Genomic DNA, 121,896 nt, shown 5'->3' with positions numbered 1-121,896 from the left:
TGCCTTTCATCCCTCCCCGGCAAGGGATGCAAGGGGGTTGCGGCAGCAGGAGAACAGGGGGCTGGGGGACCCACCGGCTCCCGCCGGCTATGCTCCATGACCAACCTGGTGCAACAGGGACACTTCATGTAAATGCATCCTGAAAAAAACTCTGCCTGCTCCCTTTCCATAGCCAGACCCCTCATGGCACCTGGCTGCCAGCGCAGCCCTGGCACCCATCAGCACACAGCCCAGGGAACCCGCAAATCCCACATGGAAGGCGAGACAGGCATGATTAAGCAAAATCCTTTACTTGCCCCGCCAAATGCTGGGGAAGATTTTGCCAGCTGAGCAGTCAGAATAGCAACAAACACCCATTTTTTTTACCTCAGATTTGTATTTATAGCATAAAGGTGGCTCCTGCAAGACAAGAGCAAGGGCAGGCACGGTCCTGCCGTACTGGCTCACCCCTCACATCCCGCTCCCTCCTGGTGCTCCGGTCGTGCTTCACTGAGCCATTCAGTCCTTCCAGAGGTTTCGCAGCTCCGCACCCTCCAGAGCGGCCGTGGGCTGCTGCGAGGCAAAGGAGGCATTTCGCCAAACAACCAGGCTGCGTTAATAAGGTCAGATGGGAGAAGGAGAGCATTAGCAGGGGCCGAGAGCCTGCTTTGACAACTACCCCGGCAAATTCCTGACTTGCTTGTCTTTGAGGCAGTCAGCCACGCTAGAAAGCCAACACTCAAAACATTTCTTAGCTGTACTTAATGCTAAATCAAAGCTTGTGTCACCAAGAGAGCACGGCTCCCTCCCAGCCCCGGCTGCCCACCCGGCTGCCTCTGCCCTGGCTCCCTGCAGCCCCTCAGACCCCAGAGCGGCTGGGGGTTGCTCTCCCCAGCTGCTGGCAGCTGCCCAAGGCACAGGCATCTACTGGGGTCCTGCAGGACCAAAGAGAGGTGAGCCCTCTGCCTCTCACTTTAAAAGGGTGAAACAAATGAGAGCCAAGGGGCAAGGAAATGTTCAAACTCGGGGTAACTCCTTATTTCCAGGCTTGCAAGGCACTCGCGCTCCCTTTATTTATGTTCAGTGTCTAGATGGACCTGTACAAGGAGTATTTCTTGGTGGCTAATGGGCTCTCCAGCCCTGCAGAAGGAAGCAAACCAGAAGGGTTGGTTGCAGACCCTAAGATCCATGCTGGGAAATAAGGCACGCCGTTAACAGTGAGGGTACCTGACTGCTGCAGCCCCTTGGCTCAGCGGGGCACAGCTGCCTTGTCGCTGGGGGATGCTGCTGCAAGACTGGTGGAGTTGTTCGTGTACACAAAGCCCATCAGACCCAGAAGCCAGGGCTGGGACCCGGGCCAGGAGCTTGCACTACACGAGGCTGGATGCTCGCACAGTCCCCATGGGCTATACACCTCCGTTTTCCTCCTCACCCATCTCAGAGCATCCCGTAGGGCTAGCGATCTGGCCATGGCGCAGCAGCTGGCACACAGGGCAGGCACAGTGGGGCTGGGAGGATGAGAAGCGCCCAGCCTAGAGGCCACAGGACACCAGGGCTGGGCTGTCAGTCGAGAAGCAGCGGTACTGGCAGACTGCTCCCAAGGAGCAGCTACCGGCAGACTGCTCCCCGCAAGCCATCGGCTCCAGGAGGCAAAGGGTGAGGGTGAAAGATGCGAAACTCTTGCTGCAAGAGGCCGAGGGTCAGAGGAGAGGGAACTCAATCATCAGGCATGTGTTAACTCCCACCGAGTGTGCACCACGCTGCTATACACACATGCTCACACCAACTGCTACCAGCTCATCCTCCTGCAGGAGGTGGCAGAGGAATCCCACAGGGAACCCAACACTCTCCAGGCTGGAAATCACTACTCCCAGCAGCTCTTATTTTTAAACATAGGTTGCAGCCCTTATTTACCAGCAGGCGCAATGTTGTCAGGAGCAGTGACTGCAGATGCCTTGCTTGCCTTTTGTGAAGTAAACCTCCTGTTTTGACTGCAAGCTGATTGATGCTCAGTTATTTGGGGAGGGATATTTCTGGTTACACGGCACAAAAGCCAGACTTACCAGCCAATTAAGTATTTATGGCCAATTCCATTTCCCTAGCAAAGTGTTCGGAAAGCAAGTATGGGTTACATCAGAGAAACGGGCTAAACTGTGCTCTTCTGCATCACCTCCATGCTGGCCTGCCAGGAGCTACACCCATATAAGTCCTGTAAAAGCTTCTCTTAAGGCTACACTTGAAAGCAATCCATCACCAGAGAGCGTGGCTTAAACACTGCAGCTGTAACTCAGCCTGTCTTCAGCAAAGCATTACCAGAGCATGAAGCAAAAGGCCACACACTCCCAGCACCGTGAGGAGGATTAGCTGCTGGGGGGGCTTCCTGCGGACAGGCTTTGCTGTCAGCTGTCCCCAGGTGAACCTCTGGGACAGCTCTTTACTGCCTGACCCTGCCCAGGTGTACCCCACGACCGTGTGCAGTACCTCTGGCAGGTATTGATATAACCCTGGCTTCCTGCTTTTCCAGCACAGGCTGTTGCCTCCAGCATGCTCCTCTCCTCCAGAGATCATTTAGAAAGCCTGGATCCAAACCCAGCCTAAACTCCCTCCCTTTGGGATGCACCACAGGGAGAACTTCTGCTGTAGCCTCTTCAAAAAACAAACCAAACCCTGCTGCTTCTTCTAGGTGTTAGGACAGCATCACCACCAGCCTTCCCCCACCGCTAGAGTTTAGCAACCAGTTGCACACAGCGCGTGACTCACTCTCCACCAGCTTCTCCAGCCGATACCCACTCTTCTCTGTTCAACTCCAGCAACTGTAGGGCAGGTCCCTGCTTTCACAAGGAAAAGGACAACCAGCGTGGCGATACTGCAAAGGACAAACCCTGTAACAGCTTGTACCTTTGCTTTTCAGCCTGTAGTGGGTTGTTTACAACACTCTCCAATTTCTGTGAAGTAATACTTAACATTTATTGAGCATGCTTCAGCCCATGGATGAAACATACCGCTTGAGTCATCTTCCGCCTGGCGCAGCATCTGCCAGAGACCAGCCAGTCATTAGGTTGCTGGTTGCCACACATCTCCCGGGACAGCCATTCCCCCTTCTACAGCATCTTCAACTGCTGACATGGGGCCAAGCCCCAATGACAGACAAGGTCACTGCAGCCTTCAAAACCAGTGGGCTACGACGGTGGGTGAGAGAAGTCAGCCTAAACAAGGAAATGAAAGCACTTCAAATGCCACAGTTACGGTATGAGGTGACAAACATCTATTTGTTCCTAGGTTATATCCTGTGAAGTGTGACTGTGATCACCCAGTTCACTTTCCTGCCCTCACTGCAGCTGGTGTTAATCCAAGAATGATTCTCTTAGGCTTTTAAGTGGTGTTTATCCTACAGCACCTCCCAGCAGCACTGGAGAGACAGCTGACAGCTCGCCAAGCTCACAAGGACTGGAAAGCATCTGTATTTCAGACACATCAATATGTCTCAGAAGCAATCACAAATTGTGACCAGTCACCAAGGCTTGACCACAGCTTGGTCCCTTTGTGCCCAACTCCTGTGGAGGCGCTGCGATTTTTAAAATGCAGCCTTCACAGGAAAACCACCCTCCAAAATTTGGTCATGACAGCCAAGCCCTTAAAGCATCTTCTGTTTTGTACTGAGAAGGGCAAAGGAAAGAGGGGGCTGCAGGTATTGGTTTTAAAACCGCTGCCAGCTCAAAACGCCCCACTGACCTTCAGTGGGGACCGTGGAATATCTGCTCTGGTTTAAACTGCTAATTGGTACCTGAAACAAAAGGCAGTAGGAAATCAGTGCCAGAAAATAAAAACTGTACTTGCCTATGCTCTTCGCAGGAGGTGTGTGAAGTGCTCGACGCCAGCGCAGCACCACGGGGGGCAAGGCCATCTTTTCAGCTGCTTTCAGCTCCTCTCAACCTGCATGCCGGGACAAGCGGCTCCGGCTCCAACTCGCCAGTTCTCCTGACGGCTTCCCACACGGCCACCTCGGTACAGTGATTCATGCCACATGGCAAAGAGTTCACTGTAGGCACTTTTATACATCACACACGCATATATACAGACATACTGAGCACCATCATTTTTTTACATTCCACCAGAGAGAAAAATAATTCTTCAGGGTCAAGCAGGGGAAAGGCGCTGCCAGTTGTGGTCTCCGCCGAAGCGAAGATCCTTGGATGAGTACTGAAGCATGCCGCACTAAGTGCTGTGCAGTGACAAATATTTGATACTAGGAAGTAAGTAATCCCACGAGTGACTACTGTCAGTTTAAGTGGACAGCAGCATAATGCATCGTGGCATTCACCATTAAGCCAACCCTGAGAAGCCACAGCAAGGCATGAGCTAGACCTGCACTCGAATCTGAGTGCTCTCACCATGATCAAGAATATTTGCCTGCTCTCCTCTGCTGAAAATTCCAGAAGAACAAAGGATTTTTTGAGGGCAATGTTTTAAACCTAAATGTGATGCAGTACGAAAATCCCTTTGTGTAAAAGCTGAAGGAGGATATAAAATGCTCCAAGAGAGAGACTGGTGCTGCCACTCTTGTTAGTTCTAGGATATACTGTTTCTTTCCCAATCATGAATAATTTTCTGCAAAACCTGTGTCAGAGTAAGTCCTCTTGCACATCGAATGCCAGCAGCCCTGGAGCCAACACCCCCCCCACCCCCCCAAAACTGTAGCAGCTTGAAACAGTTCAGCACTTGGTACCCTGCACCTACAGAGCATTTTGAAAATCAGAGCAGTGTGGATTGGCTTTTTAAGGCCAGGGTTATTCTTCCAGGAACAGCAGCCTGAGGCCACCTTCCCCAGAGATGGATCTCACCAGCCCACTAGGCTTGTGTGTCCCAGGACGATGTTTGTCACCCTGGGTGCCAGCTGACAGCAGGCACGCTGGTTATGCCTGACAGCCTCCGGTCAGTGAGTGCACACAAACAGCCCACTCCCAGGGGCTGTCCCGTCTGCGTAGGGCTGACTGGAGTTGAGGTCTCTACCTGGGAATCGCACTTCGCACCAGCCTTGCTCAAGCCTGTTCCTTGCACCAGCCACCAGGTCCACGCAGAGGAAAGGCTGCCTGAAATGTGGCCCATATTAAACTGAGCTTGTATACTCCCGGCTGCTAGCAGTGCTGCATTCAGCTGGGTGAAACCAGGGCAAACTAGCCCTCCCTGCATGGCTCTGCACTGGCGCTTGCACTGCCCGTCCCTTCTACAAAACCTGTATGAGAACCAATATAAGCGGTACAGATGAGCAGCATCTGGAAGCAGCCAAATTGTACTTGGTGCAGCAGAAACCAGGAGACCTGAGCCGTGTCCACCCACTCCTACCCGCAGTCTCCCTGCAGAGCAGCAGTCGTACTGATGCCTGGAAAGAGCTCCTTAAAGGTTCCTCACATTTGGCTGCTGAGCAAGCCAAGAACGGCTGGTAATTAGCAACACCACTGAGCTGGGGTAGTAGACAGAAATCCAGATGGAGGAAAGCCCACTGCTCATAGCAATTCACAAATGAAAAGAAAGCTGGTTTTTTAGAATTTATTTATTCCTGAAAGTGTACAACCAGAATATAAAAAAATTCCTTGGTGAAAGCAAAACAGAAAAGGGTAGGAAATGGAGTGTAAAGTGTAAAACATTCACATGTTCCAGGGGAAGAAGCCTCCAGAGACAGAAGTTGGAGACTCCTCAAGCTTGTAAGTTAAGGTCATATTTCTATTTTACAGAAACTTCCTATAGTGGATCCATAAGTTATCTCATTGTGACTCATAACTCGAAGGAATGGGTTTCTAGATTGTTCTCTTCAAGAACCCAATTACTTCAAGTGCATCACACCAGTAAATGAAATCAGTGTGCTGCTTTTTTTATTATTAGGCATTTGTTTTTCCTTATGGTGACTGCATTATAGCTGCCACAAATATGCAAACCAGCTGAATTAAACCAGCACACTTTCTCGAACACTTCCAATCTCTCTAAGCCTTGGTACTTTGCATGTTCTCCAATACCTGGATTTTTCTGACTAACGAACTCTTCCATTTGCTGGAAAATACTGAATGCAATTAGTACTTCAGTGCTGTGCCTAGCAGCTGAGCACTGTAAAACTGCCTGGTGCCTGGCAGAAGAACTAGAAAACTGAAAGATAAAAGGGAGATTTACACACACTCCCACCAAGGCCTGCTGCAGAATTTAATTGGCAAGGTTAGCAATAAAGGGGCTGCAGAAAGAACCACCAAGGTTATGGCCCCAGTGCAAGTCACAAAGCCGTAACAAGTTATGATTCCCAGGCTTAAAAATTGGAAATTATATTTGGTTCCTCACCTCGTACTCCCCCATGCCAAGCTGCACAATGTGCTCTGATCAAGTCAGTCTATTCCTTTGCTCTTCTCAGTCCAGCTTTTATCTCTTCAAGGGGAGATACAAATCACTCCATCCAACCCTTCTGCAATTTCATCCAGCCTCTGTCTGCACTCTTCCTGCAGGTGTTTCAGCTCTCTCTCCAGGCTGGCCTCTCTCATCTGCAGGTCTCTGATCACCTCTGTAGCACTGACAGCTGAAACAGGCTCCTTAGATACAGACCTACTGAAGCCCGTTTTGCTGGCAGGATGTTTGCTTCTGAACACCAGTCTGCACAAACCATGCATCTTATTTTTTGTTGGAGCACAAAGGCATGTAAGATCTAGCAGTTTTAGTTCAGCACTCTCCTGTATCTTTTTAGCAGCAGTAGAGAACCCCTCCTTCTGTAGTTCTTCTCTTGTTTTCACCTGCAGAGAGAAGAGAGAAAAAAAAAGGGAGGGAGGGAAGAGTATGGTAGATTTCTGCGAAAAAATCCTCCTGCCAGGAAACAAAACAAAATGTCATGTTTGGGCTAGCATGTACCAAAGAGAAGAGAGCCAACTGCTAGTATAAACCTAAGTGCGTGGCAGTGAAAACTGAATTAAGCTAACATGTGCTTTCTATCAGGTACCAGCCTTAGCGACCAAAAAGCTGCCTGTAGCCATTTGTTTGCAGATTCACAGTCTACCAGCCCCTCTCCACTGATGACTAATACAGGGCTCTGCACACTTCCCTTACCGAGGAGTGGGTGGTTTGACTTCAAAGCAACACACATGGAACAAAAAGGGAGATCCAGCAGAGTGACCTTCATCACCGTTGTGCTTTAAGCCACCATGCTGTCATAACAGATTAATTGCCTCATGATTAACAGTATTACTTCAGTTTGCAAATGCTTTCGGTACTTGGCAATGCTAAAAAGTAGGGATGACAACTGTATGCTAGAAATTCCTTAATTCTCAGTTCTCATTATGGGGTTACAAAATAGAGAAAGGAAAATAATGGAGCAGAGACAAAGAACTAGAGGCTAAGACCAAAATGAGTACCAGGCAGCACACTTTCACTGAAGATAGGGCCCAATAAAACAAAGCTTCTCTTGTGACAGAATCACAGTCTGAGTGATAAAAGCCATTGTGTACACTGGGATTTCTCCAAAGCATTTGATTTCATATTCTCTAACAATTTGATTTGAAGAACTTGCAAGATGGTAATTGCCTTGCCAATTTTACTAGTGGATTAAATATGAATTAAGTGACTCATCTAAAACTATAGTTGTCGGTGAGGAAACATCCATAAGGAGAGTTGCCCTGCTAAGTCCTTCAGGGAAACTGTTCTTGGTTCAATGGCATTTTCCATTTCTGCTACGGCAACAAGCTGCCAAACCAGCTCAGCCAAAAAGCAGCAGTTTCAAAAAAGCGATGCCGCCTCTGCAACCTGCACAAATCCCAGAGCTCTCCTGGAACTTGTGCACAGTTCTGGAGTTTGTGCTTCAAAAAAACACAGGGAAACAGAGAACAGGATTCAAAGGCAGGTCACCCAATGACTCACAGCCCAGAAAACAAGCCTTATAGTATGAAACATCAAGAGCTCAAACTAATCCATTCATGGAGACACATATATAATTTGTTTTAGATCCTAAAAGAAAGTGGTGAGAGACCAAACTCTGCCCACAAAGCCGTAAGAAGATCAAATGGATGAAAATCTGAGTGAGATACTCAGCTTCAGAATAAGACATTGTTTCCTACTGTGAGGATAATGAACCGTGAAATGCTTCATTGCAGCTCCAGGGATGAATCCTTTGGCCAAAGCTCAGCTCAGGTCAAGCTCAGTGCTAATGACACCCCCCTTCCAGCCTTGAAACTGCTCTGCAACCCTCCCCTCCCTGGCTGTGGGTGAAGCTGAACAACTCCTTGGGGCTTAAATCTGCATTGAGATATTGGTGTCTCACATATTAGGGCTTTGACAAGTTTGCTGTAAAGTCAGGGATACGTTAGCATCTCTCTGAAGCACCAGAGATCAATCAGAGCTCAAAGCAGCACCAGCTGCAAGGACAAGAGTCCTAAGGTAGCAAAGCCCCCCCGCCTTCGCCACTGTAGAGCAACAACTGCTCAGGGTCAAACCAGCTGCCGTATCTGGAGAAAAAAGGATTTCCCCCCCCCCAGATCAGTAGGGAGGGTTTCACTACTGAAACAAATTCAGATGCTTATGACATACAGGGGACCAAACTTATGTTCTCTTACGGTGCGAAACACGCAGGCATGGGGGCTGCAGTCACAGTTAAATTTCCCCACTGACACCAACTCCACCAGGGCTTCACTCATCCCACATCTTTTTGCAGAGTATCTTCGTGAGTTTTGCAGCCAAGCAATTAATCCTCTCAACAGTCTTCTGACGCGTTATTCTTCCCCCCACCCCCACTCAAAAAAGATTAAGAAAATCAATCAAATCAGAAAAGGAGTAAATTTCTCTGAATTTTCCCTAACACATTAAAGGCTTTATCGATGCAGAACCATCTGTTAAAGGAGACCTCTGTTGATTAAGGCATGTGAATAGAGAGTTGAAGCCAACAGAAGTCTATCTTTGTCCTTGTCCAAGAACCAAGGGTCCCTCTTTATCATAATCCCCAAGGAACCCCAGGACATCCCTCTCTGGCTGCTGGCTACAAGAATATCTGAGGCCAAATTCTCCAACACCACTTTTGAAGAAACAAAGCTGAAAAAATAAATAGATTCAATGTTATCTGGTCTCCCCACTCCCAGTGAACAAATGGAAAATTATGTTTGCACAAAGTGGATTTAACAGTGGAATCCAGGAGGGGGGAAAAAAAAAAAAAAAAAAAAAAAAAAAATCACTCAGCAAACAGAGCCCACAATGGTTTTTATTTTTTGCATTACACTCAGGCAGAATACTAGTAGGGCTGTATAAAGGTATTCCTAATGAAACATAGGTTTTCATACTCTCCAACAGCCAAAATTGGAGAATTTTATTATCCATTGTGCAGGACACATAATGGAAGAGCATGCTCCTCTCAGGACTAAGTGCACTGAGTTCTAACTCATAGCAATAGCAGGAACAGGAATTACTACGCTGAAGCAGGAGCAGCTGTAAGAACAAGCACAACAGCTTTGCAGTTCAGCACTCGGGGAAGCAGAAATATAACAAATTCTGACATCCGAGTATCAGAAGGGCACTGCACACGCTATCTTCTGTAAAGAGAACTAATATTTCCTGGGACAACATTAGACAAATTTAACGGGAAATTTTCAGAGTAATGAATATGAAATAAGAGAACAAGTTTACCAAAGCGCTCTTTATTTCGTATCAGCACAATCTGGAGCTGGAAAGCTAGCTCCAGGTTCCTTTTTCCAGTGTTCCTCCTGGTAAGCTCTGCAACCTATGTCTGTCCACAGATACTCTGGTTGTGGTTTGTAGATTTCAATAGCTAAAAATCTCTGAGGGATACCCTCAAGTAATATTCTTTATTCTTCACATCCTGAACACTTGTGAAAATACTCAATAACCTCTTCCTGTACGGTTAATTGATGCTCTTTAACAGCTTGCTGTCTCCCATTAGTCAGCACACAATGATTATTCTACACTGCAAAACAATCTCAGCAGACCACTTTGTATCAAACAAACATATTGTAATTAGGAACCTCAGCATTTTGTGCCTGCCTAATCTCCATCCCACAGCTCTACCTTTCAGTCTCAATCTAGCAGCTGGAAGGTGAATTCCCAATTAGGTGCATAGTGCCGTCTGACAGCCACTGCACATCCTCTCTGAATCAGTACAACATCATCATTTCCACTTCCACAGAACCAACCTCATCCCAAAAGGATCCCATGCATTTTGCGAAAAACCACACCAAACGTTGACAGAATAAACTGATGAGGAATCAACATCTTCAAACTGAAACATACCCTGCTCTGCAGCGAGTGCTGATCTGGTTAGCTGTTCACAACAGCGCAACGGAGCAGTCACTCACAGGCACTGTAACTGAGTTCATGGAAGCACGCTGTCCCTCTACACGCTCCAGGGTCAGTGTACCCTACCAGGTTTCACACTCTCAAGACTTTGATAAGCTAGCAAGAACCTCCCATGGCACACAAGTGTCCTCATCAGCCTTATGAGGGCTGCAGATGGACAGATGCCATGAGTGTACACTGAGGCAAACACTCCTACTGGGTTCCTTGTAGCTCTTCACCTCACCATGTCACCAACCACTGTCTGGGACAGGACAGTGGCCAAACTGCCCCAAGTGCTCCTAGATGGTTTCCATCAAAATAACTCAAGTCTACCAAAAGACCACTCTAGGTTTTCAAAAGGTAATTAAAACTAAAAGCTAAAGGGCAAACTAGAATAATTTTCATGTGCTAAGCAGAAGCCAATGAGCTAGTGTAGTTGCAAACTGGAGTACAGCATCTTAAATCACAGACTGAAAAGGGACCGAAGTGACAGATAGCCTGTGCTGCCCTTCCCAAACGTGGCACAGTGCGAAGGGCTGCAGTGTGCACAGACGCTGCTGGCAGATTCACACGCAGGAATATGCCAACTACTAAGCGCTAGAATAAAACAGATCTCTTCAACGTCGGCTGGAGGGTGGGCAGAGGAGACAGGTGTCCTCCAGTTCCTGACATGGCAGAATTAAGCCAGGCAAGACATCCCTGAAGTGTGGAAAGGATTTCCCACCTCCCCAGAGACAGTGCCAACACCGATGCTGCATTTCCAAAAATGTTCAGGCTGAAAACGGCCCAGCCAAAACAGAAAAGAGTTGGAAAGGGGCAATGAGGTGAGGCATATCCGAAAAACAGGCTGAGCAGGTACCTTGGCTCCGTCCCCTCCATGGAGGATTAACTTATGCACTGATGCACAAGAGAGACTTCAAACCAGCAAATGCCTACATACATGATTAACTTCTCCAGCACTTCCTCATCCCCACCTTCTCTGAAATGTCTTCTAACTGAAGATACCACTGGCTGTTCTTTTCATCCAGACAGCCATCTCAGCTGTTTTCAGTCACGGGAACCTTCTGGTGCTAAACAAATTTTATACCAATGAGTTCAATGGGCAAATCATGGAAAAGGTAATGTGTCACACATTTTAAACAAGCTGCCTTCCAGTTTCTTTGCATGTTTCACAGTTTGGAGGCCAGAACAGTATTACGCAAATTCACCTCCTCTAGGCATGTGCTAATTCTGTCGCATCGACAGTCCCAGTCTTTCAGTTGCCCATCATGGGGAGGTCTACTTCTATCAACTGCTTATATGACCTACACATGTAGCTCATTTGATCTCTCCTCAAAGAGGAGACCTTCATAATTACCACTGTGGTTTCCTCAGCTCCCTCACATTTGCCTGCACCTTGCTGGCAACAAGCTTCCCAGAGCCTTATGTCTCATTCTGTATGGCTCAAACATCCCCAAGAGGCTAATCTGACTCAGAATTTTAACAGCTCACTAATGAAAAGTGCAGTAAAAATATTCACAAAACTGTTCTTTTTCTGCTAAGAAGCAAGCTGGATGCAAACATATTTGGAAAGAATTTTACCAACATGCAAGACATGCCAAGGAGGTGCTACGAGGTCTAGATAACCACATCACGTTATTTAAATCATTCCCAGCAATGACCTAACAAAAGTGACAATCTTCCAAATACTGGAAGTCAACATTCAGCTTGTTAAAACTTCACACGTCAACCTGAAAGCCTCGGAAAACAAATGAATGCTCTGCCTCTCAGTTACATACTTGAAGGAAGCCACTAGCTAAAGAGGAAGTTTAAAATACAGCAGGAGCATTTCCATTTTATGATCGCGTTGTTGCCAGCTTTGAGTAAGGAGCAGCAAACCAAATTGTTGGAGTTCCTTTTGAAGTGGATGATAAAGACCAGAATCATGTCATTATATTTAAATCACAGTCTCTTCAACTTCTTCTAGGAGTTTTGTAGAAATGGCTGTAATGACAGTATTGTTCAGAAAAACAAACTACACAAGCCTAGAAATGGCACATTTTCTGCCTCCAGTCCTATCTGTCCACTCATTCTCTCTTGTATTTCTCTTACGAATAGGGACAGGCCCCCATATGCATACAGCATGAAATACAAATTATTCTTGCCATTCTGTACAGATGCTACAAACTGCGATGCCTGCCTTTGCTGGAAAACACAGTGCAGCCTGCTCCTTTGTTCTCTGAGTCACAAGGAACAAACAGAAAAATCTCAGATCTTGTCTTTTTGGATTCGGGAATGAAAGGAAATTAGGTAATATAAATGGATGCAATATGCAAGCCACCAAGTCATACTGCCTTTGCTATCATGGCATAATCACCCAACACCTTTCATAAACTCATCTGGTTCCTCTGAAAATGCCAAACAGCATTTGACTTGCAGAATTCTTTTATTCCTAAGCTCATTTCCAAGCTTTATTTTAAAGCTACCACATCTAAGATGGCCCTCTGTACCTAGAGAGTTGAAAAGGGTGCAGTGAAATATTACATGCTTGGAAATGTATGATGAATGAGGGGCCAGACTGCAGAAATAGAAAAGACCTGCCAGGTCAGCTGGTGCACTCACCTGCCTGGCTCCAAATGGCTCTCCAGCACATCGCAATATCCCAAGCACGAGCCCTGAGAGATGTTCTCCAGGCTAGAGGAGCTGCCCAGAGCTCTCAGTCTCCATGTATAATGAGCAGACTCCCAATCAACAGACAAGCACGAATTATAGATAAAGATCTATAAGTAAAAAATGAAAGCAGGATAAGCACGGAGATACTGGCATCGCTCGGAGACTGCCAGCATGGATGCTACGCAGAAATCCTGACAGCTGAGTGCTGGAAACCAGGCGTGGCAAATTAAGGCTAGTTTAGGAATTTTAAGTTTCCAGACTGGATTCCAGATCAGTCCAGGGGCTGAACCTTGCAAACGCTTGTCTTTAATCAGTACAAGCCTGAATAACACTTCATAAATGATTGTTATTTATACCTTTTTCTGTCTTAGTTTATATCTAGGGTTTATCCCACCACCGCCACCTCCCACCCCCTGAGAAAAACCTTACAGAACTGCAATTCCAGCTGACAGTCTATCTGGGATACAGAAAACAGGACAGAGAAGGATTTGCAGTCTACTTTTAAGAAAGCTCTCCTTGTCAGCACCAAGTACACAAGGGAAGAGAGCAAAATAAAATAATAAGCAAAATGTATCAATAACACAGAAGGGGGAAAAGCAGAGTCCACTATAAGCATAGCATAGCATAAAGATCTGCAAGCATTAAATAGAAGTGGAATAAAATAAAAATAGCCACAGGGATAGGGATCCCACAATTCCCACCCACAACCTCTTTGTGCTCCTATACAACAATTTCCTGGCTATACAATATGCATTCTGTACCTTGCTGCACACAGAGCAGCACTGAAAAACACGCACCATGGCCTGTTTGTGAAAGAAGATCCCCAAGCAGAGTTTGTTTCAAACATCATTAGAGGTAGCAAGAACTGAACAAGCCAACACTGTTGCTGTCCATGTTTGTCACCGTTTTCTGTATAGAACTGAACAGTTATGAATAACCCAAGTGTTTTGTGTGCTTGTGTGTCCCCAAAGGCATAAAAATAAACCCTTTTTCACACATAAGTATGGCAAGGGCTTTACACTTCTGTAACAATAAACAAGTAATAGTTTGGCTAGGGGGCCAGTTTCTTTTAACAAAAGTGTTTGCCTTTTTTTTTTTTTTTGAACAATCATGGTTACGTGTATGACAGATGTTTTCCTTCCATAGCTATAGACAGTGACCCATTCAACCTCAGAGAAGCAGAGAAAGGCACCATTTCAAGGGATGCTGTGAATGCCTAAGTGATGGAAAACTCGGATCCTGCAGCTCCTACTTCTGGGAATAATTAGTGAGCAGGGGGGAACAGGACCCTGCAGAGCCTACGAAGAACAGCGACTTCCAAGAAAAGCAGACCCCCAACCTTCAGAAAAACACCTAAAGGCATTTACTGCTTATAAAAAAAAAACCAAACCACAAATTAAAGCAAAAGCAATATCTGCAATCAGCTGTTCTGCAAACAATACAACACTGAGTAAGCAGGTGTTTTACTATAAAAAAAACCCCGACTAATTTCAAATTCATGTCTTATACTAACTTGCCCAAATGCAATTTCAAACCTCCAAGAAAGTTATAGAGTTAGTACTGCAGCTCTATAAAACTTGTCTCATTGAATCAAGCTTCTTTGCTGTAAGCTTTCAAGGTTTTTAATTTTCTGCAGCAATTTCTACACACTGAAGAGTAACCAGTTAAAAACGCTGGAAACCATCATTTTCTATTTTAATAGCTGAACACTTCCCACACTGTCCTGCCTAAATGAGGTCTCTTTCTTCTTGTGAGATCCTTGATTGTACACAAAGAGACTTGATGTTCTTCTGAAATAGCCCATTTAATAGCAATGCTCATGCATTTATGGATTTAAAGTCATAAACTGTTTGATTAGCCTAACCTAACCACAAAGCACAGGCTACAGTATCTCACCTAGTAATTTCTGCGGTGTTCTACTACATTTTAGCAAGTTACAGGGTCTCTTTTAGAAACATACAATTTTGGTATTTTAAACACAGGATCTAGCAGTTTAAGATATTACGCTTACCACTGTGTTATCTCAGCAGTGAAATGTATTTATGGTTAAAAATATGCCCCTTTTCAGTGAGTCCCACCTCAGCCACTGGGTCTTCTTATACTATCTTTCACCTAAAGTCTTACACCCTCAGAACTCCTCTTCTGTCTCAGAACTTGCGGAACGTGATCCAGTTATAACATTCCCTTGGTTAAATTATGCTTTTCTGACCTCTCAAGAAGCCAGATCAAGTAATTCCTTTATTACCCCTCCTTTAATCCTTTCCAACCTCTCAACCATTTTCCAGTTGCAATGGTGGTGTAAGTGGGGCCAACACATTTAATTAAGCTCTGAACTGTGATCTGTATCTTATCTGTATTTTTATGACCAGTAGCAGACAGCAACACCTAGCTGCCAATAACCTAACAACTTTTCCATGACCCATTACCATTACCTTCTATTTCATAAGAACATGAAATGGAAAGGTTTGCACATACCCAAAATCTGATGCTGTAGGCAGATCAAACCGGTTTGAGGTACATGCATGGGGGTTTCTTATTAAACCCAAACCCCAGCAATAGTAAGAAACTTAAATAATTTCTTTTGGCTTAACAATTATAGCAGCTAGAGAAAAATGTCACCTTAAATAATAATTTCTAAACATTCATTATTATAGTTCAACAAGAGGAAAAATCTTAGGCCTTTGCCATTGGTGGTGAATAAATGAAAGGGGTGATCCCAAAGTAATATTAATAAAGGGCATTATTTGTACCATAAACTATGAAGACATTTTAGAAGGGTTGTAAAGCTGAGCTACAGCAACTGACAGAAGATGTAATTATACAAGCAGCTGCATTCCAAACTTCGCTGGGATTCGCAATTTCCTGCAATTAGAGAGGAATGTATGCATCTCCATCTTATGCATTTTAAAGACTTTCACTATTCAAAATGCTAGCTCCTGGGCCCACCTATTGTCATTCCAAAACAAACTGACAGGGAAGCCACAGAGAGGCAACTACCTATTTTATCTAGGAATAGAAAGTCATCTTTTAACTGGGGGAGGAGTCCTCTGAGGAAAAACTCTAGTTTTAATACCAGGAACGCACATAGGTGCATCCAACGAGAATGGCTACCACGGTCTGGCAGGGCACTGCTGCTCTGTGCTTCCTTTTATCATGCATTGAATACTGCGCTTTGTAAGCCTCCAGAACAACATCCACACTGTCCTCCAATGGAAAGCTTTTAGATGGTGAGGAAGCATAGTAATTGAAAGTTAGAAGTTAATTAAAGCATTAGAATGAGATAATTTCATAAAAAAGACTGACCTGATCTTGACTGAATGGATAACATATCTGTTGGCTTTGTTTGGTTTGGGGGTTGTGTTGGGGGGTTTTTTTGTTTGTTTTTGGGTTGTTTTTTTTAAAAGATAATTGAATGGATCTGTATTTAGACTCCTGTATCTAAATACCACATTGATAGGAGTCAGAAAAATCAGTTTAGCTTAAGATAAAGGAAAAAGGATATAGGTTTAAGAAACAGGAAAAGAACAACATAAAAGATTTTTCAGGGTCTTTACCAGGAAAACACAAAATATACCTCCAAATATTACACAAAGCACAAAAGCACATGACTGATAAAACCACTGCCTGTTTGCTGAGCCTACAAATATATCTATCACACAGGCAAAGCAAAAGAGAAATTAATCCTCTTAGGCCTAAAAGCAACTGAACTCTGTGACTGCTGTGCTATGAGCCCGTGTGAGCAGACCTGCTTACAGCGAGGGCTTCACCCGGCTCTCCTCGTGTGACAGAACTACGCTGGATCCTGACATTGAAGAGATGCACAGAGAGGCAGCTGCTTCAAGGACAGCCTTTGGGTTGGATTGCTGAAGGACATATCCGAGGCAAACAGCCCAGAACGAAGGCAGCTAGGCTGAAAGCACCAGGAGATACATCCCTTTTCCACAAAGCTACAAAAAAAGTTTCTTGTCATATGGATATTTTCTGAACTCTCTGTTCCTGAGGTTTTGGCATGAGTAATTTGCTTTTCCAGTGGTTAAAGCTCAAATTAAAAAAAAACAAACCCAAAACAGGTGGGAGTCAGAAATATAATGTGATTATTGTATTGCAGCAACTCTGTGGGAAGAACCAGCCAGGGACAAGTCTTAAAATAATAAATGGTCTTCAAAGAAATCAGTAATTTCTGCATTACTTCTATTCAGGTAAAAAGGATGTCAGTGATGCCAGTACAAAAAGAGCAGACGTGAAGCAACAGCAACAGCATACAACAAGATGGCCAGAATCACCGTGCTCTGGAGCCAGGAGCTTATCTAAACCTCTTCAGCCACTTCCCAAGAAGATATGCAATCTGGCCACCCAGTATGGTCCTGCTGCTCTCAGGAGGGTGGGATAACTCCAGGCAGGAGCATCACACTTGCAGATACTTTACCATTGACTATAAGGAGACACAGTTCAGACTTGTGAAGGTCCAAATGCTACACAATTCCCAATGCACACCACAGGGAATAAGAGATAATACCTATCTCCTCCTCCAAATTATAAGTCTTCAGCATTCTACAGTAATAAAAAAAATACCATTCCAACAGCCCAGCCTTTTATAATGAATTTCTTTTTAACTGCAGTTTTATCTCTATAGACTTTTCAAAATCTTTGAATTAGAAGATCACACAAATTAATGCACTAATAGGCACATACTGAAAATACACGATATGAAAACCAGGGTATGTCAGTGTAAGTAATTTAGACACTTGCAAAAAGGCTGCAGTGCTACTTTGAAAAAGACCCTGACAACTACAAATTACAAAGGAAGGCAACAGACATGTATTGCTTCATATAATAAATTGCTCACTTATTTTTCAATTTGTTCTTCCAAACTTTTATCTTGGGCAGCAGAGACAAACACTGATAATGTATCATCTCAGATCTAAGTGACTTGCAGAGGCTTGGAGGGTCCCACTTTGTGTTCAGCAGAGCTTTATCACTGTGCAACATGAAAGCAGCCACTTTCACTAGGAACAGAGTGCTGCTTGTGACTTGCACTTCTCTGTATTGCCCTGCTCTAGGAGAACAGGATTGAAACAAATTCAAACAAGGTAGTTCCTGTATACACAGCCAAACAATGGAACGTTTATACAAACACTCCTAGAACACACAGATGAGAGAAAGGTATTACTACCTAGTCATACAAATTTTCAGGAAAAGGTCTTCCTTAAGCAAAAATTACTAGGAAAATGAAAACAAAAATGAAAAACTCATAACCACAACTTTTAGGGAATTTCTTCACCCCAAAACTGGTTTAGTTTTCAGTTAGAAAACACTCCCTTGTCCCCTCCAGGGGCTTTGCATGACTCCTGCAGAACCTCCACCAGCACCCAGCCCTGCAGCTCTTCTCCCTGCTTTTGGGGGAGGCAGGAATGGTGCACCCAGAGCAGCAAAGGTCTCTCCAGCAACCCAGCCTATCCACAACTATGGCATGAGGAGGCAAAGGAAGTTTTAACTTTCAGCTGGAGAACAGTCTACATAAAACATTTTCAGAGTTTCAGTGAAAAAGCAGACCTTAGCAAAGGAAGTTTTAACTTTCAGCTGGAGAACAGTCTACATAAAACATTTTCAGAGTTTCAGTGAAAAAGCAGACCTTATCTAATGCCACTACTCTTAAAATACATTCAGCAGTTTATTAGCTCACAGTTTTGACAGTGAGTAGCAGCTGTAGGTGGATGTGGAACTGCCTGAATGGTCACTGTGACTCTTGCAGCAAAGGCTGGGTCCTATGGCTAGCCTGCAAAGCCGGGGGGGGGGGGGGGGGGGCGGGGGGGCGGGGGGCGGGGCCGGGAACAAACAGCTCTCAGGGCTTTGAGAGAGCTGACGAAATGAAGAATTAGAAGTCGAAATTCTGAGCTCAGTAGTGTACTAAAGCTTCATTTAGATGCATTTCTGGCTGGGAAGAAGATATGCGACAATACTAAATTACAGATACACTTTTATGTCAGCTCTTCTACAAGTACAAGGGACAAAGACACAGAAATGAGTTGGATGCTTTTTTTCTCTTACGATCAAGTACACTCAATTTCAGGGCAGACAACTGAGAGAACAAGGCCAAGGTTCTAAGGAAAAAAAAAAGCCGTTTCAGGTTAAGCTTTGAATGCATGAATGCAAACAGTCCTTCTAAAAGCACCTCTATCAACTTACCTAAAAATCAGGTAGTACTGCAAAGTATGCAATGCTTCTAATTCCTGCTGTCAGAGGAGGAACCTGTCCCAACAGTCTGCCTGGAGCTGTAAAGCAAGTCAGATACCTCCTGGAAGTTAAGTGTCCCCAAAACCCTCTCTGAAAGGTTCTGTAAAACACAGTAACAGTGTTTCAGGTAGAGCTGCTCTGAAAAACAGCCACTGGCTATGGTGTTTAATATGGCTTCTGTCAGCCAGAATTAGCTATGTTCCCAAAATACTGCCCTTGTGGAGGACAACATTTGTTGCAGTGGCTCACCCCTTGCAAGAGTCTCCTAATCCAGCAACCTTGTGGTCACCTCAAATCCCACCCATCAGCCTCCAAGCTTTTCCCATTCAAAAAGACAGAGGCGATGCTGGGACCTGCAATCTTATATACCTTGTACATCTGAGCCCCACAGGCATTCCTCATCTTCATCCCTGTTTTACTGTGCATTTTAACTGTGAGAACCTAAGTACTATACTTATTTCTTTAAAATGCACTAAAACATTTACAGTGGCTACAAAACACGTTCTCTCATTGGAATAGGGTTTTTTACAGTTTATTGTTAGATAAAGCTCATCTAAAATTTTACTATAATTCTTCAGCTGCATTTACTACATGTTTCATTGCCTTGGTCAGTATCCAACATCTTGGCAAATAATGTGAGTAAAATATTAAAACGAGTTATTGATTATACTTGAACTGATCCTGTCACCTGAGCAAACATTCTGTATCTCGACAAAGGAAGGGAAAACCGCATCTTTTGGAAAGCAAGAAAAACTTTCACCCACGCTTACTTCAAATCCCAGAGTTCTGCATACAAAACAGGAGACGGCACGCAAGTTTTTAATGTTTCTCTCTTCCCTAAGGAGCCTGGAGTCTTTTAGAATACATAAGCCCCACAAAAAATGTCAGGCTAGGTAATTTATTTTCAGTTACAGTTTTTGTGTGTTTGAAATCAGTTTGCTGATGTAGCAACTGGTACACAGAGTCTCTCCATCTCTCACACAGTTCAGCACTCATTCAGCAATCTCACAGCAAGTTGCATCTGCAAATGCAGAATAAATACTTATCTTTTTCATCTCCCTGTACGCTGCAAGCTTAACTGACTATTCAAGTCTGACCAACCTGCACAGAGTTCTCAGAAGCAAGATTCTCTCAAAAGTCTCCCGGCTCTGCTTACCTGCAGTAACTTTCCACATGCATGCCAGTTTTAAACCAGAGTAACTAGGGGCTTCAGGTCTAACACAAATGCAAGATCCTGCTGTTCAGAGAACCAATGCATGAAGGTGGTTTCTTTCCTCCTTCCAGCACAAGAGAGAGCACACTGCCCTCCAGGAACAATCACTTGCATCTCCACAAGCACTTACCAAAAGTAAGCAGCCTCAGATCTCCTGCTAGGGATATTGACGAGTGACAAAAACCAATGTAAGAAAATACAGGGGCAAAAAGCGAAAAGAAGCATTAGGATCTTACTTCCTACTGTTTACAGCAGATGCATGCTTTCCAATAACCTAAATCTGCTAATACCATGGCAATTCCATCAGCAACAAATTTAATCCTACATTTAACTAAATAAGAACTACACATAAAAGGCACTAGCCTTGTCTGTCCTTGCCATCCTTGTGCCCATGTCCTCCACTGCTCCTTTTGATGGATGTTTCTGTTGATCTCTCTGGGTCTGCGCCCCTTACCCCAGGCATCCGGGTCCAGCCAACCCAGCCAACCATGCATTTCCAAAAGCTACTTCTCTGGCCTTGCTAGTTCTTCAATTTCTTTTTGCATGAAAAGCTCTACTGACAGCTGCTCAGTGCTCCAGATGGAGGTTTGCAAACACAAAGTGGAACACAGACACACTCTGGGACTGGGGAAGGGGCAGCGGAAGGGAACGTGCTGACTGAGGAAATAGATCAGCACAGAACTGTTCCCTACCACTCCTCCGCTTCCTGCACCCCAGACAGCCTGGATAATTAACTACTCGCTACACTAACATCTTCATATTAGCAGAAAGCCCAAAGAACTAGAATGAACAGCAGAAATAGCAAAAATGCAACGTGAACAGTCTGCTTAAAAAAGTGAGCTACCGACAAGCCTTCAGAGAGTTCTTCGGTGAGAGCTCAGCTGTCCCTTTGCCACAATTCCTGGGTTTAAGGCAGCAGAAACACAACCCAGCCCTGCACCGGTGCAGGGAGGAACACAGCACACCAGGAGCCAGTCCAGCCCCCACCAGTGCTCCTCAGCATTCACACAGTGCAGAAAACAATGAGCCTTATTTCCCTCACCCACATGCATACACTGCACCAAGTTTTTATTTTCATGCAGGTTAGTCACATAGCATGGCCACCAAGCACTAGCAGTGGCTACTAGGGTACCCACAGCTCCTCCTGCTCCCCTCCAGTTCCTTATGAGGCATATAGAAAAAAACTGTGGAAGTGTACTTGTTTGGGTAGATAAAATTCAACTCAACCTCAGTAAGAAAAACAAAAAAAAAAAAACAACCCAAACCAGAAGGATGTAGGACTATGTTTCAGCATCAGCCTCTGGAGCTGCTTCCCTACTTCAAATAGTAAAGCCTTACACCAAAGTGCATCAAAAACGATTCAGTCTTTTATAAATGTAAGATCCTTACCATAAAAAAAAATAATCCCCTTTTATTAGACTCTACAAGGTTTCCAGCAGTGTGCTGTGATGAGCTGGTAGTAGCAAAAAGTCTGAGTGAAGCACAGGACTCTTGGGATGGAATGAAAGCCTCTCTACATTTCAGTCCCCACCATCCACACTTGATGGGGTGTCCCAGACCATTCCTGCCACCACCACTGACCACCTCTGCACCTACCCTCTCCCTAACAAGAGAAAACAAAACATCCTTGTCCCATACAGCCCCTTCCCAACACCTTAGAATTCCAAAGGGCATTTATTTTGAAACGGGCAACCTTGCATCCCCTCAGCCCTACCAAGGACTCAGGTGCAATGGTTTGGGAAGGTTAGACGTTACTGAACAGAAGGGGAGGTGACTGATCAGGAGAAAAACACAGAAATAAAGACAAAATGCAGGTTTCAGCATGCTCTTCCACCGTCATTAAATTAGTCTGATACTGGCCAGGGATTACAACCTCTTGAAGTGTCGGCTCTGGGTACTCCAGGCATAACATGAGCCAAGCACGCAAGCACAGCCACCACTATTTCTAGAGAGGACTGTGGTGTGGAAAGCGCATATTTAAGCTCAGATTAATGGCTCTAAACCTTTCTGGGCCATGCTTAACAGGGGCATGCATGAGCAAACTCCATCCCATCATACTGCCATCTCAGAGGCATCTGGCTTGCTTTCAAATGCTAGTCAACACAGAGGATCACAAAATACAATACCCCAAATTTAACAAAAGCCCAGTATGGTGTGAGCATTTATGTGATGAAAACTGAAGTGATCACCATTTGAAGTCAAATACTCTGCATTCCAGCTTGTGGATGCCAAATGTTTAAACAGACTGAAATCAAATCCCCCTTTCAAATAGAGAGGTAAATAACAGGGAATATTCAGAAAGGAAAAAAGCAAACAAGCAAACAAGTTCTCTTCTGGAATTAGGAGATTTCATCTTTTACAGTTAAGTTTGTTTCTAAGAGGAGAAACATTTTTAAAGCTTAACTATTTCACTCAACTTTTTGATCATTTACAAATCCCCGAAGTGTCAAAGAAATGGTAATTATTTGCCCAGTACTGCATGGAAAAGAACAAAGCTAACAATAAGAAAGCCACATATTCAGATCACACCTCTGTCATATGCCTTTTCTCCTCCAAGATACTGAACACATTGCTGCCTAGAGATGGATATCAGTTAAAATGTCGCATTAATCAGGGTTTCACAAATCACCCAAATCCCATGGCAACATTCAGATGTCTTCTAGTGAATGTCCCTGAAAGCGGAAATGGTTTCAGGGTCATTCTAAGCACATAACCAAAGAAAGAGGCAGGCAGAAACAAACAAAAAAAAAATAAGGAAAGAAAGAAAGAAGCAAAAGAAAAGGAGCAAAATAAGTTGCTGAATTTTAAAAAACTTTGATAATTTTAACTACTAGAATCACAGTGTGCAAATGATCAAGCTTGCAACAAATAGACACATAAACTCTAACCCCACATCCTGAATAACAAGCAGCTGTGTACAGTGGTACAAACCAGGCACTGTGGCACAGCAATGACTGTAACACACCTGAAATATTTCTATCCAAAATAAATCAATCCATCGCAGGCTTGCATAAGTGAGAGACTTCAACAGATTTTCAAGCCCAAGCCACAGTCTTAGACCACAACCAACTCTTCTTCAGCCATCCCTGACAGATGTTTGCATGATCTGTTTTATGCAGGGTCTGCACACACAAAAAAAAGTATGATTTTTTTCCTTAGTATCTAATTTAAATGTCTGTGTTGCAGTTTACATCCAGTCTTGTCCCATTCATTGAGGACATGGGGAAAAAAATAAAAATCTTTCCCCCAGAGAAAACTTCTTCATATCCAAAGAACCATATACCTCACCTCAGTCTTTCCATTTTTAACATAAAGACGTTATGTTCCAGACTTATGATGACTTTCGTTTTTCTCTTCTGGACTCTCCCCAGTTTCTCTTCTGAATTATGATGCTCAAAACTGGATGTAAAGGAAGAGCAACTGTACCTTGTTATATCAAGGTTCACTCTAACCCAGCAGTATGTCTGACAGTCTTCAATAGCAAACAGCTAGGGAATAAGTTTAGGACCAGACAAACATGGAACAATACCTCACTAGAAGACACAACTTCCTGAACTCCAGTAGTTTGCAACTGAAGGACTTTCCTGACCAGAGAATACTTTCCGTATTTCTTGCTTAACAATGATTTCATTCTTCATTAATTTGCCCAGTAATTCCCTCAAGGTTCACCCATCATGAAAAGGAGCATCAGAAGCGTGATGCCCCTCTTCATTCTCTCCTCTTTTACCTAGGCAGGGGCTCCTTGTAGTAGATTTCCTCACAGAGAAACCCTTTCACAGCTTGGGTCACCATTGCTTCCCATCCCTGTGCCTTTTCAGCTCAACTTTTTTTTTTTTTTTTTTTTTTTTTTTTTAAAGTTATGCTGGGACCAGAACAGCACACAGCATTCCAGGAACAGATGGGAATATTTTGTTTTGCTTTCTTCTGCTTTCCTAACAATTCTTAGGATTCAGTTCACTGTTTCTGACCACTGACATTTCCACAGAACCACTGTTATAACCCCAAGAGCTCATTCACATGCTATAACAGTCATACCAAACATGTAAAATTATGATTCTCCCTTCAGATGCATTTTGCCAGATTTATCTCCACGCAATATTATCTGACATTCTACCACTTCACTACTCAGTACAAAGACCCTCAACAATCTTTTGCTGTTGTCCTTCACGTGCTCTCAGGCATTTAGTCTCATCTTAAAACTTGGGCATCTTGCTATGCACCTCCTTTCCCAGAGCAGTTACACACATGCTGTGCAGCACAGGCCCCCAAGGCTCCAGGGGTGACCACCTCCCCAAACCAACGACAGCCACTGCCTCTCCGCTTCCTGCTCTGCTGTGTGCTTGAGGGTAAGAGAAAGACAGACAGGTGGGCAGTTTATCTTTGTGGAGAATTTTTAGGGACTTTATCAAACACCATTTATAAATGCAATTAAATAACGTCAATCCAACCTCCCTTGCCCACACACTCACCAGTCCCTTCAAAAAGCTCCAACCGATTTTATATTCATGATTCCTCTCTGCAAAACTCGTACTGTCTCTTCCCCAATATATCGCATTTCATCACGTGCCCTCCATTCTGTTCTTCAGAACAGTTTCTACTCGGTTGCCTGGCACAAACATCAGGCCTACTGGTAACAACAGACATAATTACTCTGTGGATTATCACATTTGTTGTGAAGTACAAGGTAGTAGGCACAAGAGCTGTAATAAACTGTACTGTCCCTCAGCCGGGCACAATTGTGAGAGCCAAGATAATTTCCAGATGTCTCAGTATCACAAGAGTTAGAGATAATGACCACTTTAGCTACTGCTGGATCTTTTCTCTTTGTTTGACTAAAAAAAATATATAGAAGGAAAGATTTGATAAGCTTATTTCTCCAGGGGAAAGACAGAAGGGGGCAGAAACATACAATTGATAGAGGAGCCTGCATTCAGCAAGCATCCTGACTGGGGAGAAAAGACGGACTGCAGGCAGAAAGCATCACATAAGCAGCAACACTGCTCAAAGCAAAGGCTGATATAAAGAGGATTGATGGAGAGTCATCTGACCCCCAGCATTCCAAAAGCTGTCATGTAGCGTTACAAAACAATTCTGTTCCAGGGCACATAGAAGAGGAGGCACTTGTGATAAACCGTCCTTTTAAGAGCACACTTAAGATGCACTGCATTTGTTACCCACAGTCATAAACTCGCATGACATTCAGTGAATCTCAGAACACTGGAATTTGACTGACCATCATTCAAATCCAATCACAGCATCTATTTCAAAGTACAATGAAGAATTCATCAGTTAATATTTTTGGACTTCATGTCCAAATTTAAGCATAAAACAACCTTCAGTGTGATTGTTATATAATATTTAACAGCATATATGTTGATACATATAAGAGGAGTCAGAGTATATCTTGCTTTGGAAATCATGCATTGGAAATTTTATTTTTATAATTCAATGTCTGATTTGTCCTGCAACAGTCATGCCCATTTTGCCATAAAAGCGACCAAATCTGATGATGCTAGAGACCTGCCTAGTCCAGCACCCCACCACTGACAGTGACCGACAACAAGTGCCCAGAGAAGACTGTGTAAGACGAAAGCAAACACACAGAGGTACTTCCTCGGAATATTCCCCCAACCTGCAATGATTTGTACTCGTGCAGTTACTTAAGTTTGTAATTTGTATCTGTATATTTGATAATCTTTGCTGGATTTCATCTTCCAAGAATGTGTCCAACAGATTTCAAATCCATGTACACTGGTTATATCCACAGTGTCCTGTCGGAAGAAGTTCTGTACCCTGTGTGAAGCAGCACGGCAGCTCCTTGTGCCTGTCCCTATCCAACTGATCCCAATTAGTTTCTTATCCTTACAGTGGAAGAGAACAATTAGCTCTCACACACTTTTCCCATGCCAGATCCTTTTGAACTCTTGGGCAAAGAGCTGATCTGACTTGTCAGATCTCTTGATCTGACAACCTGCCACTTTTCATTTTGTCAAATGATCTATAATCCTATCTAAAATAACCCAACAAACCAAAAGAAACAAAAAAACAAATCAAAAAATGCCTCTCCTTAGTTAATACAGGCGTAAAATTGCAATACAGCATTTTTGTTACTGCTTTACCTGCCCCACCTGTTCCTTTCACTTTTTCTGCATCCACAGGTTTCATAGATTCCCTGGTACCCTTCTTTTTTCTTGATGCCTGAAAAAATCACTAGCTTCCATGCCTTCATCTTCATCGTATTTTCTTTTGGCAGTATGTTAATATTCACATTCACCTTTTACATCTACATCAACAGCTCCTCTATTTATGCCCCAACCGCCCCCTCTGGGTGCTTCCCAGTGTCTCCCCATGCCTATGCCAGTGAACACCATGTACGCTTCCTTCGTATCACCTGTTTTCCTCTGCAGCCAGCCTCCCACAGCCAGTCTGTTCTTCCACCAGATCTTCTGCTTAGTCCCTTCTCTCACTTCACAAGCTTGAAATCCTTCTTTTTCCTCCCCCCATCAGACATTTCAAAGACTACTAACTCAGTGAAAGATGACAAGCTCTGGCCTCTCCCACCCTCCCATCCCTGCAAATATCTATCTATATTTTTCTCACTATAACCATTACTGATGCTTTCAACCTGCTGCCTCTGTCCCCTCCGGGGGCTGCCATGATTTCCTTTTTCTCTCCTCTCCTCCCCTATCCTTTGATGACTTCCCTTCCAAAAGAACACTTACTTTGTTTCAGCATGCTGCCTCTCTGGGAGAGATGCCTACTTTGTGTTTGAAAGAGTACCTGGGATGCTGTGGGCATAAACAGACAAGTAACTGCAGATCTGTCATCAAGATTTCAGCAAGGTTGACACAGCAGCAACAGGGAAGCTGCCCTAGGATGGGCCATAGTGATAACACTAAAAAATACAGGAACTTAAAAGTCAGTAATGATCCAAGAATGCCACCCAAAGCCTTACCTTCTCACACCATGCAGCCTTTCGACGAGTTACAAGTTTATGCAGTTGGTCACGGAAAGTCATTAGATCTCTGGATAATCTGTCAATTTGCCCAGTCAGACTGTCAGCCCAGGGACAGCACAAGGTCGCCTTTGGCAGCCTGCTTTTCTCTACATGAGCATCCCGGGACTCACACTTATTTCCCTCTTCAGCCATACTATCTAACACAGTTTCCTAAAGGAAAACAACAATGGAAGTTACTTTTCAGCAGAAGCTAAAGTGCTTCCCCCCCCACACACACATCTTCCTGGTAGTTCATAACTAGGAATTCACTGCTGCCATATCTCAGTGTACAGTTGCTCTACAATTTCAGTTATTTTAAGATATAACCCCCTCAGTTCACTAACATATTTCTAAGTTAACAGAAAACTTATGCTGCTAACCTAGCTTATTTTAGAAAGGACTGCATACTGTCAGCTACTCTCCACTGCACTAAAGGATAATAAAGTAGCACTCACGGTACAGAGATCATCAGTACTGCAGAAGCTCCAGATATGCCCTTTCCCCTCAAACTCTGAGGCTGAATGCACTTCTATGATCTTTTGCAACAAAGTGATGTCCAGGAAGGAGGCACATGCTTGCATTGTTCAGAAGAGCCTTATGTGCTACATAGCACAGTAAGCTGCAACACCCACAGGCTCTCCCGTGTCCATCCTCTACAAGTTGAGGAACCCTAAGAGATCTCTGCGCCAGGCTGGTCAGGAGCTCTGTCAGCTCTCTTTGACCATGGCCACCTAGCTGGGTCTATAATTAATTCTGCAACTACCTTCAGAGATAGCAACAATTATCCAAAATACTAAAAAAAAATGCCAAATAACTTTGGGGTCCTTGAAACGCATGTACCTATAAACCATGGTGCACAGATTATGTAGAAACACAGTTTTCAAGCCAGGGTAGCAGAGCATAATTAAAGGACCCAGGCTTCCTCGCTCAAAGAATATTAAATATTTATTTCCATATTCTTATCAAGGCGACATTAAATAGGAGAGGTCATAATCTCTTTTAAGGACATAATTTGCATTCAGTATTATCTTTAGAAATTGGAGAAGTAATGTGAAAACAGTATGAGGGAATTCAGCAGTTGAGCAGCATGGTCTACACACAGGCAAGAAAAAACCAGATGCGTAATTACTGGCTCAGCAGCAACACTGCTGGAAGAGACGTCAGAAAACCAGAAGTCACCAACGTCACACTGTTAAAGTCAAGTACCATTTTAGAAAGTATAAATACAAATCTCTGTGATAGAAGAGTGCTGACTGTAGCACTGACATACAGGTGAGGCACCTGAAGTCAAACACAGACACATGGGAGAGAAAGTCCCATACGAGAGCAGCAGCAACCAGCAGAAGCTTGAATGAATGGCCTACAAGGAGACAGAGAGGACCAGCTTTGTTTAGGCTAGAAACACAGACTGGGAAGGCAGTGACATGCTAACAACCTTCACTTCTATAAAGATCATTATAAAGAGGATAGGAATGCCCCCCTCTTTCTCTCTCTTCTCTGCAGGTAGGTTAAAAACTCTGGCTTGATTCACAGCAAGAGATTTTTAGGCTTATACAATACACAGCTTTGTAAAACAGCAAAAGACACCCTTACAAAACCTCCTTCTCAGCAAGCATCAGCATTGCAAATTGGCACAAAACAGCGCGGAGGCCAGCAGCTCATGCTGACCAAAAGCCCAGCTCATGACAATGCAGACATTTTTCTGGGCACCAACCGCCTAACAAACTGCATGGAAATAAAACAAAGCTGTTTTGGGAAGTTTTGTTTGTTTGTGGGGTTTTAGGGTTTTGCTCTGGTTTTATTTGAAATTCATTAAATGACAGAATTTTAAAGTAACATTACTGGAGTCACTCCAGTTGCTGTAGTTACGTCATGCTCTATCATGTTCCTGCCCATAACCATCAGGAAGACCCAGCAGCAGCTATGCAAGAATCAACCCGATCCATCAGATCAGCAATGCAAAGCATAGGCTAAAGGGAAAAAGAAAACTATTGTACCTCAAAGCACATCTCATTCCCATACATCTTACAGAATCCGGGAACAACCACCATCAGCAGCAAAACAAAAGAAAGGCAAATTTGCCATCCAGCCTACTGAACGATTTAAAAAGATGTGCTCCTCAGTTTTTTTGCAAGTATTTCTTTAGGACTTAACTCCAGGAAGCACACTAATACTTACAACAGTCCCCACACTGTTCAACACGTCAGAGGGAAATGGTGGTGGATACCCTGAAATGCCGTAACACTTGCATTTACATTTTGCCTGTTTGGAGCCAGGTTTATGCTCGTGTTGATGTTTTCCGAATAACCAGAAGATGATAGACATGAAGAGCAAAACCCACTATAAAATTAGTGACAATCTGAATGGCTTTGCATTGGAAGCACTCTTCAAGACAGGTAATTTTACTCCTTTGCCTTGCTTTTAGTGCAGAACAAGGCATATGGATAATTAACAGTCAGCTCACTGATTCTCAAAATTTCGTAAACTCATATGGCTAATGTGGTGCTCTAAAAAATTATTTTCAGCAACGGTGAACGGGCAAAAGTTGTAGAGAGAAGTGAGATGGATGGTACCGTTTACACTCACTTGAGAAATCGTAAGATGCACAGAGAAAGACTTATTGATTTTCTTATGATCATTCAACACAGTTCAAGGGGAAATTGGCAATTTCAACACACTATTTGATTGGGAAAAATGAAGATGTTTTCAGTATCAGCTGCTCACAAATTTAGTTGTTCTCAAGTCTGCAATAAAGCTTAGAGGCCCTATTCTGAAAAGCCATTTAATTTTAAGAAAACGTACAATTGCTATGTTTAAAAAACATTTAAGAGATGAAGATCAGACATTTTCATTTGTGTTAACTATATGAAATTCTGCCACTCTGCGCTGCAATTCCTCAGCTTAGCTGGGTGAGCCTGACTGAAGAAAACAGAGAGATGAAGAACTAAGAAAACATTCCTTACTTTACTAAAGGCTTTTTTCCTTTTTCTCGGGTGCTGTTAAACAGCTGGTTTGCAGCATTTACTTTTGTGGGAAGGGGCCTTTGGAAGTGATCAGCTATGTTAGAGTCAAAAAGCTGCACCCTTCAAAATCAGTTTGATGCATTACCATCCACTGCCAATACACTGGTTCCAGTCGCTTCCACTCCAGAAAGGCTTCTAGTTGCATGGTTTCAGACTCCAGAAGCTGTAAGAGCTAGAGGAAAGGAGACAAAGGAAAGAAAATCAGGTAACATTGCTCACCTGTGACCTAAATGAAAACGTGTTTGGTCTGAAGTATAAAAAGAACGTCAGTGGTACACAGGGTAACACAGGGTTACTTTACAAGAATACTGTAAAAGCAGCTGTGGAAGTGTGATGTGAAACACCTTCCCCAGGATCACCAACTTACTCCTCACCTCACATGTACAAAGACCATCAGCTTTTATATACATAAATGAGTTTCCATACTGTTTTGAGGAATCAAAGAGCCATAATTCTGATATATTAAGGCCTAGATGCATGACCACCTTCAAATCTTCTATGCTTCTTGACTACAACAATAAGCTATGTTTCTCCAAGAGTATTTTTTTCCATCTATACATTCACTCATATTTATCAAGGCTGTAAGGTCTAAACACCTTCTCTTCCAGGTCATCGACAGCCTTCTCTCAGGTAAAACTTACACAGTTGGGCTTTGACTGGGTCTCCTCATATTCAACAGTAATGACCCCAACTGCGATATACAGGTACCTCTACTACTCCAACATATCTCCTTCTCATGCTGCTCCCACACCTGTAAAAACTCAGAACTCCAGTATCTCCAGTCCTCTCTACCTCCTCCCCCAAAACCTTTCATCCCTTCTTCAGATCACTCAAACTGAGATGATCTCTGATGCTCCAAAACAGCACGGAAGTCGTCCCTCTAAGAAGTGTTATATATTTTATAAATTGTCTGATCTGCTGCATGAGGAATCCCTCCCTCTGAGAGCACATGAAGGATAAAGGTTATGTTCTAGCTAAAGGAATTGTAAATTTTTCATGAATATATACGTAACATATATGCACACATGTATAACATATATGCACACATGTATATGGAGAAAGAGACGTTCCAAGACTAAATATTTATAAATCAGTAAAACAAAAGTTCTTGGAAAGAATGATAGATGAGCAAACTAGGTATAAATCAGAGCTTACCAGCTTTAACAATTTCAGTACTGGCCATGTACTGCCATAATGAACAATTTTAACACCAACTGATGCCAAAGGCAACTTTTTAAGATGACACACAAATAGTGTATGATCTCAAAGAGAATGAGAAGGACCAGATCAGTACCAGTTAAACCCACCTTATACAGAAAAATATCTTCTGCTAACTTTGTTGGGTTTAGTTACTTACTACATAAAATATAATTTAAGTAACTGTGAAGCATGAGTTGACTTTGCAATTTTATTCTACAGATATAACTTGAAGATAAAGAAATCAAATAAAGGAAGGCATTTTGCAAGAGTAACTGCTGGAAATTATAAGCAGTTTGCTCTAAAACACTGCTGGATCCAAAATACAATTATTACACGTTTGTTCGCACAACTGACATTTGGCATTATGCTTAATGACTCTGCTAGTTTCAAGCTCAGCTGGTATATATAAAAGGTGGAAGAATGGGTTTGTCTCCTTTTTTCTTCTCTTCTTTTTTTCATAGGTATATCTACAGCACAAACTGCTTACGTTATGAGATCTGGTGCTGCCAATAAAACCCAGCCAAGAAGTTGATTAAATATTCAGGCAACAGTGAAGTTACTTGATTTTAAAGTAGCTTTGTAATGTGGTCATGAGGTGTGTGTGATTGCAGTATGAACATGTCTTGTGACATCTAAAGAGAGATGAAGGTTGAAATGGGGAGCTTTTCATTCTAAGCCTAAAAAAAAAAATCTTAGTAAAAACCATAGTCACCATCTTTACTTTTAGTCTCACTAGAGGAGCTCCCAAACGTTAAAAGCGCCATATGCCACTTGCTTTCACACCACAACTGAAAGGATATGGTTCTGAAACTTCACAAACCTGTAAATAATCTGCTGGAGTTAACTGACCTTAACAGCAATCAAAGTTTTCTGAGCAGTCTCCTAACCTCGAGCCTTCCAGGGTCTTTGGTATTTTAGGGGTTTTTTTGTTGCCTTTTTTTTTAAAAAAAAAAAGCCTGCTCCATTAGTTATACAAAACATGAGCAGCTCAGTTGAAAGCATTCATCTGACTCACGTACTTATCGCATCCTCACCTTTTACTAAAGCATTACCACGCTTGGAAATACCCACAACTGTGTGCTAGATTGTTTCCGTCATATATCAGCAATAGGCTGACTACACTGCTCATCCTAGGAGGACAGTTTTCAACTTCGCTGGAATGCGCGGTGACAGCCTTAGGCAGCCTGCAATAGCCAACATTGGAGTTTCTGCCCTGAGGGACTCTTAAGACACTGCTCCTGGACACCAACATTCTCTGCCATCCAATATATGGACCTTGCAAGACTCTTGATGTTATTGCAGCATGGAGAATAAAGCAGAACACAATAAAAACTAATGTACTACAAATATCCTTGAGATACCTTAGCAAAAACCATAAAAGCAAATAAACGTTCAAGGCAAGGACGGGACAAGAGATTGCATGTCTGCATGCCATGAATTTGGTCACAAGGACAGTCTCCATATGACCCAGGGGTGACAGGCTTTCACTCAGGCATACCTGTACTTAGCGAATGAACAGCTATTTGTATCAGCCAGCCTCCTTCTCCCAACCTCATCTTTTACTCAAGCTTCTCACAAGCATCTATTGTTCTTTAACCAAAATACACATTTTGTGACTTGGAGGTCGATGGTGTACACCTTCTCAGGTCACTCATTGCAGTCACACCTCAGCTGGTACTACAGCTGTAACTGCAATTGTGGAAACCAAAGCCCAAATTGTACCTCTGCATTTTCCCCAAATACAGTACCTTTTCTAACTTACTAATAACAACAGTTCACACAGAGATCCCTTTATATGTGATGAGCAGTACCACTTCCACTGATACATAAACCTCTCAAAATGCAAAAGAAATTCACAAGTTGCAACTAAAGCTGCCTGCTCATTTTCAGTGACCCAAGGACCCAGATGTTGCCATGCCTTTGAAGTTTAAAGACTAACATCTGCAGAAGAGCATAAATTTTGTCTGATGAACAAAGTGAAGCAGCAAGTCAAAAATGTGCCCCATGTGAATATCTAAGTGATACTTAGGGATAACGCATGAAAACTGTCTTTCCCTCCACACAAAATTAAAAAGGAAATCCATTTCCTTCATTCTTCTGGAGGAAGTTATTGCTCTAAATACTTAACACTGTGCAGAAAAGTAATGACAAATTCAAATTGCTAATCTCTGTGGAGAAGTAATCCCATAATGAATGCCGAGAGCAAACACTTTGCAGTAACAACTTCTGTAAACCGTTATGAAGAAACCATCACTGGTGCAAATGACTTGCAAGCAACAGCTTTGTTATAGTGGCTAAACTGTGCTTAACTGAGCTGTCTCAGAGTAGGATGCCAGGAAACCTCAGAGTGATGCAGAAGAATGCAAACTCTGTAAAGAATGTGCCTTGCTCCCTCTGACATGTGGCTGTGATCTCCAAAGCCAAACATCCTTCAAACACGGCTCACACACCTCAGGAAGCTCTTCTGGGAACTTCAGCTGCAAAAGTCCAAGGTGACATTATCATCTTCGTGGTTTTAGATAACCAAGAAGAGGCCAAAGTTGAGTCCTCTGTTATCCACAAATCTAACTTGCATCAAAATCATTATTTAAACATCTTTGTAATTACTTTTTCTGTTGAGATATTAATCTTTTTCATATTATTTACTAGCATATTGCTAAGTTCATTGATGCCTGTAGACTGTTACAGAAATCAATATTTAATAATTTGCAGCATAATGCATCCTTTTCATAGGCTCAGTTCCAGAGAGTTCACTGCAACAAGTATTTAAACTCTGGTGCCCACAGATCATAATTCAACTACCGCATCACTGGCAAAGTATTTTTAATCAAAAACTGCTCTGCCTAAATATTCAGAAAATCAGCCTATTGTCAAGACAAAAAATGGTCTTTCAGCAATTAATTATGTTTCTTGGCTCGGAGACAAAATACTGCCGATTCATCACCTATTCACATATGACTGTAGATAGAAAACTTGCACTGGACTCCAGATCACTGCAAATCTCACTCCAAATGCAAATATCTCTGAAGTACAACTAAACGCTTGAGACAGGGTTGGCTTAGTGTGAAAGCTTATATGACAAAACTATCAAGAGACTATTTCATATTTTTATTCAATCGGAAATTGCTTTATTCAACTTGAATTTTGGTAATATGAATACTAGTTATGAATATCTAACAATCACAGGAGAGAAATGGAGAAGTTCCTTCCAAAAAATGCAAAGAAAGGAGTAAACACTCATGAAAAAGTTACACAATGTACATTATCTGTACTAAACCATAACTGGGATTAAGGCTTTAGAGACCTAACCAAGCATCCGATGAAATAAATTACAACACAACCTCATCTCTGCTACCAGTACAAAAGTCCCTTACCAAAAAAACCCAAGCAAACCTTGATAACTGAGAGCCTTGCAGCAGGCAGGCTGCTAGGCAGATGACATTTGGTTTAAAAGAGCACATACTGCCAAAATTGCACTTTCATAGGACCAAGTTTTGAGACCCCTTCATCAAAAGACAGATAAAAATCTTGATATCATAAACATCTCAGGCTGGACAAACACACAATGGTGTAGGTGGACATACTCAGTGCTCCAAAATTCAGTTCCACACTGATTTCTTCCGAGGCAGAGCTGGCTATCCCCTGAAGGCTGAAGCAAAAATTGAGTCCTGAAAACTAGGAAGTCATGCTGGAGTTGTGTGAAGTACAAGCAGCTAAACAGCAAAACCCAACAGACCAATAAGCAGCTTCTAGCCACAAGGCAAAGAAAGATCTACTCATGTCATTTCTTCATTTCACTGCCTGTGAAATACTGCTGTGGGTTGAGACAGAGCAAGAGAAACACCACAGCTCAACCATCACAAAGTGGGTGGGGATCAGAAAGGCTCCTGGATGATGAAAGTGGATGAGAACTTCTCCCAGTACCAGCTACAAACCCCACAGCAACCTTGACCAAAACACCAGCAGAGATGGGGAATGTCCCTCTGTAGCTCCAGAAGCAGGTATTTCTGTGCCTGCTGAGCATCATCTCTTTCGGAATTGTAATGGTATTTTTCTTGTCATGCAGACTATAAGGGAAAACAGGACTTGGATCTTTTGCAGAAGGTAAAATACATAAAATACAAAACACAGCAGTTTTGGGTGGAGGAGAGCAATTCCAGATGCCTGGATGTGTGCAAAACCTTCAACTCCTGAAACAAAATATGTGAGTTTTCAACTCACTGACACCAGTTTGATACCACCATGGCTTGAACTTCCATTGAGCTATCTCAGTTTTACACTGCTGAGAACAGGGAATCAAACCACTAGTTAAAAACTTAAGTGACAAAGATCATCATTATAAAACTTAATTGCTATTTGTGGAGGGATTTAGAAAACAGCTGTTTAAAATGAAACTGAAAGAAAACAGAATGTAAAGCAAACAAAGTGAGGCATTTGGCATGTAAAAATTGTACCACAGCTTTCACATTGATAGGCAATGAACTGGGATGCACTAACAACGACATTCATTTGCAGACGAACAGGTCAATGAATGGACCACTTTGAATTTTTCCCTGTGGAAATGGCACATGTTAGAACAGGGAAAAAAGATCAGGAAGATGACTACTGAAGTGTGAGTTTTATACTCTAACAGCCAAGATCAAGACATATAAGAACAGAGAAGGTACATGTTTTCTTCCCAAAAGGTACCACTGATTTTGGGTGCCTAACTTGGCATACCTGAAGAGCCAAATTTTCAGACAGTACTAAGTACCTTTTGCTGAATATATGCTCAGTTAAAGCACATGCAGTAAGCACCAAAAATCACAATTTACTTTAGACATATCTCTCCTGCCAGACGATTTCAAAAGAAAGCACCAAATTGTATCACAGTACTGCCCAACAGCTGTTCATATTGTACTGCCAACCAGAACCCTCATGTAGCTGATGTCAAAAAAGACCATTATTCATCTGCTTTTATTCAGACTGTTTCTGTACACAGAATAAAGCATTATCCATACTCAGGTTTGGGGTTCCCCCCCCCATATACTTGCCCATTTTCCTATATTTTTAACAGACCACAAAAACGCACGCAGGTCAACATGAACAAGCAATTTCTAATTTGTGTGTGTGTTAGGACTACTGACTTCAGCAGGGGAACTAACCCTTTAGGTTTTACCCTCTCCCCTTTATCATTCCATCCATCCTTCCCACCAGCTTGTTATATCCACTTACTGTGTCCTTCCTTGACATCTTTATCCTGCATTTGGCAGTGAACAAACAAAAACACTACCCTTACACAAAAGCAAAGGAATGCTTTTTTTTTTAAAAAAAAAAAAATTCAGCCTATATCGCAAACACTTACTAAGCCAAGGGCTTGGCTTTTTATTTTTTCCTCCCCTTGAACTTTAGTACTTTCCCTTCAAAATAAAGGGCTATGTTGCACAAGCTGTGCACAAGTGATGCCTTAAACTCCTGTGGGGAATTCCGTATTCTCAACTGCATACACCACAGGCTGCCAGTCCCAAAGGCCACGTAGAGGCTCCCCGGCCTCCTTCTCCTGCTCCCTGCGAGAAGAGGGACCCAGAGGCACAAGGGAGGTGCCTTCCTGATGCAGACCTTCCAACAGGTGCCTGCCAGTTCAGGTCCCTGCCACCTTCTTTGCCTACTGGCCCGTAAGGACCAGGTGGTCCCTAACCTAGGACTGGATGAACAGTGACATCCAGGGCTTCCCCAGTTTCTGCTCATCAGGGACAGAGCTGCATGGCTTCACCTGCACTCCCAGGGTACCAGCAGATGTACGTCATGACTAGGACTGGCTTCTACAGCATCCACAGCAACGGAAACCCAACCTCTAAGCACTAACAAATATAAATGTTAAACAAAATTTAGCTCTCACCCAAAGACAGGAAAAACAAACACAAAGAAGGATAGCTTCCACCACTGCAGACAAACAGCACAGAGAATTATCACAAATGTTCATGTTAGTTAAAAAATGAATTTAAAAAGTCATTTGCTATGTGGATTAATCTTAGCTTGCCAACTTGATACAGTTCCTCCCAGCCTAGCTCTTCTTTGACAAGCCATCAAAGCCTATCATGCATGCAGGTATTTTAACACATTTAAAAAAAACACATTATTGACTAGAGAAACTACTAATTTGAAGTCTGCTACAGTCTCCCTTATGTCAATTCATTCCTCTTGCTAGTCTCTTAACACACTCCTTTAAATTAAGCGACAAACATTTAAAAAGAACCACAAATACTGAAACCACTTGCAAAGCATGAGTAACAGCTGATTTTATAACTCTATTTCCTTGGCTATTTAAAAAAACAAAAATACCTGCCAGGAGAGCTGAGTTAACATTATGGGCCAGTTGCACAGAAAGTTTAATTTTACAAGGCTATAAAAAAAGCTCTGCCAGTCTCCTCCCAATCTGAGCTGCATTCTCACCTCTAAAAAGCAGAGTTCATCTCAGTTCAGCTTTCCAGCAACAGTTCAGTTGTGACCAAAGCCATTGCAATATATGAATTTAACTAGTTTTCTTCTTTAATTAGCATGAGGCTAGAGAATGCAGTGGTCCCATTTTGCTTGACCTTCTAGACAGGTTAAGTGTCTTTTTGATGCAGTGGTGGATGCAGAACAACAGAGGTCCCAACGAGGGATCACAAGATCATCATAGCTCTGGGGCACTTCAGGATCAGCCTTCACCAGAAGCCATAATTTGGGGACAAGAGAAGAGTGACATGCCTGAAGTCCATTTTGTGTTAGAAGCTAATAACCGATAACTTTTAGATGAAAACAACAGTAAAGACTCCACAAGCAAAGATGCTCTGCACTCTCTAGTGGCTACTGTTGGCTTCAAGGCACAATTCAAGAAATTGGTTATGAGTTTTAAAGCCCCTCACCTTAAAGTTTTTTTCCTGAGATTTAATTTGTTCCTTCAGCACCCAATACCTCAGTTAAAATCCACTGGGCTGGACTGATGAGACCCTTTCAGAGTCCAACACCAAAGAATGGCAGCAAGTAAGCAACTCTCTCTTTGAAGCCTCCTACCAAGGAAAGTTAAGAGGCAGCATGACCAGGTTATTTTGATATGACTATGGAGACAAGACAGACTTCACACCACGCGTGCCCCTGCACATCAGCCTCAGCTGACAAATGTGAATTTCATTATTCAGCTTACAGACAACAGATATGAAGTTGGCACCACCTTTTCCGTAGCACCATATGGGACTACAGAGCCTGCCTGGCCTCCCTGTGCTGGCCCCAAAGCATCACCTGAGCTGGGGCAGCTTCCTCCCGCCGCTGGATTTCTTAGCACTTCCACCAAAAACAAAAATCCAATGCCAACTGATGACAAAGCACCTCAGACTTATCTCTCCAGCTTATTAATTCCAGCTGCATTGTCTCAGGTGAAATTATATTATAGTATATCACTGTCATTGTCACTGTCACAGCATTCAAATTATGTGAAGTACAGCATAAAACAAGCAAAAGCACAAGAGCAGCAGTGAAACTCAGTATCATCTTATCAGTTTTCCTGTCACTGGCAATCACAACCAAGTGTTCGTATCAGTCAATCCACATAATGCAGTTCCTACTTCAGTGCAGTATGCATCTACCATGGTTTAGATTTCTTCCTTTCTTAGGGTGTAGGAGACTAAGATGTTGCTGCTACATAGTCCAACAATTTACGGGGGTCCGTGATGAACCACTGCATCATTTTTCAAGGACCAAGAACTCTACATGCTTGGTCAATAAAATGTACAAAGTAATAACTCATCCGCAAAAAATGGTGATGGCACCTCTAGAACTGCAGCAATATTAACTCCTCTTTTTTTTTTATGGATAAATTTAGCTGAAGGTAATATTAGTGACAAATTGCAGCCTGGGGAAATTTTCAGATCAAGGTAATAATGCCATGAGGTAGAATGATTTGCTTTAGCATTGCTATATAATGCTGTCAGTTCTTCCAATGGGACACTAATTGCAGCCAGAGGCCACCTTGCTTAAAAAAATACCTGAAGAAATATTTTAGCACTAAAACTGTCTGGAGTAATAAAAAAATAAAGCATCCTTCCCAAGAAGGGGCACTGGGAAAGTAAAATTGGGTACAGAGTTCAACAACTAAATGATTCATGGCTGGGTGACAAGCTAGCGCTTGTCAGCTGAAGAAGCTGGTCTCATGCTAACACCGTCAGCTGCCCAGCAGACTCACAAGGATGGGAAGGGACCTCTGGAGGTCCCTAATCCAACCTCCTGCTGAAAGCAAGGTGCTCAGGGATCTGTCCAGCAAGTCCTGAACAACAACAACAGCGATGCCACCCCCTTCTCCAGATCTGTTTCCAGAGCTTGGCCACCCTTCATGGCCATTTTTTTCCCCTTATATTTGGCCAGAATTACTCACGTTCCAACTTGTGTCTGTTGCCCCTTCTCCTGTTGTAGTACACCTCTGAAGAGAGCCTGCTCCATGCTCCAGCTCTGACCACTTCAATGGCCTTACTGGACTTGCTCCTGTATGCCATTGTCCTTGTGGTGGGGAGCCCACACCAGGCACCTAGCACTCGGTCCCACGAGCGCTGGGCAGAGGGACAGGATCCCTCCCTTTGCCCCACCAGCTTTACTCCTGCTAACACAGCCCAGGATGCAGTCAGCCTTTGCTGCCTGGGCACACTGCTGGCTCCTGGGCAACCTGTTGCCCACCTGGACCCCCAAGGTATTGGGTTCAGGGCAGGTTTTGGTTTTGTTTGTTAGGATTTTTTGCAAAGCTGCTTATTAAGCAGTCAGCTCCCAGCCTGTTCCATCCCAAGGGGTTATTCCATCCCAGATGCAGGCCTTTGCACCAGCCTTTACTGAGCTTCCTGAGGCTTCTCTTGGCTCATTTCTGCAGCCTCAGTCCCCCTGAACAGCAGCACTACCCTCCACTGTTATGCCCAATGTGGTACTGTCCACGCACTTGCTGGTGGTGTGCTCCACCCCATCATTTAAGCCATGAATAAGACTTTAAGCAGTACTGCCCCAAAAGCTGATCCCAGAGAGCTACAACAACAACCAGGCACCAATTCCAGTTCAGTGGCCCAAAACATTTTCCTCTGGCACTGCCACCCACTTACCCAGCCCACCTCTAACCAACTTGGCTACAAGGATATTCCTTTAGTGATACAAATGCAGGCACATTCTCTGACCCTGCGTGCCTTTCTCAAAGCTCTTTAATTACACATTTCTGGCTCCTTCTGGGATGGGATACTCCACACTACTTTGAAAGGGAATGACCAGCAGGATCAGAGGGGACTGCGGGGGTGGAAAGTGCCTGACCCAGAGCAGGCAGAACTAAACCAGCCAGTAACAGCAGCCATCAGATGAGCAGAAAACAGCTTGACACTGCAGTTCCAGGGAAGGAGAAACAGAGGAGACTGTTTTATCATATTCATTGATATTTAAAGCAGTTTAGCTCCTGCAGAAGCTTCTTTCTGTCTACAGCATGAGGAAGAGTCACTCCATGCATTTCTACCCTCTCCAGTCTTCCTAAATTAACTCCCGCACAGGTACCCACATTCATCCCTTCTCCTGCCATCGACCCCAAACTTCCCCCCTGACCTCCAGCTGCTTCTTGGCTCTGGATAGTCCTTGTCAATCTTCCAGATAGGATCTGGAAGATCTGCTGCTTCCAAAAGGGGGTAAAACCTCCAGCAGCAGCACAGTAGGCATGACTAGGGAAGTTAGGAGAGGAGTTCCTCACCCAAGGCAACTGGTCCACTGTCTGCCCCAACAGGAGATCACACAAAGCATCCAAAGGCAAGTAATTATTTTTTTTTCCTCCAAAGACATCCTTTCTAAAATTGACTCAAATCTGCCTTAGAAATACTAATATACATTATCTTGCACAATTTGATTGCTCTTGCTTCTACAGTGCACAGCTGGCTGGAGCCTTTCACTTTCTCCGTAAAGATAAGGAACTCTGCTACAAGTAGAGACAGTCTAAAAGTAGCTTTGAAGCCATCTGACCTCTGTAATACTTCCTGATTTTACACTGGTAACAAGGGTTGCATCTGCTCTGCCTCATTTTTGCAAATGAGTACCTGATCCAATGTTTCCAACAGGTTTTAATAACTACTATAGCAAACCATGTTTTACATGATAAATGTCAGCAAATGAAGTGAAAACCAATCGCCTAAGGTATTTCAGAAGGAAAACGACATGGCAGCCTACCTCTCCTTTTGTAGAGCAAATCATTAAAAAAAAAGCAGGAATCAAATCTTTTGTTCCTGCCACACAGCACAGGGTGGGCAGCACATGCTGTCACTGACAGTTTCTTTGTTTTCTTAGTGCTTATTCTTTCCTTGCAATGAAATGTGAAAAGGAAAAATGATATCTGAATCACAGGGTTTTTTTATCTCATTTTTAAATTCTTTGCTCAGTAACCACTCTCCTACTCTACAGGAAAAGCATAGCAACCACCAAATCACCACCAAATCAAATTGTACAAAGACAGTACAATTACTGGACCAGTAGTGGGTAACGAGGGGTTCCCATGTACACAGCCAGAAGAAACAAAATCAACAGCTTTTTCCAATTTCAGTAACCTTAAAACCAACAGAGCCTTCTCCCAGAAAAACAACAAGTGGGAAGTATTCTGCATGTTAAAGGTGATCTAGGCAGTCCTGCTAAGAGGACCAAAACACTTTAACGTATCATGCTGAACATCCTCACATACAAGGAAAATGTGGGTTTCCCAGTACAGCTCATCATCCCTGCAGGCTCTGAAACTCTACCCACCCCAGTACAGCAGATTTCACTGCGCACAGCACTGCAGCAGGCACTCTGCTCCTGACACTACACCACCAAAAGACCAAAGTAGAGATTTCTACAGAGAAAGAATGAATCTTTTAAGCAACATAACCCATGGGGATTTAAGGCCAGTTCTTGCTCCGCTGTTCTGCTTACTGATACCTGGGCACCAAGGGGAAAGCAGGAGTCTCGGACAGGGTCAGGAAACCAGCTCAGACCAGCCAAATATCACTGACATGCTCTTGACCCTGCTCATCATACAGCAACACCAAGACTGTATTTTGTTTGAGCCTGCAGACAACCTTCATATTAAATCCTTTTAGCCTCCACTCTTTCTTATTTGAACGACCACCATCAAAAATAGATTACTCAGGATCATTCAGCTCCCTCGAGCTTTGTGTGAGCCTCCAGGCCTCCTGCATTTAGGTGCTGGAGCTCCATATATAATTCAGTATGTTATCAGATCTGTTCTCTTCTGCAATATTAATGTCAGCTCCCATGTTAGTTCTCACCAATCTGACTACCATGCATGTAAAATGTCTTAAGTAACTGGCTGGAACAATAACACAAAACATTAAGTAATTTAACAGGGGCTGGGGGGGGAAGCATTTGACTGTCAGTGTTATTCAGAGCTCATAGCAGTAAGTATGTTTTACACTTCTAATGCACAATCCAGCAAGATAAGTGCTAAGGTTGGAAACTGAAGTATTTGACGTTTAAAAGTGACTGAATTCAAGCTGCCTAAACAACACTAATTTGACCATCCCAAGTGTATAAACTAGAATTATGTGACCAAAATATTTCCCTTCATAATCTGCCTCACCAAGTACACAGAATGACTGTGCTCAGTCCAGAAGCTATTCCTTTTCCTTTTAAATTGCATATTATTCTGTCTGTTCTTCAGAGGGAAGCCATGGACTTATTTGCCATACATCATTCAAATCTCATTTTGAAGACAGAATTTTTATCTTCCACATAAACAAGTTATCTTTCCTAATGACCCATGTGAGATGAGATGATAGTATTATTGTCATTTTACAAATGGGAAATGAAAGCAAAGAGATTAAAGTAAAATGTTTCCATTTCTTTTGGATGCCTTACCTGAATCTTCTGAGACTGGATTTTTCAGATCATGGATACCCAGTGCAACGCAACAACTTGCAGAGATGCTTGAGGTAGTTTTCACCGAGTTAGTTCCTGAGCCAACATAGCCATGGCACACCGCCTCAGCTCATCAGCTCTAGCAGAAGAAACTAGGCAGATGGCCTAGGCTGCATTAACACGCACCACTCTACTGACTAGGATCCAGCCTAATACTTCAGCAGAGCAGTCAGTGTGCTGCAAGGACCTACTACACCATCTGGGGTTATAGCTAGCATTACTAGGTGATGCTGTCTGCACTGCTGAAACTCTTGAGGGGCTCCAAGCAGAGGTCCCACCAAGTTCAGTAGCAGCTAGGAACACTCATCATGTCCAGAAATCAGATCTCTGAGCATCAAATTTGACACATAAAAAATGTGATCAGCAGTCCACCATGCAGTCTAGTTTAAGTAACTTGCCACAGTGAACGTGAGAACCCAAAGGCACAGAAGTATTGCAGCTCTCCAGGACAAAGCTCTGCTGCCTCAGCACTTAGGGCTTCCTTCCTCTTCCAATGATTCTCCCACTCTTACTACTACTTCTTCACCTTCATGAATCACTTTCTTCACCACAGCTCTGACTCAAGAAACAAGGCACTCTGCTCTCTGAACAACGCAACAGCTCTGGGATAAAATATCCTAATAAACATACATTACACCACAACATCACACTCCAATTTAGACTTAATATCTTTGATGTTGCAGGAGGAATATTACCTTTCTAAAAAGATACACAATGGATATCTCTGATGTACATCTGCAAGATCATAACTTCTAGAGATACTAGACACGCTTCAGACTCTTGGGTCAATAAACTAAATAGCAGCAACAGTAGGTTGTCCACTCAGACCATCACTGGAGGGGTATGACATTTGCCTGCAAGTAGAGAATTTCTCAGAGCAAGGAGCAAAATAGTGATTTGAGTCCTTAGACAGACTCATCTTCCCTGTTCAGAGCTCCACCCTAACTCTCCTCCCCAGTCCTGCCTCCCATATTCAGCCCTTCCTGCCACAGCCATTCTTCGGTGCCTCAGTCTCTTTTCACCCAGACAGTCTGAATTTTCACACCAGAGACACCTTGCCTCCCCAATGTCCTCATGCAGGCCTCCTGTCCAGGGGTTTCTTCCAGCTCCTGCCTTCACTGAACAACAGCCAGAGCAAAGAGGCTCTTCACTGTCCATCCTATGCCCTTCCTCTGCCTGTCCAGAACCCTACTTCTGCTCCCAGCCTAACACAGTCAGTCCATGTTCCCTGTGTTCTTCAACGAATAATGTTAGAATGGCTTAGTAAAAGGAAATTAAACCTGGGAAGAGAGGAAAACCTGAATACTTTAAAAGGGCAAAGCATTTGCAATTTTCATTCAAAGTGCTGTGGCAAGCATAATTATGCAAATTCAAAAAACTTGTCATAATTGACCTTTTCAAAACATGTGTGTCCACGAACATACAATTCATTGTTGAACCCTGAAATTTATTAAAGGTCAGTAGTTCTAGAACTTCTTCTCATTTCATCATTAAAGAACTTCAGATGCACCCAGTAGCAACCAATGAAAACCAAACTTGCTTAAAAACAGGTAAAAATTTTGATGCATTGGGTTAGAAAAATCTGTACCTTTAAAAAGTTCTGTAAAAGGAAAAGAAAAATACAGAATCGATCAGTTTACTTGCTGTTCTGAAAATTCAGCAATGCCAGAATCCAAGGACTCTGGTCATCTGATGCCCTGTGAGCAGATTTAGTAAATGGTCAGGAGTCACTACTGACTCAAACTGAGTATATTCTGGCAGTGTGAAGTCTCAAATCTCATTGTGTTTAGATCCTTTGGAGCTGGCCACTTCTTCTGCCCCATTGCTCCAAAAACTGTGTCACAGACCTCTGTATTACTTTAGGGAAGATCGTTCTTCAACTCTCCAATCTCCTTCACAGCAACACAGTCTTCTTTTCACCTTGAAAATTGGTTCATGCTACAATCCTTCAGTGAAGAGATCACACAAAGCCTGGCATAACACCTAGTAAAATGAAAATTTCTGTGGAGTCAAGACTGGCCAAGGAGGGATTTCAGATGGAACATGCACAGGAAAAAATACCCAACCAAACCCCCACACACTTTCACCAATATTCACAAGCTCTGAGGCAATTACTCTTGAACTTTATGATGTATCATTTCTTATGCAAGGTCCACTTGAGAAATTTTTTTCCTTTCAAGAAACTGAAACACGATGACAAATAGGCAAAGCTGTCCTTAATAAGAACAGTAGTTACAACATGAAATACTGATCCTGTTCCATCACAGAAATGACAGAACTATGGCTTTTACCAAGGGAATGAAGTAACAAATGTATAAAAATTGAGGGCCAGCTCAAACAGAATTAGTTGTCAGAACATCACAGAAGATAATGAATCTATGACAACTTATACCATTGAAGGCAGCTTGTCCTTGAAGCTCAAGGTCATTTTTTTAGAAAAGAACAGATCTTTTTTCTGGTATTTGCATGCAGCACAAGCCTTCGCTTCCTGAATTAATCTTCTACACAGCAGCATCACAGACTATAGCATAAATGAGATTTTTTTTCCATTGGTATCTACACTGAGAAATGTGTTGGTTCAACTGCTTCTTGCACAGCAGATGGAAGGACATCAGAAAATATCAGATGGTCCCCTAGCAGGCTCTTTGAAACTCAAATAAGGTTACATACCCTTCACCCCACCATACAAGACCATAACAGGGTTGATTACAGAAATACAAAATACTAGCACAGGTCTGTGTCAAATCAGTAACGTGACACAGTGTCGGGCTTAGCAGCAGGGTTTTAACTGTTTATTTTCATTTAGCATCTGCCTGCAGCATCTGTCACCCCCGGGAACGTTCCATGAAGTCCCAAACAACCAGCACAAGGGCACCAAATATAGCCTGGCAACAGCTGGAATTATCCGGCCATAGTTAAACCACTTTCATCCAAGACAGTCAGCAACTTCGGCTCCATTTCTGGAGATAATATAATACCATAGGAATTATTCAGTAACCAGCTGAATAACTTGTATTAAGACTTCATTTTTGTTTGACGTATGTTCCAGGAAGCGGTGCTGTCACTTGGACTGAAATGGACCAAAAAAACTCTTCACATTTTTGGTGTTTGTGCACTGAACATACTGGTTGATATTACCATTTTAGCATGCCTACGCAGATAAAATACTTGCAGATCAGGAGGGCTTTACACAAGTGCGCAAGCCCACATGAGCATGCACATGACGCAAAGTGAAGACTGAAATTTCATGCAAAGTAACTAGTAAATGCACATTTAACATATTTGAAAATTCAAATCCTATCAGTTCCTAATGCTTCCAATCTGAATATACTTGTTCTGAAAAGAACAGAAGCTTTTTAGTGCTTTGCATGAATTCAAACCACGGGCTATTACTCATAGAGAATAAACCTGTTGTGTCACCCATCTGTAACGGCCATCTGGGACAGATGTTTTAAATGGAAACTCATGAGATATAGGGTCCACAATCAACTTATCTTACAACTTGATCATTTACCCCTTGAATGTCCCAGTAAGAAGTTATGGAGTCCTGACTGACTGAAGGAAGCAATACACAGACTGTACACTGGCTCTTCCCTCCCTGATAAATGAACAGTCCAGAAAGCGGATCAATGCTATGCCCATACCATCCTATCCCATCCCACACAATCCCTGCTGCTTGGAGAGCTAAAGCTCACCTGAAGATTTTATGGACATGGAATTGATCATACATTATGTACGCTAGGTCAGACAGACTATTTGTTTGCTTCTATTTGCTTGCTGTCAAGGACCTCAGTTCCTTAAGCCCCTTTAAAATGTGTTAATGATCAACAAGTATAAATATTTTTCACAAAATTCCGAAACAATGTTATTAGCTATTCACATCCAAATTCCACAGATTTTTTTCCACATCCATCTGGCAGACAGCTGCATTATTTATTTGCTGTAACACTCAGTAAATTGATCTACTGGCATTTAAAGGTGTCATCTTTACTCATTACAATTTCAATGATCTCTCCAGCACTGCCAGCCACCATTATACCAATGACCCGAGTTCTGACTACAACTTTTAATCTCTGCTAATCACAAAACCTGCAAGACTGAATTACACATATGAAGTAGTATATGAAGACGCAGAAGAAACCAAATGACTAGGCTGTTTTGCTTCAAAAGTTCATTGATCTCTATATGGTAACAATTTGATGAGAAAGATAATTTAGTGACTTTTAAGTGCAACATACATTTTTTTCAAGCTCAAGGTAAAACATTAGAACCAATGACGCTGCAATGTAGAATTAAGGTAAATGGATTTCACAGACAAGCATGGGATTATATTCTATTATACTCACAATAATGAAAAACTACCTAGTTGGTCATATGTCAAAACCACTGCCCTCACAGTCAAAGGAGGAATGTGACCACATCTTCAGAGACAGACCGTACTGCTCTGGAAAGTCTGGGGCAGGCGCTGCTTACCCTCAGCCACATCTTCTGCACATTCTCTCCAATACACCTCAAAACTATTCTAGCCAGAGTGCCAGATTCCAGAACTCCATCTCTGCCCTGAAGTATTTCAGACTGGCAAGTAACAGCAGCCCGCCAGACCAATTGACTAGGGGAACCATTTAAAAATGAGCAGCCCCGAAAACAGCTTGGAAAACGTACCACAACGCAAGACATTCAAGACACTCTAGACTATGTTCTAGCACACTGATACATGCAAGAGGTTTTCAAGAAAAGACACAATGAACATCCAAACTCCCGAGCAATGCACAGGCTGTTGCACACTGTCGCGCTGTAATCATCCCCAATTTACAGGCTCTAGCACGGCCTTGCAGTCAAATGGCAACACCTGACTGACATGTTTCTGCTGAGAAAATGACCATCAGTGTATTTCTCATGCAACACACTGCAAGCCAGGGAGTACTCAAAAACACATGACAGCATCTTGGGAAAGAAAGGACATACATGTAGATGTCAAGAGCTAACACGAGCATGCACATGTACTTCAACTGGAAACTGAACACCAGCTGAAATGTCACCACCTATTCACTGACACCCTGGGCGGCACAGGAACTAAACACGATGGTGACCTGCAGCTCACAGCCACACACATTATATATAACCACAGCCAAGCCAACCACAGGAAAAGTTGGAATTTTGATCATGCCTCACTAGAGAAAAATATAATTAAAACTATTACGCTTGGAAAACTTCCAGCTCTATGAATCTGACAAAGACGTTTATGATGATAAAAGAATAATAATGTCCAGTAAAATCCCTGTATATAAAAGCAATAAAAGATTTTTATAGTCAGAAAATCAAGGGAAGAACATTTTAAAGAAGTTAACGTGCAACTTCTAGAGAAAAGGAGTAGCATAACTTTTCCATTTCATAAACTGAAGTTTAACTTCACAGCTATCTGTATCCTATCACACTTCTCCCATCAGACTAAACATCTCGTTTTATTACGGATCACAGCAACTTATCTTGTTGGATATTTTTTGATGAAAATGAACTCTAAGCTTCAATAAAAACAGCCCAAAGTCCTCTCTGTGAGAGCTAATTTTTGACACTTCAATCCACTTCACATTTCTATCCTTTGAAGGGTGCCTAACATGAGAAGGAATTCCTAAAACCATCCAATAACAGGGGTGCATTACAGTAAAACATACTGACAAGCTTGCTCTTTCTATTGATCCATGTAGCAGGTTGTTATCTGAGGGAACATTAACAGAAATGTCACATTACTTAAAGAGAAAAAAATTATTTCACAGTTTTTGGAAAAAACATTTGGCAGAGTGCTGCCATCTGCACCAATATTTGAAAACCAAGCTATTCAAATATGCATAATTTACTTAATCTTATCAAGATATTTGAAAATTAGATGCTTTTTATTACATTTTCCAAAGAAGCATCACTTTGCATATTGAGTATTATATCCATCTGGAAAACTGACACTTGAAACAGCCTTGCCTTTTCAAGTCCATACCACCTTGTTGTATAAGGCTTTTCATACACACTGAGTGTATGACTTCTGGAAGCTGCTTTTGGGAAATAAGGGTAAAGGGAGACAGAAACTACAAAGATTGCTCAAATGATGGCAATAAGAATTTTAAATCTTTCAAAAATATGTATATTGAAGTGTTGTGATGATTTCCTGCAATTTTTCCCTGTTTATTTTAGAATCGGGCACAAGAGAGCAGCTTAGAGGAACCCCTTTTCTTGAACAGGTTTGAGAACTTCAAGAACTTCACAGCTGATTATGCTGCCAAACAATTCCAACTCTGGACCAGTCCAAGCAGTTAAGTGACCTGAGAAAAGAATTTCAAACACACATACACTGCAGTTTGTTTGGGGTTGTACCTGTTAGAGCCCAGAAACCAGAGATGGTGACTGTGGCCACTCATTTATTTGCGGAAAACATCTTCTGCCACCCTGCCTCCGTCCCTCTCAGTGATCACCCTTGAAGAGGTGCCCTTTGTTTCATGTATTTGCTGTTTAAGCCTGGGAAAGGTGGAATGAAGACACCACAGATTTTAACTAAGCCACACAGCTGCCCACTAAACCTTCTAGACGATAGTGCTTTTACCTAACCACAATGTTCAAAATACAAAAAGATTCTTTCCATTTTATCTTGAGCCTCCACTGAAAAGCACACACCTGAAGCAGACATCCAGCAAAGGGAGCAGCATGCAAGAAACAAAACTCCTGGAACGATTCATTAGCAGCAGACTCAAAACCAAACAGACTTCAAGAGTATTGTTTTGCTTTACTGTAACAGACCAGTGTCATACTCAGGGTAAGGCTTTGGAAAAAGGTGGTTGCAAAGTCCTTCTACACAGCCTAGCAGTTTCTAGTACCAGCCCATCAGACCTTTCTAGACATTTGCTAAGCTCTGGAAGACTCTCAAGTACAGGCTTCAGAGGTCTGTGCTGCTGTGTGCTCTGAGCTGCTGAGCAAACCATAGGAGGGGGACTGTGAAGCAGAAATGGAAAAGAAATCTCAAGCTGACTTAGCCATTTACTCTAGAAAAAACATAATTTCCCAAGAAAACGTTCTAAACAGCTGAACGTGAACCATTCATCCAAGGAATACTCAGTAATGAAAGATTAACATCCACTTTACTTTAGGGAGTTTGAACATAAGACTGTCTCCCACCTTGAAATCTACTTTTCTGAATTTCTTTGTGCATGGTATTTACAATGGCCAGTTCTGTTAAGGCGGCAGCAGAAAGAATATCTTTGAGTAAACAGATTTGGACAGATAGCAGAAATTTGCCAAATACCAATTTGGTTAGGGACGAGCTTAAAACCTCAATTTTGTTTCATTTTCACATAGAACGAACTTTGTTACAAAGTGATAGGTAAAACAAATGTATTATATTGTATTAAAACAAGTGAATTGTACTACTTCAAGTAATAAACTGAAACATTATAATGGGTATTTGAGAGCAGCAGGAATATATACCTAAGGGTAACAGACTACACTAGGAAAAATGATTCTGTCCTAGAAGGTTCTGTCTGAACACACAGAGAAATACTTTTTTACTGTGAGGATGACTGAGCATGGAGCAGGTCACCCAGAGAAGCTGTGGAGTCTCCATCCTTGAAAATATTCAAAAACCATCTGGACATGGGCATGGGCAGCCTGTTCTGGGTAGATCCCTGCCCACTTCAACCATTCTGTGCCTCTAAAATATTTCCAAAACAAAGCCCCTTACTACCATCCAAGAAGGCAGTCAACTCAGGAATACTAGCATCAGGTGTGCTTTGGCTCTCCAGGAGAGATAAACCAGATCTCTCCATGTTCTCACTGGCAGTCCACTCAGGCAAGGTCACAGGCAGATACTCTGCCTGACTGGCCCAGATGCGGTTACTGGTAGTATAAAAGAGCAGTCAGCCAGCTGATCTAGAATGTTTTATTCTGCGAGTCTTTTCCTCAGTGGCAGTTTCCGTTAGGTCTCTTCCGACTCCCTCTCTACCAGTTTTTACACAACTTAGCCTAATACCTTTGGGCCTGTGTTACATCGAACTAGAAGAAACCATTTGGTGAATACAAGTTATAAGAGAGGAAACTGGCAATCCAATATATAAGCCCTTCTGTTTGGAAACCAAGTTTAAAACACGTTACAAGGAGTGCAGTCTTTTGCTGAACAGTGTTTGTGTAAAGCATTATAAGCACATCCAAGAATTACAGGAGAAGCATTACCTGCTTGTAGTTCTCCGGTTGCCTAACAAGATCTGTTTCTGTGACAGAAAGATGTCCAAGGATCTGGTCTGTATGGGAGCCACTGGTGAATAAATGGATCTGGAATAGATTAATTTAAAAGATATTTGTCAGTACAAGGCCCAGATCATTAGCAACATCATTAACTACCATTTAATGGCTGCATGGATTGGAACAGTGATGTGAACCAGTGGTTACAAGCCCATTCCCAATGGACAAGTTCAAACGTAACTACTACCACCAACACAACAATAGACCTTTTCAAAACAGCCTGCAGCAAATTATGATCATGCACCTCAATCATCTCACAAAATGGTCCATCTGGTATTGTTACCAGAAACACATGCAAGAATTGCTACTGCTGCTGCCACAGTAAAATGGAAAGACTTCTCTCTTCATCCTGCCTTGAAGTCTTTTTCCTTACACTACACATGCTCTTGTGCATAGCATGAAAGGAGAAACCATTTACACAGATAGCAAGTGTCTTAACAGAGGTGAAGGATACCCTCAAAATAATTTTTTATTTCTTCCTCTAAAGCAGAAAATACTACCTAGTTACAGTAAGTTTCTCTTTTCGTGCTATATATTGTCGGCTTTTGCTTACTGGGACCTTGTCCCAGCTGCACTAGTGACGGTATCATCAATTATTTGACGAAAAAGCTTCCCAAGTTAGTCAAGGGAACAATAAAAAGCAATTCCTCCTATTCAGAGCTGATCCCTTTGTTACTGTAATAACTGCAGCTGCCAAACAAGATAGCAGTGCACATTTGTCAGACAATCACTCATATTTCATTAATATTTCTGCCAGAAGACAGAGAGTGTTTCCTGCTTTTCTTCCTTTATTCTAATATGAACTTTATCATACACTTGGGTATTGACAACTATTTTAAAGTTGACAGGCACTGGGTAATTATCAACCCGTCCCTGAAACTTCAGAATATTTTAGCGTTCCTTTCCCAAAACTCATTTCTGGTGACAACCATCTGTCACATGTGCAGAGCTATGTGAGTTTAAAAATAAAAGAGCACCTCCCGACACAATGTTCTTCCTTTCTACTTGCCACTCCTCTCCCTGCTGCACTCTTGCGTAACTCTGTCTGCCAAATCTTTGGGCCTCCAGCACAAGGACTGAATTTCAGCCCTTCTTCAAAAGTATGTGGCAGCAGCATCACTGGCTAAAGCCCAAAACAAATACTCTAAAGCTGTAACAACAGAGCAATAAAATGTTCCCCTGAGACCAGACTAGATGAACACTGGAATAATCCAGTATTTGTATTTTTACAATCTGTTAGTGATAACCACAACATACTGAAGATGAAGCTAGACTTAGAGAGAGAAACAGTATCAAGGTAAAAGAAGCAGGTGAGAGGGTGAGACAGAGCGGGTGTATATGCTTCACCGCACTGGAACGGTCTGAGGTGGAGGCAGGTCTGATTAACCTTACACTAACCTTTGCATGAGAGTACAAGCACAGCCCCCCACCGAGCGCCCCTTCTGGGGAGTTTCCCATACCAATTCCTAAATGCCCTTGAGCTTAGACACCCCGCAGAGAGATCAGCTTGTTTAATTCACCTAAGAGAAGATGAAAAGGGGGCTTTGTTCATACATCACACACACACTTGCACAGAGAGGAGAAACCACTGCATTACAAAATGCACTATTGAGATCTAATGGCAAGTGCACTTTAGGAAAACCCAAAGATTTTCAAACCAAATATCTCAAGATATAATTAACCAATGCAGTAATTTACAGAATAAGATGGTAGATTCTTCACACCAAGATACAGATGCGCCTAACAATTATGGTTAATTCACCCAAATTACTGACAACAAGGTAATTGCTCTGCACCAGCCTCTGCCCACTGTTACTCAGAGATCAAGACTTTGTCCCTTTACTCTTTTACTTTAGCATCAGATATATAGATACAACCCATCCAATCCATTGTAACACATTTTATTTTATATAGTTTACCTTCAGAGGCACAAGAAACCACTTTGTTCATAGGAGGTATTTCCCAGTGCTGCTCTGCATTCTTACTGACAGAACACGACTCTTGCTCTTACAGTTTCCAAGCATATTACAAACATTATTGTCATTTTACCATGATCTGATAATGCCAATTATGTTAAACTCCTTTACCTTCAAGAGCTTCATTTAATACCATTTCATTCCTACAAATCTATACACATAGTCCACAATCAGATGTTCACCTGCATAACAAAGTTTACCTTTGAACCTGATCTAAATCCCCCATTTCAGGTACAATTTCTGTCCTAGACTTAGAGTGGATGGAGGATAAGTGAATATACCCACAGGAAATCCATTGGTTTTGCTTACTTTTTCTTTCCACTTGCTGACTGTGGCACAGTGCATTTAACAGACCCAAAAGACAATGCCAGTTTTAAACTATTCAGGGGTCTCTACCTGTTTTTCTGAAACTATGCAAGGCTTCTCATTCAGACTTTTTAAGGCAAAGCAGTAATTCAAAGCCTAACTATAAACAGCTGCTCTCCCCTATGAATTCACGAGGGATCAAAAACCAGGCAGACAGATATTCCTCTGGCACTTGACAAAAAGAGGAAGAAATAGAACACAAAGAACCAAGAGGCATGCCTTAACACAGTACTTTATACTTCATGCTTCCATATATTTGAAGGTATATCAGGTAAATATGTACCACTGAGAATTTTGAGAGAATTACGATGGTATTACTATATCAGACTTTCAAAGCAGGCCAACCTGTCCACATTGAGAAGCCACTATAATGTTATTCAACAGCTCATAGCCTCAGGCTGCAAAATTCCTTAGCAACAGAGAGGTTAAGATTTCCCTGAGGAAGTAGTCTTCCTACAGCAGGTCATGTGTGACTGTAAGCTTCAACGTGCCTTCTGGGAGCTGAAGTCACTGAAAAGCAGCTCATCAGAAGAGCTAGCAAAGAGGAACAGCCAGTCAGACCACCTAACAAGCAATTCCCAACACATGACTGGCTGTAGCTCCAGGGAGGCTTCCTTCTTTAGCAACCTGCAATGGTTACTGCAGAACTTCATACCATCAACCTTAGGTGGCTGCGGGCAGGACAGAGTAGTTGAAAGCCCCAGCAATCAGTTTCAGTTATCATTTATGTACTTTAGAGAAAGAACAGCCATTTCTTTTTGCCTGTTTCCCCCTCATATCTCCCTCCTACTGCTCCCTTACCCTTTCTTCAGGCAGTACAGTACTATTTCATTAAGACACGAGTCACCACTTCCAAACTGAAAGTACATGTCCCTGATCACCCAAGCGATTCAGAATTGTTTCACAAAATCACAGAAACGGAAAAGACCTTTGGAGGTGTTCAGTCCTACCTCCTGCTCTGACAAGGCCTACTGCCAACATCAGTTTGTGGCTTCGTGTGTGTGAGCCTTGGAAGCCTCCAAGGGTGAAGACCATTCAGCATCTCTGGTGACCAACTCCACCACTGTCCATCATCGCAAAGCAGCTTCTTTAATATGCTTGAACCTGCCAAGCTATAATCAGTGGCCCTTTCCCCTTGTCTTCTGGTACTGTTAAGACGACCATGGATACATCTTTGTAACTACCATCCTCATAAACTACCCAAATAGCTGAAGGCAGGTAATTAGATGACCTCCCTCTCCCTCAGCCTCCTCTCCACCAGAGCAAGCGAGCCCAACTCCCTCAACCTCTTCTTGGAGGTCATACCAACTTAGCTAGTCTTTGACTATCTTGGTAGCCTCTATGTACAATTCTTTCTTCCTGTAGCAATATCCATACTGGAAAAAAAAAAACAAAAAACATACAGAGTGGAAAAGCAGTCATCTTCTGAATGAGAACATATTTTCCAAGTGTGATGTGTTTTTCTCAGAAAGCCCCAAATAGAGAATATGGTATTTTAAAGCCTGTGTGAGTCACAGAATGAAATCTGTGGAAGTGTCGCCACTACTTGGCAAAAATTACAGCTCGTGATCACCAGTAAATAAGACTGTTCCACAGTTGAGATACATAACCCGTTAAGTTATTAAACAGAGCAAGCAAAAGCCATAATTATAATTTTGTGGAGAAAGCCCTCCATAAACCTGCCAGGATAATTAAAAAAACACAACACTTATTAGCCTTTTGCATATTGTGTTCGTGGTTTATATGAGAAAAGCAGCACTTCATATAGAGGTCATATTGGGTCAGCTCAGTCTTCTAATAGACTAGTTTCAAAGTTTTAAATTAATGCAGTAGCACAGAAAGTTTCTCTATAAAGAGTCAGGAAATATCAATTATTGTTTATGCAGCTGTTAAATTGTAGAAGCATGTTATATTTTGTGTTACTATAAACGTTAACATTACTGTGGCACTGTAATGAAGTCCCTTCCAAAGTCACTTTTACCTTTCAATTTTCCTGCTTTTAATTCTGACTGAAATATAAATCAGAGCACTGCACTTTATTACAGCTCTGAACAGAACTCCCACAGCTGCACATACATATTTGAGCATGCATAATATCAGTGTGCAAACACACATGGAGGAGCTGGGCTCCAATCTATTCTCTTATGTATACGTCCATGATGGCAGCCCTCTACATACACTGCAGAACTTAGTCTGATCACAAGAATCATCACCAGCACTGCTTACACTTTCAATTTAGTCCAGTGATGACTGCTGGGAAAGGCAATAACGGCAGCTTTGGGAAACTGGATGAACAGAGAAACATTCTCCCTCCTGCTTATTTTTCCAGATTCCGGAAATTGTGGTCCAGGGAGTCACAGCATAACTAACCTGCCTCATATTGATCTGACTGTAACAGTCCTAATTAGCAAACATTTTTCCTTGGACAACCACAGGGAGGAAAAAGGTCCAAGTTCATTTCAAAGTACAATCTCCGTAGGAGGCCGCCATATCTCCTGTCATCCAGTTTAGCATGCTGCCCAGTCAGCACATCCCTTCATCATTTCCATGCCTGACCTGGACCATTGAGAGTATCTATGTCTGTACTGGAGGCCCCAGGTTCAACCTGCTCTTAATTCTTCCTTGGTCTCATTAACTGTAAGCTGAGGTACTGAAGCTACCTAATGATTTGTTACTGCAAGTACTACATAAATCAGAGCACTGATGATGAGTTACAGAGGTATTTGCCTCACCTACTATAAAAATCAGCATACCTTAAATAGAGGTAGCTTATCAAGGGGAGAAGATGCCAATCATTTCATTTGAGTTTTGTATCACTAAGCCACCTCTCCCAACAGCATCACTGTCTGTAATCTCACTGCAAAAGACAAGGACTGCACCTGCACTTACGGTGAATTGCTATCTTCATTCCCAGATCAGGAAAGCACATTCACAGTGGGCAATGAGAAGAAAAAGGTTATTTTAGATGCTGCACACACAGCACCTGATCTTTCCCTAGGGCTGTCGATCAGACATCTTCCCTAGCAATCAATTCATGTAAAGAACAAAATGTAACCTCATTAGTTTTCAGCATTGCTCTGTCAGACACAGGATTAAAACCAAGAAGGCATCTTCATTCAAAACTCTCTTGTTCCAATTCTGGCAGCTTTCTGACAAATGTTGTTCTTTTGAGGTGAAATTTCTCAGAACTGTTCTTAGCCTCAAAAAGGTTTTCTGTGGAGGTTCTGGGTACAATACCAAGTGGCTCCATATAAGTTACCTGAAGAGATATGGATGGAGAAAGGAGGTCTAGGGGAAAACATTACTGAGTAATTTTTAGGGCTATCTTTAGAATCGTTTTTTTAAATTTGTCTCTGCAGTCACCATCACTGTCAACTTTAGGACTGCAGGCTGTTTCCATCCTAAGCAGACATAGTGCTCCCAGATGCCTGTGGTTTTCAGACAGGTATATAAACATCATTCATAAATGGGAACAGAACTGCAAACTTAGCAATGTAGAGACCACTACTGATTCCCAATTTAAAAGCAGGTCGATTTTGGGTTCTGTTCAGACGTTCCCCAAGGAACTGGGAAACTGCATTTTATTTGCTGCTATTACTTTCAACATCTGTGCTCAATATTTTTAATCTACATTTCCTATTAACTTAATAGTTCTGAATCACTACTTCCTGTCTGTGGGACCAGAACGCTCTGTCTTGCTTCTACCAGGCATTTTCTCAGAGAAATGAAAAGACAGCCTATGGTTGCAGAAGGGACAAATGTGCCAACCTGCAAGAGACTTTCACTCAACAATTATAACCTTACAAACACTGAAGTTACTTCATTTTCTTATGGCTCTGCCCCACTGGGGAAAGATGGGGGTATTTAGAGTAATTCACTCTTATCTACAGAAAATGCAGAACTAGCAAACAAGAATAATTTGCACATTTAGCACTAGCTCAAGGCTTTTAAATAATAAACAATGCCATAGTGAGTTAGAAGAATCATTTACCTTGTGCAAAAGTTTGCATTGCTCTTGGTGCTGAGCATGCAAACTCCGCCACTGGAACTTCAGTCTCCCGTTTAACCACTGTAGGTATCGAACATCTACTCTGTCTTCTGGCCCATATTCAAGTGCTATTTCAGCTGTACCCTTCTGGCTGCTAGGCAGATCATCTTCACACTAAAAGCAGAAGAGAATACCAAAAGGTTTTAAGTTTGCTTCAATATTTTCAAATCATTCAGTAGTGAAGAACATAGAAGGCAAATAGGTCAAAGATTTAAAAAAAAAAAAAAGGAAGCAAGTTCCAGCAGTAGAGAGAAATTGTAACCTTTCAGAACAGAGGACTGGGAACAGCCTAAACAAGTACTGAAGTCTGGAACAAATACCAGCTTCTCAGCTATGATATAGTGAGCTGTCTCCTCTCCTGTCTTTCATTTTCCGTACCCAGGAAGACACAGTGTTCCTGAGACAGCAAAAGCATGTTCTTTACCCAGATGGGGAAAAAAAAAAAAAAAAAAAAAAAAATCACATTTTGACTAGATTCTAGTAAGTCAAAGAACATAAACAGATTTAGCTCCTCCAGTGTCTTCCTGAAAGTGCTGCAGGCTACATTTGGTGACCCTATTTTGTAAATCAATGACTTATATAGGCACAAAATTGCGGGCCTGTGCTTACCCAGCTACTTTCTTTTCTCCATCCAGCATTTCCCTTCTTGCAGGATAGAGAAAAAAAAGCAATCATCCAGCTGACATTGACCAGGAGTCCACAGAGGCACTCCCAGCTACAGTTGTACCATCTGTCTTGCCTTGTTTTGTATTTCTCTAGAGTAATTTGGAAGGAAGAAGGGAGAAGCAGAGTTACCTTTTGTTCATCTTGTCCCACTTTCCTTCAGCTGCAGGGGGAAAAAAAAAAACCACAACCAAAAAACCCAACCAAAACCAAACAACCACCTTCATCTTCTGGACGAAATTTCTGCTTGGCCAAAAGCATAAAAGCAAGCAAGACATTTCTGTTGTATCTTTCTTAAGGAACATGGGGGGAATTCCACCTCCCACAGCCTCTTGCACAAAGAGATCATTCATACTTACAAACAGATCTCTCTCCATTTTCAGCTAAGACTCCTGCAGATTGCAAATCAAAAGGGGAGGAAGACATGGGTTGTTTTGCTTCTGATGCCAGTAACACCACTGAAAGTAAGGCTGAGCTGTCAACTTCATCTAGTCTATAGAAAGTATATACAATAAACATAATCCACAATTCCAGATTTTTTACTACAGCATATCATAAGTAGAAATAATACAGAACTGCAAAAGTCTGGTTATTCAGAACAGGTGTTTGCCAGCTCAGAAACTGTGTCCCAGTTGTTGGGCTTTCAAGACATTTCTTTAAAGCAGAAATTTAAAAAGCCTACTCGAAACATGACTGTTTTCAAGAAAACATTTAAGCAGCTATTTGGACCCATAGACCTTGATAGTATTTAAACACATGTGTTTCCCTGCTTCACAGACTTCCATGTTCAATATAATCTCATAAAGATTCTATTGGCAGGCAAAGCTTAAATGTAATTCCAGTTCGGATCCTAAACTAAAAATGAAAACTGTAAAGTGAAGAGAGTTTAATCTTGCCTTAAATGCATATTTCAGCAGCAGCATATCTATAATCATGATCAAATAACCCCCTAATGCTTGTTTTAACCTAACCATCACCTCAGTTGACAGGGCCTCTAATACAATAAGTGTTCCTATTATTTATAAGCACAAAAATGCTGTTCTGGTCACATAAAATGTATCAAGATTACAAGTTTTTTCCCTTTGCTCTGTGGCTCAAATAAATTCATGCTATAAATCACAGGGGCAAAGGGTTGGTAAAGGGCTTTTCTGTTTAAAGACACAGATTCATCTTAAAAAAAAAACACACACACACACACACACAAACCACAGTATCCCCTTTGTGCCAACTGCAATGTCACTTTTTCCTCAGATGCCTTCAGCCTCATGCCCCTAAATCAAAACGCACTGTGCCCTAGGGCACTGCAGTCCTAGCTAAGTACCTTCATGGTTCTGATTGTCTTGCCCCTACCAGGAGAGGTTTCTGGACTATGAAACCATACAGATATGATTACCAGGTTGCCCATAAACATGATGAGGTAAGCAATTGGATATTAGTCACTACAGCAGAGAAAATGCATGTGTAAACAACATTAAACATTTCACATAAGCAGCCAGAAAGCTGCAAGGCCAAAGACAGACCTGGGACTCCCAGATTAAAATCTGCATTTTCCATAATTTACAGTTCAACTCCAACTTCCCTGGTTAGAGGTTTCTGAACGCCACAAACACTGCTCTCCTGGGAATTCATTTCAGGAAGGAATGGCATTAGATTAGATTGCTTTGCCAGTACGGTGACAAACACCATGCACAGCTAATTTTATTGTAGCAACCTGCCTTATTAATATTAAAATAAGGAAGCCAGCCGATGCATTTTTTAGCAAGATCTCTCTATTATTTATTTCAAACACTGAACAAAAAATTTACTTTTACTATGAAATACTTAGCCTGGCATAAAGTAAACAAGGTAAAAGAAAAAAGGTCTTGCATATTACACCATGACCTCAATTTCTAGTCCCGTCTTTACAATCTAAGACTATTTACTGCTCTCCCAGTGGGAGAAAAATGACTAAAATACCAGCCCAAGCTAGAGCCTTTGCTTCAAATATCACTGTGAATTTATCTAATCTATGCAGCAATATGGGTACACACCTACATTCACTTCTGAGACCCAGAAATGCACATTTTTTAGTCAAAAGAGAGCAGCCAAAGCAACAACCCAGGGCTCTCAATGGCCTCTCCACACCAGCTCTGGAAAAGATCATTTCATAGCCACTTACCAGAAAAGCTTTTTGCTTGTAAACTGTTTGCTGCAATTATTGTTTCTCTTTGATTTTGTTCTGAAGGCGCATGGACTCCAGCTACAGAATGGTGCCACAGGCTTGTAGTACAAAAGCCACATCAACAGTATTGATACCCTCATTACAGCGTCGAAGTCTTTACCCATTACACTGGTGGTATCAGAGTTAGCCAGGTCAAACTGGATGACGTGGACTCACCAGAGCACCTGTGATTAGTGTAACTTAAACAGAAGCTAGAACAAAACCCCTCAATTCCACTCCCACTGTAACTCACCCCAAACAAGCCTTTCTGTTCTAAAAGCTCAAAGTACTGCTGTTAGAAAGCCTCAATATCAATTTATTGGCAAGACTAAGAAAAGCAACAAAGACAGATAAAGCGACACACATATATTTACATGAACTCTCTTCAAGCCAATGCCTGAGCTATCACCCTGCCTGCACTTAGGTGGAACTTAAACCCAGCTCTCCTGTGGTAAAAGATCCAGGCAAATAACCAGCTAAGCCCCATAATAAATACATGTTCCAGGACACAATGCATCACCATCCCAACTAAGGTAGCTCACAAACTACAAAACCTACCCCAAGCTCATAAATGCATCTCTAGCTTAGTTAGAGCTAAACAGGGTTTATGTCCTAAAAGCATGTTTTTAAAATCTTTGCAAGGCAGCATAGAATTCAGCCTCCAACATCACACCAGTTTTGCCCCAAACATTCCTCCCTAGGCTATTTCAGGTCCAATTGTTATGAAAAAAGATGCCGGATCATTCTCAAAACATGTGAATCTACTTGTGGTTAGACAATGCAGCAAGGGCAAAAAAAAAAAAGCCAACACAGTTCTCATGGCAGAAGTGCTCTGAACAGACAAGTCAGGTTCAGGAAGCACTGAACTGAAAAAACGCCACCAGATATAAAAGTACTTAAGAGGAAAAGAATAAGGGGTGGGAGAAAGGGTGTGAAAAAAGACATGGCAATATATCAACTTTCATTTACGTTGCATACATCTAGGCAAACAACTTGCATCTAACATGGTTAGAGAGGAATTAAAGATTTAACAAGTTTCAACTTTTGTAGCAGAAATAAAACTCTTTTTGGTTTGAAATATAAAGCAATCCCACATTACTGGAAACTGGAAGAGCAGTTCTACTAACAGTGGATGAAGATAAATTAAACAAGTACTTCATCATATAAACTGGTTATCAAAGAAAAACATAAGCATCAATGTGTTTGCAGACATGTGAGAAGGAAACATTTTTTGCATTAGTTGGTCCACTTGAGGATTTTAGTGACCTGGTATGAGAATAACCTTGCTCTATTCATACACCTTGAATTAAACTCTAAAAATTGTTTTAAAGCAAAATTCCTTGTAGATTCAGCGGTGATCTCAAAATATGCCACAAGCAATACTGCAAAGAAAACCCTTTGTTTTGCAACTTTACCACATCTCTACACATTCTGTACTTTTCCAATTCATATAGGTATCTTAATGCTTATAAATTCTTAACTTAATAAATTTACTGTGTCCTGTACACATGATGGACATGAAGAGGCCTATGCTGCCTGCATTGCTGCAAAAACAATGCAATCTTAGGGCTAGTTCCCTGAAAGATGCGCTTTTCTGACTAGGAGCTGCCACCTGTCGGTAAAAGGACAGACCCTGCTGCTGCCGGCTCAGCCCCTGCGAGCTGCGCCTTTTCCCGGACATCTTCTAAATCCCTCCAAGGATTCTCTGCTTCCGTATTTGGACGGCCAGCAAACAGCTTGCTGATCTTCCCATGGAAAAGCAACCCTACCAGAACACGGATAACACGTTTAACCCATGGATGTATGCATTGTCAACTCCCTGACATTAATCCTTGAGCAGTGCAAAATAAAACAACTGCCTGCTGAAACCTCTAACACACACTCCCAGCCCACTCCTCCCGTGCACCTGAGTTAATCTGGGTCTAGAGAGAAACTATTTACTCCCAGGTACTACGCAAATCTTAACTACACTAAGCACACAGCCTGGTATCACGAAGGTGGGAAGATGCATATCTAGATCCCTTGCTGCAGGACTCAGGAAAGGCAAAGCAATCACATAAATCAAGCCAATAAAGCGCTTCTGCAGCTTTTACTGAGCGCTCATTCTGAACCACTCATAATTCAGACAATGGTTTTGATGTGACATAACATATGTTAAGCTGTGTAATTACAAATCTTTAAACTGAGCATAATTTTTTTGTAAAATTAAACACCATAGCCAGAAATAACAGTATCAGACATGCTCTCTTAATTAATACAGCCATATATCTATCTGCAGGAGGGGAAAATGTGAAAAGGAACAATCTGAACAGATGAATGTGAAAGGGACAACGCTATTTTCATTAACAGCACTATCAACAACACTAATTGGATTTCCTTCTAGACAAGTTAGGATCCAGATTAGATATATGCACAGAAAGATGGTGTAAGAACCCACTCCCACACGATGCACATACCAATTAAATATCCAGGTATTTGCACAGAAGAATATGTTTTCTACAAACCTATGTGCTCACAACATAGAGGTTATGCTCCTAGCATATTCAGCAATTAAAAAAAGAAAAATCCTGTGTTTCCACAAGGCCTTTTAGCTTTTCAATTTCAGTGCCTTTTGTAAAAAGTACTACTCACAACAGCACTCCCAAGAGCTCACTCTGAGCAAAGAGTGAAAAAGAGAAGGTGCTGAGGGAAGACAGAAAACATGAACACAGCTCCTACCCATTTGTGCCTTGTTCAAACAAGCCTGTCTGGCAGTAGCCACAGGCCTGAGGCACTAGAGCAAATCAGTCCCTTATCCCATCCCTCCTCACTCATTCAGGAGGTTACTTAAGAGCTCTGCAATAGAGTGAAAGCACTATGCCTTTAAAAGAGCACAGCAGCATTGCCTAATCTTTGGACCTGCATGGTTTCAAAATAACATTTAAATCCCAAAGCTCGCTGCATCACATATTCAGACAAAACACAGAAACCAAATATACTAAAACAAACACATGGCAGGATAGACCTTAACTCAGAGCACTGCATTTTGCAGGGTTCAAGAAATGCAATATGGGTAATTCCTTGCACTGCATTTCCTCTGCCTGCAGCTCTGCTTGTCCACGTCCATTATGCTCCACTGTGGAGCTGGACAGGACCAGCAGAGCAAAGACAGACGCAGCAAGTTACATCAGCAGCAAATCTGCAGCAAGAGGCCACAGGCAAAGAAACAGTAACTGCCCTCCTAGAAGAGGAGAGGCAGAGGCCTGCCATATGTAGGAGGCCTGCCATGCCCCTTCTTTGCATGCTCCTTTTGTCCTCCTGAGGAAGAAGTGCCTTCTTTCAAATGGTCCGCCGATGAGAGTTAAACCCTGATCACTTAAAGTGAGACACCAAAAGCAGAGGATGTTCTCAATCAAATCAAAAGGCCACAGTGAAGATAATCAGAAAGTACCAAAGGTACTGGCTGCTGCCTGACGCTGGAGGGCAGGAGAGGCACTAAACAGCTTAGTCACTCGGCTTCCCCAACAGACAAGGAGCTCCCCACACAGAATTTCAGCAGGGTACCACCAGTATGACCATCACCACACCTCATCTTCCTCTCCTCATGTGGAAGCTCAAGTGACTCCACTGCCTGTTGGCTGAACACCATCCAGAACACATCAGCTGTAACATCAGGTTCAAGAATTTTGCGTTTATTTGAAATTCAGACATTACCAGAGCAACAGCAGATTCAAATAATTATAAGCCTTTCTGATAGTTTCAGACTTGCCTTTTTAGAGCATTTTACCTTGACATGCTGTCAAAAAAAAACAACCAAAAAACCCCACTCTTTAAAGGGTATTCACTGTGTCAGGCAAAAATAGATGTTGTTAACCCCATGTTTTCCAGTGCAGTGCAGCACAGGAAATTGTTTTGCATTTGGAAAAAGGTTCCACAACAAGTCCAAAGCATGGAATTAAAAACACAAAAAAGATCAGAAGGAATAGCATGTACATCCCCACACGCAGAACAACACAGAGACAATTCCAGCTAAGACAATTTCAGCTATCACCTGTAACTTGTGCTTTAACACAAAAAAAAAAAAAAAAAAAAAAGCATTTTTAAGAGTCCAAACTGAAATGTGCTCCAGTTCTTGTATGGCAAAAACATATTCTGAATTTAACCACATCTGACCACTAAGTATGTTTAAGCCTACAGGCAGTATCAGTAAGTAAACACAAAAACAAAACCACAAAAATTAACACTTGAGCAAACACCAAACGCATCACGCTGCCACAGGCAAAGCAGCACTGCTCAAAATGGTGTAAGGGAAATTTTGCAGAAGAAACTTTAGGTTTCTTCTCTGCTTAGGTTTCGGGGACAGCTTTTAAAAAAACCTTCCTTAGCAGATACTGAAGAGAGCAACAACTGTAGAAAAAAAAAGGGCAAAAGATAAATGGTGAGAGTTACTAGGAAGATAGGAGGACAAAGAGAAAAGAAGTGTAAGCACAGGGAATAAGGGAGAGAAATCAAGAAATGAAAGCTGACAGACTAATACAGCCTATAAAGATCTGGAAAGTAATTATGCTTTCTGAGTCACAATCAATAGGTTAATAAAATTCCCTCCTCCACTCCCACTGGAATAGGTGAAGAGGGGAAAAAAACCACAGAAAATTTATATTTACTGACACTAGTGACAAAGGTTTCCTGGTTTTCTGCTGTGGTAAACATCAAGCTTGGCCGTTACATTAACACTTTCCTCTAATAACATGGTTTATGGAACAGCAGTGACAGTCAAGATTTTGATAAGAGAAGGCATTTCAACAAGATTAGAGCAAGCACAAGCCTTGCGCTGTAATGTAAGTAGCCAGTGAGCCAAACCAGACCGTGACAAACAAAAGATTAATCAAATTGCAAACGTAAGAGTCAGAAAGCATGTTTAGTTTCATTTTTCCCCACCACAAGTAATTAAACTGAGTTCACTTTGGCATGAGAGAGACATGCATGAATTCCAACTATAATAGCCATAATAGCTCTATTTGTTGATTAATATACATTCACAAAAGGAGGGGGGCGCCTAATTTTACTCAGAGGGCAAGAAGCAGGCAGAGGGAATTAGTGGAACCAAGAACCAGTGTTTGTATGACATTCTGGTGATAATGAGGGATATAACATCACTACCCCCATCTAAAAATTCAACAGCCTCCACACATAATTAAATTACAGGACACAGATTAATTTCAGTTGTAGAAATAACACCAGTACAGGCAGTATTCCTCCCCGGGAACAGAAATAATACATGCTCCCAGCATATTGCTATTATCTCCACAAACCATCACAGATCTGGAGAAAGCTGTGATGATAACACTAAAATTTTAAAAGCAAGGGGGGAAAAAAATTAGTCAAATACTGAATGTGCTAAAAAGGCAGGTTTACATCAAACAATTATCTGCTTCTCAGAAAGACAGAGAATATGAGAACTCCCCAGGTCTGCCTTACAGGTTCACTGAAGGACAGCATTTCACCTACAGGTTTTCAGATTTGTTTTGTACTCTGGGATTTTCATGTGTAAACAGGAATCAATGAATGGCACTTGAGAATAATCTGCCTGTACACAATCACCAAAGCAACAGAAGACGTTAAGACTGACATCATGGCAGTGCATATTTGAGATAGAAATCCACAAGGGGTATAAAAAGCCTTTGAGGACAATGTCCATCAATTAATTGCCCAGTGCTTTAAGGCAATAACAACAGGTGAGAATTCCCAAGTAGGCACTTCAGTAAATCAATGTGAACCTCCAATTCAGACTGTACTTAAGTCTTTATAGATCTAACAGAATGAAAGATTACTTTTTTTAAAGAATTGACCAATGCAAGGTTTGAACTTTCACTTACTGCCTCTGGAGTCACCAAGGTGCTGGCCAATCAGCACAGCAGATTCAGAGAACGGACCTGCACTATAGCAGCCAGATATTAAGAGTCAGACATGCACCCTGGCTCCCCTCTTCCCTTCTCCTGCTCAGCAACACGGGTTCCAGTTTGCTCTTTTAATTGTCTCGCCCGCTCAGTTTACAAACTTCACGTACTGGAAGAGCACTGTGGGTGGAAGGCTAGAGGGTGCGGTGGCTCCTTCAGTCCTGCTGACTGGAGCAAGTACTGCAGCAGGCACGCAGTACCCTGGCTCAGGAGAGACTGCAGCACTGCCCTTTCAAAAAAAAACCAGCTGGAGGCCACATGAGTTGCCCTGAAGGATTTTCTTACCTAACACACAAAAACAGTCAACACGTATAATCATCCTAGGCTATTAACCATACTTGTCCTTACCAAACACCACCTCAAGATTATATTTTTATTTAGATTAGCCACATTAAGCACTACTTCCTACCACCTTAACCCTTTCGTCATGCTTTCACCACTGCTTGTTTTATAATTTTAGGAATCCCTTAACTTCTGATTCTGAAGACATAAGTGCACGTCAAAGTAAGCTTGTGGAAGCCTTCTCCAGCTCAGGATCTTATGATTATGAATTCTACACAGCAGCTGAGCTCCATGTCCATCATGTGTCATGAATACCCTTGTCCCTCTATAAATAACCAGCCTGAAATCCTTTAGAGCTGATGGAAGTGTTCAATTTGCAGGGGAAGAAAACTGTGTTGCTAAGGAACTGCAAAGAAAAAAAGGCCAGAGAGCAGTAATCTGAAATGAAAGGAATTAATTTAATTGGCCCTTGATATGTTGGGTATTTGGCATATTATCGGCAATTTAGCAGGCTGTAGGCTTTGTTTCAAACTTGGGCTGAGAGAATAGTCAGAACATGATTGCATCCTTAATTTAGGGATTAGCTGCATTCTGTCTTCTTCATGCAACAGACCCTGTCCACTTTTGTAGTTTCAGAGAAAATTTTAAAAGCAAACCACGTGAATACCAGTTTGAACTACAGCTATGCCTACAGTTCTTGAGACTCCATTTTTTTAGATTAAGATAAAGGGTAAGGATTTTATTCACATTTATTCTCACTAGTAGACCAACCCGTGCTTTGCCAGTAAGTACTGGCTTTCATGCTTTGCTTTGGCAGAGATCTCAGCAATGCACAGAACCAAAAGCTATTGCATGGATTTTTGTTTTGCAACATTTTCATTTCAGGAAAATATCTTCAATTTATTATAATGATATGAGGGGAAAAAAAGACTCCATGCAGTGGAACATTTTTCAAGCTCTTTCTCAGCTGAAAATTTCAGGTGTTTTAAAGAGCATTTGCTTTTCTTTCTTCCTTTTTGAGACAGAACTTTCTCTAGTGAAGCTTTTTTTCTTCTTTTACCTTTCTACTTTGATTTACTTAAATAGAAGAGAGAGTTACAACTGCAGAGACTACATCTCTGGCATACGTAGCAAAGCCTTTACAATCTGTTACACATCTTCCAACACTTCAGCTTAAGTATCGCAAATGCCTGATATTTAACATTCCCAGAGTCAACATTCCAGTACTTCAATTGTTCAAGTTGTACTTTAACTCACAAGATGTCAGGTATCAAACTGACAACCTCACCTTCTTCCTTTCTTACTATGATTTTAGGGGCTACACTGTTGAACACCGACTGATGAGTAGACTTTGCCACATGAAGGTAACCCATAAAATAACTATCAAATAACAATATATAAGAACCCTATCACACCTTTATGCAACAAACAACAGGCTTTCATGAGAGGTTTACAGGGAACTGACTTACTAACCAAAATGTGGGGGGTGACCCACCTGTCCTCTTCTTACCCATTACATCCTTATGTCCTTATCCATGCATTCCTAGATCTTCATTTGGTTGGGTCTTACTGGTTGAATTTAATTGTTTTTTAATTCCCAGTTAATCAAATAAAAGATAAGATCTCTCCCTCAAAATTCTGTTTTGTTTTAACTTTATGATATAGAATGACAAAACACACCAGTTACACTGCAACTACATTCTATCATATTTCTCCCTATGAACATCCATTTTTATTGGAGCACGAAAATTTGCTAGATGAACACCATGCAAGAAACGTTGCCATTAATACATTGAGCTTTACATAAACTGCTAACTCCAATTCCCAGTGTATAAAATTTTCGCGTGGCCTATTGAAAAAAATTTTCCAGACCTGTAAACCTTTCCAAACACTGCTCCAGACAGTTACTAAGTTATTGGATAAAAACATGAAATATGTATTGCACACTTTTTGAGAAACACAGGTAGAGCAGGTTAGAATAGCAGTAAAAGGCACAGCAATACATTTCTCAGCGTGCCTCTGTGTGGCCATAAGTGATAACACTGTATTACAATAGTTCTTTCATCTCTTTTTGGAAAATGTAAAACTTAAGACCTTCAGAGAAAATAACATAGGCACTGCCTCATTGCTTGAATTCCTGTCACTGCCACACTTCACTCATTACTCTTTTGTAATATAAATTAAGGACACAAAAAGTAATCTGCTACCACACATGAAAAAAAAGAAGTTTAAAGTAAAAAGTTCTCCGGAAGTGTCTTTTTCCTAAAGTCTCAAGGCAGCATTCACATCACTGGCAGGCACCACCACTAACACCTAGTGCACCAAACATCACCTCTTGTGCTCCCTCTTCTGCACAGCAAACAATTGTAGTCTAGCAAGAGTGGTCCGTTTTCTCAAAATACTGTTAATACTGTTGTTAAAGGTGACTTCCCTTTGAACTGCTTTCCGCTTGTACAAATATTTTCCTTCTGAAACCACTATCTATATTGCAGCTCTCAAAACTCACTTTCCTGCTTTGGTGTCTCCTAAAGGTTCTAGAAAACCAGGTAGCCTACAGTCTAGGGGAACACATGTATGTGATCATGAAGACCACAAGGTCTTTGATGTTAGGAGATTATCACAGGTAGGGTTTCGGACCTACAATGTCCTTTGCCAAAAAAATAAACAGTATTCTGTGAGCTGGTCATTTTGAATCAGTCTGACTAGACGAAGATGACTTAGAACAAACTCACAACCATCTAGACAGGCCTCGTCCACACTAACACACTGCACTGGTCAGTTTAAATTCAGCCTACATCATCCGTTGTATTAAGAGCAGGGACAGTTTACTCACAACAAACAAAGTATAAACAGAAAAAACATCAACTTCTCTCCTAAGCTTCTCACTCCATGCTCCAGAGTAACTGTCTATACAGTAACATGTGCACATGGCCTTAAATGCAAGGAATGGATTTTAAAAGCAGTGATACTAAACATTACTACACTGAGTTGGGGGGGCGGCTTTTTTTTTTTTTTTTTTATCATGCATATATACTGCAGCTAAAGCAGACACACAGCTATCCTTAGCTTATTTCAGAGCAGGCTTGCTATGTGCTAACATTTTTTTATTGATGGAAACAACAACATACCCCACTGTGCTCTCAAGAAGGCTACAGGGTCATTAGTTACCCCAAGAGCACTAGCTGCCATTTGAGATCTTGATGGTTTTAAAAAGTAGTTTGCCTTAGGAATATTTGCTCTACCCAATGCTAACATACCCAGCATTCACAGCTAACCTGTTTGCCTAGACTGCAGAACCACGCATGCTACAGTCCAGAAGCACAAAACTCAGAAGCACAGAGATCAAAGACATTCACTTACTTGCATTCCTCCACACCGGTCTCACCTATACAGGAAATAAAAATCAGGGAATTCAGGCAGAGGTGGGAGTTTGAAAAAGAGAAGGAATCCAGATCACCTGCACACAAAAAGTTCAGAGAAGGGAAAGAAAACAGGTTCCAGATGCTGGCCCCTTCAAGTTTTTTTAAAGCTGGAGTAAGGCATAGATACCAAGATATCATGCATTATACACCAGTGATAACACAGCTGCTGTCACAAGATGTTACTCATGGTCAGATAAAATGGAAGGATACAAGCATGCTCACCGTGCACACAGAGGTTTCATCCCCAGTCTTTACTCTGTTCCGAGCCAAAAGCTGCTCCAAGAGGCTGTGTCTGTGCAGCAGCCAGGAAAACGCCAGCAGCAGCTCCCGACTACCCGCTGAGCCATCAGAGGGGAGCTGGTAGAGTTCTGGCCTGTCATAGCCATGGTACCATAGTGCCGATTTTACAAACCTAATTTGGTTATCTGAAAAGAAGAAAACAATTAAGAATAACACACTGCACTACTCAACGCATTTACCAGTTCAGTTCCAAAAACTGCTGCCTCCTCTGAGAGGAAGATTTTTAATGAAGCCTAAGATTAGTGGAGGGCAATGGGGACTACAGTCCTTATCAACAACTGATAAAGGTCAGGAGGTAAATGGTAGAAACCTTCCTTACGTTGCCCCATTCTGATCTATAGGAACTACTGCTAAGGGAAAAGAAGAAATTCAAAGTTGAGATCAAGACTAGTAATGGCCTCTAGGAGATTAACAAAGACAAAAAGGATAAAAAGCCATCCCCACTATAACAGGACTCCAATTCACTTGTGTTTTATGAGCCACCAAGCATACTACAAATTAGTAAACACTCCAGGTCACTTTACTCCTGAATGAAACTGAAATATAGAAATAGGAGTTTCACAGCCTGCTGTAAAATCTCTGAGCACCAGTGAGCAGGCAGAGATAATGCAGCACACCACACAGACTATTTAATTCTCAGGAATGCTCTGATCCATATTCCTTCACACCAGCAAATGTTACCTGACACCTACAAGACAGGCACTACAGAACTGGAAAATACTGAACAAGACACAGAGAAAATTGTTATTAAAAAAGGTTCTGACCAGTAAGCCTCAGCTCTGTATTAAGCCAAAACTATACTAAAGAACATAATTAGGGGGCACAATGATAAACAATACATACTGGGGAAGAACCAACAGTTGCTGTAAAAGGAAGTCCTGCTCAAAAGGCTACTGGAGTTCTCCAAAGGCAACAACAAGCGATTAAGGAAGACTCAACCAATGCAGGACATTTAGACTTCCCAGTGGGACTCAACTAGCACAAAGAAACTAAGGCACTGCGATTGAGAGAGAAGGCCCTTGCATCAATGATGAGTGCCTAGCTGGTAAGAACCAGAGGGTAGGAAGAAATGGTGGTTTCATGAGGGCTCTGTGCTACACAGTTGCTGTTCAACCAACTCAAAATGACACACAGACAACATGACAGTAACAGAAAATTTGGTGCTGATGTGATATTAATCAGTATAAGGAATTCAGGCAGATCATGAAGGATTGCAGAACCTAATGAGCCCAATCTTTAAAATGACATAATAAAATTCTTCTTAGAAAAAATGAAAAACTATGCACACAAGGGAAAAAACAATCCTAGCCTTACTGACACAGCAATGGGCTTGGAGCTGACCACTGGACTCAGAACACAATCTTGGATAATGAAGATCTTTTGTGACAGTATCACACTTGGTTCTCACAGGTATCCAAAGGCAAACTGAACGTAAGAAATCTAGAAAGAAACTAAACTGAACATTATATTGTTTTGTATATCTACTGTGAGCCCACATCTCAAATTCAGTGTTGTTTTATTTCTTCCATTCCAAAAAGGCTACAGAAAACTTGGGGAAAAAAACGAAGATAAAAGATCAGTATGATCACAAGTACAGAACAGCTTCATTGTAAGAACCAACAACATATGCCAACAAGATGACTGAGAATGGGTATGACAAAACTCTTTTAAAATCATGAGTGCTGTGGAATGGGTGAACAGGGAATAATTTGTTTGCACAACATTCGATACAAGAACTGCAAGCCACCAAATAAAGTTAGCAAGCACGCAAGTCAAAACAAGTTAAATAAATGTTCTTCACACACAAAGTAAAGCTCTGAAATTTCTGGCCATGGGACACTGGGCACTGTTACACAGGCCCGAGGAGGAACTGGATTTACAGAACAGGAGTTCATGGAAGCTTATGAAATACAAAGATATGCTCTCTGGTTTGAGAAGTCTGAGAAGTAAATTACTAGAGGTTGAAAGAATACTCCCCTGAAAGTATCAGAGCATATTTGCTCTTTCCTTTCCCCTGGGCATCTACTTTTGACAGCTGCCCCAGCTGGATGGAGCTAGAGGAACCTTCAGTTTGATCCACTTTAGGCATTCCTACATACTAAGGAAGAAAGCTACTCCCCTTTTCCAGCATAATGCTTCAGTATCTCCATTGGGTTTCATAAAAAAGCTACACACTCACACACAAGTAACAGGAAGCACAAACCTCTCACAATCAGAGACTGTCACTGCTGTCCTTAATTAACGTAACAATCCATTACATTACATGCCCATTTGCCTGCTCCCTGCCACTTGTAGTAAAAACATCCCCTAGCACTGAAACATATCATAATCCTTCTTTGTCTGGTATCAATCACTGAAGCTCAAAAACCACATAATGACCAACTTCAAAATAAAAAAAAAAAAACCCACAACCCAAGAAAAAAATCCTGTTGCTCTCAAAAGGATTTTGTTCATTACATGGGACTCTTACAGCGAAGAGTGGCTGATTTAACTTCATTTGCAAAAAGCTAAAGGAGTCTTACCCACCAAAAGTAATACAAAGCCAAGACACAGGGAGGAGCTACAAGCTCCTACTATGCTAGTAACCCTACAGGAGCAGTACACTGCTACAGCTCTGCGGAGGCTGGAAGGAGCTGGTAGTCACAACGGGCGACCAAGCCCTTTGCACCTTAACAGACCAAAGGAAGGTATATTGTCTGCACTGTCTGACCAGCTTCACGATTTAGGGAAACTAGTGCGGCTCCCTAAGGAGATGCCTACTTCCAGAGTGCTCCTCAGTCTAAATCCACAGCTGAAACTACTAAACAGATTACTAGACATCTTCAGCAGTAGAAGCAGGAATACACAGTTGGCCACATGAAAGCTACAAATGAATTCCTGGCAAAGGCATGAACCATGACTGAAGAACAAAAAACAAGATCAGGAGCACGATTAAGCAGGTGACAATAGTGCAGAGCTACTATTTTTTTGCAGGACTAGTGTTTTGCATAGCAGAGCTTCTGCAGAAACACATGACAGTTGGACAAATGGTTTTGAACCTAGCTTGTTTCTGCATTACAGAGAAAAAGGAAACTCAAACCCCTAAATCACTCTGCTCATTTTGCAGAACCTGTGAATGTAAAAACAAGCAGCTTCCCTTCACGACACTAGGGTGGCAGAAATGCCGATGGTTTGCTAAAAATCTTGCTGTAGATATGCACTCCATTCCCTCATGCACAGGGGGAGCACTCAGATATTAGAGATATTAATTTGATCGCTCTTGAACATTCTCGCACGAGCTAGGTTTTCATGTTGCCCTTTCTTTTTCTTTGTGCATTTGTCAAGAAATGAAGTAACATAACAGGTAAAGGCAGAAATACTCCAAAAGGAAAGGTCAGTACTTACTTTCCACCTATTTCAAAGCAAACAAGCATCACATGCTGCCACCTGCAGTTCAGGGAGCTCCCTAAGAAAACATCTCAAAGAGAAGGAATAGAGAGCAAGCCAGGTGGTTTTTCCCTTTATCACTGTTTCCCTGCTCTGACACACCACTCAGGACCAGATCCACCAAGGCCATTTGCCACCTGAAATTCTGTGTTGCTCTGGTCCTTTCTCTCTCCCTATTTCATCTCTCCCGCTGCAACACACTGCCTTCACACAAGAGGGTATGATTGTGTGAGTATCAGGCAGGAATAATGGGTGAGCAGTCAAAGCATGGATCTAGAACTGGGGCTCAAAGAGCCTTTCCATGACCTTAGAGAAGTCAGTTTTCCTCATCTCTAAAGTGCTCTGCTTACAAGGAAACAGTGCTTAGATAAATGGCAGCAGATGCTACATAAGTACCCCAAGACCAAGATGGATTCCTTCATAACATGCAGCTGAGAGAGATGAAAAAACATCACTCGGCAGATTAACACCAGTCACTCAAACATCTCCTCTTTGACAACATCTTCTTATGGCATTTCATGAGGATTAGGCAATTTATAGAGAAAGACCTACACAGTCCTTCCAGCTAATCCCCTTCTGCATGCACATTATTTATAGAAGTATGTTTGGCAAGTAAGACCAAGCTGTGGATGAACCTCGGGTTTCAGCTCTCTTAAAACTATACTCAAGCTGTGCTCTTCCACTTTATGAATACTGCAGAACATTTTCAGTGAATTACAACATGATACACAAGTAAGGGTTATGCATCAGCCTGGCAGGCTAAGATGGAAAGGCACTAAATCAAGTACAAGAACAAGCACAGGTACTTCATGCACTCAGGCAAAAAACACCTGCATAGGTAGTGGTGTTATGGGAAACTACTGCTGCAGAAGAACGTTCTCTGCTTCATTTGTCAAACAAACAAAAATATATTACAGCTCCAGACTTCTTCCCCATACTATAAAACCTGAATTGCGACTCCAGAAAAGAAAGATTTCTGCCAACTATCTAAATGCATACTGCACTGCTACGTGCTGTGGCTGTTAGGTTGTTAACCGAGTCCGCCAGCTTTCAGCTTCTGTGAGGAAAGAGCAGCATCAAACCACTAATCATGACTTCATCAGTGTGGTTATGCCTGGAGTACTATTACACAGCTTACTTTGACTTGTGCTCCACTGACGAGAGACCCATTGTTCCAACATGTTTACAGGGCTGGAGTGTATTAACGCCTTCCCACTGGAGTTTACAGTGAGTGCTTTATGCTGCGTGAAGAAAAAAAATCTTCCAAAATGAGAAACCAAGAGCCATTTGCAGAATTTTATAACCACGGACCGGCAGGCTTCAGCGCGGTTTCCCATTTCTTTCTGCAAGAACGCAATAGTTCTTACATTTTTGAAAACATCAAACTGGATTTTTTTCTATGTAATTTTTCAAATATTTTATTTTCTGCTAGCTAGGCAATAAAATACATCTACCATTCAAAAACATGGTGCAGAAAGTTTTTCTAAACAATGTCACATCACAAACATAACAAGGAAATGACTAGTAGCTGTTCTAATCAAAGCAAATTTTAATCTCCTCTATAAAATTCACTGACACAACAAGATCAGATCAAAAACTGACTAATGAAAACTACTAACTTGAAACAGAAATACACACTGGGTTGCAGCTTCAAAAGTCACTAGATAAACAGGACTTCCCAGACCAAGGAAAACTGTTCTGGAAAAATCTGACCTTTTCCATGGGCCAATCTGTAAAAGCATTCTATCCTTGCAATACACTGCTTTCTTCTAGCGCCTCACAACTGCAAATGGCCCAACATCTGGCAAGCAGTCCTTGAAACGTAGATCTCGTTCTACAGGGTGTTGAGAACCACTGTGACCCCAACACCACACACAGACTGCAGGTGAAAGTTCAATGTTTCGTTTGGAAAAATAAAAGGTACAAGGCCATTTGAGTATGGCTTTTTTCCAGAAAGCTGTTCATATGCACACAGTAACCTGTATTCCAAAGGAGTCTTCACAGCCTTCCTCTGGGATCTGGCAACTGCTGCCCTCGCCTTGTTTTAGCTAAGATAATTAAGAGGCTGCATAAACCAGCAAAGAAAGCCTGATCCATGGACTAAAGCACTAGACTTGGACTAGAGGAATCTGTTTCAATTCCTTGTTGCGCAACAGGATCCTGTACAAACCTGAGAAAATTATTCAGTCCCTATGCCCAAGGCCTCCACTTCATTTACATTATATAAATACCTGAAAGACCACAAGTGCTCCAGAGCAGGGACAGAGAAGGCAGTAAAATATTGATCGTGTTCACAGCAAACAACTCGTTCACTTGGCCAAGCAAAGGTGATTAGTGTAATCTGAAAAACAGTACAGCCCTCCAACCTGAATTTCAGCTTTAATCACCAAGTTGTGAATAAGTAAGTTTCTTAAAAATCAGCTCAGCAGTTCCGAGCAGAACCACACATTCCTACTTCACAATCTACCAGCCAAGGCTGGGTGTGCTCTCTTCTAGAGCCAGCAACCTGCCACATGCACACAAAAATCCTGTCTCCAAATGCTACAAGCGACTAGTATGGGAACAGCCAGGATTCAATGAGGTTGCACTTGTGCAGGCCCACCTCCACAAAGCTGTATGAGGCAGTCAATAAATCGACTTGCCATACACAGCAGATTGTGGATGAGCAGAAAAGCAAAAACAACCAAATGAAAAATAGCAGTACTATGAGTAACACGGAAACATGCCGATTTCCTGCTGAGCTACCAGCAAAACTATGCAGTTTTGCTCCACACCGCACCATTCCTTTTTTAACTCTTGTTTACAGAGCCATCAGATTCCCAGCTCTCCGGGAGGTTAAACAATGTAATCTAGGTTCTTTTTGCTTTCAAGAGCAAAAGTGGATTTTAAGTGGTTTTGGTCCGAGGAGACCTTTATCCATCACAGACAATCCCATTCTCAAAACTTCCTCTGACAATGAAAGAGGTCAAGAGACATCTTTCAAGAGAGAAGTCTGGGGAGTAGTATCATACTTGGAATCACGTATACTTAAATAGTAATTAGTGTTCCATCATTGTGAGAAGCCAGCCGGCATTCAGCTTCCCTCTGGTGCAGCGGCCCTGTCCACAGAGATATTCATGGTCCCTCTACAATACACACACTTTTTGTTTTGTCTAGAACTTCAGAACACTGCCTTTATGGTTCATATACTGTAATTCACAGCCCTGATATAGGACTTGATAGAAAATTAACCACAGAATCACGTGTCATATACAGAATGGGAAAAGAAGGAATCAAAGGAAAAATAAATCTATTTCTGTAATTATCTCTGCAGATGATGAGAATGCCTAAGATCACTGCACAGATCTACCTGTGGTAAAACATCAAAAGAGAAGCAAGAGTCCCTGGCAGATGCAAGAATATCCCAGTTCCCTAGACAAAGCAAGCCAAAGAGGAGTAAACCTGCCTGCACAGCTGCTGTAAAACAGTAAGTTGGTGGCACAAGTATTCAAAATAGAGCATTCCTGACAGGGAGCAAGGGCCCAAAAGAAAAAGTGCTACAAGACCAGTCCCAGTACTTCCCTGGGACAGATGGGGATCGCAGTCACCCAGACTGACTAGGTTACCTATGGCATCAGACTCTGTCCACTTGCTTCCATGGATTTGTTTCAGAAGAGCATAGAGCAGCCTCCAGCAATCCAGGGTCTGCAAAAAAAAGAGGGGTGGAGGGAGATCAGTAAGCAAAATATTTGTCATATATTTAGTCTTAACTAGACATTTAAACCCATATCTGAGCATATATTTTTACATGGAAAAGCACACCAGTACCCTGCCAACACTGCAGAATCAGGCAAGTTCACCTATTAGCTGCATTATGAATGTTACCTACAGTAAGGTGCACGCAGAAAGAGAAGGGCTACTAATGCTGGCTGCACAGCAAGACCCAGCACTTCCACTTTGAGGCACATGCGTCCAGGACCACAGCTTCTAAAATATCTGCTCTGATATAACCACATATGGCACAACTCACCCACAGTCAAACAAGCACTTGAAGACACCATAAAGATCTAACCATGATAGTATCAAAAACTCACAAACAAGAGGCAGCACACAGTGAGCTGGAACTGGAAATCATTTCTTGGCCACACAAGGACAGCATGCTGACAAACTGAGAGTGATTCTTACAGCTAGAATTTCAGCCAACACTCGTAAAATGCTTAAAATAGCTATCTGAGCAAGTGGAGCACCCTGCATGTGAGCTGAAGGCCTCGCACTCATCACCCTGTAAAGCCCTGAAACAGAAAGACCCAGGCAAGTGTACAGTCAAGGGAAGCACACCTCAGGCGGCACTAGAAAGGTGTTGCAGACCACGGTGCAGTATCATGCTTTGCGTTAAAACCGCAGTAAGAGGAAAGCCCTTCCCAGTGGAGCGAGCTCTCCAGGACTCACACAACACACGCCGGCTGGGGCCCACACCGCGGTCCCCCCACGCAGGGCCTGGCTCCACACAGGTGCCCCTGTCCCAAGGCCAAGCCCCACCTAGGTGCCGCCGTCCCGTCCCCCCCCAGGACCCGACCCCACACGGGGAGGACCCCTGCCCGCCCACAGCGATGTCCCCCCAGCGGGGCCCGCTGCACCGCCCACCCACCCCGAGACCACGGAGGCTGCCAGGCGACAACCGGGGCCGCCAGCGAGGGGTGCCCCGGGGCGGCCCGCGCTCACCGCCTGCGGCCGGTCGAACCTGGCACGGCGCAGGGTGTCGGGGGCGGGCCGGGCGGGAGGCGGCAGGGCCCGGCACAAGGCGCCGACGGCGGCCGACAGCGCCCGGTCCCGCCGCTCCTGCCGCCGCCTCATCGCGCCCGCCGCCGCTTCCCGCCCTCCGCCGGCGCGCGGCGGGAGCATGCGCAGTCCGCCGCAACCTCGCTAGCCCGCCCCCTGCGGCGCCCCCTGGCGGCCGGGAGGGAGCACCGCCGCGCCAGTGCGCCTTGCCGCCATGCCCTCTCGTAGCGCGCTGATCTGCCCCTTGTTTGTTCTCCCCTGCAGGGCAGAGCTCGCTTCTTGCCTCCCCCAGCAAGTGACCCCCCGGGCGAGTGGGAAGCGCCCGGTGGACGGTCTTCCCCGCAAGGCACGCCTCCCCCACGGCCAGGCCGCACCGCCCGCCCGGCCGCAGGCCCTGAGGAGAGCCGGCCGCTTCCCCGCCCTTCCTGGCCGGAAACGGCAACAGCCCGCTTCGGCTTTCCGAAAAACGCCTCCGTGCTGCTGTCAGACCAAGAAATCCTTCCTCTGCTGCTGTCAGACCAAGAAATCCTTCCTCGGCCGATGGGAGCCGAGGCCTGTCCCCCGGCTCCCCGCCTTCCTCTCGGCGCCAGGGGCGGTGGCGCAGGCAGCCTGCCTCCCCCGCGGGTGAGCTCACCACTGGAGCGATCCCAGGGGTTAATCCGGCATGAGGAGGCGGCCCTTTGGGAGATAGCCTTGGTCACTGGGGTGGGAAGGCCACCTCTTGGCTGGGGTTTACTGGCAGAAGCCTGGCCCTGAGGTGGGCTCCAGCTGCGGGCCTTGCGGAGGGACCTGGCCTGCTCCACCCGCACAGCCGGGCCCCTGCCTGTGCCTGTACACCAAACCTGCTCAGAACCCCCGCTCACTGATGGTTTCTTGGCCAGTTACCCAGTTCACAACCCATTTAACACACTATGCATGAATCTAGTGTGATGCTTTTATCTACTGTGATACTTTTCTCCCCCCACCCCCACCCCCAATATCTGAACACCGTGAAGCAACACATGAAATCCAGCTATGGAACAGCCCCTTGCAGCCTGAAACAACACATGGAATCCCTTCCAGCTATGGAACAACCTCTTGCAGCCAAATGGCTCCTCGCAATGAGGAGAGAAATTGCATTGGTCCAACGAGACCTTCAGCAAAGCCGGCTTGCTAACGTGAACTGCATTTGCACTCTTTCCCTCTATTTGCTGCCCCTCCTGCTTCCCACCCCTGTGCCGGGGAGTGCAGCCCTTCCCGACGCCAAGCTCTGCATCGCTGCTCTCCCAGTCCTGCAGATCCTGGCTGCTGCTCCAGCCGGCCCTGAAAGGACCCCTGGGTGTGAGTTACCCAGGCTTAAGGATTTTTAAAATATCTCCTCTAGCAGCTGTTGTCTCACATCCTCCTTCATTCCTAATGGCCTGGAAAGCATTTTCCTTATCCCTTGTCCAGCTCTAGCTCAGCAATCTCTATCTGCTTCCTTGCTCTCCTTCCTTACAGGTTTGGCATCTCCATACGGTTCCTTGTCTTTGGCTCCCAAAAGCCCAAAGTCCTTTTTTATTGCCCAGAGCCTTATCGGACCTGGATAATCCTCTGCTGTCTTTGGCATCCTTCGCGGCTTTCCGTACCTTGCCGCTATCAGGCGCTGTCTGGTGCCTCCGTGACACATCACTTGTCTATTTTCCCGTCCCTGCTGCAAACTCCGGGCAGGAGGACCCTCAGCTGCAGCCAATTTCCTTTGTTTTCTTGACCACTCCATAAACCCTCCTCAAAGCCATCCCTGTCCCCACACACATTCCTCTGTCTAGGCCTCTCCTCCCGGGGGCAGCTGCCTGCTTTGCCGCTGCAGAGACAAGGGCTCTCCTGCAGCACCCAGCGCACGCACCAGTGGGTGGTTCTGCCCATCATCCCCGCTCTGGGCTCCTGTCCCCCAGCCAACGCACCCCAGCCAGTGAGCATCACCACCTGGCACAGGAGCAGCAGCTGGGATGCACGCCATGCTGGCATGCCAAGAGCCTGTGTGCCACCTCTTCATCCCGCCGGCCAGGCCAGCCCCGCGGTGCCCCAGAGCCAAGCTGGCTGCCCTCCTGGCTGGTGTCCCCTGGTCCCCAGCCCCACGGCTCCCCCGGCACGCAGCCCCGTGGGCGCAGCTGACACAAGATGCCTGGCGCTGCGGAGGGTTGGCGCCTGGCCATGGGTGAGTCGGACGCCAGGCAGCTTATCCCAGCCTCTCTGGCGCGATGCGGCACAGCACAGCGCAGCGGGGGCTCAATCTCAGCACGCAAGGCCCCACTTATCTGCTCTGCCGGCTGCCGGGGCGGTTTTCCCAGGATGGGAGAAGCTGATGGGAAGGCAATGGTTTCCTGCTGCAGAGATGGACCTAGTGCTGCGGACAGATGAAGGAGGTGATGGTGTGACAGCCTCCGGCATGCTGTCCCAGCAGTGCTGGGGATGCCACCCCACTGACAGCACAGCCCCTGCATCCAAGGCACCCTCACCTCCCCTGTCCCCAGTCCCACAGGGACGGACAGATGCAAACAAGCAGTGACAGGCTGGTGTCACTCTGATGGCACTGTGTACACTTGAGCGGTCACGGGAGACTGGCGGGAGCCCCCAGGATCCCCTGTATGGCAGGGGGCAGCAGAACAGAGCTCTGGGCCCTACAGCTCTGCCCTGGCACCAAGGCAAGCTGCTGCCGCAGCGAGCACAGCGAAAGGGACCACAGTGGGAAGAGATGGTCTGGGCTTATATTGAGATGCCAGGGATGCTCCTCCTGGGGAGAGGTCACCGGGCTTCACCCTCGCTGGGTTCCAGGGGCTCGCACGATGCCGTGCAGCCACGCAGCCGACCATTTTCAGCACATGTGTCAGCTGGGGTCATTTCCGCCGCGGGTGACTCAGCCGGGCCCAGAGGCCTGTTTGCGCCTGCACCATGGCAACCCGCTGCCGCAGACAGCCCCACTGCTTGGTGGCGTTGCCAGAGATGACAGCCACATCACATTGCCTCATGCAGATTGTATGCAATAACGGCGATCTCTGCTCGCTCCGGCAGCAGCACAGCTTCCTGATGCCACCACAGCCCAGCCCTGCCAAAGGGAAGGTGTGAGCTCTCCTTCTGGGAGAACAACCACTTTGTTCTTTTATTTTTATTACTTTTTTTTAATGCTTTTATCCCTGTGCAGGCGCAGGCAGGAGCCAGCCTGTCTCCCGGCCAGGTCCCCAGGCCGTGCACGGGTGCTTCCCAGGCTCCACCGGCAGCTCAGGGCAGCCGAAGTTCCTCGCTCCTCTCCTCTCCCCTTCTCCTCCCTGCAGCAGCAGCAGCTGAGCAGACACCGCAGCAGAGCGCAGCTGCTCTCCCTGCCCGCGCAAAGGAGGCTTTGGGTGGCCATAGCATGTCACTCCCGGAGCAGATCAGGCAGGCTGCACCATTTCCTATTGCAGATGTTTCCAGCTCCTTCCCAACACCCTCCCTGCTCTTTTATACATGCACTCTCTCCCTTCGCTGGGATGCCAGGTTAACCCAAGCAGGAAAAGGCACAGCCTGGCAGCAGGGCAAACAGCACACTGCCAGGAAGGAGCAGAGGAGCCCAAGGGCTGTGAATACCAGCTGCCTGCAGAGCAGGGTAGGCCTGCAGTGATGCTGGGCCCCACCCCGCCTGGGGAAGGGTCAGGGATCACAGCTCCCACCAGGCACAGAGCAGCCCCAGCATCTGATGATAATGATGATCTGTTGTGGGCTCATGTCTCCATCAGCCAAGCAGCCCTCCCTGGCTGGGGAGGGGATGGTTCCTTCTGGACCAGCCACCTGGCATCTCTGCTGCTGTAGTCCCGCTGTCAGCACGCTCAGAGCAGCCACATCAGGTTGCAGATAGGCACCTCCTGGCCCCAGAGCCATGAGCTGCCTCCTGGCATCATCCTCACCCATGGGCACAGGGGGTGCTGATACTGCTGGCATGCAGGTTTCCTGGACGTGGTGAGTTTGCCTGCAATAGGCCTGTGTGTGAGCTGTAGTGCCAAAATTGAAGGTCAGCTCCCAGCAGTCTGATGCTTAAGATAGGCATTGGCATTTCAGGCCCTCTGATGGAAGGTCTGCACTTTCACTATGATAAGTGAATTGGGAAGGATTAGAAAAAAAAGATCTGAGACCTCACAATTCTCTGTTCTCAGGAGTTTCACCCTTTTCTTTTTACTCAGATAGCTGAGCTGATGTTCTTCTGCACTGAGGGAAACTCCCGAAGAGACAGGGGCTATGGTGGGAAGCTTTTGCACCCTTCTGCCTTGGAAACTCTCCTTATTTCCTTGAAAATAACACAAGAGATCTGAAAGTAAAATGCAGCTCTAGTGCCCGATGCCAACTTTTCCTGGGCTCCTGGATGAGGAGAGCCACCGAGGACCTGGCAAACCTCCACAGGGCTCTTTGCACCCAGCTCCTCTCCAACACTGGATCAGCAGCAGCAGGCATGGGGTGATGGTGGAACAGCCCATCCCCTCTCCATCTTGCTCCCTGATTAAACCTTAGTCTCCAGTACCATGATTCATGGTCTCGTCTGCTGCTTGTTATGCCCCTAGCCATCTCCCTTCTCCAGAGCCCCCCTGCCTTCAGTATCTTCAGCTGCTTCAGTATTTGCTGGGGATGTTGTTCTGCACCAGGAACAAGGTTTGACCCTCTGCCACCTCTGCAAAGCTGTTTCTGCTGGCGGGATGGGGCTTCCCCAACCTGCTGCCTTGCAGAGCTGGGCAGGGAAGTCCCAGCTCACTCTGCAAGCTCGCAGAGCTCCTGCAGCTCGACATCAGCTGCATGGTCCCCTTAACCATTGCCCAGATGAGACAGGCAGATTTCTGAGATGTTAAAAGATAGGCAGACACTTTCTTGACCTAAAAGATATCAGAGCTCTTCAAGCTTAAGACAAATCAGCCTTAAAAATAACTGAAGCAGTGGTGAGCCAGATACCACCCAGCTGCAGGCTGGCTTTGTCCCCACGAGCCCTGTGCAGCAAAGAACAGAAACTCCTGCAGCCACAGCCCCCATGCCACACTCCCCCGGCCCTGGCTGCACCCTGCCTGTCCCTGAAAGGGACACAGCTTTATTGGCAGAAACACACCATCAGGGAAACAAACCGCTCACCACCTCACGGCAGGTGCCTGGCTGCATGTGTGCTGCAAGGGCCTCTGTGTCCCCAAGGTGCCGGAGCCTGCATGGCTGAGACACCAAGGCACTGCAAGGGAAGTGCCAGAGGTGTCACGTCAGTCCTGCCAGGGGAGGGCTGGTGGCCCTGCCAGCGTCTCAGCAAGGCAGTGTTGAGCCAGACCCCCCAGCTCCCCAGCACGTTAGCCCCATTGCGAGCTGCAGCCCACCGCCGCAGTCAGGCTGGCAGGACACAGCCCTGTCCCTGGGCTGTGGCTGACGCTTTGGCTAAGGACAGCGCTGGGGAGCGATGCTGAGGGCAGCACCCTGCTGCAAGGCTTCCAGCCTAAGCCATTCCCCGTGCCAGCTGCAGGCTCAGGGACACATCTGTCCCCTCCTTCGGATTAAGGTCTGTTCCATCTGTGCTAGGAGAAAGACGCAGGGCCAGGGAGCCCACCCTGGCCCCCCCTGCCTGCACCCTGCCGCCACTGGGGGCTGAAGCAACACCCATACTTCTTACAGACCAGCTGAAGGACACCCACCCACCCCCCTTTCTGCCCCCTTTCTCCTTTTTTCTTCTGTACAGAAAACCACAGAGCTGGGGTGGGGAACAGCAGCAGTTTAGTATCTGAACCCGTCCTGTTTCCTGTCCTTTGCCAAAACCTCTTCTGCTTCCCTACCCAGGGCGCTGGGGCTCGCCCACACCCAGCTGCCCCAGAAACGGGGATGTTGTTTGTTTTTTTTTGTCACAGTGATGAAGTGTTTATAGCAACTATCACCCCACAATCCACAAACCTCACTGATCTCAGACCAAACTTCCGAAACAATGACAGAGAAAGCACAGCCCTTTCCTCCAGGGTCAGCAACCGTGGCGTTTCAGGTCACTGAAACAGCAGACCTTCGTGCTGGGCATCACCATGCTGGAGATCACCCGACACCTTTTGCTGTCCCAGATGGGCACCTCGAGGCTGTGGTCATGCCCTGACCCCCCCCGTGATGGCAGCGATACCCCTGTGGCTGCTGACCAGGTGGGATGTAGGGGTGGGAGCATCTGGCAGGCCACACCGAGCTGGCATCCCTGGGCTGCTTCCCCAAGAAAGCTGGGTTTTGCCCTGAGCATCCTGCTCTCACCATCATCCCTGTTGCAGGAGCAGCAGAGCCAGGGCATCGCCACACTGGGAAGGAAGGGATCGTCCCTGCCTTTCCCCAGCTCCTGCTGGGGGTCAGAGCTGAAAGCATCGCAGATGAGCTGCGCTGGAAGCCACGCTGCTGCCTGTCTGCACAGCTCGTGCTCCAGACCACAGAGATTTACTGTTCAGTGGAGAAAAGACTATGGCTGCTGACAGCCCACCTCCCCAGCCCACCGGCCGCTGCTGAGCCTCGCTGCGCATCCGAGGGGAGCGCCTGGCTTGGCTGTGGGTTTCCTATCCAAATGTGATACAGCTGTTTCTGCTTCCTCTCCAAAGACCAAAGCGAGTTTTAAGAAATCAATTTATTGTGTTATTTTCTTTGACTAAGGCTCCTTGCAGATGTGACCTGCGTCTGAACTGCCCAACCTCACTGCATCGAGGCTGGAGCAGGCAGAGAGCGTGACTTGTACAAGCACCGCGCTGGGAGAGGAGTAACCTGACAGCAAGTCCTGGGACTAAAGGCCATTTCTATGGGAGTGCCTGTGGCAGGGCAGGCGGAGAAGCAGGATGCTCCGAAGGAACTTTTTGGGTACCAATACCCAAGGGCTTGTCCCCAGAGCTTGCTTGAGGGACCCCCAGTTTTTAACGCCACACACATTCGGCACAGAGTGAGGCAGCTGCCGTATCAAGTTTAGCTTCTTTGCAGATTTCCAGAGGCTGCACAGACCTCACACAGCTCAGTTCCTACATCCCACCACGCACCCAGGGCAGGGAGAGCCATCCCCAGCCACCACACCTACACCTGGTATGGGTGGCAGGGACCAAAGCAAAGGGCAGCCCTGTGCAGCACGCTGCTAACAGCAACATGCTAACTCCTGCCCGAGCTGTGGCTGCTGCCCACAGAACAAGGTTTTCAGCTGAAAGGCTGGATTGCCCCAGCCTCTCCCTGGGTTCCATACCTCCCAGTGGTTCCCTGCTCCTCCCTGCTGGTTTGGCCCCTTGCACCTGGAATTAGCTGCTCCTGAAAAGTTTTGGTGCAGGGCCCTGATGGGAAAGACCTGCAGCCCAATTCATGGGTCCCTCTCCCAGCTGAACACACTTCTACAAATCCAGCAGAAGATCAAGCTTGTGTTTGCCACTATTTTTAATGCCCAAGGGTAAACTCTATCTCACTGGCATGCTTAAAGCTGCCGAGATTATATCACTAGTTGGCTTTGAAGCCAGCTTCACAGAGGAAAGCCAGGTCCCCGTGCCCCAGGGGCGGGCTGGGTGCCAGCAGCCATGCAGAGCAGGACTGTGGCATCTCACTGGCCGGGAGCCATGGGTGCTGGGATGCCTGGGAGGCTGCTGGCAAGGGCAGTAGTGGGAGTGGAAGAGCAGGGGGCCCTGCAAGCCCTGGCTGGCTGGGAGGTGTGGTGGTGGCCCACCAGCAATAGCTGGGGTTTGCCTTTGACACGGACGCCTGCGTTTGTTGTGCTAACTGGGTGGGAGGCCAGGCACCACCAGCTGCTCAAGTGTGTCCCACTGAAGTGTGCCTAGTGGGTGCAGAGACTTTTTGGCATCAAGCACATGGGAACGTTTTAAGATGCTTATCAGATCGGGCTGCTTCTGACACCAAAGATTTTTACATTGGACACATCCCTCTGACCCCTGAGGGTTTTGGACAAGTCCCAGGAAGGCTGGCGTGACAGTAAGATGCAGAGCAGTCTCTAAGGAAATGCATGCATAAACTGTAGACAAAAATATCCCAGTGTATGACAAAGTATTTCTGAATATGTAAATGGTGTGGTTCAGGTTAAAGAAAGACACGGTTAAGAAACCATTTTAGAAACATCCCTCAAGCTGACAGTTTTTGCATCTGTCAGTACTGTTCTTCCAGCAGGGCAAAGAGGCTGAAACATGAAAGAGCAAAATGCTTGCAAGGCAGCTCTCACCTTGTAATGCTGCACCTTTGCTTTCCCTACCGAGGGAGGCTGGCCCGGCCTCGCCAGTAGCCTCCTGCCCTATTTGGCCTTTTCACATGGCTACTCAGAGTGAAAGCAGCAGATACCAGCTTTGCCTGATGTGGCAGTCTGCTGCCGCCCATCCAGACACCTCTGTGCCCCAACTGGGGACTGCGAAGTGCCATCTCAGATCCAGGAGCACAGAACTGGGGGCTGCCCATGGGCACGGCTGTCCAGCAGGCACTGCCAGGGGCTGGGACATGGCCAGGAGGCCACTGAGTGCCACAGGGACCTCAGGTCAGCCGTCTCCCTTGTCCAGCAGCACTGCACGCCTCTGCTTTAACCCCATGACAGCCACAAGCATCAAGAGGTGGCTCCACACTCTAGACTTCTGCAAACATCATGACACAGACGCAGTGAGGTTGTGGGTGGGGTAGGACCTTCCCCCCAAGCCCAGGGAGACCCTGACCCTGGACAAGCACCGGCACGACACCCACCGCTCTTTCCTTTGGGGCGCACTCAGCTCCAGTGCCCACAGCACCCTGGGGCTGTTCTCACCCCCCAGAGCTCAAGCAGCCCCTGGGGTGGGCAGCCAAGGGCAGGACCCTGCGCACACCAGGAGCAAAAGCACGTGGAGCCATCCACACGGTGAGGGGCTTGATCCAGAAGCCACAGGAGTCCTTAAGCAAGCAGCAAACACTTTGCAAGCGAGCCCCACAGGACTCCGGTTACAGAGCACAGCAGCGACATGGGAGAAGCATCTTTCAGTTTATTAAAGACTGAGAATACAACTGTGAGCCCAGCCAGGAGAGCCGGGTGCCAGAAGCAGGGCTGGGTTTTGGCTGGAAGGGTGCGGTCTCCTCTCCAGGCAGCCTTCAGCAATACCAGCCAAGTTTCCTATCCGGCAAGGCGTCCCAACGCCCCCATCCCAGCAGTGCTCCACCTGGAGCGGAGCCCCTCTCCGCACCAGCCCCAGCCTCGGTTACTTATTGCTTTTCATGTGCTAGTCTAGTACAGAATGAATTAAAAACAAAAATGCATGTCTGTCGCGGTGTGTTTGTGCTCTCTTCAGGCTGTGCTGGGAACCCTGGCCGTCAGACCTGGAGAGGGATGGAAGAGAGGGGCAGATGAAGTCAGGCTGGGCTGGGAGCAGGGACATCCCAGGGACAAAGGCACTCCAGGACAGAGCCCGTCTTTGCTGACAGGCCACAAAGCAAAAGCCTTTGGTGTCAGCTGCCAGAGCTAAGGTGACAGTCACTTGGGGCTGGCAGAGAGGAGGAGCTGGCACCCAGCAGGTTGCTCCCAAGCACTGGCGTGAGGGCTGGGAGTCACAGCCAGCCCGGAGAGACGCCGTGGCACACCTGCCTTCCCCGCTTGTCCCGGGGAGGACAGCCCCAGCCAGCCCACGGAGCCAGAGGCGGGAGGGGAGCTCCAAGAGGAGGCACCAACCTGAGGTTTACTTGAACGTGTGGCTCTCGGCTCCTCCCCGGCCAAACCCTGGAAGAGAGACAGAGCGGGCTCAGCATCATTGCGGGACGGTGAGTGCACCAAGGGATGAGTGTCACTGAGAGACGGGAGCCCTGAGCCCCCTTCCCTCCCACAACCCCAGCCACAGTGGCCCTACCTTTGGGCCCGAACAAGGCAGCATAGCAGGGGTGGTTGCAGTATGGCTTGCCATCGTGCTGTGGGGAGAGAGAAAGAGCATCAGCCCCTACCGCCCTTCAGCTCCATCTCTGCCCATCCCACCCTTCCTGCAGCCCCTAGCTGCAGAGGACAGCGACCTGCTGGCAGCAAACTCACCTCTGCATGGCCTCCAGATGTCAGGGTCTTGTTACACTTCTCGCATCTCAAGCAGGGCCGGTGCCAGTCCTTCCCCAGAGAAGTCACCTTCTCAGCTGCCACGGAAAGGAGATGGGTTAGTTGAGGCCCTAACCAGGCACAACAAGTTAAGGTTTCGCAGGTTGGCCTCCCTGTCATCAACCCTAGGGAGGACTTTTCTGGGCTTTTCTCAAGTCTACCTGTCCAGGACAGAAAGCACCATGTTTCAAACCCAGGAGCTCACTGTAAACACACAGGTGCCTGGATCTGAAACAGCAGTGCCAGGCCCAGGATGAGCATCACTGCATCCATGCAGACAGGCTGATTTCTATCCATCTTCCAAAGATCTGAGGACCTTGCTCCTTCCCATGTCAGCCGGCAAGGGGATGACTTTCTTCCCAGCCAGCTGGAGACCCAACAATCACTAGAGCTGGCAGGGGCGAGGGGGGGATGCTGGTGAGAACCAGGGAGGCAAAGCCATCGCCACACCCTGCCAACACAAACGAGCCACCAGCACTCTGCCCACCGCTCCAATTCCACATGCACCACGGCAAACCAGAGCAGGGCTGAAGCTTGGCCGGGGTTCAGGCGGCTGTGGGGGAGACAACATGCTGTCTGCTGGAGCTGGGATGTGTTTATGGAGAGAGGGGGGAACACAGGGTGGCTTTTAATTGCAGCACGGTGGGGGAGGAGGGTATTTTCTGCAGACGTATGTGCTCTTCATATTGGCAGCTTCACTCCTGGGGATTTCTTAAGTGATAAAGCAGAGCTTTCCGCAGGGCCCTGTCAGAGCCAGGTCTGAGCACGCTCCCCACGCCTGCAAAAAGAGGTTGAGCAGTGGCACTGAGCGGCTGCTGGCAGCGGGCGCCCCGGGGGGCCCTTGGCAGCCTGGAACACCTCTCCTTTGGAGTCCAAATATACCCACAACAGCTCAGGCAAAGAGCAAGCCAACGGCTGCAGAGGTGGCAGCGGGGGCAATGCCCAAATGTCACGAGGCAGCCCCGCTGCCATCTCCCAGCAGACAAAGAGTCTCCTGTGCTCATAACCCAGTGGGGGCTGCAGTGTCCTCCCCCCGAGCACCCTCAGGAGCCCGAGCCGGGCCCATGGTGGGACTCTCCTGTCACAGGGTTTCTGAAAGGCACTCAGCTTCCCCACCGCTCACATAAGCATTGCACCAACGTTCGGGCAGGGGCTCTGCCAAGGCTCGCTGCAGTGGGGCCCCAGCGGCTCTCAGCCATGCAGGCGAGATTCCCCTGGAAAGGTGGTGGTGGCCCTGCAAAACCCATCCCTGGTCCCCTTGGCATCCTCTCCTCCTCACCCCTGCTCTGTTACAGACACGATTTGGCCGAAAGCAGCCCGAGGCATACCCGAGCAGCACTGCCAGGCACCAGGAGCTCTGGGGTGCTCCAGAGCAAGGCTTGCTCTGCCTCCTCTGCCAGCGCTCCTTATCTGCAGGCACAGAAATCAGGCGGCAAGCTTGGTTCTCCAACAGCTTTTGAACCCTCCTCAGCCTCTGTATCAACAGGCGTTTCGTAATAGCAGCCTGATAAGCAGAGGGCTAAAACCCCTCCTTGGTCAGACAGCCCCATACCAGCACTGCCACACCTGTGGGCATGGCAAACACAGCTCGCCCCAGTTGGGATCAAAGCAGATCCATAGAGAAAGGCAGACACTGACCAGCACCTTGGTAGCTGCTGGTATCAAGCCATGTGGGTAAATGAGGTGCCCCAAGACCCTTGGTTGCAGGAGGGAGACACAAACTGTATTGTGCCAACCCCCCACCTCAAAGCCTAGCTGAAGGGTGAGTTTAGACAAAGCGATGCTCGCCAGCCACAGGAGCCACGTCCCAAGCAGCACTGCAGGCAGCAGCACCCGCACCAGCCCCAGCACACCTCCCCAGGGTGGGCATCACCAACAGCCACGGCTCCGCGGCCCAGAGAGCAGCCCCTGCGTTTGAGCCTCCAAGTTCTTTGCCAGAGCCCAAGTAGGAGTTGGGGCACACACACGCGCGGAGCAGAAATTGGGCAGAGTGAGCAGAAGTCAGTGACGGCACTCGGGTTCCCAGATCCCTCATCTCTACTAAATTAAAAAGCAGGGAGCACACATAAGCTGCTCCCAGCAAACCCCCTCAGGTGCAGCTAAACCAGGGATGTGGGGAGGTCTGGCAGCCAGAGCCTGCCTGTTCCAGCAGCTGCTGCTGGCAAGGTGAGAGGCTCAAAGCCCCCAGATACCCTCAGGCAGGACAGCCAGACCATGGCACCAGAAGGGGCAGGAGCCTGGAGCTTTGGGGCCCCAGTCTGGAAGGAGGACATCTGCCTGAAGCCCAGTGGCAGACAGCAGCCCGACAAGGCTCACCATTAGCCTGCAAAGGTGGCTTAAAAATAACACCCCAGCGGTGTCATCTCACCATGCTAAACCACACAAGCCAAAATGTGGGCAACCCACGGACCCAGGAACGTGCCCGAGGGCAGGATTTGCCCTTGGGAAGGTGCTTACTCGCCTGCACCAGCTTTCAGAGCAGCAGGCTGCACTGGCCGGGCCTTTGGGCTTCAAACTGGCATGGGGCTGTGGGCAATGGTGGGAAAGAATCAGGGCTGAGCCCCGTCTGCAAGACTGGGGGTACCCAACTGCAACCCGCATCCCACTGCAAGGCACCTCCTTGGGTGGATTTATAAGGGCCACCCCCCCACACCCCCACGGCACCCCGGGGACCCACAGCGCAGAGATGCACACCTTTGGGGCACCCCAAGAACGGGCAGTGATGGGGTGCCCAACACCAGGGCACGCCGGGGTCCCACAGCGCAGGGATGCGCAGCTTTGGGGCACCCCAAGGACTGGCAGCGATAGGGCACAGAACACCAGGGCACCCAGGACCCGCAGCGCCGTGGTGCCCGGGGATCCCAAGCCCGGTGGGGTGCGGCATCGGCGCACCCCGGCTGAAGCAGCGCGACAGCCCCGCGGTCCCCGCGGCTTAGGGGCGGCCGGGGGGGCGCAGGGAACCCTTACCGAAGTAGACCTCCTTCTGGCAGCGGGGGCACTTGGGCATGGTGTCGGCTCGGCTCGGCTCGGCTCGCCGCCCCGGCTGTGGGATGCTGCGCCCGGCCCCGCCGGAGTCACTGGCCGGCCGCCCCGCCCCGCCCCGCCCAGATGTGCGGCCCCGCCCGCAGCTGGAGGCACCCGCCCGGAGCACAGCCTGCAGGGGCTCCCAGGGCGGGGCCCTGACCCCTAGCCCCTCCTTGCGTCCTGCACCCCCCTGCCCCCTGCAATCCCTCCAGCTGCACCTCCTGCACCCTTTCCACCACCCTTTGCACCCCTGCGCCCTTTGCATCCTGCAGCCCCACGCCAGTTGCACCCCTTGCACCCCTACATCCACGGCACCCCACATCCCCTGCACGCCCCACACGCTGCAGCCCTGCCCCCTCTGCACCCCAGGCTGCTGCAGCCTGGCTCCCTGCCCATGCTTGTGCTGTGCCGGGCCGAGAGCCCCCACTCGTAGTGGGGCTGGAGGTGTGATTGGCATCTGCCGGTGTGGGGCTGGAGGTGTGATTGGCATCTGCCAATTAACCGTGCTCCCAGATAAAGAATCACGTGTGCTGACCACCAGGGCTCACCCCCTCCCAGCACAGATCTGTTTTCTCCCGAGAGGGTGTAAAAGCTGACCCTCAGACAGGGCGTCCCGCCCGTGGGGAAGGTTGGGGTACAAGGCGAAGCAGGAGGGAGCTGTGGGGCTGTAACCCCTCTCTTGCAGGACCTCAGGAATGGTGTGGGTGCAGGACGCGGCTGCGCTCACTGTGGAGAAGCAGCCCATCTGTGTCGCTGACTGTTGTCATTTTATTAGGAGCGAGGACTTGCTGTTCCTTTGCACTTGGCTGTGAAGGAAATGAAAAGCCTATCCAAAGGTCTGTTTTGTATGAAACAATCCTCCCCAGGGCATGTTGCCGTGCTGGAAAGGTCATGAGGGCTGGTGAAACCCAGCGCCAGGACGCCTAGTGTCTGCCTCCCGAAATGCAGGGCACCCCTCGCCTGCGCAAACAGGGCCCCCTCGGCACGGGAGCCCACCCGTGGGTGCAGGGGGACAGGCAGCAAGCTGTGCCCAGAAGCAAAGTTCACAGTTCGGCTGGGTATTGCTTTTGACCCAGCCTGGCTCCAGCCTCCCTTCCCAGTGGGATCCCTCATCCTGCCTGATGGTCCCCGCTGCTGCCGGTGGTCCTGGGCTCACCCTGCCAGCTGGCAGCCCCCACCGCCGGCTGGGGAGCCCCTCCGGTGGGCTGCTGCAAGGAAGCCGCTGGGCTCGGCGGGGGGCTCGGCAGCCCTCTCTGGCAGCGGCATCGCTGGGAAGCCCACTCCCGGCTAAGGCACGAGTCACACTCAGCGTCTTACAGCATGGAAAGAGAGAGGTGTCCTGCAAGGACTGTCACCTCCACCCTGCCTCCTCGCAGTTCTTCCTCCGCCGAGGCACTCCACACATGCCAGCGCTGTATTTGAGCCACACCACCTTCCCCTGCACCAAGCCGCAGCACCCCACAAGTGCCCGGCTGCATTACCCAGGCCAGGACCCCCTCCCCACCCCACGCAGGGTGCAGCTGGCACCCTGATGAAACACAGGGACAGGGCACGTCCTCCTCCCCTCTCCGGTGGCCCTGCCTCCCCTCCCACATGGTGCCAAGCTGCTTTGAGGCCACTGCCCGGCTAGGACAGCCATCTCCAGCTGTGCTCCCTTTTAAGGCAGGTTTTATGCCAGCAGGCAGCTGAAAACTGGCCTCTCGCAGGTCTCCTCCAGCTGGCCCAGCCCTGTGGCCAGTCCCCGTGGACCCCTCAGCCACCTCCTCCTGCAGCAGGAATGCTCCCACCCCGGCCGGGGCAGCCTGTGCCCCCGCATGGCACCATACACCGACTGACCCGGCTGCTGACGCACCGCCCAGCCACCCCCTCCCCCTCGCTTCCCTCAGGCGCTTACTGGAAACCGTTCACAGGACAGAGCGGGCACAAAACCGGCGGCAGCTCTCACAAAGCAGGGCGCCACCGAGCCATGCACCGCTCTTTGCCAGCCCTGCCCACGTGGGGCCATATGCCTGATGTCCGCCCCCACGGCCCGTGCTTTAGCCCTGCCAGCCCTGCCATGGGGATGCATACACCTTGGGCTACCCCAGCCCACTTCACCAAGGGGTGAGCCAAATTGTGGTGCTGGTGCACCACGCAAAGCTATGGGGCATTACAGTGAGCCAATATCAGGGTGAAGGCTGCTGCAGGACAGCAGCCCCCATTTCTACACCGCACCAGAGCCATGCATGCATCCTGCCTATCACCGCTACCCCACTCTTGCCCCATTGATCAGCAGGCGCCTCACAGCAGCAAGGCAGCGCAGCAAAGCAGAGGGCCCCCAGCAGAGAGAGAGGAAGGGCTGCAGGTGCTCCCGGATCACGGCAGCAGCTCGGGACCCCCGCAGGATGCGGCCTCTTTCACCTTTTACGGGGAGTGAGTCCATAAACACTCTGGAAGCTGGTGTGTGAAACCCATCAAGATGCCGCAGCAGGGCAATAAACCAAGCCCCCGCCAGCCTGTGCTGGAGGGAGCTGGCTGGGAACACTGCGGCAGCCCGATGTTTGAGGTCACCACGCCTTCTGCCATCTGGGGTCCCCCCGGGAGCCAAAACCAAGCTGCAACTATCTGTGAGCCATTCCAGAGCAGCAGCAAGCTCACACCTGTGCAGCGGGATGCTGCCCGTGGTGCCGTGCCTGTGGACACGAGGAGGGGCAGGGAGCAGGCAGCTCTGCTGTGGGCAGAGGCAGCCCCAGGGAGCAGCAGGAGAGGGGCAGGGGCGGTGTCTTCAGCAAAACTAGGTACCAACCCAAGCATGGCTTCAAAGGGAGGTTTTCATAGCCTGGAAACAACCTAGCTGACACCAACAGAGAACAGCCCCCTCTGCAAATCACAGCTTTATCTTATCTGGAGACCTTGTTCCAGCTAATTTGACCATTAAGGCAGAGCAGCCTCAGCTGTCTGTGCCCTCTGCTAGGAATCTGGGTGAGGCTCAGTCCCAGAGCATCAGGCGCCATGGCTCACCGATGGCATAGCAACAGCCCTCAGGAAAATCTGGGCTGTCCCATTTGTTTGTTTGGGTGGCGTTGTTATGGCCAGGGTCTCCTCCCCACTCCCTTGGCAAGAACCAGCACCAGCTCCCAGGTCCTTCTGTGGCAGATCTTATGCAAGGTCCAAGCAGCCCCCAAGGGCCCCCCAAGAGTTTCCCAAGCTCCTGGGCATGCTGCAGCTGTGGGCACACGCTGCCTGCCCAAATACCCCCCTTGAGCAACTTGGCCCTGGTGATTATCAGAGTAATGACTGGAAAAGTCACCGGCATTTGAGCGGGCAGGGCGGGTAACATAAGCCGATTTGGGTTTGTTTTGCTAACACAGCACGAGAAAACAGCTATTTCCGCGTAGGAAACCAGCCCATCTGCCAGAGCAGCAGCTCCCAGCTCCCCTCCTGCACCCCTCGCTGCAGTGGCATAGGGGCTCCCATGCTTCTCACAGCGCAGCCAGCCCCCCAGCGCGCTTGCACAACAGGGAGACGATGCGCTGGTGAAGGCACGACCCAGGGGCTGGTGGCATCCTGGTCCAGCATTTTCCCAGCATTTACACAACTGTGAGTCCTGCAAAATCTCCCTCCCCAGCCAGCCTGCGCTTCTGCAAGTCAAGGGTCCACTCAGCCAAGATGATTTGTTGTAAAGTATGCCCTACCCAGCTCAGCAGGGGACTCTAATTTGACAAGAAAATTATAGGGTGGCTTCAAACAAGCCCAGCAGAGGCTGGGGGGAGCTGCCAAGCGCGTGATCCCATCAAAAGGCCCGCGAGGTGCTGGTGCTGTGAAGCGGCACGGGGTACCCGTGGTGGGGGGCCGGCATGTCGTCCCCCCCCACTCGCCTTCCATCACCTCCGGATTTGCACGCGGCTAATCCCATTACCGGCTGGCCAGGAAAACAACAGCACGAAGGCGGCTGTCAGGGCAAATTACACCCCGAGGAAAAACTCTGGGGTACGTCTTCATAAAGCTGACAGGCGGCCGACGGCTGGGAGTAATTGGGAACAGGACGGCAGCGGGAAAGGCAGTGCGGGAGCGGGGGGCTTGGGGAAGGGGCTGGGAAAGGGCCCCCCTGGGGGCACGCTGCCGCTGGTGCTGCAAAGCCCTGAACAGTTTGAGCCTGCGAAGCACGCTCGCTGCCATGCCCAAACCTCCGCTCGCTGCCCTCCTGGATGTGGCGCAGAGGCTGTTCCGCCGGCAGCATGGGCAATCACACCGCCGTTTCTAGCAGAAACTGTAAAAACATATTCCAGGATGGTTAAAGCAGCTGGCTGCCCACAGCAGTCACTTGTCAGGTCAGCTCTCAAGAGCCAGGGTGTGAATTATTATCATCCAGTTAATATTACACTGCGTGAGCAGTAACAAACAGAGGAGCCCCAGGGCCAGCTCCCCAGGGCTCGGCGGGATGGGGGGAGCCCAGCTGCCAGGGAGGTGCGGGGCTGCCCGCGCAGGGCCATGCTGGGGATGCATCTGGGACTTCCATCCGTGGGACACGGCAGTGTGGTAGCCCTCGCCCGCCTCTCCAACCCCCCCAGGACCCAGTTACTTGGAAAATCTCCTCCAATTTCATCCGGGCACCGCTCCCCCAGTTTCCCTGAGTACAGTCTGGCCAAAGTCTCTGCTACCATCTGCTCTTTTCTGCAAGCTTTCCATTAGCGCCAGCCCAAGGAAACCTCTTGGCTAAATCCCGCTGGGGGAGGGTTTGGTGCATTTTCCTGGCACAGCCCCGGCTGTTTCTGTTGTGGCTCTCAAATCCAGCCAGGATAGTCGAGGAAGCAACGCCCGCTGCCTTGGGAAGCCACCCAACACCCATGAGGCATCGCCTCTGCCTGCTAGGGAGATGCACATGCGTGCTGGGGGCTGGCAGGGAGCGTGGGCACCGCTCAGGGGCTGCTCACAGGGGACCAGTGCCAGGGACCACCTCGCCAGCCCTGCCCTGGCATGGGGTGCTCACCCAGCAGTGCCGTTTGCCCTGGGCTGGGTCCAGGCTGTTGACACCACACCTATTCCTGGTTAAAAATTCACTGGAGGTGAGGCGAAGGGTTTGTAGAGGTATTTGCTTTCTCTGACAGCACACAGCCCGGCGTGGTCATGCTGTGGTGACAGCGCAGGGAGTAGGATATAGCTGCTCCACTCTGCCTTACCCAGCCAAGGCGGAGGGTCAGGACGGAGCCAGAGAGGGGAGAACACGAGGAGGAACTGTAGGTTTGTACAGCATTAGCAGCATGCACACCTCTGTCCCACCAGCACAGGTTTTCTTCCCCCAGCAAGCAGCCCCAGGGCACTCCAGGAGCCCCTCTGAGCCCCCAGGGTGGTCCCCCAGCTGCCCACCCCACCTGGAAACCCACGGGTGATCTGAAGGCTGCTACAGAACCCAGCTGACATCGGGGGGGGGGGGCGGGGAAATTCCCCTACAGATGCAACAAGCTGGGGAGCCGCTGAGGGATGAAGCCAGCACCAACCAGCACCAGCAGCTCTCCCTGTGTGCACTGGCAGGGGGATTTACAGCCCAAATCTTCCTCATCTTGCTTTTATGCCATTCCCCCTCCTTCATCCCTGCCTGCTCTCCTCCACCCTATCCAGTATTTATAACCAGTCCTTTAACCTCCCTCTGGGGCCAAGCCAAAGCCCGGCCAAGGCAGGGAGAGCCGCACCACTGACTTCAGGGAGTATCAGAGCCAGTCCTCGGCCCTTGCAGAAGCAAGCCGGGCTTACTGGGTCACTTTCAATATCCCATCTTAAATCACATCTTCCAGCACTTCATCCCTTTTGGCTTCTATTTAGTGACTTCCCAGCAAACGCTTTAAATTTGTCTTGCTTCGCTGCCCAGCTGTGCTGCTCTGGCCCCCAGCACATCAGAGCCGTGCTGCCAGCCACAGCCATGCTGTCCTGCTGTCTCCCTGCGTTTCAGGAGCCCCTCCACACTGCCATGGTTGCATCTCCCTTTCCGGCTCAGATGTTGCAGTACAGGGCTGCCCTCCTCATTCCTACCCCCACCAGGTCCCTCCCTGGTGTTTTCCACGTGTGTAGCCTGCTGTGCCCCGCCGGGACCAGCCTTTGACCACAGTCTCTTTCCTGGGTCACTAATGACAGTGCAAGCGATGTTGCCCTGTTTCTGGTGGTGCCAGCACCCCCAGTCTTCTGTTGAGAAACACCCCTAGGTGACAATCCTGCTCCTCCTGCAGCCTGGGGACACCCAGGCTGACACTCATTGGCCAGACTGCCCTTGAAACAGGTTGACCACCGGTGCATCGTGGCAGCTGGTGGGATCCCTGCCCTGCACCCAGCGAGGAGCTGCAAGTCACGGCTCCTTGCTGAGCTCCACTGGCTCCCAGGAAAACTGGGAGCCAGCGAGGGTAATTGCCCAGGACAAGTTCACAGGGCTTGGGGGCTTTCCAAGCAAAGCTGCATCCACTTTGTTCTCTATTTTTCCTCCGTACCCTGGAGAGCATGTCTGCAGTCATCAGAGCCCTCCAACTTTTTTATCCCACTAGCAAGTCCAAGCTGCAAAAAAATAAAATATTTGACAGCCCCAAGGGGAAGGATGTTTTCCAAGCCTCAAGTAAAGAAGCATTTTCAGCTCACATAGGTCTCCCAAAAATAAATCCAAAAATGCACCAAGGATTAGAGGCCAGAGCTGCCTTCTGTGCTTGAGCAAAGTGCCACTCAGCTGTGTCGGTGTCCCGGTCACCGACCCTGCAGCACAGGGGCAGCCCTGACCCCTCGGCACGCACAGGGATAGTCCCACATGGCATCCCAAAGCCCTGCTACATCCTTCAGCTTCCTGGTCTTAACACCTACCCTGTGGGTACCTGCCATACCTGGGGGCCACCTTCTGCTCTAAGGGGTGCCCAGACCCCCACCACATCAAGGGGGGGGGGGGGGGGGCAGTGAAGAGACATCACCCACCTGGAGCCTGAGCAGCCAGATCGTTCCTTTTGGGGTAGCAGGAAGCTGTGATAGAGGCAGGCTTCCCAGCACCCTGTTGCACAGCAGAGATGAATTTTGTCTATTTTTAATTTCACTGCATTCCCCCAATAAAACTCTCATAGGGAAAAGAAAATGTAAGCAAAAACAGAGAGAAAAAAAAAAAAAAAAGCCAGACCCAAACCAAAATAAAACCTTGCATTGGGTGGCTGCTGCCTGGGAGCAGGCAGGATGCTGCACCTGCCCTGCCCTGTATCACACCCAGAACTAACCCAGGTACCAGCCATCGGGGCATCCCTTCCCATCCCTGCCACCCCAAGCTGCCTTCCTCCCTGTCTCAAGACCACCGACTTAACTACAGCCCTGCATCAGCTCCTTCCCACCCCTGCCGGGCCATGCGTTCGGTCTCAGGTGAGGCCCCATGTGTGCCGGGCTCCCGGCTCCAGCGAGCATCTGCCCAGAGGCGCTGGGGATGGAACCTGCTGCATGTCCCCCACCAAGGAGCAGGGCCAGTGCCCATGGTGAGGCTGGGTGCAAAGCGTGGGGCCAGGTGGGCGCTGGGGAGGGCAAACCCCTGCTGAGCTGCAAGTAGGGCGATGGGGAGCAAAATCAGCCTATGCAGCCTATTGGGGAAACTCCCTGCTGCGGGGGATTGCCACGGGCTAGCAAAAAGGCTGGCGAGTTGCAACAAGAGTTGAATTCACACCAAGTGCTTTGCTAACAGCTGTGCTGGGTCCTGGATGGGTAATGGGGACCCCCACCCCAGCACCGCAGCTGCTACATGGGGCAAATTTGGCCAAGTTTGTCTGCAAGGGCCCAGCTCCCTGCCGTCAGCCAAGGGAGGAGCTGGCAGAGCGACACCGCTCTGCTTTGTGCAGCAGCCTTGTCCCCTAAAGCATTAGGGGGGTCAAGGCTCTATGGAAACCCCGCCAAAACACAAATACACATAGCCCGGTCCCAACCCGGGAACTGCGCTGCCGAGACCTCCGTGCCTGGGAAAAGGCTGGGATTGCTGCCGGGAGAGGGAACACCAGCGGCTCCTGTGCCCGCTGCCCTGCCCACGGCCCGAGCCCCGGGGACGCCGCTGCGGCCGAACGCTCCCTGCAGGCACGATGCCCGATGCCCGTGCCCGCTGCGTGGTGCCCGCTGCATTGCCCAGCCGCGTCCAGGCGAGGAGCAAGGCCGCGGCCGTGGTCGGCACCCAGCCCCCTTCCTCTGCACAGCGATGGAGCAGCTCCAGGGCTGATGCTGCTACAAGGATGCAAGACATTGCAGGGGTGCCAGGTCCCCGTTTTCCCCAGCAAACGGGGCCAGTGAGGTTCCTGCATCCCTGGGGCTCTCAAACAACCTGCCAGAGGGGACGAGCTGGAGCAATGGTTCCCAGAGCTGGTGTTTGCCTTGGCAGCCCCAGCCTCCATGCCTTGCTTTCCAGACACCGGGCTCCTAGGGGGAATAGCTGCGTGTCTAAACCCAGGCCTGGCAGCCGGGCTGGTACCTGGCCAGGGACACGGCAGCTCCCAGGGGTTGGCCCGTGCCGCCACGCTGCATTCCTGCCTCGCTGCCGCCACGCTAGGCTTTCCCATTGGCAGCCCTGCTCAGGCACTGTGCCTGCTCAGCAAGACCTGGCTGGGGGGAGCAGCGTCACCTGTTACCTGACATTCCACCCTGCAAAACCAGGGAGGATCCCATCCCATCCCATCCCCTACAAACCCAGGGAGGGCAACAGCCTGTGCTGCACCAAGAGCAGCTCTGGCCTCAGCAGCTCAGGATCAGCTGGGGCTCAGGCTGCTCTGCCTTGCCACAGCAGCAGGGTCCTCACCTGTCCCAGGACCAGAGGGATGCTGTGCAGCACACAGAGCTTCCCCTGCTCTTCCCAAAGCTGAGCCACACAATGTATCTCTCAAAACTTTTATTGTCAGCAAATAACAAAAGTCAGCCCTGCGGTGGGTGCAGGGAGCCCGGAGAGAGCAGGGTGCTGGCACCCCAGGGCTCACTACCCCGGCGGGTCCCCTGCACCAGCACCCTCCCCGGCCTCCTGGGCAGCAGTGGGGCTGGGGGTGCACAGGGGGGACGGGCAAGACTGGAGGGCACGTGTCATTCTCCAAAGCAAGGGGCACATTTACAACTGCTTATAAATAAACAACAACAACGAGAAACCTCTGGCTCTGGGAAGCAGGCGGGCATCCTGCCGCCAAGCCACCAGCCCAATGTGCTCTGTCTTCCGAAGGCAGGGAGCAGCCCACTCCCCCAGAGCTGCAGCCACAAGGTGCCCCTCCCCACCCCCGGCACGGGCTCTGCTGCCAACCTGGATGGGGGGACACCACCAACTGAAACCAGCCAGCAGCTGGTGCACATACAGAGATGCCCGGGGAGTGCAGGGATGGGAATGTCAGGGGGTGCCAGACCCTAGAGTCTGAGTGGCAGCTGGCCCCAGGGAGAGCGAGGGCCAGGGCACGGAGCCCGGGAAGGGTCAGGAGAAGAGCAGCACTGCCAGACGGGCCAGAGCCCTCAGGGGACTTGCACGTCCCCACAGGGCTGAGTGCCCTGACCAGCAGCCCCCATCCCCAAACATAGTGGGATGCCTGCCCAGCTCCATCACCCTCCATGTGGGGGGCAGCCGGGAGCACCCTCCCGTGGTGGGGCTCCTGCCACCACCTTCCCCTGACCCTCATCCCCTCAGCTGCCACTCGCTGTCCCCTGCACATGGTGACATCTCCACACCCACCCTGCTGCCTCCCACGCTTGAGGCAGGGGGGGCTGGGGGTGGGTGCTGGGGAGGGCAGAGCACATTGGGAATCACCAGAGACACCTTCTACCTTTGCCTTTAAACACTGAAGCTTATATTAAAGACTATGATATATAACCCGGGGGGCAGGGCCATCCTGCCCGGAGTAGAGACAGCAGAGAGAGCACAGCTCCATGGCCAGCCTGGCGGGGGGCTGCTCCGGCTGCGAGCAGGTTAGTATGGGGGCACAGAGCAGGCGGCGGGGCAGGGGGACACCATCTAGGGCTGGTTCTTCGCCTCGGGGTCTTTGTCATAGATGTAGCTTCCCACAGCTCCGGTGTTGACGCCTGCACGGAGGGAGACACAGGAAGGTGAGGACCCAGGTTGAGAGGTGGTGGGTTCCAGGGAGATGTCCCCTCTGGGTGGTGGCAGCGTCGAGAGCAGCAGCCCAGGTGGGGCGTGTGCCCCTGGAGCAGCTCCCCACCCCAAGCACTCACCTTTTGGCCCGAAAAGGATCCCATAGCAGGGCTTGTGGCAGTATGGCTGTCCATCATGCTGCACGGGGCAAAGAGAGAAGCACATCACACGGGGCAGGGGTCCGGGGAGAAGCCAGTCCCTAGGACAGATCCCCCTGGCTGGGCAGCTCTCCGGCTCACCCCCTGCAGACTCCCCAGCACCTCCAGTGCCCCCCCAGGCTGCAGCAGCTGCCTCCGCCAGCCTTGCCCTGCCCTCTTCCAAAGGCAAGGGCTGCCCAGCCAGCACGGCATGGCTCAACCATGCCCCGCTGGCACCCCCCACGTGTGCTACCCGGGGCTCCCAGGGCTGGGACATCCTCACCTCAGCGTGGCCCCCCGGGGTCAGTGTCTTGCTGCAGCGCTCACAGCGTAGGCAGGGACGGTGCCAGTCCTTCCCCAGCGAAGTCACCTTCTCGGCTAGAGCGGGGACAAGGAGTGAGGGTCACACCAGCCCCCCTGCACAGATGCCAAGGGGGAGCATGTCCCATGGGGCCATCACCTCTACAGACAAAATCCCAAGACAGCCCCGTGCATCCCAGGCTCCCGCATCTCTCCCACCACCTCCGCTGCCTCCCAGGTGACAGAGGTTGGCCGAGGACAGCTATTAAGCGCAGCCACCCACCTGGGAGGTGACAGCAGGGGACAAAATACAGATGAAGCCTTTTCCAAGAGCACCCATCGCTGCAGGCTCCTTGGGGACATCTCTCTGTGCCCCCAACCCCATCTCTGAGCCATCCCCCCCACTCCCCCACCTCCACGTGCCCCCAGGGGTCCTGCATGGAGCCCCAGCACCACAGGGCCGTGCCACCCCGGGGCAGGCACCCACTGCCTGCTGGTCACCTTACCGAAGTAGACTCTCTTGCCACAGCGTGGGCACATGTTGGGCTCCCCGGTGAAGGTGGTGACGCTGGAAGCTGGAAGGAGAGAGGGCAGGGGTGTGGGAAGCGGGGTGACACCTCAGCCAGGACACATGTGTGCAGAGGAACCCCCACTCGAACCCTGTACCCCACACCATCACCAAACACGGTGGTTCTGGCAGAGGGGGCCAGGCTGCCCGTCCAGCCCTGCCCCTCACCTTTGCTGGGTCCCTTGGGTGGCGCGGCATTCACCTTCCTCTCCTCTACCTTCACCGGGTGCTCGATGGGCCCCGGAGCAGTCTGCCCCTCGATCTGCGGCTTCTCATAGATGTAGGACCCGGCACCACCGATGTTCACCCCTGCAATGGGGCAGAGAGGGTCTGTGATAGCCTGGGAGCACTCAGGGTCTCCATCCTCTCCCCAGCCCCCCTGCCCCACTGCACCCAGCCCCACTGAGCCATGGGGCCACTGCGGGCACTGCTGCACCTCGGCCCCGGCTTGCGACGTCCTGACTCAGGCTTTCTCCAACCTCATCTGAGATAGGAGAGTGACTCCACCTTCTGTTTGAATGGGAATTTTGTATTAAATATTTAAAAAAAAAAAAAAAAGAAAAAAAGAAAAAAGACAACTATTTGGAACGGATCCTTCCCTCCTCTCCCTCTGCACAAGGGGTGGCAGGGTTGGGATGGCAAAGTGCTGGCTGGATGCTCAGCCCATGCTAGGCTGGCTCCTGGGGTGCTTTCAGGGCCGTGGCTCCCTGCCAGCAGGGATGGGGAGACCTGACCCCTCCTGCAGCCCTGGGCATGGCTGCACAGGCACCGGGGGGCATGGACGTACCTTTGGGACCGAACAGTGTGGCATAGCAGGGCTTGTGGCAGAAGGGCTTCCCGTCGTGCTGGGGAGAGAGGGGATTGTTAGGATGCTGAGCAGCAACAACTGCTCCCTTGGGATCTCTTCCATCCCCGCTGGTGTTCAGACACCACCATGGCCATGCCTACACCGCAAAATGCACCCAGCCTGCAGGTCTGCCAGCGACAGCCTAACCCAACCCGAGCACTCAAGGATTTTACTGGCATCAGATGCTCCAGCTGTTCTGCACATGCCATACCACGGGACTGGAGCACTAGCACCTTTGGCAGTTCAGTCGAGAGGCATCCCCCAGTCCCAGCCAGGCAGTGGGCCACCGGGACCCAGTAAGGCATCGCTTTGCCCATCAAGAATCCCTGCGCGGTCAGGCCGTCAGGCGCACAGAGCACTGTGGCTTCCCCGAGCTGAGCCTCCCCCTTGCCTCGGCCTGAGATCAGAGGCCCCGTGTGGGCTCTGGTCCCAGCCCAGCCACTATTGGCCCCGCTATCGGCTGGGGGCAATTATCGCAGGAAGGCACAAAGCGGGCGATAAGCCCTGGAGGTCCCATAGCCATTTCTCACGGGCCAGTGGGAACAGAGTCCAGGAGACAAGAGCGAGCATTTGTGGCTGGGGCAGGGGGCCAGCGGGGCTGCCACACACACTGCCCTGTGTGGAAAACCCACCGAGACCCCACCTCAGGCACGAACCCACCCCATTGCCTGCTCGGCTCTGATCAGCATCTCAGCCCTGCTTCATGCCCCAAGCTCCCACGCTCCAACCCCTCTGCTGCAAGGCAAGGGCACCTTGCCCAAAACGGGCCGGGCAGGCGCTGGCAGAAGCGATGTCCCTTCCCTCGCCGCCCTGAGCGTTGCCGTGCCGAAGGCGAGGGCTGGGGGTCAAGGCTGGGGGAGCGGGCAGGCTCCGGGCGGGCAGCAGGCGGCTGCAGAACATCGCAAGGCATAAATGTCAGTATGCTCACAGCGTTACCATGCTGGAGGGGAGGGTAAACATTTAGTCGGTCTCCCCGCGACACCTTTCCAACCCAGCTGGACACGCTGGCTTTGAAAGGAGGGAGAAAATGCAGGGAAGGGCCAAATTCTGCTGTTGGCACAGTCGGTGGGGGCTTGGCTGCCGTCCCCCACGGGAGCAGAATCTGGCCTTATATGGAGAAGCAGCAAATCCCCCAGGCTTAACCCGGCCCGAAGCACAGATGCACCCGTGCAACCCCATCCCCGCCGGCAGGACAGGCCCCACTCCCCTCATGGGTTGGTGGCAACCAGCACGGCTGTCCCTGCCGCCGCCACCCGCTCCCCAGCTGTGCCGCCTGCTAACAGCGCGCTAAAGAGCTGGTGACACTCTGGCATGACAGGCACTGTGCAAAACCCAGGGCACCGGGTGTCACGCTGGGGCACTGCACAAGAAAAACACAGTTGCTCTCCAGCCCAAGCACCTGCCACCACCACCGGCACAGCACCTTTGTGCTCCCAAGTGCTGGGCAGCCGTAGTGCCATCGCACTCCAGCGCAAGCCCCAGGGCACCGAAAGCACCGATGCTGAGACAGCACCACCACGGCAACCCGCTCATCCCGAGATTCTTGGTGGTTTTAACCACATTCCAGTACAGGCTCTTGGCACCTGCATGCCTTGAAAGCCAGCACGATGCCCAAACAAGCCTGCCTGGTGCACGAAGCTGCTTCAAGCGCTTGCCGCGCAGGCTGCCTGGGAGCTCGCACCAGGGTGGCACAGCTGGGGCACCACACGTGGTGCCAGCACCACTCTGTGGCTTGCCCAGGACTGTGCATGGGAGCTCTGGAGCAGCAGCATTTGAAGCCGCAGTGTATGCTCCTGGGCTTGCGTGCCCCAGGGACAGCCCATCCGCATGGCATCGGGTACCTGCCCCAGCCCAGTTCCTGGGATCCCCCGTCCCTGGGGTGTTGGAGAGCCCACCAGGCCACCCTGCCCAGCAGCAGGGCTCCCCGCCACCACCCGCCCCGGTGGCTCTTACCTCGGCGTGCCCACCCGGGGTCAGAGTCTTGTTGCAGCGCTCACACTTCAGGCAGAACTTGTGCCAGTCCTTGCCCAGGGAGGACACCTTCTCGGCTGCCGGGAACACAAGAGAGGGGTGAGCAACTGCCCAGCACCTGCTAAAGCCCCTGGGGAAGCCAAGCTCTGGGCACCACAGGGGGCTGCACTCATCGGCACGCTGGCAAATCAGCCACGCTGCGGGGACCACCCTGCTTGAAGCCCACGGGCTCCCCAGGGCCATTCTATGGGCGCAGCCCCCCCACCCTCTGCCCACCCTCAGCGCCAGCCTTGCCACTGCAGACACCCTTTCCCACGCGCCACTCCAGCAACGGTAGCATTTTCCTTTCTACTCCCTGCATCTATTTTTTACCACCACGTTACCCAGCATGACCCTGCTCCCATTCAAATATTTGGCGTTACCATGCCCACCCCACCCGTTTAGTCATGCCTCCCACACGCACACCAGCCTCCTGGGCTCCCCGGGGAGCCTCGGCCGCTTCCAGCCCTCAGCTGGTGCTGCTCCCAGGGCACCCGCCTGCCTCCAGCCGGGAGGATGGGATGGCAGGCAGCCTCCGCTGTCACCAAGGATGGATGTTTGGAAAACACCTGTCTCTTGGCGTGAGGGTGCTCCCCCCTCGCCCCCAGCCCAGAAGCAGGCACGAGGTGCAGATGGGTACACAGGCACCAGCCCTGCATTGCCCTGGAGTGCCACAAACCTGCAGAGCAACTCGTTGCTGGCACAGAAAACAGTTTCAAAGCGCCAATGGGCAAATTCAAGGAAGGAAAATGCTTTAAGACCGGTTACATGAATGCGCCTCCTCCAGCTGGCCCCGAGCTGTTCTTCCCCAGGAGCACTCCAGGAGGTGGCACACGCTGCCAGTCCTCATCCTGCATCCCCAGCCTTGCTCCACCCCCCCTCCCTCCCAGCTTCTGGGGTGACGGGCACTGCCCCGTGCCCCCCACCAATTCTCCTTCGCCCTCCCTCTTCTTGCACATGTGCGGAGACAGCTGGAAAACAGCACGATCCCGTTAAAGCCACCATAAAACTAAATCAGAAGAGCCAAATAAAATATTTAACAAGCAAATAAAAGCACAGCCGGAGCCTGGCCCTGCTCTACAAGACCTCCTCTGCAACGGCGGGGTTCCCAGCCCTTTGTCCCTCGAGGACCTCAGCAAATGTCACCTGTTCCCATCAGGTCAAGATGGGGGTCAAGAGCTCCCCATGGGCTGCTCCTGGCTTCCAGAGCCGCCCTCCTCCCAAGGCAAACAGCTGCGTCAGGGGCACACCACAGGGCCAAGATAAGCCAGAACAACTGCCATCACCAGCCAAAAAAAATCAACCCTGGCGCAAAGCATGGTGGTCGGTGGCAGAGGAGGGCAGCGCGAGGGGGCAGAGCAGGAGCCATCACCTCGGGGTGGCAGGGGAGACCCCCGAGAGCATCCCCAGGCAGGCACATGGGAGATGGCCTTGGGGGACCAGCATCAGCTGGAAGCAGCTCTGAGTTGACCTCCCAGGGATGCCACACACAAGCCCAGGCTGCTGGACCAAACCCCAGGTGGGAGCAGGTGGCCGGGTGCCCCGCCACAGCCGAGGGTCTGTGCCTGCCTGCTCAAAGCTGCCAGGGCAAATCTCTGCCAGCCCCCAAGCCGGGGGGCTCGTGCTTCCCCGGCCCCCTGCAGCAGGCAGGGAAGGGCCCGGGGCTGGATCCTGCCTTCCCCTTCGTCTGCAGCCCTCAGCTGCCCCCGGGGGCAGAGGATCAGCCCCAGGGCACACAGCCCCCAGCCCTGCAAGCTGTCCCCAAAAGCGAGGGGGACACTGAGGTCCCAGCACCCCCCTGCCTTGGGGCTGTTGCAGGAGCCCTGCATCCTCGCGGCCCTCCCCGGCACCAACGGGTGCCTCCTTGAGTGACCAAGGAGGGAAACGGAGCGTGATGGGCTGAAAGCTGAGCCAGGGGCTCCGGGCCAAAGAGCCACTCGGCTTTGTCACAGCGGATGCGCAGCCAGGGCAGGCTGTGCTGTGGCCGCATCACCCCCAGCTCCTGCTGCTGTTGCAGCCCCGGGTACAGAGCAAGGAGGAAACTCCCGGCGGATGCTTTCCGGAGGCCATCGCAATTCCAGCCGGCCACAGCCCACACCAGCTCCTTCCCGCCCCCGCCAGACAAGATGCCTTCCCAGCGTCCCCCCCCCGCCCCGTAATATTTCAGGCAGCTGTGAATCCCTGCTGCGCCCTGATGAATGCACACCCCCCTGCCAACGCACCCCCAGGCCACACAGAACAAGGGGGACCTCACTGGCACCCGCAGCCCCTGGCAGGGGACAGGGCAGGAGGAAGGAGGTGGCCCGGTGCCCAGTCCTGCTGCCAGGGCATGGGGACAGCCCGGGAACCGCGGGGGTTGCCCTTTGCCTGGGGGTGGAAATGCTACGCAGAAGCTGGGCAGGCACCCTCTGGCTGCAAACAAGGGCACCTGGGGGACACGGCTAGAGCCGGCGCAGCCAGGACGGCTTTCCAGGCGGCATTGTTCTTCGTGCGGAGCGGAGGAAGCAGCCTGGAGCCACCCCAGCCTATTTCCAGGGCAGCGGCGTCCCGCACATGGTCGCACTGCCCCATAAATCACTGCGGAGGGAAAACAGCGGCGCCCAGATTTCCTGTCACCCGGCCACATCTGCACCACCCTTGCATCAGCTCTGGAGGAAAAGTCTCCGGCCATGCCCTCCCACCGCTGCGAAGACCCCCAGGCAGCTGCTGTGGGGAGCCCTGCTCCACACCCCCTGGCTCCACGGGGACGCCCCTCTACCAGCGCTGCAAAAGCAGCCTGGGGCCAGGCAGTGCCCGGGCTCCATCCAGCTCTGCGCAGGGAGCACGGGACAGCATGGGACTCCAGCGGGGCTTTGCTCAGCCAGGCATCACACTGCACCCAGCCTCCACCACCGACAGGGATGGGCAGCACCTGTGTCCTCTCAGCATCAACCCAAGCGCATACACGTCCTGCCCCGCTGCTGCATCCCGCACCTACACGCTCAGCCCTGTGGCACAACGTTCCCTCAAGCCCACTAAATTTAAACCAGCCGTGCAGCGCCCCTGGGAAGGGCAGGGTTGAGGGTACTCGCCTCCAGGAACTCTGCCAAAGGTGCATGCCTTGGGGTTTGCCGGCCCTGGGTCACCCACCTCGCCGCGGGTGGGCACCGGGTGCCCATCGATAATAAACCTCCCCCCTATGGCAAACAGCCCCGCGGAGGAGCACGGCTGGGTAGGGGGCCGGCTGCAGTACCTAGCCGTGGGGTAAATGTGCACCATGCAGAGGTGCAGCCCGCACCAGCCAAGGACACCACCACAGCTGGGGAAAATCAGAGGCCAGGAGCAGGCAAGCACCCGAGGGGGCTGCTGTGGCAGCCTGCTCCCTGCGGCAGCCCCACCCTGGAGACAATGAAGCTCATCCCTTAATTATCTGCTGTGCCTGGGCAAGGCAGCTGGAGCAGGCAGCAGGTGGGTGCATCTTTTTGGGGTGGGAAGGGAGCATCCCTCCGCCCAGCCTCAGTGCCGGGGGCCGCGACAAGCTGGCTCCAGGCCCTCACGCAGGTATTTCCACAGCCTGATGTCAGCGCTGCTTCCAGCCAGAGGCTTATTCAGCAAAAGCAACCGAAGCTGCAGCCGCGTCTCTGTAAAGGGCTGGGCTGTTGCCCCATCCACCCCATGGCAGCCCTGGGAGGACATGGGGAAGGGCTGACAAAGCCCAGTCTGGCAATAAAGATGCCAAATCCCCACGGGAATGCAGCGACCGGCATCCCTGGAGAAGAGGGATGCTGTCAGACCCACCGCAGATGCACTTCAAAGCAGTTACAGGCACAAAGGAATGAGGAAGAGAGATCAGCACAGGGAAAGGAGCCTGGTGAATGGCTGGAAACAAAGCTGCTAGCCCAGGTAGCCGGCAGCCTCCTCCTCTCCCCAGTCCCTCTCAGTGTGGTTGGGAGATGGAAAAGGCAGAGGGATGGCTTGAGGACCTCCTGCCATGCGGCCAGCCACTGCCCTGGTCCGCCAGGAAGGGTCTGCGCTGCCTTCCCACATCCCCCACTCTGTCCCCTCCTGCCTCCCCGAGCACAGCCAGGCAGCTCCTCTCCCCATCACACAGCCGCTGCCGACAGTTATGCCGCACCGTGATTTTGCGGCCAAGACGTGGATATCCAGCTCCCCCACAGCAAGGCGAGGCAAGCCCTCCGGCCCCGAATCGCTTGCTTCTGGGCTCCCTCCAAGTGTGCAACAAAGCCAGCTCGGTACGGACTCACCGGGGTGGGGGGGACAAGGAACACCCCAGGTGAGGGGTCCTGCTTCCAGCCAAGCAGAGAGGCGAGGTCTTACCCAGGACCCCAGCCGCCCCCCCCCCTGAGCTGAGCCACTTGGGCACCCCAGCGCGTGGCATGGCTCCTGCGCACCCACCACTCCCTGCCTCGCTGCCGACAAAACCTCACCTCCTGCAGGCACTCTCCTGGTCCTGAGCCTTCCACCTCCTGCTCTGGCTTACAGGGCCAGGGCAGCCTCCAGCAAGAGTCGCTCTCCATTTCCCACCCGCCTGCTGTACTCCATCAAGCAGCATCCGCACGGGATGCATCCCTCCAGCTCTGAGGCCAGGCAGCTCGACCGTGGCTCTGCTGGGAGAGGATCAGCAGTGGGTTTTGCCAGGCATTGCATTCAGCCAGGGCTGAGGCCAAGAAATCAGCTGCTCACTCGCCGCGACACAGACCCGCATGTGAGGCGCTGCAGGCAGGAGCCCCAGCCAGCAGCAAGAATCCAAGCAGCCGGAGGTCCCCCTCGCCCCGCCGCACAGCGAGGGGCAGAGCAGCCAGCCAAGAGCCAGGGCACGGCCGGCACAGGCAAAACCCCTCCCTGCGGAATCGCTGGTCCCAAGCACGGTGTCCCTCCTGTGTGCTGAGATACCATCTCCGGTGGGCAGCGCCAGGAGGATGAGACAGTTTCCTGGCCCGTGTCAGTAACAGCCGGACTCAGAGACATGCCGGAGCAGCCAAGCCTGTCTAAAGTGCCCCTCCATCACCACAGCATCTCACACACACCCCACACACCCCTGCTGGCTCCCCACAGCTGTGGGGCACAACCAGCTCCAGGCAGGGTTTGGCCCCAGGACTGTGGGCAGCACAGTGTGAACAGAGACAGCGGCGGGAGAGGATGCTCGGGACCTCCCTGGGGGCCACAGCACCAGCATACCCACCAGGAAGCGCCTGGCAGGCTGATGGGAGAGGTCTCCCCATCCCTGTGCCAGGACCTGCCCCCCACCGTCACCTCCCTGGATGCTGCAGGGCCCCCCAGCCCACTGGCAGGAGTGATGGGCACCACTACCCTCCGCAGCCAAAAGCGGCACCATGGCACACGCTCCAAGCTCTGTATCTGATTGCAACATCACAGTGACAGATTTTTCCATTACCTCTCGCTCAGGCGTTCCTGCTCTGCCTTTCCTTTCCAGTCCCACCACCTCTCCCCATCCCTGTGCTCCTGCCAGGGACAGGGAGGGAGGACGGGAACACAAGGAGCTCTGCCCAAGACCTACCTGGCACCCAAGACGTGGGTGCAAAGCTCCATAAACCAGACGCCAAACTGAGTCACTCAGGACCAGCTGAGCTTACCGAGAGCTGCCCCAGCCCCAGGGCTCTGGCCCCAGCACCGCTTCCCGCAGGCTGCCAGCCCAGGGAGGGCAGGGCACTCAGGCTGGCCAGCACAAACCCCTGGCACAACCACTGCAGGCACATTCCTGCAGATCCCAGTGTCCCACAGCAGCTGAGCCCCAGCTCCCCACAAGGCAGGCCACCGCCCATGAACACGCACACAAGGTGCTGGCCCTGCACCGTGCCGGAGCCCCAGCAAGCTCCAGCAAAGCGTGCACTTCCCAGTGCGCAAAAGCAAGGGGACCGAGACATCACACCGTCCCGTCCTGCCCTCCCGCAGATCATTTTCTATAGCTCATGCTCTTTTCCCGAGGGAGAAGCTAATGCTAATCAGCCCGTCCTTCAACTTCCCACAGAGGCATCCCCGCCCCGGCAGGGCCCTGCGCGGGGAGCAGGGAACTAGTGCATCCTTAGTTACTGCTCTGCAAGGTGCACATGCTGCGCCAGCAGCTGCCCCGAGACATGGGAGCAGGCGGTTACCCAAGGAGCCCAGCCAGGCTCCGTGCTGCCGAGCCGACTGCTTCACCGGCGGGGCTTGAAGAGCCGCTTCCTTTGTTAGGGACGGCCATAAGCGAAATAAAGCTCCCCTGCCCCTCCTGCCTGGCCGCTGACAGGCCACTGTCCCCCCCAGCGCTGATGCGGTGCCTGAAGCCAAGGACAGCGGTTACTTATTAATTGAAGAGCCCTGCAGAGGGCATTTCCACAGGGCTGGCCCACCAGCGGGCAGAGCACCCCACACCTCGCTGCACCCCGTGTCTTGCTGCACCCCTCTCCTCCGGCAGTGTGACAGCGGGGCCAGGCACCTGTGCGGGCCCCTCTGAGCGCCCTGGGCTTGGATCCTCCTTGCTTCCGAGCTGGATGTGTCCATGTCCTTAGTCCCCCGCTGGCACTCCACCGGTGAACTGTCCCCACAGAGCAGCTCTGCACCACTGGGACAAGCCCTGGGGCTACTGGGTGACTCCCACGTGCTTTTAGGATGCCCCTTCCCAAACAAACAGCACAGCAGCCGGCCCCAAGACACCCCTGCAGGTGCAGAGAGCTCCCCAAAAGCCACCCGCTGGCAGACCCTGCTGCACGTGCGCTTGCTGCATCCCCGAGGCTTTCGCCCGCCTCGTGCTTGGGATGGGAAAACAGGAAACCCGCCACTGCCACGATCCCCCGCAGTTCCCTGGGAAGAGAGGACAGGAGGCGGAAAGGCTTGGCCAGGGCTCCCAAGGACCCTGCAAAACTCATTTAAGGCTAGGGGTGCAAAAGGGAGCTGGGGAAACGCGCGGCTGTTTGGCTTCAGGCAACTCTGGTCCCTCCGGTGCTTCCTGCCTAAAGAGACAGCCCAGCCCCAGCCCCCAGCCCCAGCCCCCAGCCACCTGCCAGCGCAGGATGGGAAGCAGCCCCGGCAGCTGCCGGCAGCACTGCTCCTCTGGTTAAACATTCACTCCATCCCTCCAGCCTCCCTGAAGCAGGGAAGTTAGCCCCAGCCACTCCTGGAAACAATGTCACAGACCTCAGCCTGATTTTTTTTTTTTTAAAAAAAAAAAAAAAAAAAAAAAGCCAGAAAACTATTTTTATATTTCCCTGTGCTTTTTAAAGGAAAAAAGCTCATTCTGTAGCTCAGGAAACACCCACATCCTCCTGACTGCGCAGGGAGGAGCCCGCTGGATTTTTCCAGGGAGCATGAAGCAACAGGCAGGCTGGAAATGAGTTTTCCATCGGTACCCACGATTGTTGGCGTTGGTCAGCCGCTCCGGCACTGTGCGGGGCCCGGAACGGGACGCGGTGGCATTTCTCACACATGACCCACAGCTGCAATCCCAGGCATTCGAGAAATTATAGTTGCCAGCGTCCATTCAGCACAGGCGAGGAGCACTCCCGAACAAGCGGGGCTTTATGAATCACCACCCGTTAAGCTTTGGGCCAGCAGAGGAATTCACAAACGTTACCGAACTCCAGGCACAGTGTTCCCATCGCCTTCCCACCAAACCACATGGTCCATCGGGAGGAAACCCCAGGAGCCATGTCCCGGAAAGAGGGCTCAGAGGTTGCATCCAGTTTCTATCCATTAAATAAACGGACCTGGGTTTATTCTGCCAGAGCCTGGGTGGTTCCTCAAGGAAAAAAAGCTCAAGGCTGGAGCGTGTCCTTGCTGATGCCTATCTCAGCTCCAAGCACAGAGAAGTTTCTGGCTTGGTCCCGTTCTGACTTATCCCCCCAGTCTCTCTCAGGGGCAGTGGGGGCCACAGGGACCCTGCGGGGATCATGTGATGGGGGCTGCTGCTCCCCGGCTGCCGGGCGCCTGTCCCCTCCCTGCCTGCCAGGCAAGCATCCCCGGGGCAGACGGACGGGGAAGCCAAGGCGCAGCAGAGACCTGGTCACAGACATGGACACCTACAGAAACGTGCCTGGGGGGAGAGAGGTGGCACGCAGCTGGGGGAACAGGGTACAGCACTGCTCCCCCCAGGTGATATCCCCGAGAGACCCCTAAGTCCCCCAGCACATGGGGAGAAAGAAAGAGCATGGGCACTGCACTGGGGGCTGGCATGTCACCTCCTGGCATAGCCTGGCCCCTGCCAGCAGCGAGGAGGTGGTCCTGGAGCCCAGCCCCAGCCCCCTGCACAGGGCAGGCTTGCCCCTGAGCGAGAGAAGCAGCTTCCTGACCCCAGGCGAGTGCCCAGCCAGCTGGGCGGACACACTATTTTCTGCTTAAAAAGGAAAAGATTCACACAAGGAAAGACATCCGAGCCCTTCCCACCCCCGCACAAATAGGTTTATTTAAAGGAGGAAGACAGAAAAAATTCCTATTTCTCTGTGTTTACTTGGAGATGGCCAGAAAGGAATGAAAGCAACAATGCCTCAAACGCTCGGGCACCATCAAGACCCTTTGGTATTTCCCTGCCAAACAAACGTGCCGAGGCAGCCGGGGCTGGACCCTGGAGCCCTGGAGGGAGACGGGCAAGGAGGGGTGCAGGTGGGCAGCGCTGGGCCAGGCCAGCTGGACTCCATGGCCAGCAGATGCCAGGGGGCAGCTCGGGCTGGAGAGCTGGATCCATCCCTAGCGCCACGCCGAGCCTGCAGGGCAGCCCGGGGGATGCCCACCCCGGGGCCAGGGGGGGGAAGCGAGCCGGGGTAGGCTCCCCGTGGAGCGGCGGCGAGGCATCAAGGCATCAGCCCTCGCTCCCACCTCCGCTCCCGGCATTTTCTGCCAGCCGGCCGGCAGCGCTCGGCCCGGGATGCCCGACGGGAGCCGCCCCAGCCCTGGTTCCCAGCGATCCTGACCAGCCACAGCCCCGAGCCGGGCCCTCGGAGACCTGCAGGGACTCGCTGCCGCCCGGGGCCGGCCCGGGCACGCCAGCCCGGCCCGCTGAGCCCGGCCGCGGCTGGGGAAGCCCCACGGAGAGCCCGGCCCGGCGCGGCGCCCCGGGCGCCCACCCGCGGCACGGCGGGAGCGGGGCCGGCAGGGAACGGCCGCGAACCCCGGGGGGAAGGTGCTGCCTGCACCTGCCCCCCCTGCTCCCCCCACAGGGACCCCCCCGCGCACGGGAGCCCCCTCGCCCATGCCGGAGAGGCCGGGCTCCCCCATGACCCAAGCCAGCAGGTACACGGGGACACGAGCCCCCCCCCCCCAGCACCCAAGCAGCGGGCACACCCCCAACCCTCCTCGCCCCCCCTTCACCTCCTCGGCTCGGGGGGCAGGGGAGGGTGCTCCCGACCCCCCCGCTACCCCCACCCCTGCCCCCCGACCCAGCGCCAGCCGGCAGCATCCCTCAGCACTGCCCGGGGGTGGGGGGCCGGGGGGGCAGCAAAGGGGCCGCGGCCGCTGCGAGGGGGGGGCCCGGGGGCAGAGCAGCGGCTGCCGGGCAGGTGTCTGGGTGCTGGCGGCGCCCCGGCACCGCGGAGGAGAAGAGGGCCCGGAGATGCAGCGGGGCCGGGATGGGGACCGGGAACAGGGCGGGGGGCCAGGGATGTACGCCGGCTCGGGGAGGGGGCACCCGGGGCAGGGCGGGGGTCCCAGGGATGCGCCCCGGCTCGGGGAGAGGGATGCGGGGCTGGACCCCGAGGATGCGCTCACCGAAGTACACGGTCTTGTCGCACTTGGGGCACTTGGATGCCATGGCAGGAGAGGAGAGCGGAGCGGAGCGGAACCGAGCCGAGCCGAGCTGTGCCGCGCCGAGCCGCGAGCCGCGCGTCCCGCTCCGCCCGGCCCCCGCCCACTGGCCCCGCCGCCGCCCGGGGGGGGCCGGGGCGGGGCCCGCGGAGCGTCTGCCTGGCTCGGCTCGGCTCGGCTCGGCTCGGCTCGGCTCGGCTCGGCTCGGCTCGGCTCGGCTCGGACCCGGGCGCGGCAGGTGAACGGTCCGAGCCGGCAGAGCCCCCTCCCGCGCCAAACGTCCCTTCCCCTGTCCCCCATCTCCCAAAGTGTGCAAGTGCTCACGATTCCCCTTTCCTGGGGGGCAGAGGGGGGTAAATAATAATTAAAAAAAATATATTGAAAATTAACAAGGTTTCAACCAAGCAACATGACCTGTGGGATTGTACCAGCTCTGTGCCCCCCCCGCCTGTCCCAGTGAGCCCTGCAGCCCTGCAGGCCGGCACCCATTGCCACAGCCCCCCCCCCCGAGCCCAGGCGAGAGATGGGGCGAGCACAGGAGCTGCTGCCCCCCCGTTTAGGGACACCCCAGGCACGCTTAGTCCCCTCCTCTAGGGACAGGGGTGCCCTCGGGGTGGGGGGTGGGGGTGGGGGGGATGCTTTCAAACTGCACAGACAGCTGGGCTGGCCACAGAGATGGTGTGTGTGGCTGCAGGGGGGTGCCCAGCTGGTGGCTGTGGCCTTTGGGGTGACAGGGTGGTGGCTGAGGAAGCCCAGTGCTGTCTGAGACACCCCCCCCGCTGTGCCCTGTCAGCAGCCCCCCCCTCCCGAGCCTGGTCCCACACTTGCAGCCACCACCACACAGGGCTGGTGCGGTGGGACGGTGCCCAGGTGGGGTGGGGGGCACAGAGGCGGGCAGCGGGCGCAGGGGGGGCAGCAGCCCCCCGCCCCGGGAAGCACCGTGCCTGTGCCGGGTATTCTTAGACACATTTTTTCCGGATGGGGTAACTGAGAAACCCAGATTAAGTAGCCGGGATGACAGGCCTGATACGGGAGACCCTGGGGGGGACGACGAGGGTGAGAGGCCCGGGGGGAGCAGGGAGCGGTGACGGCTGGCCGGGGACAGAGCAGGGCACGGCTCGCGGTGGCCCTGCTGGCACAGTGTGGCACACAGGGCATGGTACCACGGGCAGCACTGCCCACCACAGGCACGCCGTGGCGAGTTGGGGGTGCCGGTCCCACGGCTGGCCCCAGCGGAGGGGCTCGGTCACCCCCATCCCAGCTGTGGGGTGAGCGGCCGCGCTCGCTGCCCCGGCACCCTCAGCCCTTCCCCGCTGTAACCCTGCTCCGGCCGCGCAGGCCGCCTCGCCAGGCCCAGCAGCACCGTTCCTGGCGCCATTTTGTTCCGTTTCCATGGAAACGCCCGTGTCAGGGATCCCTCCAGCTGCCGCCGCTGCCAGGGATGCTCAGGGAGCCACGAAGCCATGCTGAGGTGGGAGTGCTGGCTGCGTCCACCCTAAAGCGTACCGCATGGTGGGGTCCAGACCCCCCTACACCAGGGAAAGCCCCTCGGTGCTCCAGTGGCCAGATCCTGCACCACGGGGCTGCTGGGGACAGCAGGTGCCTGGGAGGAGGGTACTGGGGGGGGTGCGGCAGGGCCTGTGGCTGGGGTGCTATGGGGGCTGCACCCCTGCACCCCCACACTGCAGGCTTGACCCAGGTGTTGGTAAACACGAAATCTGCTGCTCCGGCGAGGCGAGCGAGGCCATTGCATTATTCATCAGCCAGCAGCCCGGCACTCCGCCGCCATTGTCATATAATTCCGCCTTTCTCTGCCGGCAGCTGGTGCGGCTGTGAGCGCCCAGCCGGCGCTTCCCTGGGAAGGGAACACAGGGCTGTGGGGTGGGACGGGGTGACCCCGGCCAGCGAGTGCCCGGGGCCGGATGGGATGGTGATGCTTCACAGCGGGTTCCTCCATCGGCTGCACACCCTGCCGTGTCGCAAGGACCCAGGCGTCGCCGTCACTCCACGCTCAGCTGCTGTCACAACAATGTGGGGCTTTGTGGCCTGCGAGGTCCCTGCGCAGTGCAGGTGGCAGCGGTGCCCCCCGGGTGCTCAAGCCCCCCACGGCCCCATGGAGGGGTGCTGAGCCCTGCATGCCCTGCCACGGAGCCAGTGTGCCCGGGCTGGGTCAGCAGCCACCCCCGGTGCTGGCAGCAACCAGGGCAAGGCAGGAGCTGGGATTTGTGGAGCTGTTACTGATTTCTGGGAGGCCAACTGCCCGCACAGCCCGGTGGGTGCTCAGGTGGCCCCTCCGCAGTGCCCGGTGTGCCGCTGCGCCGGAGTGCCCCAGCAGCAGCCCTGCACCTGCAGCGGCTCCTCTGCCACGCTGCGAGGGGCATCCCAGAAGGGGTCTGTGGTCCAAATCCTCTGGATCCATAGGAAATCTCGGCTGGGGCGGGGCGGGGCGGGGAGGCAGGAGGGGAAGGAAGGAGGTTGCATCCACCCGACAGCATGTGTGGGGCTGCCACGGGTGAAAGCCCAAGCTCAGCTGTGCTGCAGAGCCAGCACCCGGCCGCTCCTGCCAAAGGCTTTTCACACATAGAGGCTGGGGGCAATTAAGACAAATCACCTAAAGGTGTGAATCCCTGCCTGCAAATGCGCTAAATCCCAAGCGGATATGCTCGTTCGGGAGCAAAGTGGCTTTAGCTGGTCATGTCTTAATCTGCCCTGGCTTAGGCTTGGCATGGCCTTGCACCAAGGGAAGGGCTGTCCCAGGGCCACAGGGACAGCGGGACGGGTGCCTCAGGTGGCACTGGCCGGGCAAGCGGGCATGGCACAGCTTCTCTGGAGACAGCACACCCAGTGCCGGGCACAGGAACGCAACTGTGGGACCGCCTGCTGCCGGGGGGACACAGGGTGCAGGCAGCAGTGTGGTGGCACGTGGGGGACATCTCTGACCCTGCCGTGCCAAGTCCCCAGGCAGCTGCACTGATGCCCAGGGAGCAATTTTCACCGAATCATCCACTTAGGGCTCCCTGGTTCCTGGGGTTTCCCTGGTAGTGGGTAGCAAAGCCACCTTTCAGCAGCCAGGGGGGCGTTCTGGCATGGGGGATGCAGCCCGCAGAGACACCCAGGGGTGTCCCCATCGAGGGGACCAGCCTCCCAGCCCTCACCCCCATGGCGGCAAGTGACCCATTTTCCTCCAGCGCCACCCAGCCCAGCACACCCCGCGCCACAGGCCACTGATGCTTGACCCTCACTGATCTTGCTGTGCCTGTGCTTACCCACCCAGGGGCCGTGGGGGCACGGCGGGGCTTTCCTCTGTGGAGCGCCTGGCAGCCCGGCATCCCCCTCCCTGATAAAGCAGGGCTTTTAACTCAGCCCCTTCCCACAGGGATGCTGCACGGAGCAGAGCAGGAGCCGCATCCTGCAGCATCCCCTTCCCAGGTGGGACCGAGACTGAAGCAAGCCCAAACGCTAAAGCTGGTGCCGGCACGCATAGCCATCCCCTGCGCAGCAGCAACGGCCCCTGGCCCAAGGGGGGCTGCAAGATGTGGGGGGTGTTTTGCTGACCGTGCCGGGCTGGCCTTGGCCGTGAAGCAGCGATGACCTCCACCGGGAGCCTTCCAAAGGCGTGAGGCGGTTTGGGACCTCTGCCTAGGGCAGGTCAACCGGACAGCTTTGCAGGGAGCTTAAGGGAAAGTAAGGAATAAATAAGGAATAACTACCCCCAGGCTGCCTCTCCTTTGGCTCACCTCTCTCCCCTTCCCCGTGCTGACTCCCCTCAGCTCTTTCTTCTTTGTTCAGATGGAAATACCACAAAACTTCATGCACCCAGACAGGGCTGCTCACGCAGGGAGCTGGGGCTGCACAGTCTGCCTCTGCTCGCGTGTCTCGTTTTCTGGGCCCTAGGATCAGTTGGATTTGTTACAGGGCAAGAAGAAACTTGGGGGGCAGGGAATATCCAATAAAAAAGGTAAGGAAAAACCCCCACTGCTGGCTGGGTTTGCTCAGAGGACAGTCATCCACATGTGGCCCACAGACCCTCAGCTGGTGCATCACATGTTCAACCCCCCCCCAGCTTCGGTCACCCCAGGGTGACACACTGCAGCTTTCTGTCACCCCTAAATCTCCCGCACCCCCAGACGCAGCCCGCAGCCAGGTGCTGCTGGTTACAAATGGCACAGCAGACAGCTGCAGCCATGGGCCATGGCCAGTGATGACCGTGGACCACCAGCTGCCCCGGTTCTGCCTGCCTGCTGCCTCGGTTCTCCCCATTTGGCAGGAGCTTGGCTCTCATCCGTGGCCCAGGAGTGGTTCCCAGTGGGTTCCCAGGGACATGACGGAGAAGTCTTTCACAGAACCAGGCAAAACATTTGATTTTTATTTTATTTTTCCTGCACAGCCCTCCTGGATGTGCAGCACCTGCCGGCCCGGATCTGGTTATCCCGTGTCCCGAGGCTGGGCAGCATGGGAGGGCATGCAGCGCAGCACCCCCCTGCAGCCGGGGGAACCTGCTCCCCAGGACCAGGACCTTGGGGCTGTCTGGGACGGGGAGGCAGCCACACACAGTGGGGACACAGCCCACACGTGCCGGGTAGCCGGCCTCGCTGCTGAAGGGTGGCCACAGGATAAGCGCACGGCTCAGAAAGGGGAGCTCAGGGGCTTAGGAAGGATTAGTGAGACTGGAAGATGGAAGACCAGAGCAAGAGCGTGCCGAGGGGCTGGCAGGAGCTGGGTCTCATCAGGCAGCACATGCCACTGGCCGGGGCTTGGCATGTCGCCCCTTGGCCTCGGCGCCCGCTATCTGGAGCTCCAACCACCCACTTGTCCCTTCTCTCCTTTAAAAGGCATCCCAGTACCCACTGTTATCGGGCAGGGCAGATAGCACTGTCACGCCTGCAATAAACAGGTTTACAGACGTTTCACTTGTCCTTGCAAGCAGGAATGGATGTCCTCATTGACCCCGAGTCCCCTTCCCAAGGAGGCTGGAGCTGCCAGCCCGCCCAGGGCCAGCGAGCATCCCACAGGCTGCGTGCATGCTGAGGAGGCACGTCCTTGGTGTGGGGCACACGAACCTCCATCGAGCAGGCACGCTGCCTCTGTGAAGTGGGACGCAGGTGCCTGAAAAACGGTGCTTTCACCAAAAAACAGCAAGCAGCTGGGGAGCCCCAAGCGTGGCTTTCAAAGCCCCGGTGGAGCCGCGCACCGTGCCGGGGCTGGCTGCAGCCCCAGCTCCAGCAGGAGGCCATGCAGAGAGGGGCTGGGGCAGCTGGTTTTCCGGCTTTCCCAGGGGAAGGAAAGGGCATCCCAAGGGCCAGGCTGTGCCAAGAGCCAGGCTTTGGTGGCAAAGTTCAGGTCCCGGCCGTGTGAGGCATGGTGTGGCCCTTTGGCACTGAGCTTTCCCCATCCCGTGGCCCCTCCTGGACACCCTGTGGCCGGAGGCGGGGCTGGCCATGGTGCAATACGGTGTCCAGGGCTGGCATGGTGGCAGGACAAGTGTGCACAGCAGCTGCCCAGTTTTCACCGCCTGTGCTCCATGAGCACACCACCTCCAGGACACAGCTCTTGGTGAGCTCCTGGGGTAGGGACGGGGCTGGACATGCGTAACCCAGCGCCTCGTGGGTGCTGCAATATCCCTCTGGCACCATCTTGTCCTTCGGTAGCACAAGGGGCAACACCCACGCAAGAGGATGCATTTGTTCCCTGTCTCCAGCAGACGTTACGGGCATCTTCCCGGGATGCAGGGAAACAAGTGTGCACACACGCCCAGCTGGGCTCTGCGCCTGCCCGCTCCCCTCCCGTACGTCCTGCACGGCGGCAGCCAAGCTGAAGGCAGCGGGGAACAAACTCGCTCCCGCTCCGATGGAAAGTCGCTGATTGAGCACATCTTGGCTGAAACCCTCCGGTGAGGATCTGTAAATCTCCTCGCTGTGACGCTGCCAGCATCCCGTGGAGCACTGGATCCAGGTGGAAAGTCCCCCTTGCAGGCAG

The 121,896-nt window shown here is 49.2% G+C and overlaps 3 protein-coding genes across 6 annotated transcripts; all 3 read right to left on the bottom strand.

The window, feature by feature from the left end:
- Positions 1 to 5,512: 5,512 nt before the first annotated feature.
- Positions 5,513 to 79,263, bottom strand: TEDC1 (tubulin epsilon and delta complex 1). Of its 4 annotated transcripts, XM_055815355.1 has the most exons (9): positions 79,129 to 79,263; positions 78,033 to 78,111; positions 70,924 to 71,126; positions 58,142 to 58,312; positions 51,740 to 51,838; positions 30,486 to 30,572; positions 27,336 to 27,548; positions 12,883 to 13,040; positions 6,633 to 6,746 (listed from the first exon to the last, which is right to left on the bottom strand). In XM_055815355.1, exons 1-9 carry the CDS (start codon positions 79,258 to 79,260, stop codon positions 6,743 to 6,745), a joined length of 1,146 nt encoding a protein of 381 aa, XP_055671330.1. In that variant the 5' UTR covers positions 79,261 to 79,263; the 3' UTR covers positions 6,633 to 6,742. The 4 variants fall into 4 exon arrangements, with proteins under 4 accessions (XP_055671328.1, XP_055671331.1, XP_055671329.1 ...); XM_055815353.1 differs by lacking the exon at positions 12,883 to 13,040 and having other exon boundaries at positions 5,513 to 6,746; XM_055815356.1 differs by lacking the exons at positions 12,883 to 13,040; positions 27,336 to 27,548 and having other exon boundaries at positions 5,513 to 6,746.
- Positions 79,264 to 88,110: 8,847 nt separating this feature from the next.
- CRIP1 (cysteine rich protein 1) lies at positions 88,111 to 92,315 on the bottom strand. The gene is made up of 5 exons (XM_005241234.4): positions 92,186 to 92,315; positions 89,162 to 89,256; positions 88,986 to 89,043; positions 88,811 to 88,858; positions 88,111 to 88,461 (listed from the first exon to the last, which is right to left on the bottom strand). Exons 1-4 carry the CDS (start codon positions 92,223 to 92,225, stop codon positions 88,818 to 88,820), a joined length of 234 nt encoding a protein of 77 aa, XP_005241291.1. The 5' UTR covers positions 92,226 to 92,315; the 3' UTR covers positions 88,111 to 88,461; positions 88,811 to 88,817.
- Positions 92,316 to 101,078: 8,763 nt separating this feature from the next.
- CRIP2 (cysteine rich protein 2) lies at positions 101,079 to 116,051 on the bottom strand. The gene is made up of 8 exons (XM_055815573.1): positions 115,885 to 116,051; positions 106,132 to 106,226; positions 104,119 to 104,176; positions 103,500 to 103,640; positions 103,270 to 103,338; positions 102,747 to 102,841; positions 102,407 to 102,464; positions 101,079 to 102,256 (listed from the first exon to the last, which is right to left on the bottom strand). Exons 1-8 carry the CDS (start codon positions 115,925 to 115,927, stop codon positions 102,189 to 102,191), a joined length of 627 nt encoding a protein of 208 aa, XP_055671548.1. The 5' UTR covers positions 115,928 to 116,051; the 3' UTR covers positions 101,079 to 102,188.
- Between the last annotated feature and the right edge of the window lie 5,845 nt (positions 116,052 to 121,896).

Source organism: Falco peregrinus, chromosome 10, assembly GCF_023634155.1.
Source record: "Falco peregrinus isolate bFalPer1 chromosome 10, bFalPer1.pri, whole genome shotgun sequence".
Taxonomy (NCBI): domain Eukaryota; kingdom Metazoa; phylum Chordata; class Aves; order Falconiformes; family Falconidae; genus Falco; species Falco peregrinus.
The sequence above is the reverse complement of the archived record's forward strand: the minus strand, read 5'-3'. Positions and strand labels throughout refer to the sequence as shown.

Bases quoted from the DNA above. Each gene is read 5' to 3' on its own strand.
- TEDC1 (XM_055815353.1), bottom strand. From the start codon at position 79,260: ATGAGGCGGCGGCAGGAGCGGCGGGACCGGGCGCTGTCGGCCGCCGTC. The intron at 58,313-70,923 runs GTGAGCATGCTT...TTCTGCTTTTAG, and splicing joins ATGAAACCTCTGTGTGCACG to TGTGAAGATGATCTGCCTAG. The intron at 30,573-51,739 runs GTAATGCTTCTC...CCTTTCCTCTAG, and splicing joins AACCGGAGAACTACAAGCAG to CTCTTACAGCTTCTGGAGTC.
- CRIP1 (XM_005241234.4), bottom strand. From the start codon at position 92,225: ATGCCCAAGTGCCCCCGCTGCCAGAAGGAGGTCTACTTCG. The intron at 89,044-89,161 runs GTGAGTTTGCTG...CTCTCCCCACAG, and splicing joins CATCTGGAGGCCATGCAGAG to CACGATGGCAAGCCATACTG. The intron at 88,859-88,985 runs GTAGGGCCACTG...TCTCTCTTCCAG, and splicing joins TGCCTTGTTCGGGCCCAAAG to GGTTTGGCCGGGGAGGAGCC.
- CRIP2 (XM_055815573.1), bottom strand. From the start codon at position 115,927: ATGGCATCCAAGTGCCCCAAGTGCGACAAGACCGTGTACTTCG. The intron at 106,227-115,884 runs GTGAGCGCATCC...TGTTCCCGGCAG, and splicing joins CGACAAGACCGTGTACTTCG to CCGAGAAGGTGTCCTCCCTG. The intron at 102,842-103,269 runs GTAAGGTGACCA...TCCCCGCTCTAG, and splicing joins TGGCAAGAGAGTCTACTTCG to CCGAGAAGGTGACTTCGCTG.